Raw genomic sequence first — 144,179 nt, 5'->3', positions numbered from 1 at the left:
GCATAACCATGTCACCGATCTGAAACTCTAATGGTTTCCTTCGGACATCGGCGTAGCTCTTTTGGCGACTACGGGCTGTTTTCAATCTCTCCTTGATTTGCACTATCTTCTCAGTAGTTTCATGGATGATCTCGGGACCAGTTAATTATCGATCTCCTACTTCATTCCAACAGATAGGGGATCTACACTTCCTTCCATACAGTGCTTCGAATGGTGCAGCTTTAATGCTCGCATGATAACTATTATTATACGAGAATTCTGCTAATGGTAGATATTTATCCCATCCATTTCCAAAATCGATCACACATGCCCTGAGCATGTCTTCAAGAGTCTGAATTGTTCTTTCACTCTGCCCGTCAGTTTGCGGATGGTATGCGGTGCTCATATCCAAACGGGTTCCCAGGGCCTCCTGTAGTGATTGCCAAAACTTTGATGTAAATCTACTATCACGATCGGATATAATGGAAATAGGTATTCCATGCATTGAAACAATTTCCTTTATGTATAATCGTAATAGTTTCTCCATTCTATCCGTTTCCTTTATAGGCAAGAAATGTGCAGATTTGGTGAGACGATCAACTATTACCCAAATGGTGTCATAACCCCAGGCAGTCTTAGGTAACTTTGTGATGAAATCCATGGTAATACCATCCCATTTCCATTCTAGGATTTCTGGTTGTTGAAGTAACCCTGACGGCTTCTGATGTTCTGCTTTGACTTTGGAACAAGTTAAACATTCCCCAACATATGTTGCAACATCTGTCTTTAAATTAGGCCACCAATAATGCGTCTTAAGATCTTGATACATCTTTCCAACTCCAGGATGTATCGAGTATCTTGTCTTGTGTGCCTCATTCAATATCAACTTCCTTAATCCACCCAACTTCGGTACCCAAATACGGTTTGAAAAATATCGAATTCCGTCTTCCCGCATAACGAGTTGCTTCTCATACTTCTTCATTATTTCATTTCCTATGTTTTCTTTAGTAAGAGCTTCTCGTTGAGCCTCTTTGATTTGTGAGTTGAGATTCATGCGAATTTTTATGTTCATTGCTCGTACTCGAATTGGTTCCCGTTCCTTTCTGCTTAGAGCATCGGCTACTACATTCGCTTTCCAGGGATGATAGCGAATCTCACAATCATAGTCGTTTATCAGCTCGACCCACCTACGTTGCCTCATGTTCAGCTGTTTCTGATCGAAAATATGTTGAAGGCTTTTATGATCAGTAAACACAGTGCATTTAACTCCATATAAATAGTGTCTCCATATCTTCAATGCAAACACTACTGCCCCCAATTCTAGATCATGCGTCGTATAATTCCGCTCGTGAATCTTCAATTGTCGAGATGCGTATGCAATAACTTTCTTTCGTTGCATAAGGATGCAACCAAAACCTTGTCGCGAAGCGTCACAATATATCTCAGAATCATCGTTCCCTTCAGGTAACGATAAAATAGGTGCCGTGGTCAACTTCTTCTTGAGTAATCGAAATGCACTCTCCTGCTCAACGGTCCATTCGTACTTCTTCCCTTTTTGTGTTAACGCTGTCAATTGTTTAGCTATTCGAGAAAAATCTTGAATAAACCTTCTATAATAACCGGCTAAACCCAAAAATTGGCGTATCTGCGTTGGTGTCTTAGGAGTCTCCCATTTTTCAATGGCCTCAATTTTAGCTGGGTCAACCTGAATTCCTTTGCTACTAACAACATGGCCAAGAAATTGCACTTCTTTCAACCAAAAAGCACACTTAGAAAATTTAGCATATAGTTGTTATTTTCTTAACAGCTCTAATATCAACCTTAAATGCTATTCATGCTCTTGTTCACTCTTGGAATAGATAAGAATATCGTCAATGAAAACGATAACAAACTTATCTAAATACGGACTACAAACTCGATTCATGAGGTCCATGAGTACAGCTGGCGCATTTGTCAATCCAAACGGCATAACCAAAAATTTGTAATGACCATAACGTGTCCGAAAAGCTGTTTTCGGAATGTCTTCTTCTTTGACACGTAATTGATGATAGCCCGATCTGAGGTCGATTTTCGAGTACACACTTGATCCTTGCAATTGATCAAATAAGTTTTCAATTCTCGGTAATGGATACCGATTCTTGATAGTTAACTTATTTAATTCACGATAATCTATACACATCCTAAAAGATCCATCTTTCTTCTTAACAAATAAAATTGGAGCTCCCCACGGTGAAGTACTTGGTCGTATGAATCCACGGTCCAGTAATTCTTTTAACTGACTCTGAAGTTCTTTTAACTCGGACGGTGCAAGTCTATATGGAGCACGAGCCACTGGTGCAGCTCCTGGTACTAGATCTATTTGAAATTCTACAGATCTAAATGGAGGTAATCCCTGTAATTCTTCCGGAAAAACATCGGGAAAATCTCTTGCCACAGGCACGTCGTTGATGCTCCTCACTTTTTCCTTCATTTTGACTTTATTAACATGTGCTAAGATAGCATAGCACCCTTTCTTCAAGAACTTTTGAGCTTTCAAACAACTAATGAGTTTTAGCTTTGAGTTACCCTTCTCTCCATAAATCATTACTGGCGTTTTATCCTTACGAGGAATGCGAATTGCCTTCTTGGCGCACACAACTTCAGCTCCTATTTTGGACATCCAGTCCATGCCGACTATTACATCAAAACTTCCTAATTCTATGGGTATCAAATTAATCTTAAATGTTTCTCCGGCTAAATTTATTTTACAATCACGGCAAATTTTATCGGCTTTAATTAGTTTACCATTGGCTAACTCAATCATGTACTTAGCATCTAGAGGTAATGATGAACAATTCAATTTAGCGTAAAAGTCTCTACACACGTAACTTCTATCGGCACCAGTATCAAATATAATAGATGCGGATAAGTTATTAATGGTAAACGTACCCGTAACAAGCTCCGGGTCTTCGCACGCCTCTCTAGCATTAATAACAAATGCTCTTCCACGTGCAGATCCGTTATTCTTCTCTGGATTCGGACACTGGCTCTTATAATGACCCTGTTTCCCACACCCATAACAAGTAACAATGGCCAAGGCAGTTCTATTTGCATTGGTGGCAGGAGTCTTGGTACCGTTTGTATTTGTAGCGGAAACCCTACAATCTTCAGCAAGATGACCTTTTCGATTACAATTGTTGCACACCACATTACAATAACCAGAGTGATGTTTGTGGCATCTGTTACATAAAGGATTTCGTCCTTTGTAACCTGAGTTTGAACCGCTACCCGCACCTTGCGTGGTTTCTTGTTTCTTGTTGGATTGTTGATGATTACCTTCCCACTTTCTTTTGTTTCCCGATGTCTTGACATCGGTGTTTTTTATCCAGAATAATCTGGTCCATCAACTCGTTCGCCATGGTGATAGCTTCATGAATAGTCTTGGGTTTGGATGCTGTAACATTTGCCTTGACCTTTTTAGGCAAACCGTCTTTGTACAGTTCAATCTTCCGTTCTTCGGTTGGTACCAATTCGGGACATAGCAAAGCTAATTCCATGAATCGCTGATTGTAGGTGGTGAGTTCAGTACCAATAGCTTTCAGGCTCCGTAATTCAGCTTCCAACTTCCTAACCTCGTTCCTTGGACAATATTCGTTGATTAGCATTGTTTTGAATTCTTCCCAAGGAGTATCATAAGCTACATCTCCTCCTACGGCCTTCACATAGTTTTTCCACCACGTGAGTGCACTATCTTGTAGGGTACACGATGCATACTTGGTCATATCCTTCTCAATACAACCACTGATTTTAAACACAGACTCAATCTTTTTGATCCACCGGGTTAAACCGACCGGTCCTTCTGTTCCACTGAATGATGAGGGCTTGCAACCTTGAAAAGTTTTGTAAGTGCACCCCACACGAGGATTTGGGTTAACTGCAGCACCTCTTGCAGCCTCGACCCATAACATTCTGTCGTTCACTCGCTGATTGATGAGTTCCTGGATTTCTTGTTCCGTCATTCGGTTCAATCGCGCCATAATCTTCAATAAGAATGAAAAAGAAATAATTATTCACATGGAATATTATAGATGTAGTATGTATTTACAGTACATCGTAGCTTATTAATAATATGAACCAGTTATTATTATAAAAGCCTTTTCTTCTTATTAGCATTTTATAATTATATCTAGGGTAGTACCTACCCGTTAAAGTTCATACTTAATAGCTTAGTACGAAAATCAATTACTACCACCTAAATAATACTTAACCATGGAAAATTATTGCATTTCACACTTCACTATTTTACATATGCTTATCTTACATCAAACATTAAGCAAACCACACTAGTAATATTATACAAAACATTATATGATCCCATGGTTTAAAACAACAGCGCATCATTTAACCCAAAGCGTTTGTGTTCAAAGAAATCGCTTAAAGGTTATCCTGGTTGTCTCCCTGCATTTTGGCTGAGGAACCGAAGAACTGGATGTCGGGATAGAACTAATAGGAATAGCGGAAATAGGTGTGGAAGTATCTGGTGGAGTTGGTGCCACAACATCCTCTCTAGACTCGGGATTTGGATTTTCCATTTCAGTAGCCTTTCGTTTCTTTCCTCGTTCGAACTTGTCTTTCGTAATTTCCTGTATTTCTTCCTCCTCAGGATCACTTTCCGGTTCCTCTTCAATTGATTCATCCGGAACTTGTGAGTCTTCCCCAAAGGTGTCGTTTTCATCATCGGATAGGTTAATGACTGGAACACCATCTGAAGATTCTGGTTCGGAGTCGCTGAATGTGATAACAAGTTCTAAGCTAGACATCTATCACATAACAACTAGCATGTTAGTATCACATAATATTTACATATTAATTTTTTTAACCAACAGGGATAAGCAATAGTTTTCTAAATCAAACACGGTCAAAGTCCAGACTCACTAATGCATCCTAACAAACTCGATAAGACACACTAATGCAAATTTTCTGGTTCTCTAAGACCAACGCTCAGATACCACATGTCATAACCCGACCTTAACCATAAGGACGAATACAATAACATATGATTTCATCGCGAGGTATTGACCTCTATATGCGACATTTTTCAAAAACTGCATTCCTTTTTACAATACAAACCATAGCTTTTATTACAAATACAAGGTTTAAACAACTTAATAATGATTATCGTTTAGCGATAATCTTAGACTTACAAACTTTACATGTGATAATAACAATACGACCTCCAACATATTTTACATTACAAATCCTCCGATATGCAGTTTTATTTTTGACACAAATATGCATACTCAAGATCTTGCTTAAATTCAACATGTTGCAGCGGAAGCTTTTAGTTATCACCTGAGAATAAACATGCTTAAAACGTCAACATAAAGTTGGTGAGATATAGGTTTAATACCGGCAGCGTTATAAATATAGACCACAAGATTTCATATATAAACGTTTTAATAAAGATATTTTAAGTTGTTGAGCACTTGATAACCATACTTAACATTTAATCAACGTCGCATATTCCCTTTATTATGAAATCTTACTACACCGTACCAAGTGTAGTCACCGAAACGAAGTACTGTGCAACCGTTGAATACTGGTCGTCTAGTCCGGTTGGGGTTGTCAGGCCCGATAGATCTATCAACAGGATTCGCGTTTACAATACCTCATGTAAATAGTAGTTACCAAGTTACAGAGAAGTATGCCAGTGGTACAACTCAACGTAGAATATATATTTTTAATCACTTGTGTCCATAACGTAAATCATAAAATGCATGTATTCTCATCCCGAAATATTTAGAGTTTAAAAGTGGGACTATATACTCACCTTTTCCTTGAAGGTATTTAACTCGACTTGGTCTCCGATAGATATCACGAACCTAACCATATATATAATATATCAACATATTTTATTTTTAAGTAATCGTTATATATATATATATATATATATATATATATATATATATATATATATATATATATATATATATATATATATACTTTTAATATTTTCTTAGTCCGTAGTTAGCAGTCCGATGTTAGTGGTCCACAATTAGTTGCTTAAATAAAATAAATAAAGACCCCATCGTATTCGTATTGATCAGAATTAATCTCGACCCATGGTACCATGTTGTCAAGTGACGTGTTGCGTACATAAAGTACCGTGTTGTCAAATGACGTGTTGCGTACAATCATGAGGTCTTATGATTAATCTTCTCGTGTTGTTTACGGGTGGTCCTGAAATATATAAAATCAAATCATAAGTAAATATATATGAAATATCATATTAATTAGAAATATATGATTAATTTAATTTTTCTCCAAATATTTTCGTAGCTAAACTAGCTTCGGATACCCGATCTTGTTTTAGTCGTAGTTTCTTCATTACAACTCCGTTTTTGTTGGTTCAACTTGCCACTTCCTTGGATCGAGTCAAATTTTAAGAATATGAACTGAAAATACCTTAGGTTGTATTCGAAATCACAGGTTATAGGTCAAACTTTGGTGAAACTTATGAAAGTGATCATTTTCCATCATAAAAACAACATTTAATGATCATTTTTCTAAAAATACTTACACTTTAAGTTAAACCATGAAATTTTTATGCGTTAACATATTCATAAGAAATATCATTTTTCCAGAACATGAACTTCTAATTCAAAGCTTAAGATGGTTTTTAATTATCCAACCCAAAACAGCCCCCGGTTGCACTCCGACGACGTAGATTCAGTTTTTAAGATGTTCTTTGTAAAAATAAGTTATATCTTGTTAAGTTAGCATATCATTATGATATATTATAGGTCTTAAAGTGTTTTAAAAGTTAAGTTAGAAGGATCTATTTAGTTTGCAAACAAGTTTGAAATCATTCAAACTATGTTCTTGTTGTTAAAATTTTACAACATAAAATAAGATAGCTATATAAATATGAATCGAATAAGGTTATAAACAAGGTTACTACCTCAAGTTACTTGGACAAAGTTACTGTAAAAGATGAGAAAAATCCTAGAACCAAAAGAGTGGTGGAGTTGGATCAAAAGGTTGGAAGTAAACTTGTATTTTTGGAAGGATTATTGAAGTTTTCTTGTAAGGAATTTATTATGATGATTAAGGCTTGTTTTTGAAGCTAGATCTTCATGGTTATTTGCTGAGATTGTGAAGAACACTTAAGGTTCCTAAGAGTGTGTTTTTGGTTAGAGAAAATGTGTAGTAAAAATAAAATTGGAATGGAGTATAAATGGTGGTGAAAAGATGTATAAATTTGTAATATTGTGCAAAAGTCTTGTAATATGCCAAATTGATTAATCATGCATGCTAAGATCCAAAATTGGCTGACTCATGGCTGCTAATAAAGTGATTGTGATGTATATATACTAATAGTAAATACGTATAGGAGCTGGGTATGATACGAGTACATATACTCTAGGTATACATGTAGAAATTTTGAGGAAACGGAACGAGAATTCAAATATAGCTATCTTTTGTAAATATACTTATATTGTTTTATGTATATAAGCCCTTTAAAAGTGATTAAATACATATTTATATGATACTTGTATAAGTATTATAGGTTAAAGGTATATATGTCAAATAACGTTACGTATAGTTATCATTTTGAAAACTTAAGTTAGTAGTCTCAAAGTATACTTATAACTTATTGTTATTAGTACACAATAAGATGTTAAACCATTCTTAGATCATGTTAAATATATATAAATACATATATATACACAAACGTATAATTATCGTTTGTTATATAGTTCGTGATATCATCGGTCAAATTGGACGGTCAAACGTTGTGTAAAACTCTTTTTAAAAACATAAATCTCAACAATTTAGATTACTTATCATGTTGGTAAGGTTTAATTTATGTAAATATTAATCTCATAGGTATAAAATGATCGGAAAAATCCGGGTCGTTACAATTCTTTCTCTGATTACTGATACTATTTCACTCGGAAGTGTGTCATTATTACGTTTAGTGATCAAAGCGTGTAGCATTAGACCATGGTTTAGTTCACAGGCAGTCTTCATTTCCTAAAAAAAATAAAAATTCAGAATGGGGGGAGAAGACTAGTTCTTTAGGGTCTGCTAGGGAAAGACCATTCGGGTTCCATTTTCGAGAACTACACGAAAACAGACAATCTAACTCTAACAAAAATACATATTATCCTTTAAAGACTTGATTCTCCCCACACTTAGTTAGCTGTGGTGTCGAAATTATGATTAACTTCATTGTCGACTTCCATCGGACTATGTATGTAGTGTTTAACTCTGTGACCATTAACTTTAAATTCAATCCCATTTGAATTTATTAATTCTATCGTTCCGTATGGGAAAACTCTTTTGACTATGAATGGTCCAGACCATCTTGATTTCAAATTTCCAGGAAATAGCTTGAATCGTGAATTGAAAAGAAGAACTCTGTCTCCTTCTTTAAATTCTTTTGAACTTCTGATTCTTTTATCATGCCATTTCTTCGTTCTTTCTTTATAGATTAACGAATTTTTGTATGCTTCATGTCTTAATTCTTCTAATTCGTTTAGTTGACTTAATCGTAGACGTCCGGCTTCATGTAAATCAAGATTACATGTCTTCAAAGCCCAAAATGCTTTGTGTTCAATTTCTACTGGAAGATGACATGCTTTTCCATAAACAAGTCTAAAAGGTGTGGTTCCAATTGGAGTTTTGTAGGCTGTTCTAAAAGCCCAGAGTGCATCCTCCAATTTATTGGACCATTCCTTCGGATTTGATCCTACGGTTTTCTCTAGAATACGTTTTAAAGCTCGGTTGGTATTTTCAACTTGTCCACTTGTTTGTGGATGATATGCGGTGGAGATTTTATGAGATACTCCATATCTTTTAAGAACTTTCTCAAGTTGATTATTACAAAAATGAGTACCCCGATCACTTATTAAAGCTTTCGGTGTTCCAAACCTTGCAAAAAGACGTTTTAAAAAGTTGACTACAACTCGTGCATCGTTAGTTGGGAGAGCTTGTGCTTCCGCCCATTTAGATACATAATCAATGGCTACGAGTATATATAGATTATTATGAGATTTTGGAAATGGACCCATAAAGTCAATACCCCAAATGTTAAATACTTCACATACTTGGATGACATTTTGTGGCATTTCATCACGTTGACTTATTTTTCCGGCCCTTTGACAAGCATCACAGGATTTGCAAAGAAGGTGTGCGTCTTTGTAAATTGTAGGCCAATAGAATCCAGCATCATAAACTTTTCTCGCTGTTAGTTGAGACCCATAATGCCCTCCTGTTGGTCCTGTGTGACAATGGTTTAATATTTTACTAGCTTCATCTCCAAATACACATCGGCGTATTATTCCATCGGGACAACTTTTAAACAGATGTGGATCTTCCCAAAAATAGTGTTTTATATCACTGAAGAATTTCTTTCGTCTTTGGTACGATAATCCTTTTTCAAGGAATCCACAAACTAAGTAGTTTGCATAGTCTGCAAACCATGGAATTTCTTTATAATCTATCTTCAATAGATATTCATCAGGAAAGTTGTCTTGTATGGCCGATTCATTTAGAACTTCTAATTCGAGATTTTCAAGACGAGAAAGATGATCAGCGGCGAGATTTTCTGCTCTTCTTTTATCTCGGATTTCAATATCAAACTCTTGTAAGAGTAAGATCCAAAGGATTAATCTTGGTTTAGCATCTTATTTTGAAAATAGGTATCTAAGAGCAGAATGGTCGGTATAGACCACCGTTTTTGCTAGAACGAGATATGATCGAAATTTGTCAAAAGCAAAGACAATAGCAAGGAGTTCTTTTTCAGTAGTTGTATAGTTCGTTTGTGCTCCTTGTAACGTCTTACTAGCATAATATATAGGTTGAAATCGTTTTTCAATCCTTTGTCCTAAAACGGCTCCCATTGCAAAATCACTTGCATTGCACATTAGTTCAAATGGTAGATTCCAATTTGGTGTTATCATGATCGGCGCATTAGTGAGTTTCTCTTTAAGAATATTAAAAGATTTGATACATTCATCTGAAAAGATGAATGGAGCATCTTTTTCTAGGAGTTTATTCATAGGAGTGGCAATTTTAGAAAAATCTTTTATGAAATTTCGGTAAAAACCGGCATGTCCTAGAAAACTCCTAACTCCTCTAACATTGGTGGGATGTGGAAGTTTAGCAATTACATCTACTTTAGCTCTATCCACTTCAATTCCTTCTTTTGAAATTTTATGACCAAGAACGATGCCTTCTTTAACCATGAAATGGCATTTCTCCCAATTAAGAACTAGATTTGATTGTTCGCATCTAATAAGCATTCGTTCAAGATTAACTAGACATGATTCAAATGTATCACCGAAGACTGAAAAGTCATCCATGAAAACTTCCATGCATTCTTCTATCATGTCGTGAAAAATCGCCATCATACACCTTTGAAAGGTTGCAGGGGCGTTGCAAAGTCCAAATGGCATGCGTTTGTAAGCAAAAGTACTATAAGGGCACGTGAATGTGGTTTTCTCTTGGTCTTCGGGTGCTATTGGAATTTGAAAATATCCGAAAAATCCATCTAGGAAACAATAGTAACTATTTTCGGCTAATCTTTCCAACATTTGATCAATGAAAGGTAAGGGAAAGTGATCTTTTCTGGCGGCGTCATTTAATTTTCTATAATCAATACATACACGCCATCCTGTTACAGTCCTAGTAGGAATAAGCTCATTTTTCTCATTTGTAATGACAGTCATGCCACCCTTCTTAGGCACGCATTGAACTGGGCTTACCCATGGACTATCAGAAATTGGATAAATTAGACCTGCATCTAGCAGTTTAATAATCTCTTTCTTAACTACATCTTGCATATTAGGATTTAGTCTTCGTTGGCGTTGCACATACGTTTTATGACCTTCTTCCATAAGGATTTTATGTGTGCAATACGAAGGACTTATTCCTTTAATATCATGAATCTTCCATGCAATGGCTGGTTTATGAGCTTTCAACACAGAAATGAGTTGTGATTTCTCATTTTCAGTAAGAGAAGACGATATTATTACAGGTAATTCAGATTCACCATGTAAATAAGCGTATTCCAAATGGTTTGAAAGTGGCTTTAACTCTAATTTCGGAGGTTCTTCTATCGATGATTTATATCGATATCTGTCTTCTTCTTTTAGCATTTGAATTTCTTCTGTTGTTGGTTCATATCCATTAGCTATAAGTGTAGCTAACATTTCAGCTTCATCAATTGGTTCATTACTTTCTCCTAAAGAACATTCTCCTGTTCCTTGTAATTCTGGAAATTCTTCTAATAATTCTGCATGTGCATCTATAGTTTGAATATAATAACATGTATCATCTGCAGATTGCGGTTGTTGCATTGCTCTATCAACTGAAAAGGTAACACTCTCATCCTCTATACTTAGGGTCAGTTTCTTACCAAACACGTCTATTATTGCTTTAGCCGTGTTTAAGAATGGTCTTCCTAATATGAGAGGAACTTGAGAATCTTCTTCCATGTCCAGAACAACAAAATCTACTGGAAATACTAAAGTACCAACTTTAACTAGCATGTTCTCCATTATCCCTCTAGGATATTTTATCGATCTATCGGCTAGTTGTATGCTTATTCTGGTTGGTTTCAATTCTCCAAGGTCTAGTTTAGCGTATAGTGAATACGGCATTAGATTTATACTAGCACCTAAGTCTGCCAATGCTTCTATTGAACTAAGACTACCCAGAAAACATGGAATTGTGAAACTTCCTGGATCAGATAGTTTTTCTGGTATCTTATTCAACAGCACTGCTGAACAATTAGCATTCATAGTAACAGCCGAGAGTTCTTCCATTTTCTTTCTATTTGAGATTAGATCTTTCAAGAATTTAGCATATCTAGGCATTCCTGAAATCACATCAATGAAAGGAAGATTTACATTTATCTGTTTAAACATATCCAAGAATTTGGATTGCTCGGCTTCAAGTTTCTCTTTCTTCATTTTACTCGGGTAAGGAAGTGGTGGTTGGTATGGTTTAACATAAGGTTTAGCCTTAACTGTGTTATCTTCATTAACCTTTTCAACTACCGGTTCTTTTTCCTTATCTTGATCAGGTTGTGGTTCTTGTGGAGTAGGAATAGTTTCATCAGAAGTTACAGGTATTTCAGGTGGTTTAAGTGTTGTACCATTTCTTGTGGTAATGGCTTTAGCTGTTTCATTCCGGGGGTTAGCATTTGTATCACTAGGTAAACTTTCCGGTTTTCTTTCACCTATTAACCTTGCTAGGTTACTTACTTCTTGTTCCAGATTTTGAATAGAAGCTTGTTGATTTCTAAATGCTTGAGCATTTTGTTCATTAGTTTGTTTCTGAGATGTGAAAAACTGCATTTGAGTTTCAACTAGCTTTGTCATCATATCTTCTAAATTCGGCTTTTTATCATCGGTTTGTAGTGGTGGTTTGTTTTGAAAATTAGGTCTTTGCTGGTTGTAAGTATTATTGGATACTTGTTGATTGTTAGGACCTTGTTGGTTGTTGTATGGAATATTTCTGTTATAATTCTGGTTTTGATTGTAAATTGGTCTTGGCGGTTGATAATTATTCTGATAATTATTTCCAGGCCTTTGGTTTATGTATGAAATATTCTCTCTTTGTTCCATTGTTAATTCAATATTGAGACAATCTTTTGTCAAATGTGGTCCTCCACACTGCTCACAACTAATTCGTATTGAGTGAATATCCTTAGTCATCTTTTCCATTCGTCTCTCCACAGCATCTATCTTTGCGGAAATGGAATCTAAGTCATGGCTAGAATCGGCTCTAGCTGCTTTAGATGATCTAACGATATCTTTTTCTTGGTGCCACTCATGTGAGTGTGAAGCAGTGTTATCAATGATTTTGTAAGCATCAGTTTCGGTTTTCTTCATAATAGAACCACCAGCTGCTATATCTATGTCTTTCCTTGTAGTGATGTCGCATCCTTGGTAGAATATTTGTACTATTTGACAGGTGTCTAAACCATGTTGCGGACATCCTCTTAATAACTTTCCATATCTTGTCCACGCCTCATATAGAGTTTCATTTGGTTTCTGTGTAAACGTAATAATTTTTGCTTGAAGTCTTACGGCTTTAGATGCCGGAAAGAATTGTTTAAGAAATTTGTCAACTAAAACGTCCCATGTATCGATCGCCCCTTCAGGTAACGATTCCAACCAATCTTTGGCTTCTCCCTTTAAAGTCCAGGGAAATAACATGAGATATATCTGTTCATCCTCCACTTCTCGGATTTTAAATAGTGTGCAGATCCTATTAAAGGTACGTAGATGTTCATTTGGATCTTCCTTCGGTGCACCACTAAATTGGCATTGATTAGTCACCATGTGTATAATTTGTTCTTTGATTTCATAATCTGGCGCATTAATGTCTGGATGAGTAATTGCGTGACCTTGGCCAGTACGTTTAGCTCTCATTCGGTCTTCCATACTTAAAGGTTCCAGATTCTCCATAATTGAATTTGTTGAATCGGAATCACTAGAGGATTCTGATTTAATGGTTCGTTCCTCAACAATCTCTGTTTGAATGATTGGTGGTTCCGGAGGAAAGTTTAGTGGTTCAGGATCTACGAATCGTTCCTGAATATTCTCCGGATTCTCAATTGTGAGGTCGGGTTCAAAAAATGGATTATCGGAAATTTGAACTGAAGTACTTGGTCGACTGGATGATGATTCTAAAGAAAAATCAACGGCAGTAATATTTGCTAAATGTCTTGATCTAGTTACAGGTGGTGAACGTACAAAAGGTGGTGAACGTCTTGCTCGGTGCATTCACTGAATATCCTATTAGTTTTCAAAAGGAAAGAAAAATTATAATAAGTTATCCAATCAATAGACTTTTCTGATTTTGCCCACGTTTCGAATAGCCAAAAGATGCAACAGAGGGGCAGGATTCGTTTGGTCTCAATATAATTGAGGACTGTTTGGCTCCAATAACCCGGTCCACGTACAAATCCACCTATTACTACGAACCAGAAAATTTTGATGTCTATTAATTTAACCACTTAAAATAAATTTTTGTAATTTTAAGAAATTTAGATAAGAAGTAGAATAAAAATCTATGTCCTAAAACTAGAATAGCGAGAAATAAGAAAGAAAAAGAGCTCGTCGAAAAAGGTCGAAAAAGAAAAATGGTTGAAAAATAAAAGGTGACGGAAAAATAAAAGAAACTTATAAAACTTAAAAATACTTGACTAACCTAACCTTATTACTACAACTAACTTAAAATTATAATCGCAAATTGAGATTACTAATTGGAATGATAATTGATACATAGGTAAAAGTCGTCTAAAAATATTAAAGCTTACAGGAAAAACTAAATCCCAAATGGAAATAACTTAAAAAGAAGCTAAAACTTAAAAAGGCGTCGCAAAATTCTAAAGTACCTAAATCTTAGTCTAAAGAAAAAGCACTTAAGAAATTCTACGGCAAAGCCTAAAAATCTAGAAGTAAAAATAACTATGGCAAAAACTAAGTTTAAAACTAAATATGAGCTAAATATTACAAATATTACGCTAAAACGATTAAAAAGGGATAAAATATAAAAATATACAAAAAATTGTAAAAAGTACAATTTTTATAAAAATATTATTTTTATATTATTTATTTTATAAAACTATTAATTTTAAACTTTAATTAAACTAATTTAACTAAATAAAACAAATTAAATAAAATAAAATTTAAAATAAAACTTAATTATAATAATAATAGATAATTAGGGTTAAATAATAATAATAATAATTAATTACCCGTAATTAATGATGTTTAGGGTTTCTGTCGGTGTCAGAGTTTCTCCGCGAGTCGCGGTATTCCAAGCAACAAACCCCGCGAGTCGCGGGGTTCCAGTTTTCAACTCTGGAACAGTTTTAAATTTTACGCGTTTTTTTTATGTTTTCTAATTTTCTGTTTTTATATAAATAAAAGATATTTAAATAAAACTTATATTTTTATAAACTAAAATAAAAATAAAGAAACTTATAAAACTTTTAACAAACTCTTAAAAATATATAAATTTTTGTTTTTCTTTTTATATTTTCGAATATTTAAAACGTACTTTTATAAAAACGAATTTTAATAAAAGTAAACTAAAAATCTTTTTTTTTTATATTAGCGTTGTGCTTCCGGCTTTTAAGAGTTCCCCGGCAGCGGCGCCAAAAATACTTGATGTTTGCAGCGGGGTATACGAAATAGCTTATATTTTTACAGGAAATACTATTAAATACGATACAATTTTACACAAGATATTTATTTATTTAGAGAATGGATATACTTAAACCTTGCTACAACACTTATAGGCAGTGTACCTAATCGTACAGTAGTGTAGTTTTTAGTAAGTCCGGTTCGTTCCACAGGGAAATCTTTAAACAAAGCTTAACGCTATATTAGTTTACTTTTATAAAAATACAAATATATATAAGTAATATTATTATTATAAAGGGGGGTTTTTACCGTTTAATGACCGGTTTGTCGATTTTAAAACTTTAGTCGCAGTTAAAACCAAATGTAAAATAATAAATATAAATACAAGACTTAAATTAAAGCGTAAAGTAAATAACAATAATGAAATTGCGAATAATAAAAGTGCGATAAAATAAACTTGCGATAATTAAAAAGTACGATAATTAAAAGTGCAATTAAATACAATAACAATAAAAATGCGATAATTAGAAGTGCAATTAAATATAAAATAAAGGAAATTAAATATGAAATAAAAGAATTATGCTTATTTAAACTTCCGTAATCATGATGTTTGACGTGTTGATTTTAGTTTTATGCCCATGGGTTAATTGTCCTTTGTCCTGAATTATTTAATATGTCCATACGGATTTTGTCCATAATAGTCCATCAGTCATAAATATAAAGAGCGAAAGCCTTCGTCAAATTATTCTTATTCCCGAAGTCAAATATTCCAACTAATTGGGGATTCGAATTGTAACAAGGTTTTAATACTTTGTTTAATGAATACACCAGGTTATAGACTGCGTGTAAACCAAGGTTTTACTACTTTGTTAACAATTACACCAATTATCCTTGAATGTAATTCACCCCTGTTTCAACAAGTCTATTAACTATTAATCCAGTTCCGTATCCGGTAAAATGAATAATTATTGGTATTTATAGATATCCCGCCCACCGTACCCAGTCAAAAGTATGTGGTTATATATAAATACGTCGAATTATAAGTTTGTATATTAAATTAACAAGGTATTGTTTAGTTAATATAAAACCCATTAATAGCCCATAGTCTAATTTCCATAAGTGTCGTTCTTTTATCCAAACCCCAATTATGGTACAAAGCCCAATTACCCAATTTTAGTAATTAGCCCAACATCATGATTACTTCGGATTAAATAAGCATAATAATAACTTAGCTACGAGACATTAATGTAAAAAGGTTGAACATAACTTACAATGATTAAAAATAGCGTAGCGTTACAAGGACATAATTTCGACTTACACCCTTACAACATTCGCTAACATACCCTTATTATTAGGATTAAAATTAAAATTAAAATTAAAATATAAATATAAATATATACGATATAGATAGAGAGATGGATATATGATGGATTAAAAATGATCAGAATTCGGTTGGCTTTATAGGGAGTTTCAATTTTTGGGGCTCCGCGACTCGCGGCCTATTTTGCCTTCAAACTCCGCGAGTCGCGGAGTTTGTAAATACAGCTCACCAGCTTTTGGAGTCTTTCTTGCCGACGATTTATTTATAAATATAATATATATATAATTAATATAATTAATTATATATTATATTATATTTATATACATAGTTAACTTGTAATTTTTAGTCCGTTGCGTCGAGCGTTGAGAGTTGACTCATGTCCCGGTTCCGGATTTTCGAACGTCCTTGCGTACAATTTAATATCTTGTACTTTGCGTTTTGAATCTTGTACTCTTGTAATTTCGAGACGTTTCTTATCAATAATTGGAACCTCTTTGATTGTATTTTGTACTTTTGAGCTTTTTGGTCGTTTGCGTCTTCAATTCGTCGAATCTGTCTTTTGTCTTCACCTTTTATTATTTAAACGAATATCACTTGTAAATAGAACAATTGCAACTAAAAGCTTGTCTTTCTTGAGGAATAATGCTATGAAATATATGTTCGTTTTTAGCATTATCATTTATACTAGCACCTAAGTCTGCTAATGCTTCTATTGAACTAAGACTACCCAGAAAACATGGAATTGTGAAACTTCCTGGATCAGATAATTTTTCTGGTATCTTATTTAACAGCACTGCTGAACAATTAGCGTTCATAGTAACAGCTGAGAGTTCTTCCATTTTCTTTCTATTTGAGATTAGATCTTTCAAGAATTTAGCATATCTAGGCATTCCTGAAATTACATCAATGAAAGGAAGATTTACATTTATCTGTTTAAACATATCCAAGAATTTGGATTGCTCGGCTTCAAGTTCTCTTTCTTCATTTTACTCGGGTAAGGAAGTGGTGGTTGGTATGGTTTAACATAAGGTTTAGCCTTAACTGTGTTATCTTCATTAACCTTTTCAACTATCGGTTCTTTTTCCTTATCTTGATCAGGTTGTGGTTCTTGTGGAGTAGGAATAGCTTTATCAGAAGTTACAGGTATTTCAGGTGGTTTAAGTGTTGTACCACTTCTTGTGGTAATGGCTTTAGCTGTTTCATTCCGGGGGTTAGCATTTGTATCACTAGGTAAACTTCCCGGTTTTCTTTCACCTATTAACCTTGCTAGGTTACTTACTTCTTGTTCCAAGTTTTGAATAGAAGCTTGTTGATTTCTAAATGCTTGAGCATTTTGTTCATTAGTTTGTTTTTGAGATGTGAAAAACTGCGTTTGAGTTTCAACTAGCTTCGTCATCATATCTTCTAAATTCGGCTTTTTATCATCGGTTTGTTGTGGTGGTTTGTTTTGAAAATTAGGTCTTTGCTGATTGTAAGTATTGTTGGATACTTGTTGATTGCTAGGACCTTGTTGGTTGTTGTATGGAATATTTCGGTTATAGTTCTGGTTTTGATTGTAAATCGGTCTTGGCGGTTGATAATTATTCTGATAATTATTTCCAGGCCTTTGGTTTATGTATGAAATATTCTCTCTTTGTTCCATTGTTAATTCAATACTGAGACAATCTTTTGTCAAATGTGGTCCTCCACACTGCTCACAACTAATTCGTATTGAGTGAATATCCTTAGTCATCTTTTCCATTCGTCTCTCGACAACATCTATCTTTGCGGAAATGGAATCTAAGTCATGGCTAGAATCGGCTCTAGCTGCTTTAGATGATCTAACGATATCTTTTTATTGGTGCCACTCATGTGAGTGGGAAGCAGTGTTATCAATAATTTTGTAAGCATCAGTTTCTGTTTTCTTCATAATAGAACCACCAGCTGCTATATCGATGTCTTTCCTTGTAGCGATGTCGCATCCTTGGTAGAATATTTGTACTATTTGACAGGTATCTAAACCATGTTGCGGACATCCTCTTAATAACTTTCCAAATCTTGTCCACGCCTCATATAGAGTTTCATTTGGCTTCTGTGTGAACGTAACAATTTCTCCTTGAAGTCTTACGGCTTTAGATGCCGGAAAGAATTGTTTAAGAAAATTTTCAACTAAAACATCCCATGTATCAATCGCCCCTTCAGGTAACGATTCCAACCAATCTTTGGCTTCTCCCTTTAAAGTCCAGGGAAATAACATGAGATATATCTGTTAATCCTCAACTTCTCTTATTTTAAATAGAGTGCAGATCCTATTAAAGGTAGGAAGATGTTCATTTGGATCTTCCTTCGGCGCACCACTAAATTGGCATTGATTAGTCACCATGTGTAGAATTTGTCCTTTGATTTCATAATCTGGCGCATTAATGTCAGGATGAGTAATTGCGTGACCTTGGCCAGTGCGTGTAGCGACCCGACCAAAACATGTTTGACGGCGCCGTCTACTTAGGTCCCGTTACGTGGTCATAAGTCTTTAAAACAACGTTTGACCAAAAGATGTCGCATTCATTTCAAAAGTAAAGATTGTTCCCCAGTTTACAAGAATTGTTCATCCAAAAGTTACGTCACAAAGTTAAGTACAAACGAAATCCTATGCGACACAGTTTTAAATAAAGTCAAAAGACGCTCCATGTATGCACATATACTCGACATCCAATGCAAGTATCAAACAATGAGCGGAAGCATGTATCATGTATCGTTCAAGGACCTGAGAAAAACATAGAAATCTGTCAACGAAAACGTTGGTGAAATCATAGGTTTAAGTAAGTAAGTACAAGTGAACCACAAGATTTGCATCAATGAAATAATAGTAATACATTCCAAAAGTTTGTTTCACGAGCACCCAATTATCAATGCTTAACATTTCCTTCCATTGAACCCCATCACTTAGTGCTAGAACATACACTGTTTCTCGAAAATATATTTCATTCGTAAACGGTAGCGAACCGTTTGAATGAGGGTTTGTCAAACCCATATGGATCCATACAACATAAGTTCTCGCTTACACCCGGCAAGTGTAACTAATGATAATCGAATTGAGGATTTTGTTCTAAACTCGTATGTAGAATGTTTGTTTTTCCTGTACTTGTGTTCACTTAGTAAAGAAATGTTTATGTTTTCTCATCCCAAATGTAAGTTCAAAAAGAGTAAAAGTGGGACTATGATCTCACCTTGAGTGCAAGAGTTAATAAAGTACTTCAACAAGTAGACGCGTGCAAGGACAAAGCTAGTCTTGACCTAATCATATAGGTTGTATCAATAACGGTAAACACAAACGGTCAAAGATGTTCAATTAGTCCTATGGCTCGTTACGACTCGATTAATATAGCATGTGAATCAATTAGTCAAGTTTCATGCACGATACAAGTAACTAAGCATGTTAGAACGATCGTATAATTGTTTGGTTAAGTTTGACTAAAAGTCAAACTTGGTCAAAGTCAAGGTCAACGGGGTCGGGTCGGGTATCCGACAATTTTCCCATGATGAGAAATCATTTATGAGCAGAATGGCCAAGTTTCATGTTAATCGGAGTTACGGTTAAGCGGGAAACATTTCGTGAAAGGAAAAATAAAAACAAAAATGAGCTGGGCATATGCGCGGCGCGCACCCAAGTGTAATTCCTGGTCAGAACTTAACCAAAGGGGGTAAATATCTGGGATTTCTGTTTTGCGCGGCGCGCGGGTATATGCGCGGCGCGCAATACCTGGGAAACATGCAGTTTGCAGAAAAATGGTCCAAGTCACGAACCAAAATGCAAACAATCACATTTTATGATCCGCAAACAATTAGAACATGTATCTTATATCATCGGAAAGGTATTTTTACAAGGAATACAACTAAACACAATTCATCAATCACAAACATCATTTACAATAGCCGAAATCTCATCAAGTGATCAATAAAAGTCCATTTTCAAAGTTTCGAGTTCGTAAAACGTATTTTATGATTCGGGAATCCAATTTACACATACGATATGCCGTTCCGAAGGTAATTAAGCATACAATGTGTCTAAACACTTACTAACAACATTAACAAGCATTCAACGCAACAAAAGTTCATTTCAAAGTCTATCAAACCCTAACCAAAATTCACAAAAATCAATAATCATGTGTTTGAAGTTTTCTTAATCAACCTACGCATCAAAACGAAGCTAGTGATACTAGTAACACAATTAAAACATCAACTTTTAACATCTAACAACATATGATCATCCAAAATTCAAGAACAACACACCAAAATTCAAGTTCATGCTAGTTACACTAAAACAACGAGATCGAGCATATAAATCATATATTCATGTTAGACTTGAGCCATAGACACTAATTAACACTTTTATAAGTTAAAAACATCAAGAACACAAAATCTAGTGATTTTAGAAAGTTACCCAAATGAGATGAAGTTGGTACCAAAACGAAGAGGATGAAGAGAGGATCACGAATATGTAATTTATTTTGTTGTAAGCCTCCTAGATCGAATTTAGATGATGATTGAATGAATATGGTTTTGGGTGTGTGTGTTCTTGCTAGAGAGAAAGAGAGAGAGAGATGAGGATGAAATGAATGGGTGAAAGGGGTTTGACCCTTTGACCTAGTCAAGGGTTTGATCCCTTGTCAAGTTTAGTCCCTCAACTTTCGTTCGGGTGCGGGAATTACCTAAACGAGATAATTTAAAACGCGTATCAACGGGAGATGTTATAAACATATAACGGACTTTATATTAGTATAACGGAAAAAGAAAACGGAAAAAGGTGGGATGTTACATTACCTACTCCTTAAAAGAAATTTCGTCCCGAAATTTAAGTAGGCGTAGTAGTCGTTGTTTCTTCCTCGAGATCTTGCGTTTCTGAATTCACAAAAAGATGAGGATACTTCCTTTGGATTTGATCTTGTCTTTCCCAAGTAAACTCGGGTCCTCTTTTGGCATTCCAACGGACTTTAACAATCGGGATTCGGCTTTGTTTCAATGTCTTGACGGAGGTGTCCACAATTTCAACCGGTTCCTCCACAAAATGAAGTTTGTCATCAATAGTAAGTTCCTCGAGAGGGATGATGATATCGGGTTCGGCAAGACACTTTTTCAAGTTGGATACATGGAAAGTAGGATGAACGGAGTTCAATTGAGGCGGAAGATCTAAACGATAAGCAACGGTTCCAATACGCTCCAAGATTTCGAAAGGACCAATATACCGCGGATTTAGCTTCCCGCGTTTCCCAAAACGGATTACACCCTTCCAAGGTGCGACTTTTAACATTACTCGGTCACCGACTTGAAATTCAAGATCGTTGCGTCGTTTGTCGGTATAGCTCTTTTGACGACTTCGGGCCGTCCTAAGCCTATCTCGGATTTGAATGATTTTCTCGGTGGTTTCGTGAATGAGTTCGGGTCCGGTGATTTGCACGTCGCCTACCTCGGCCCAACAAAGAGGTGAACGACATTTGCGGCCATATAGCGCTTCAAAAGGTGCGGCTTTAATACTCGCGTGATAACTATTGTTGTAAGAGAACTCGGCGAGAGGTAAGTGCTTGTCCCAAGCTTTTCCGAAGTCAACCACGCAAGCTCGTAACATGTCTTCTAAGGTTTGAATTGTACGTTCGCTTTGTCCATCGGTTTGAGGATGATATGCGGTGCTCATGTCTAAACGCGTTCCCAACCCTTCTTGCAGTGTACGCCAAAATCTAGAAACGAAACGGCCATCTCGGTCGGAGATAATCGATAAAGGTACACCGTGTCGGGCTACGATCTCCTTAATGTAAAGTTGTGCAAGTTTCTCCATTTTGTCCGTTTCTTTCATGGCCAGGAAGTGTGCGGATTTGGTGAGACGGTCAACAATAACCCAAATGGTATCATAACCGCCCGTCGTTTTTGGTAGTTTGGTGATAAAATCCATCGTTATCCTTTCCCACTTCCATTGCGGGATCTCGGGTTGTCGAAGTAGTCCGGACGGTCTTTGGTGTTCGGCTTTGACTTTGGAACATGTCAAACACTTGGAAACATAAGTAGCTACGTCCCTTTTGATGTTCGGCCACCAATATAGCTGTTTAAGGTCGTGGTACATCTTATTGGCACCGGGGTGAATCGAGTATCGTGACTTATGGGCTTCATCTAAAATAAGGCTTCGTAGGTCCCCATAACTAGGCACCCAAATCCTTCCGGCGAAATATCGGAGTCCGGTTTCTTTAACTTCGAATCGAGAGGTGAGGACGTTCAAGTGTTCGAGAGAGATGTTTTCATCCTTGAGAGCCTCATCTTGGGCTACCCGAATTTGGCTATTAAGGTTTGTGTGGATGGTGATGTTTAAGGCTCGGACACGAAGAGGCACCACTCTTTCTTTTCGACTTAAGGCATCGGCTACTACATTTGCCTTCCCGGGATGGTAACGAAGCTCGCAATCGTAATCGTTTAAGGTTTCAATCCACCTTCGTTGTCTCATGTTTAGTTGCTTTTGATCGAAAATGTGTTGGAGACTTTTGTGGTCGGTAAAGATAGTACTCTTGGTTCCATAAAGATAGTGTCTCCACATTTTAAGTGCAAAGACAACGGCTCCAAGTTCGAGATCATGAGTCGTGTAATTCCGTTCATGAATTTTTAGTTGTCGAGAGGCATAAGCAATGACTTTCTTCCGTTGCATCAATACACATCCAAAACCATGTTTCGAGGCATCGCAATATACAACAAAATCATCATTGCCTTCGGGAAGTGACAAGATAGGAGCGGTGGTTAGCTTTGTCTTCAAGATTTGAAATGCGGATTCATGTTCGGTCGCCCAAATGAATTTCTTTCCCTTGTGAGTCAATGCGGTTAGAGGACGTGCAACCAAAGAGAAATTTTCGATGAATCTACGATAGTACCCGGCGAGACCCAAAAATTGACGAATGTGAGTAGGAGTAGTAGGAGTCTCCCATTTGCTAATGGCTTCGATTTTCGTTAGATCGACTTTAATACCTTGGTCACTTACAACATGACCAAGAAATTGAACTTCCTTTAACCAAAATTCACACTTGGAGAATTTGGCATAGAGTTGTTCTTGTCTTAAAAGTTCAAGCACAAGTCGGAGATGCTGTTCGTGCTCTTCTTCATTTTTAGAATAGATCAATATGTCATCGATGAACACAATAACGAATTTGTCAAGATACGGTTTGCACACGCGGTTCATAAGATCCATGAACACCGCCGGTGCGTTAGTGAGACCAAATGGCATTACAAGAAATTCATAACTACCATAACGAGTTCGGAAAGCGGTTTTGGAGACATCTTCCCCCTTAACCCTTAATTGATGATAACCCGAGCGGAGATCGATTTTCGAATATACACAAGACCCTTGTAGTTGATCAAAGAGGTCATCGATGCGAGGAAGAGGATATCGGTTCTTAACCGTCAATTTATTTAGTTCACGATAATCAATGCACATTCGTAGGGATCCGTCTTTCTTTTTAACAAACAAAATCGGAGCGCCCCAAGGTGAATGGCTAGGTTGGATAAAACCTCGATCAAGTAGTTCTTGGATTTGACTTTGCAATTCTTGCATTTCAGATGGAGCGAGTCTATATGGTGCACGTGCTACGGGTGCGGCTCCCGGGATAAGATCGATTTGGAATTCAACCGGTCGATGAGGTGGAAGACCCGGCAATTCGTCGGGAAATACATCGGAAAAGTCACTAACAATTGGCACATCATCGATATGCTTCTCATCGGACTCGACTTTCTTAACGTGGGTAAGGATCGCAAAACAACCCTTACGGAGTAGTTTTCTAACTTTAATACACGAAACGAGGTTGAGTCCGGTGCAACTCTTATCGCCATAGACGATCAAAGGTTCACCATTCTCGATAGGAATTCGGATTGCGTTAAGATCACAAAGAATGTGAGATTTCGTTTTGACTAACCAATTCATACCGATTATTACATCAAAGCTTCCTAGTTCCATGGGTATCAAGTCAATTTCAAATTCATTACCCAAAATGTTTATCGTACACCCCCGGTAATATGTGTCGGCACTTAATAGTTTCCCGTTAGCCACTTCAATGGTATAAGTGGTATCTAATGGAAGAGGTGGAGTGTTAAAAGAAGGAGTCAAAGTCTTGGATACAAAGCATTTATCGGCACCTGAATCAAATAAGCAAGAGACATAAGAATTGTTGAGAAGAAACGTACCCGTGACTAGTTCAGTGTCATCCCGGGCTTCCTCGGTGTTTATGTTGAAAGCTCGGCCGCGCGTATTGGGGTTATCTTTCTTCTTTGGGCATGCATTTCTATAATGACCCGTTTGGCCACATTCGTAACAAGTGCCCGTCTTTGGTGCTTTGGGCCACTTTCGAGCGACGGGAGTGGCACTTTTACAATCGTTGGCCTTATGACCAACTCCTTGGCACCGGTGGCAAATTAACTTACTACATTCGCCAAAGTGATGTTTGTTGCATTTGTTGCAAAAAGGTAGATTCCCGGCATAACCCTTCTTGCCGTCGAAAGTGAAAGATTTCTTGGCAAAGTTGTTGTTGCTTGATTGGGAGGGTTCCCACTTTCTTTTGTTGCCGCCCGATTTATCTTCGGTCTTAGGTGCCGGAACTACGATTTCGTCAACCGTTTCAATTAGTTGGCGAGCCATGTTCATAGCGGCTTGATGAGTAGTGGGTTTGGATGATATCACCCCTTGTTTGATGCTTTTTGGAAGACCGAGCATGTAGAGCTCAATCCTTTGAGATTCGGGGTTAACAAGATTAGGACACATCAAGGATAGTTCGGCGAAGCGTTGATTATAAGCTTTAAGATTGTTTCCGACCGCTTTCAAAGCTCTTAGTTCTTCCTCAAGCTTTCGGGTTTCTTCGCCGAAAAATACTCAACAATCATCTTTTCCTTTAGATCGGCCCAAGAGAGGGCATGAGCTTCATCGGTACCCACCGATTGAACATAGGTGTTCCACCATGTTAGAGCAATTCTGGAGAAAGTGTGAGTGGAGTATTTGACCTTGTCTTGGTCTCGACAACCGCTTATGCTAAAGACGGCTTCCGTTTGCTCAAACCATCGGGTGAGCACGACCGGTCCCCCGGTTCCATCAAAAGTGTGAGGTTTGCACCCCATGAAAGCTTTATAGGAGCATCCCTCGTTTGAGTTTCCGGCTCCATTGTTGTTGTTGTTGTTGTTGTTGTTGTTGTGGTTGTTATTATTATTGTTGTTGGATGAGTGACCGGCCATGGCCGCATCTACGGCGGTAGCTATCATCCGTTCGAGAGCTTGTTCGGGAGTTTCATTGCGGCGTACACGACGAGGAGCCATTGTTCCTTCAAGACACAAGAATATCATTGATTAGTATTCTCAATAATACTAACCGTGATATAGAATAAAGATAAAGAGAAGTTTTTCCTCGACTCGCCTTAAATTCTTTATGTCATAATGTCGGAACGTTCATATGAGTCACCGTAATATAATCCCGGAAATTATATTACCCTGATTCATATGTGCATTCGACATCATTTCATATAGTCAAGGTGGCGTGTCAATCAAATTAAACAACGTGAGATTAAGATGAACTAAGAGTAGATATGAGTAGAAGCGTTCGAGTATAAATGCACAAGTAGTCAAGTAATTCCTACTTCAAGTCTATATGCCGGTTGTAGTCTAGACTCACCAATGTACCCTATGACTCGGGGTCGACACCAATGAACTCTAAATCCCTACAACCAACGCTCTGATACCATCTGTAGCGACCCGACCAAAACATGTTTGACGGCGCCGTCTACTTAGGTCCCGTTACGTGGTCATAAGTCTTTAAAACAACGTTTGACCAAAAGATGTCGCATTCATTTCAAAAGTAAAGATTGTTCCCCAGTTTACAAGAATTGTTCATCCAAAAGTTACGTCACAAAGTTAAGTACAAACGAAATCCTATGCGACACAGTTTTAAATAAAGTCAAAAGACGCTCCATGTATGCACATATACTCGACATCCAATGCAAGTATCAAACAATGAGCGGAAGCATGTATCATGTATCGTTCAAGGACCTGAGAAAAACATAGAAATCTGTCAACGAAAACGTTGGTGAAATCATAGGTTTAAGTAAGTAAGTACAAGTGAACCACAAGATTTGCATCAATGAAATAATAGTAATACATTCCAAAAGTTTGTTTCACGAGCACCCAATTATCAATGCTTAACATTTCCTTCCATTGAACCCCATCACTTAGTGCTAGAACATACACTGTTTCTCGAAAATATATTTCATTCGTAAACGGTAGCGAACCGTTTGAATGAGGGTTTGTCAAACCCATATGGATCCATACAACATAAGTTCTCGCTTACACCCGGCAAGTGTAACTAATGATAATCGAATTGAGGATTTTGTTCTAAACTCGTATGTAGAATGTTTGTTTTTCCTGTACTTGTGTTCACTTAGTAAAGAAATGTTTATGTTTTCTCATCCCAAATGTAAGTTCAAAAAGAGTAAAAGTGGGACTATGATCTCACCTTGAGTGCAAGAGTTAATAAAGTACTTCAACAAGTAGACGCGTGCAAGGACAAAGCTAGTCTTGACCTAATCATATAGGTTGTATCAATAACGGTAAACACAAACGGTCAAAGATGTTCAATTAGTCCTATGGCTCGTTACGACTCGATTAATATAGCATGTGAATCAATTAGTCAAGTTTCATGCACGATACAAGTAACTAAGCATGTTAGAACGATCGTATAATTGTTTGGTTAAGTTTGACTAAAAGTCAAACTTGGTCAAAGTCAAGGTCAACGGGGTCGGGTCGGGTATCCGACAATTTTCCCATGATGAGAAATCATTTATGAGCAGAATGGCCAAGTTTCATGTTAATCGGAGTTACGGTTAAGCGGGAAACATTTCGTGAAAGGAAAAATAAAAACAAAAATGAGCTGGGCATATGCGCGGCGCGCAATGGGTTGCGCGGCGCGCACCCAAGTGTAATTCCTGGTCAGAACTTAACCAAAGGGGGTAAATATCTGGGATTTCTGTTTTGCGCGGCGCGCGGGTATATGCGCGGCGCGCAATACCTGGGAAACATGCAGTTTGCAGAAAAATGGTCCAAGTCACGAACCAAAATGCAAACAATCACATTTTATGATCCGCAAACAATTAGAACATGTATCTTATATCATCGGAAAGGTATTTTTACAAGGAATACAACTAAACACAATTCATCAATCACAAACATCATTTACAATAGCCGAAATCTCATCAAGTGATCAATAAAAGTCCATTTTCAAAGTTTCGAGTTCGTAAAACGTATTTTATGATTCGGGAATCCAATTTACACATACGATATGCCGTTCCGAAGGTAATTAAGCATACAATGTGTCTAAACACTTACTAACAACATTAACAAGCATTCAACGCAACAAAAGTTCATTTCAAAGTCTATCAAACCCTAACCAAAATTCACAAAAATCAATAATCATGTGTTTGAAGTTTTCTTAATCAACCTACGCATCAAAACGAAGCTAGTGATACTAGTAACACAATTAAAACATCAACTTTTAACATCTAACAACATATGATCATCCAAAATTCAAGAACAACACACCAAAATTCAAGTTCATGCTAGTTACACTAAAACAACGAGATCGAGCATATAAATCATATATTCATGTTAGACTTGAGCCATAGACACTAATTAACACTTTTATAAGTTAAAAACATCAAGAACACAAAATCTAGTGATTTTAGAAAGTTACCCAAATGAGATGAAGTTGGTACCAAAACGAAGAGGATGAAGAGAGGATCACGAATATGTAATTTATTTTGTTGTAAGCCTCCTAGATCGAATTTAGATGATGATTGAATGAATATGGTTTTGGGTGTGTGTGTTCTTGCTAGAGAGAAAGAGAGAGAGAGATGAGGATGAAATGAATGGGTGAAAGGGGTTTGACCCTTTGACCTAGTCAAGGGTTTGATCCCTTGTCAAGTTTAGTCCCTCAACTTTCGTTCGGGTGCGGGAATTACCTAAACGAGATAATTTAAAACGCGTATCAACGGGAGATGTTATAAACATATAACGGACTTTATATTAGTATAACGGAAAAAGAAAACGGAAAAAGGTGGGATGTTACAGTGCGTTTAGCTCTCATTCGGTCTTCCATACTTAAAGGTTCCAGATTCTCCATAATTGAATTTGTTGAATCGGAATCACTAGAGGATTCTGATTTAATGGTTCGTTCCTCAACAATCTCTGTTTGAATGATTGGTGGTTCCGGAGGAAAATTTAATGGTTCAGGATCTATGAATCGTCCCTGAATATTCTCCGGATTCTCAATTGTGAGGTCGGGTTCAAAAAATGGATTATCGGAAATTTGAACTGGAGTACTTGGTCGACTGGATGACGATTCTAAAGAAAAATCAACGGCTGTAATATTTGCTAAATGTCTTGATCTAGTTACAGGTGGTGAACGTACAAAAGGTGGTGAACGTCTTGCTCGGTGCATTCACTGAATATCCTATTAGTTTTTTTTAAAAAGGAAAGAAAAATTATATAAGTTATCCAATTAATAGACTTTTCTGATTTTGCCCACGTTTCGAATAGCCAAAAAATGCAGCAGAGGGGCAGGATTCGTTTGGTCTCAATATAATTGAGGACTGTTTGGCTCCAATAACCCGGTCCACGTACAAATCCAACTATTACTACGAACCAGAAAATTTTGATGTCTATCAATTTAACCACTTAAAATAAATTTTCGTAATTTTAAGAAATTTAGATAAGAAGTAGAATAAAAATCTATGTCCTAAAACTAGAATAGCGAGAAATAAGAAAGAAAAAGAGTGTGTCGAAAAAGGTCGAAAAATAAAAATAAGAAAGAAAAAGAGTAACTTATAGAACTTAAAAACACTCGACTAACCCAACCTTATTACTATCACTAACTTAAAATTATAATCGCAAATTGAGATTACTAATTGGAATGATAATTGATACATAGGTAAAAGGTGTCTAAAAATATTAAAGCTTACAAGTAAAACTATATCCCAAATGGCAATAACTTAAAAAGAAACTAAAACTTAAAAAGGCGTCGCAAAATTCTAAAGCACCTAAATCTTAGTCTAAAGAAAAAGCACTTAAGGAATTTTACGGCAGAGCCTAAAAATCTAGAAGTAAAAAAAACTATGGCAAAAACTATATCTTAAAACTAAATACGAGCGAAAAATACAAATATTACGCTAAAATAATTAAAAAGGGACAAAATATAAAAATATACAAAAAGTTGTAAAAAGTACAATTTTTATAAAAATATTATTTTTATATTATTTATTTTATTAAACTATTAATTTTATATTTTAATTAAACTAATTTAACTAAAATACAATTTAATTTAAAAACTTAAAACTAATTATAATAATAAATAAGTAATTAGGGTTAATAATAAAAACTAAATAATAATTACCCCGTATTTAATGCTGATTAGGGTTTCTGTCACGTGTGTCAGGGAGGCTCCGCGAGTTGCGGTATTCGAAGCTGCAAACTCCGCGAGTCGCGGGGTTCCAAAATTCAACTCAGGTACAGGATTTAATTCGACGTTTTTTTTTAATAAAAATAAAATATTTAAATAAAACTTATATTTTTATAAAATAAAAATAAATAAACTTTACAAAACTTAAATATTTAACAAATTCTTAAAAATATTTATATTTTTGTTTTCTTTTTATGTTTTTGAATAATTAAAAACGTATTTTTACAAAAGTGAATTTTAATAAAAGTAAACTAAAAATAAAAATCTTTTTTTTATTAGCGTTGCGCTTCTGGCTTTTAAGCTAGATTGTTCCCCGGCAGCGGCGCCAAAAATAGCTTGATGTTATGCGAGGTGTATATAAAATAGCTATTAAATTTTACAAGAAAATACTATAAAATACGATACAATTTTACACAAGATATTTATTTATTTAGAGAATGGATATACTTAAACCTTGCTACAACACTTATAGGCAGTGTACCTAATCGTACAGTAGTGTAGTTTTTAGTAAGTCCGGTTCGTTCCACAGGGAAAATCTTTAAACAAAGCTTAACGCTATATTAGTTTACTTTTATAAAAATACAAATATATATATATATAAGTAATATTATTATTATAAAGGGGGTTTTTACCGTTTAATGACCGGTTTGTCGATTTTAAAACTTTAGTCGCAGTTAAAACAAAATGTAAAATATTAAATAAATAAAAGACTTAATTTAAAGCATAAAGTAAATAACGATAATGAAATTGCGAATAATAAAAGTGCGATAAAATAAACTTGCGATAATTAAAAAGTACGATAATTAAAAGTGCAATTAAATATAATAACGATAAAATAAAATGCGATAATTAGAAGTGCAATTAAATATAAAATAAAGGAAATTAAATATGAAATAAAAGAATTATGCTTATTTAAACTTCCGTAATCATGATGTTTGACGTGTTGATTTTAGTTTTATGCTCTTGGGTTAATTGTCCTTTGTCCTGAATTATTTAATATGTCCGTCTGTTTTTTGTCCATAACAGTCCATCAGTCATAAATATAAAGTGCGAGTGTCCTCGTCAAATTATCCTTATACCCGAAGTTAAATATTCCAACTAATTGGGGACTTAAACTGTAACAAGATTTTAATACTTTGTTTAATAATTACACCAGGTTATCGACTGCGTGTAACCCAAGGTTTTAATACTCTGTTATCAATTATGCCAAGTGTCCTTGTACATAATTTCACCCATGTTTTAATAATTCAAGTGACTATTAATCCATTCCCGTGTCCGGTTAAATGAACGATTATTCGTACATATAAATATCCCGCCCATCGTGTCCGATCGAGTGTATATGACGTCCAATTGTAAATCTTTATATTAAATATAACAAACTATCATTTAGTTAAACAAATATAAAGCCCATTAATAGCCCATAGTCTAATTTCCACAAGTGTCGTTCTTTTGTCCAAACCCCAATTATGGTACAAAGGCCAATTACCCAATTTTAGTAATTAGCCCAACATCATGATTACTTCGTTTTAAATAAGCATAATAATAACTTAGCTACGAGACATTAATGTAAAAAGGTTGAACATAACTTACAATGATTAAAAATAGCGTAGCGTTACACGGACATAATTTCGACTTACACCCTTACAACATTCGCTAACATACCCTTATTATTAGGATTAAAATTAAAATTAAAATTAAAATATAAAATATAAAATATAAATATAAATATTACGTATAGATAGATGGATGGATATATATTGATTTTTTTGCGATCAAACTGCGTTTGCTTTTATAGGCGGTTTCAGAATTTGGGGCTCCGCGACTCGCGGCAATTTTTGCCTTCAAACTCCGCGAGTCGCGGAGTTTGATTTTCCAGCTCACCAACTTTGGAGTCTTTCTTTGCCGACGAATTTTTAATATATTATAATATTTAAATAATTATAAGAATTATTTAAATATTATATTATATTTATGTGCATAGTTGACTCGTAATTTTTAGTCCGTTGCGTCGAGCGTTGAGAGTTGACTCTGGTCCCGGTTCCGGATTTTCGAACGTCCTTGCGTACAATTTAATATCTTGTACTTTGCGTTTTGAATCTTGTACTTTTGTAATTTCGAGACGTTTCTTATCAATAATTGGAACCTCTTTGATTGTATTTTGTACTTTTGAGCTTTTTGGTCGTTTGCGTCTTCAATTCGTCGAATCTGTCTTTTGTCTTCACCTTTTATTATTTAAACGAATATCACTTGTAAATAGAACAATTGCAACTAAAAGCTTGTCTTTCTTGAGGAATAATGCTATGAAATATATGTTCGTTTTTAGCATTATCAATGCGGTTAGAGGACGAGCAACCAAAGAAAAATCTTTGATGAATCTACGATAGTATCCGGCAAGACCCAAAAATTGACGAATGTGAGTAGGAGTAGTAGGAGTCTCCCATTTACTAATGGCTTCGATTTTTGATGGATCGACTTTAATACCTTGATCACTTACAACATGATCAAGAAATTGAACTTCCTTCAACCAAAATTCACACTTGGAGAATTTGGCATAGAGTCGTTCTTGTCTTAGAAGTTCAAGCACAAGTCGGAGATGTTCCTCGTGTTCTTCTTCGCTTTTAGAATAGACCAAAATATCATCGATGAACACGATAACGAATTTGTCGAGGTATGGTTTGCACACGCGGTTCATTAGGTCCATGAACACCGCCGGTGTATTAGTGAGACCAAAAGGCATTACAAGAAATTCGTAACTACCATAACGAGTCCGGAATGCAGTTTTGGAGATATCTTCCCCTTTAATCCTTAGTTGATGATAACCCGAACGGAGATCGATTTTTTAATATACACAAGACCCTTGTAATTGATCAAAGAGGTCATCGATGCGAGGAAGAGGATATCGGTTTTTAACCATCAATTTATTTAGTTCACGATAATCAATGCACATTCGTAGAGATCCATCTTTCTTCTTAACGAATAAAATCGGAGCGCCCCAAGGTGAATGGCTAGGTTGGATAAAACCACGATCAAGTAGTTCTTGGATTTGACTTTGCAATTCTTGCATTTCGGATGGAGCGAGTCTATATGGTGCATGTGCTATGGGTGCGGCTCCCGGAATAAGATCGATTTGGAATTCAACCGGTCGATGAGGTGGAAGACCCGGCAATTCGTCGGGAAATACATCGAAAAAGTCACTAACAATTGGCACATCATCGATGTGCTTCTCATTGGACTCGACTTTCTTAACGTGAGCAAGGATCGCAAAACAACCCTTACGGAGAAGTTTTCTAACTTTAATGCACGAAACGAGGTTGAGTCCGGTGCAACTCTTATCGCCATAAACGATCAAGGGTTCGCCATTCTCGATAGGAATTCGGATTGCGTTAAGATCACAAAGGATGTGAGATTTTGTTTTGGCTAGCCAATTCATACCGATTATTACATCGAAGCTTCCTAGTTCCACGGGTATCAAGTCAATTTCAAACTCATTACCCAAAATGTTTAACGTACACCCCCGGTAATATGTGTCGGCACTCAATAGTTTCCCGTTGGCCACTTCAATGGTATAAGTGGTATCTAGTGGAAGTGGTGGAGTGCTAAAAGAATGAGTCAAAGTCTTAGATACAAAACTCTTATCGGCACCTGAATCGAATAAACAAGTAACATAAGTGTTGTTGAGGAGAAACGTACCCATGACTAATTCATTATCATCTAGGGCTTCCTCGGTGTTGATGTTGAAAGCTCGGCCGCGTGTGTTGGGGTTGGCTTTCTTCTTCGGACATGCGTTTCTAAAATGACCCGTTTGGCCACATTCATAACAAGTACCCGGTTTTGGTGCATTGGGCACCTTTTGAGCGACGGGGGCGGCACTTCTACAATCGTTGGCCACATGCCCACCCCTTTGGCACCGGTGGCAAAATAGATTGCTACATTCACCATAGTGGTGTTTGTGGCATTTGTTGCAAAAGGGTTTATTTCCGCCATAACTTTTCTTGGCGTCGGAGGTGAAAGGCTTTTTGATGAAGTTGTTGTTGTAGTTGTTGCTTGATTGGTGGGCTTCCCATTTTCTTTTGTTGCCGCCCGATTTATCCTCGGCCTTAGGTGCCGAAACTACGATTTCGTCAACTGTTTCGATTAATTGGCTGGCCATGTTTAAGGCTTGTTGTAGGTTAGCGGGTTTGGATGATATCACTCCTTGTTTGATGCTCTTTGGAAGACCATCCATATAGAGTTCAACCCTTTGAGATTCGGGGTTCACGAGGTTGGGACACATCAAGGATAGTTCGGAGAATCGTTGATTGTAGGCCTTGAGATCGTTTCACGAGGGAAAAATTCGACGATCATCCTTTCCCTTAAATCGGCCCAAGAGAGGGCGTGAGCTTCATCGGTATCCACCGATTGTACATATGTGTTCCACCACGTGAGGGCGATATCGGCAAAGGTGTGGGTGGAATACTTGACCTTGTCTTGGTCCCGACAACCGCTTATGCTAAAAACGGCCTCCGTTTGTTCGAACCATCAAGTGAGAGTAACCGGTCCCCCTGTCCCATCAAAAGTATGAGGTTTGCACCCCATGAAAGCTTTATAGGAGCACCCTTCACTTGAGTTACCGGCCCCTTGATTGTTGTTGTTGTGGTTGTTGTTATTGTTGTTGTTGGAGGAGTGACCAGCCATGGCCGCATCCACGGCGGTGGCTATCATTCGTTGTAGAGCTTGTTCGGGAGTCTCTTGGCGTCGTACACAACGAGGAGGCATTGTTCCTTCAAAACACAAGAATAACGTTGATTAGTATTTTCAATAATACTAATCATGATATGGAATAAGGATAGAGAAAAATTTTCCTTGACTCGCCTAAAATTCTTTATGCCATAATGCCGGAACGTTCATATGAGTCACCGTAATATAATCACGGAAATTATATTACCCTAATTCATATGTGCATTCGACATTATTTCACTAAGTCAAGGTGGCGTGTCAATTAAATTAAACAACGTGAGATTAAAATGAAATAAGAGTAGATATGAGTAGAAACGTTCGAGTATAAATGCACAAGTAGTCAAGTAATTCATACTTCAAGTCTATATGTCGGTTGTAGTATAGACTCACTAATGTACCATTTGACTCGGGGTTGACACCAATAAACTCTAAATCCCTACAACCAACGCTCTGATACCATCTGTAGCGACCCGACCAAATCATGTTTGACGGCGCCGACTACTTGGGTCCCGTTACGTGGTCATAAGTCTTTAACATGACGTTTGACCAAAATATGTCGCATTCATTTCATAAGTAAAAGGATGTTTCAAGTTTACAAAAGTATTTCAATGACTAGTTACATTTCAATGTTTAACGTACAAATGAAACCTATACGACAAAATTTATAAAAGTAGTCAAAAGACGCTCCAACTATGCACGTATACTCGACATCCAAGCAAGTATCAAAAAGTAAGCGGAAGCATGTATCCTTAAGCATTAAAGGACCTGAGAAAACATATAGAAAACTATCAACGAAAATGTTGGTGAAATCATAGGTGTTTTAGTAAACGTTGTATTTGAACCACAAGATTTAATATAAGATGATTATCAAAATCATTTGCATTCCAAAGTTGTTATTTGTTTCGCGGGCACCCAATTATCAAACTTAACTGTTTTGTACCCTGTTACGTAGTGTTAGAATATGCACTATACTCGAAAATATATTTCATCCGCTAACGGTAGCGAACCGTCCGAATGAGGCTCGTCAAGCCCATGTGATCACATAATATAAGTTCTCGTTTACACACTGCAAGTGTAACTAATGATAATTGAATTGAGGATTTTTGTTCAAACCCGTACGTGGAATGTTCATTTTCGTACTTGTGTTCAAAGCGTAAAAGTATGATACATATATGTTTCTCATCCCATAGTTTAAAGTATAAAAGTTGTTTGAAAGATGGGACTATGATCTTGTAACGACCCGGAAAATTTCGACTAATTTTAAACCCAACTCTCGATATGATTTAATATTTTTGACACAATAAGCAAAGTCTGTAATGTTGAGTCCTAAAATCTTTGAACTGTATTATTTATCCATTTGACCTTCTGACTAGTCCCGACGATTCACGAACAACTGTTGTAAATAAGAATGAATATATATAAGATATGTATATAAAAATAAGTATAAGTATATATAATATCTTGAATTAATAAACTACAATATAATCCTTTGAATTGAAAATGTAAAGTAAAACACAAAATGATTAAGCTATTATTAAAATGAATCTAGATATATACATATATGACTTCTATACCTAATTAATATTGTATATAAATATTAAATATTCAAATATGATATTAAAAAAAATAAGTATTACAGAACTAATAAGGTTAGTACATTAAATTTTATTACAAGCTAGATTATAGTTGTTGTATTAATATTACTTCCAGTAGTAATATTAAAAATAAATATTAATACCAGTATTAATAATATTATAATATAAATATGAAAATGATATTTATAAATTGTTATACAATTATTATTAATATCATTTAATAGTATTAATAATATTATCAAACATTAGTATTATTGTAGGTATTATTATTAATATTATCATTAGTAAAAAAAAAATTGTTATTATTATTGTTATTTCTTTTATTATTATTATTATTAGTATTTGTATTATTAATACTATTATCTATATTATTTCCATTTATAATAGAATTACCAAAATATGTTAATTATATAAAAACTTATACAGCTAATAAAACCAAGATAGTTCCTATCTTTTTCAACTTGTGAATATTTCTTCTGTTCTCTCGTGATATATTGTCTATAAAACTAGATACATATCAATTATCGTTATCTGAACATATCGATATCTTTGTTTCTGTTACCTCGTGAAGTTTTACTTATTTCATTATTTACATTAAACATCGATTATAACTGCTGCAAAGAAAATTGAATTTCTTAAAAAAAAAAAGCTCAAGAACACCCAGATGGGTACTGGGTTCGTATGAACTATTTTTTTTTATTTTTTTATTTTCGATTTTTAATGAAACTGAAAAATCTTGAATTGCAGTTTTATTAAGAACTATCTAAACGTACTCACTATAAAGTTTCAACTTCCAATTTCAATTATCAAACATGAATTTAGAGGTCAAAGTTTTTAAAATAAAAAGTCAACAACTGAGTTCATAGCGAAATTTGAATTAAATTTGATGTTTCAGGAACAATTGAGGATTCATAAAGTTTACAGGAATGATTTAAAATCTTTTTTGTGTTATGATTATAATCTAAAAACGTCTCGAAGTCAAAAATCACGAATTGAGTTTAAAAAAAAAAAAATATTTCACGACAGTTTATAGCATCTTCTATTGTTTTTTTTTTTTTTTTTTGGTGTCTGATTATTATACATACAAATCATTTCCATTTATGATACAAAGATAAATTAAACATTTATTTGAGATTGAGATTTGGTGCTCCGGTCGATGGGTGTAGAGAAGAAGAAGAGTTTGAAGAAAATAAAACATAAATAAATCTGAGTTAAACACATAGGGATTCGGTTTTAAAACAGAAACTGGGCATCAGCCCAACGGTTAGACTGTGTGCGTATAAGCGGGAGGTCATAGGTTCGAGTCCCGTCCGCAGCAATTCTTTTTACTCAAGGATTTTAAGGGGTATACTTTATTATTTTATTTCTATTATTATTATTATTATTATTATTATTATTATTATTATTATTATTATTATTATTATTATTATTAACATTTACTAGTATTAAGTATTTAAGTATTATTATTATTACAAGTAACATTTTAATTAAGATTATCAAAATTTTCATTTTAAACTATCCCTTTTACCAAAAATTAACATTTTTTTTATTTAAAGTTATTATATTTATTAAAACTTAATTTAGGTTATTATTATTATTATTATTGTTATTATTATTATTATTATTATTATTATTATTATTATTAACATTAGTAGTATCATTATTATCATTATCACATTTTTTGTGTGTTATTAGTATTATCATTATTAAATAAAATATTATTATTATTGGTAAATCATTATTTTCAAGATCATCGTTTTAACAAATAAATATTTTGTACATTAAATATACTTATTCCATATACTAGGATTTTATTAAGATTTCATATAACTATATATCAAAAATATTAACATTTACTATATAAATACTTACATATAACAAACTAATGATATTTCTTAAAAATATTACTAATAATATATATACATATATATAGATATATTAACATAACTAAATGTATAGATACTGATCATTTTAAATATATATACAAAGTAAATATATGACATGTAATTTAAGATATACTATAAATATATGTTTTAAATGGAATTTAATATAAATTATATATAACTACAACTATATAAATAATATATAAATAAATGAAATTATGTAAACTCTATCATGTTTTAATAGATATATAATTGATATAGGTTCATGAATCTGAGGCCAACCTTATACCTGTTCAATGTCGTCCTATGTATTTTTATTACAAAATACATAATGTGAGTTTCATTTGCTCCCTTTTTAATTGCTTTTGCAATATATATTTTTGGGCTGAGAATACATGCGCTGCTTTTATAAATGTTTACAAAATAGACACAAGTACTTAAAAATATATTCTACGTTGAGTTGTACCACTGGCATATTTCCCTGTAGCTTGGTAACTACTATTTACATGGGTATTGTAAACGCGAATCCTGTTGATAGATCTATCGGGCCTGACAACCCCAACCGGACTGGACGACCAGTATTCAACGGTTGCACAGTACTTCGTTTCGGTGACTACACTTGGTACGGTGTAGTGAGATTTCATAATAAAGGGAATATGCGACGTGATTAAATGTTAAGTATGGTTACCAAGTGCTCAACCACTTAGAATGCTTTACATACACTTGCGAGTGTATTATGTTTATGATTATGAAATCTTGTGGTCTATTAAAATATTGAAATGATTGTTATGATAAACCTATGAACTCACCAACCTTTTGGTTGACACTTTTAAGCATGTTTATTCTCAGGTATGAAAAAAGTCTTCCGCTGTGCATTTGCTCATTTTAAGGACATTACTTGGAGTTGATCATTGCAATGGGACCAAATGTTGATGACTTCGTCCAGGTGGATAAGGACGGGTTGTTACAGTTGGTATCAGAGCGGTGGTCGTAGCGAACCAGGTCTTGCATTAGTGTGTCTAACTGATAGTTGTTAGGATGCATTAGCGAGTCTGGACTTCGACCTTAGCTGCATATTATAAGTATTGTTTATCATTCCTAGTGGAAAATTACCTGCTTATCATTCCTAAGTCTAGACACGACTTCCTGCACTTATTTGATAGATAGTTTATAGATAAATACATATCTTAGCGTATCTGTTACTGTAGACTTTATCTGACACGTTTCCTTAAATCCCTTCGTAATCTACGGGATCTTCTGTACTATATTTAGGTATTCTATACAATTAGAATATCATCCAATATCCGAAAATCTTTTCATATCGAAAAATCCTTTATTCAATCGTACGCAATGGAACTCACCATTAGTTCAAGCCTCTCGAATTCCGATATGGAGTCCCACCTAAGCTCCGAAAGCAGCGTCACCAGAATGAATCAATCAATCAGCCATCCCCAATTTATCTGATGGGTTCGTAGTCGACTTAACTAATGGAGACGAGAAGAAGGCGATCCTTTTCACCCACCAACCTACACCCTCGGCGAAGAACCCGAAACACTTACAGGCGAACCTATTCGAAACACCATTTTCACCTTCAGTTCCCGAATATCTCGTCACATTTATAATCTATCTAAAATTCTAAACCTTATTCATCCGCTCGTTTCGATCGACAATCATCCCGGAATAATAGAAGAAGTCAACGAACTTTGCGCTCGAGTAATCAATCTGGAGAATATGGTGTAAAATTTACCAGCTTCAGCAACATCACTGGCACCAACAGTACCATCAATAACAGCACCACTATCATCAAGAATCCATGCCTCAATATCTCATTCTGTACCTCGAGCATAATCATCGTTCTACGTATTGTTCTATCTACTTTATCTTCGTTCTACATATCGTTCTACATCGATTATCTACGCTTTACGTATCGTTCTACCTCATTTATCTTCATTCGACATGATGATTATGTAATCTCTAATGTTTTAGAGATTATGTAATCTAGTACTAACGATAAATCAAATGAGTTTAATATCTTATTGACTCATTAAATCCATGATTACATCTGAAGAAAATATATATGCAAGTATATTTTCATAAAGATTGTAATTAAAAATTCTCTCGTACAAACTGTTAATGGTGAAAATATTTTAACGGGTAGGTAATACCCGAGAAATATTTAGATTTCACATTAATAAGTTACACTGTACGCTCTTCAGTTCTGATTCGGCAGTCATTAACAATACTGCTCAAATCCGCATATATACGTATCCGTTCGCCAAAGAACAACTATTTTCATATTGGATTTTGACTTCTCAGAATCCAACAAGTGGCATAATGAAGAAAACATTGGACAAAATAAAAAGTGTTAGAAACAAACAAATTAACTAAGATGAATTTGTTAAGAATCCACGCTAATTATTCCTAGCGAACTGGTTACATTTTATTTATCGCAATTTACATTCTCGCAATTTACATTCTCGCAATTTACATTCTCGCAATTTTATTTATCGTCATTTAATTTCTGTTATTTATTTTTACGCACTTTAAATATCGGGACACGTATACAAGGTTTTGACATATCATATCGACGCATCTATTTATATTATTTGGAATAACCATAGACACTCTATATGCAGTAATGCGGGAGTTAGCTATACAGGGTTGAGGTTGATTCTACAATAATATATATAGTTTGAGTTGTGATCGAGTCTGAGACATATACGGGTCATGATACATATTAATTAATTTGAATATTATATATTAAACTATATATGAATTGTTGAACTGTAACTGTGGACTATCGACTGTGGACTAATAATATTGGACAATTAAAATGAATTAAAATATTGATTATAACATATGAAACTAAACAATTCTTCAAGTTTGCCACTTGATTTCTTCTTAAACCTCATTTGAATCTTGACGATTCCAATCCATGTTCAAATCATTCATGATTCTTAAAAACACCTCGATCGAGAGGATGAACCAGCCGCACTTCATCTACGAAAGAAAAGATTGATGCATATAGTTATGCACCTGAAAAACCCTCGAAAATTGAGTAAACGTTTAACGCGTAGCTGTGCTAATTCCTTTAGTGTTATTATTACCCAAAATAATTTGGTAAACCCTTTCAAAGTAGCAAATTTTGTCACAGCTCCAACAAGTCAACTCCGACTTTTCATTCGAGACAACCTATTATAACTGTGATATATATATACGCACTCTTTTATTGTTACCGCGAAACCTTTTATATTCCACCATATTACCATCAGCGTATAATCATTTAAAAACACAATTCTCCTGAAAATGCTAACGAAGCAGCATGTTGTAAATGGTCTAAATGGCCAAGAGTTGGTGATAAAGAATGGAGTGTTGGGAACACTCAATAGAAAATTTAGTGCCGAAAAGAGGATTATGCGAAACTATGAAGGAAGCCGTGGACAAATCACAAAGAATAAGTTTGATTTCAAAGAATCCAGGTAATTCTTTATTCGATGAAATCTTTAGAGAATATCTTGCTCCAAAGTCATGATAAAATCTTCTTTATCAACCTTCGAACTTAGAAATTCCAAAATATCATCATAAAATATCTTCAATATTTCTAAGGAAAGTTTCATAAATATTCTTGTCCGAAATTATCTACCTCTTCGTGTTTTCTGTATTCCATTATATTGGAAACTTCTGTGAGAGCTAAGTATAAATTATGAATGAATTGTGGAGAAATGTTGAGAATTGAAGCATGAGTTAGTATAATATAATGGCGCTTGGCCAATGTGGTTATATTACAGTAAGTCATGCTGAGTTCCTAATGGGACGTGATGATTCACAGAACATAACGTCATCATGTGCCATGTTACATAACTCTTTCATTATACTTAATTTCTGAACATATCAAGAAAGTATATTCTTGATAGTTCTATTTTCAGTGATTCTGGTATTCTGACAAATCATATCATGCTATTACGTTCTCTCTTGTTTAGAACATTAAGTTCATTTGAAACTTAATACATACAAATTCTGGACCATTACTCGCTTTATTAGAGGTCGGGAAGAAAATAAAAAGACAAAGAGCTCCAAAATATAAGAGAAAATATAAAGCCCAATAACAAGGTGGAGGTCACAAACCGTGGATATTAATACGAATAGCAATATAAAGACTCGGGAGAACTAAAAACACTATAAACCCAAGATCATAGTAGAAGTAGACAGATTCCTCTGGTGGTAGATGAAAAAGGAGAATGACAGATATGAAAGTCATGAATATATCCAGAATTAAAACTGGATGAAGCATATTGACTGATGATTTTGAAATATGAATTAAAGTATAGAAAGTGGGAGAAGTGAAAAACATTGGAACGGGAGAAGCTTAATTTATAATGGAAATATTATACAGAGTAATCGAGGTAGATCACCGTATTTAATTATAAAGATCTTAATTACCTTATTCACCGAAGAATCAAATCTTTTAGATTTCGAAGATTATCTTTAAATCCCTGGAATTTCGGAAAAATCAATCGTGATTATTTCACCGGTTACGACAAACCTATAATTACTCATTTCATCTTTTTGTGATAGCTTCATTTGTACTCTTCGCATAATCGAATCGTTTTATCTATATAAATCAATAATGATAAAACTCTATTTATCAACTCATATTCGTCATAAAAACATTTTTATTGTTAGCCATGACCACCTCACTCAAATTTCGGGACGAAATTTCTTTAACGTGTAGGTACTGTAACGACCCAGAAAATTTCGACTAATTTTAAACCAAACTCTCGATATGATTTAATATTTTTGACACAATAAGCAAAGTCTGTAATGTTGAGTCCTAAAATCTTTGAACTGTATTATTTATCCATTTGACCTTCTGACTAGTCCCGACGATTCACGAACAACTGTTGTAAATAAGAATAAATATATATAAGATATGTATATAAAAATAAATATAAGTATATATAATATCTTGAATTAATAAACTACAATATAATCCTTTGAATTGAAAATGTAAAGTAAAACACAAAATGATTAAGCTATTATTAAAATGAATCTAGATATATACATATATGACTTATATACCTAATTAATATTGTATATAAATATTAAATATTCAAATATGATATTAAAAAAAAATAAGTATTACAGAACTAATAAGGTTAGTACATTAAATTTTATTACAAGCTAGATTATAGTTGTTGTATTAATATTACTTCCAGTAGTAATATTAAAAATAAATATTAATACCAGTATTAATAATATTATAATATAAATATGAAAATGATATGTATAAATTGTTATACAATTATTATTAATATCATTTAATAGTATTAATAATATTATCAAACATTAGTATTATTGTAGGTATTATTATTAATATTATCATTAGTAAAAAAAAATTGTTATTATTATTGTTATTTCTTTTATTATTATTATTATTAGTATTTGTATTATTAATACTATTATCTATATTATTGCTATTTATAATAGAATTACCAAAATATGTTAATTATATAAAAACTTATACAGCTAATAAAACCAAGATAGTTCCTATCTTTTTCAACTTGTGAATATTTCTTCTGTTCTCTCGTGATATATTGTCTATAAAACTAGATACATGTCAATTATCGTTATATGAACATATCGATATCTTTGTTTCTGTTGCCTCATGAAGTTTTACTTATTTCATTATTTACATTAAACATCGATTATAACTGCTGCAAAGAAAATTGAATTTCTTAAAAAAAAAAGCTCAAGAACACCCAGATGGGTACTGGGTTCGTATGAACTATTTTTTTTTTATTTTTTATTTTTGATTTTTAATGAAACTGAAAAATCTTGAATTGCAGTTTTATTAAGAACTATCTAAACGTACTCACTATAAAGTTTCAACTTCCAATTTCAATTATCAAACATGAATTTAGAGGTCAAAGTTTTTAAAATAAAATGTCAACAACTGAGTTCATAGCGAAATTTGAATTAAATTTGATGTTTCAGGAACAACTGAGGATTCATAAAGTTTACAGGAATGATTTAAAATCTTTTTCGTGTTATGATTATAATCTAAAAACGTCTCGAAGTCAAAAATCACGAATTGAGTTTAAAAAAAAATATTATTTCACGACAGTTTATAGCATCTGCTATTGTTTTATTTTTTTTATTTTTTTGGTGTCTGATTATTATACATACAAATCATTTCCATTTAAGATACAAAGATAAATTAAACATTTATTTGAGATTGAGATTTGGTGCTCCGGTCGATGGGTGTAGAGAAGAAGAAGAGTTTGAAGAAAATAAAACATAAATAAATCTGAGTTAAACACATAGGGATTCGGTTTTAAAACAGAAACTGGGCATCAGCCCAACGGTTAGACTGTGTGCGTATAAGCGGGAGGTCATGGGTTCGAGTCCCGTCCGCAGCAATTCTTTTTACTCAAGGATTTTAAGGGGTATACTTTATTATTTTATTTCTATTATTATTATTATTATTATTATTATTATTATTATTATTATTATTATTATTATTATTATTATTATTATTATTATTATTATTATGATTATTATTAACATTTACTAGTATTAAGTATTTAAGTATTATTATTATTACAAGTAACATTTTAATTAAGATTATCAAAATTTTCATTTTAAACTATCCCTTTTACCAAAAATTAACATTTTTTTTATTTAAAGTTATTATATTTATTAAAACTTAATTTAGGTTATTATTATTATTATTGTTATTATTATTATTATTATTATTATTATTATTATTATTATTATTATTATTATTATTATTATTATTATTATTATTATTATTATTATTATTATTATTATTAACATTAGTAGTATCATTATTATCATTATCACATTTTTTGTGTGTTATTAGTATTATCATTATTAAATAAAATATTATTATTATTGGTAAATCATTATTTTCAAGATCATCGTTTTAACAAATAAATATTTTGTACATTAAATATACTTATTCCATATACTAGGATTTTATTAAGATTTCATATAACTATATATCAAAAATATTAACATTTACTATATAAATACTTACATATAACAAACTAATGATATTTCTTAAAAATATTACTAATAATATATATACATATATATAGATATATTAACATAACTAAATGTATAGATACTGATCATTTTAAATATATATACAAAGTAAATATATGACATGTAATTTAAGATATACTATAAATATATGTTTTAAATGGAATTTAATATAAATTATATATAACTACAACTATATAAATAATATATAAATAAATGAAATTATGTAAACTCTATCATGTTTTAATAGATATATAATAATTGATATAGGTTCATGAATCTGAGGCCAACCTTATACCTGTTCAATGTCGTCCTATGTATTTTTATTACAAAATACATAATGTGAGTTTCATTTGCTCCCTTTTTAATTGCTTTTGCAATATATATTTTTGGGCTGAGAATACATGCGCTGCTTTTATAAATGTTTACAAAATAGACACAAGTACTTAAAAATATATTCTACGTTGAGTTGTACCACTGGCATATTTCCCTGTAGCTTGGTAACTACTATTTACATGGGTATTGTAAACGCGAATCCTGTTGATAGATCTATCGGGCCTGACAACCCCAACCGGACTGGACGACCAGTATTCAACGGTTGCACAGTACTTCGTTTCGGTGACTACACTTGGTACGGTGTAGTGAGATTTCATAATAAAGGGAATATGCGACGTGATTAAATGTTAAGTATGGTTACCAAGTGCTCAACCACTTAGAATGCTTTACATACACTTGCGAGTGTATTATGTTTATGATTATGAAATCTTGTGGTCTATTAAAATATTGAAATGATTGTTATGATAAACCTATGAACTCACCAACCTTTTGGTTGACACTTTTAAGCATGTTTATTCTCAGGTATGAAAAAAGTCTTCCGCTGTGCATTTGATCATTTTAAGGACATTACTTGGAGTCGATCATTGCAATGGGACCAAATGTTGATGACTTCGTCCAGGTGGATAAGGACGGGTTGTTACAGATCTCACCTTGTGTGCACGAGTAATAAGTACTTCAACAAGTAACGTGTGCAAAGAACAATGCTAGTCTTGACCTAAACAAATAGGCCGTATCAATAACGGTAACACGATAGGTCAAAGATGTTCAATTAGTCATATGGCTCGTTACGACTCGATTATGTAGCATGTGAATCAATTTGTCAAGTTTCATGCAAGATACAAGTATAGAAACAAGTTAGAAAGATTGCATAATCATTTGGTTAAGTTTGACAAAAAGTCAAACTTTGGTCAGTCAAAGTCAACGAAAAAGTCAACACGTTCGGGTCGGGTCCCGAACTATTTTTCTGTGCTAGTTATTCATATATAAGCATATTAGAACAAGTTTCATGCGAATCGGAGGTCCCTAGCATAGCAAACATTTTTCCTCTAAATGATAAGTTGGTCAGCCCACTTTGGCGCGCCGCGCGGGGTTATGGCGCGCCGCGCCAGTACCTGTACACAGAAATTCTGGCAGTTTTCAAGTTTAATGCACGAACCTAACTTCAAACAATCACCATTTATGACCCGCAAATAACCAAAACATGTATCTTATATCATCGGAAATGTATTTTAACAAGGAAAACAACTAAACACATTTCATCAATCACATTTACCTTTTCAACAACCAAAATTACATTCAAAGCTCCTCATTTAATGCATCCAAGTTCATAAATGCAATTCGATGATTCAGCAACCAATTTACATGAACGATATGCCGTTTCGAAGGTAATCAAGCATACAATACAACCTAACACTTACAAATAACATTTCATGTCATTCAAAGCATCAAAAGTCCATTTCAAGCTCATCAAACCCTAACCCAATTTCACCAAAATCACTAATCAAGTTCATGAAGTTTTCTAAAGCAACCTACACATCAAATTGAAGCTAGTGATACTAGGAACACATTTAATACATGCACTTTATCATAACAACAACATTTAAGCAAACAAATCATCAATCAAACACACCAAACTTTCAAGTTCATGCTAGTTACTAAAAATAACAAGATCGAACATATAAATCATATATTCATGTTAGACCTGAGCCATAGACACTAATTAACAACTTTATAAGTTAAAAACATCAAGAACACAAAATCTAGTGATTTTAGAAAGTTACCCAAATGAGATGTAATCGGTATGGAATCGAAGAGGAAGTTGCAAGAATTCCAAAAATGCAATTTGTTTGGATTGAAGCTTGCTAGATTTGAAATGGATGATGATTCTTTGAGATGAAGATTGAGAGAAATTGTGAAAGTAGTAAAAGAAAAGAGAAAAGAAAATGGAATAATGAATGGATGAGGTTGAAGGTTTGACTAGTTGACCTGTCAAATCTTTGGCCTCTTGGCAAGTTTAGTCCCTCCACTTTGAATCGGGTGCGTGAATTACCTAAACGAGATAATTTAAAACGCGTATTAACGAAGGATGTTATAAACATATAACGGACTTTAAATAATTAAACGAAAAAGTAAACGGAAAAAGGCGGGATGTTACATTACCTACTCCTTAAAAGAAATTTCGTCCCGAAATTTAAGTAGGCGTAGTAATCGTTGTTTCTTCCTCGGAATCTTGCGTTTCCGGAACTGGGAACAAGTGAGGGTATTTCCTTCGCATTTGGTCTTGTCTTTCCCAAGTAAACTCGGGTCCTCTTTTGGCATTTCAACGAACCTTGACAATCGGGATTCGGCTTTGTTTCAACGTCTTGACGGAGGTGTCCACAATTTCAACCGGTTCCTCCACAAAATGAAGTTTGTCATCAATAGCAAGCTCCTCGAGAGGGATGACGATATCGGGTTCGGCAAGACACTTTTTCAAGTTAGATACATGGAAAGTAGGATGAACGGAGCTCAATTTAGGCGGAAGATTTAAACGATAAGCAACGGTTCCAATACGCTCCAAGATTTCGAAAGGACCAATATACCGCGGATTTAGCTTCCCGCATTTCCCGAAACGGATTACACCTTTCCAAGGTGCGACTTTTAACATTACTCGGTCACCGACTTGAAATTCGAGGTCGTTGCGTCTTTTGTCGGTATAGCACTTTTGACGACTCCGGGCCGTCCGAAGCCTATCTCGGATTTGAACGATCTTCTCGGTGGTTTCGTGAATGAGTTCGGGTCCGGTGATTTGTACGTCGCCTACCTCGGCCCAACAAAGAGGAGAACGACATTTGCGGCCATATAACGCTTCGAAAGGTGCGGCTTTTATACTCGCGTGATAACTATTGTTGTAAGAGAATTCGGCGAGAGGTAAGTGCTTGTCCCAAGCTTTTCCAAAATCGACAATGCACGCCCGTAACATATCTTCCAAGGTTTGTATTGTGCGTTCGCTTTGCCCGTCAGTTTGAGGATGATATGCGGTGCTCATGTCCAATCGCGTTCCAAGGTTTGTATTGGCTTTTTTGTTTTGTTCATTGGTTTTTTTTTTTTTTTTTTTTTTTAAGTTGTTCATTGGTTTTGGAATTAAATAGATGGGCGAAAATAAATCTTCTATAATAAAGACTACTCAATTTCTAATAAATGTTAGCTTTAAGCAGGTTAAATGGGCAAACTCTGTCCATTTTGAATTGAAATTGTTGCGACTTGCAATCTTCTAATTTGTTAAAAGATCATATAATCATATAAAAAAGCTAAAATGTTCTACAAATACTCAAATAGTTCTCGATGCCTTGATGGGTTAGTCCGTCATATTTTGATCTATTCTGCAACTCTTTGCTTGCCGCAACAACGTGAGGCATCACTTATCTAGTTATTATTATATATATATATATATATATATATATATATATATATATATATATATATATATATATACATACATACATATATATACGACCCATTATTGGTGGCAACACCTAGCGTCGTTTTATTGGCGGCTTGACCGTCGCTTAGTGACTATATTGAACTCGAGACTTGATTTTAAAACCCATGGAAACTCGCTCCTACCATTTTCATGACGTATCGATTTTATTATTTTTTATTTATTTATTTATCTCTATTTATTTAAGTTATTTACTCTTTTTTTTTTAAAAATTAATTTAAATTTTTTAAATTATCTCTATTTATTTTCCTACTACTTTTTGGGCTGGAGGTCCTTTTGGAAGCAATCTCTTTATCCGTCGAACAGAGAGATGGAGGACTTTCTCTACTCTTATGAGTGTTTCACTCGGGGTGGAGAAATGATTTCTTTTTTTCTAGGATAGAGGAAGAGTTGTCTACGCCTCACCTCCCCCATATCTCACACATGTGGGATTGAGCATGTTGTTGTTGTTGTTGTAAGTAAATGAGGACCCGACGATTTCAAGTCCCAGTTTTGTATGAGTATTTTTACTCGGATTCGGGTATGGAATTACCTAAACCCGACCCGATGACATCCCTACTTATATTACTTATATTACGATTTGGCCCATTTGCCCCAAAAAATTTATAATACTAGGTCCTCCAGCGATAGCTGTTCCTGCTTCTCATTTACGTTTCCCCTTTTTGTACATATTTCCATTTACCAAAATTCAAATTAGTACTGTAATTTTGTTTACATTGTAAAAAGCAAGCACCATGGATATGGCGTTTTGTTCAAAACCCCATTGGTTTCATTCCCAGTTACAAGGGTATCAACAACAATCACTTTTTTCTTCCTTTCAGTTTTCCAAAACCCCTAATTTTTCACGCTCAACATCTTTGTTTGCCGCCAAAAAGACTAGGGTTATTTCACATCTTGATTCTAGAGTTAATGGCGCTCTTTCATCAGACCCTGATTCCACTTTTATTGACAGGGTATCATTTTCTTATATTCTATTTTAATTTAGTTCTTGCTAGTTATCTTATGTATGTTTTGATGTTGCTATGCTTATCTGGTTACTTAAGTTGTGAAATTTTGCATCTTTTAAAGTCTTTCGTGCAATTCAAGAACTGAAACATAACATGTTACCTAGTATTATTTGATTCTAGTTAGGGACTACTAAAATTCTCTATAGTGCTTTATGTTGCTATGCTTATTTGGTTACTCAAGTTGTGAAATTTTGGATCTTTTAAAGTCAAGAATGCAATACAAGAACAGGAACCATATAATCTTTTGATTAAATTTAGGGATAATACTTAATTTTTCTCATCCCGTTATCAAGTATGGTGTTGAAAGATAGAGAAAATGAATTCATTTATGATATCTAATTTTATGCTTATGGTCAAGCAATACATATATACTTCTATATCCTTTTGACATTGGTTTGTCTGTACGCACATATATAATGAAGAAAAACATCCGATTAGCACTATTTACGTTAACCTAGGGGTGACAACTTGGCTCTTTCATTTATATGCTTCGATTGGGTTGTATACTTGTATTTTGATCTCTATTTGGTCAAGTATGTGAAACAAAATGTAGCTTAAAGGAAATAGGTCATATGGGTTGAAAGTCGCCCAAAGTGTCTTTTTTATTCATAATTCCTTTAAAATGAATGTTGCAAAAAAGTTATCGAAAATAATAAAACATTGGTTATAAGTATTACTAGTTTAACTAGTTTTTTGGGTGAGAAGTGTTTCGGGTCAACCCAATCTTGCCCATTGCGATCTGTACTAATAGTTAGCCTTTTGTACATCTTACCGAACCTACTGACCCACCTGCCTTTATATAAAACCTCTGTTTATTTAATTTTCATTTTCATATGGACTCTTTATCAGAAAATTTCCAAGATTTGTAGACATTGTATTGTAGACTTTTATGTTGAACCTTGTATTACAATCTACAACTGAATGACTCGCACCATACGGTTATTGCAGCAAAAAGCACTGGAAGCTGCAATGAATGATATTAACAACTCGTTCGGGAAAGGGAGTGTGACGAGACTCGGAAGTCTTGGTGGTGCTCTCGTGTATGTTTCATTTGCATATAAACGTATATGGTTTTTGAGTGGGGTCATGATGTGTACACAATATTTAATTTAGTCATGCTAGTGCAAATGGGTCGGGCTTAACCACAAACATATTGTATCACCATTACAATAGTCAATGCTTCATGCTTGCAAAAAGAGTGTCACTGCAGTTATTATTTAAGAGGCGTGCAAGTATTAAAAGTAAAACACAAACTGGGTGACTTTCAACCCGTTCAACCCATTTGATGTGTTAGCGATAATTAATATACCAAGTTACCTAATGGGTCTCTATCGAAAGTTAAATAAAAATAAGAAAACTTTGCTTTCTTAACCTTATATGACGTATAAGTGTAAAACCCTAGTAATTGTGGATTACTCGTGTCTTTACGCAACACGTTTTACCTGTTGCAGTGAAACATTTCCAAGTGGCTGTCTCCCGTTAGACCTTGCGTTAGGTGGTGGCTTACCTAAAGGGAGAATTGTAGAGGTACTTTTTTTTTTATTTTTTATTTTTTTTTAATTTTTTATTTTTTTTGGCGAAAAGAACGAACTTAAATTTTTAAAACAATTGTATAGGTATATGACTTTCATTATTGCAATATATTAACTTCCTAACAACTTATCGCGTTCTTTAGCTTATGTGTGATTTGTTGGCTTTAGATTTATGGACCCGAAAGTAGTGGAAAGACCACTTTGGCACTACATGCCATTGCAGAAGTTCAGGTTGACTTTGACTTCTGCTAATGCTCTTCAAAGTTACTTATGTAAATCTCTTTTTGTCGAAAATTTGATCTTTTTATCTTGTATTGAGTCATGCAGAAACTAGGAGGCAATGCAATGCTTGTTGATGCAGAACATGCGTTTGATCCATCATATTCTAAAGCCTTAGGAGTCGATGTGGAAAATTTGATTGTTTGTCAACCTGATAATGGAGAAATGGCACTTGAAAGTACTAATAGTTTTTTCTTCTTCTGTAATTTGATGCATATGATAAGTTATGAATTGCATCATGACAGAATTGTTTTCGTAAGTTATTAAGGTTTCCAAAATAACATAGAAGAAAATATTCTATTTCCACTTTTCCAGTTGCAGACCGAATGTGTAGATCGGGTGCGGTTGATCTCATTTGCATTGACTCTGTATCTGCTCTTACTCCACGAGCTGAGATTGAAGTAAGTGATATGTTTATCTGTAGGGGTGGCAATATGGGCGAGTTGGGCGTGTTGCTAACAGGTCAAAATGGGTTCACGTTAAAACGGGTTGGATCCTAATGACCTGTATGCATCTATTTTGTTCATGATTTTGAATGTCTAGCATAACTAATGTCTTGAACATGAAGAGTTAGTAAAACATCAGCTTCCACAACATCAATTTTGACCCGTTCCAGATACCTTAATATTGAATTTGTTTGATAGGGGGAGATTGGAATGCAACAAATGGGTTTGCAAGCACGTCTTATGAGTCAAGCATTGCGTAAGATGTCAGGAAATGCATCTAAAGCTGGATGTACTCTCATTTTTCTCAACCAAATAAGATACAAGGTATATGAATGTTACCATTTTTGTTCTTCCTTTAAAACAAATAATTATAAAGGTTAAAGCTTTAAAGAAGATTAATTATTAATTATTATTATTAAATTGCAAGTTTATTTTATCATATAGTTTTCTTTTGGTGTTGAAACTAGATAGGAGTTTTTTATGGAAATCCAGAAGTTACAAGTGGAGGTATAGCTTTAAAGTTTTTTGCATCTGTTCGACTTGAAATACGACCTATTGGCAAGATAAAGTCTGTAAGTTCATAAAAGTCCGATGTCTCTTTCTGCCATTTGGTCATAATAAAGCTATGATTATATTATATTATTGAAGTGTGTATTTGTTGGTTGTGTAACAGGTGAAAGGTGATGAGGACATTGGGCTTAAGGTTCGAGTAAGAGTTCAAAAGAGTAAGGTGAATAACACATATCGGTCTATATTTCCATCCCATCTATAATAAATTACCTGAACGAACTATTTTGTTTTGGGTAAAACCTCTCATTAGCTGGTGCTTTTTCATATGATCTAAAACTTCTCGTAATGTATTGTAGGTTTCTAGACCATACAAGCAAGCAGAATTTGAAATTATATTCGGGGAGGGAGCCAGCAAAATGGTTTGTTTTACTCGCATTTCTTTCTTGTCTCTCTCTATATATCTGTGTGTTTGCGCGCGTGCGTGTGTGCGAGCGCGTGCTGTGTGTGTGTCTTCTCGCACTTTTTTGAAATTGTGGGAGATCAGTAGCTTGGTAACGGGCCAACAAATAATTTTGTATGAGTCAGAACATTTTTCGTCCACTGTTTTAATATTTAATATGTAGATAGTTGTTGCGTCTAATATGATTACAAAAGCTATATTTATTTTTTCAGTTATAATCCATTTCGGTTATAAAAATGGTTTAGGAGGTTTAATGCATAGAATTAGACGCCGGGTGACTTTTTACCCCTTTGACTTGCTTCCTTTTTAGATACTTTATGTTACCCAGTTTGATGTGCTAAAAAAAACATTTAATGTGTTGAAATTGCGATTTCCTCTTATTTGCGTAGCCTGATGCTCGAATGTTAATATGTATGGCAGGGATGTATATTGGACTGTGCTGAAATGATGGACATTGTGTTGAAGAAGGGCTCTTGGTATAGCTATCGAGATCAAAGGTTTGACTTCTACTCTTGGTTTATGCAAGGATACAATTATGTGGAATATGACACGAAAACAATCTACAAAAAACAATTTACAGGTTCTTTGTCTTACTGTGTTTTTGGCACCCACTGTGTTATTATAAATGGTTTATAAGGATCGAATTATGATAACTTTAGTTAGGGTTGGGTCGACCTGGAACACTTTTTGTCGTAGAAGTTCTATAATTTTATGGATGGTTAGTGTGTTAAATGTTGTTACAAAAAAATATTTATCGAAATTTATAGTATTAAAGCTTTTCACATTAAAAGAAATATACTAATAAAATAATCAAGTATCAAATATATTATAGCTTTATGCAATATAAATACACTTGAGGCGACTTTTGACCTGTTTGAATCATATTAACCAATATTATTGTAGTTTTATAGTTTTGACACGTTAAAAAATATAACAGAATTTTAATCGTTTAGAGGTTGTTAAGTAAGTTAGTATGCCACGTGCACCATATATTCAATGGTCTCTTCCTCATGTTTCAATACTTGTTTGACTGTCATGAAGGTTGGGGCAGGGAAGAGACCGCGCGTTGCAGTTCTTGAGAGAAAACCTTCCCCTTTGTGATGAAATTGAAAAGGTATGTCATATATGATATATTCTATACTTTATATAGCAACTTGCTTATCATAGATTTGATATTATTAATTTGAGGTATGGAAACGGCATAGTATTACTTGACATTCTTCACATAAAAGTGTCTTAAAAAGTTTTTTTTTTTTTTTTTTTTTTTTTTTTTTTTTTTTTTTTTTTTAATAACATGGTCAAAATTCAGACTTAAAAACATTTTTTTCGTATGCAGATGGTCAGGGCGGCAATGATGGATGAAACTGGGCAAGCAGTTACTTCATACGCTCGACACTCGACACCACTTAATGAAGAGGATCAATTACTAGAAGAAATTTAATGAAATGCCAATGGAATGTTTGCGTATAGGTTTAGCAATCCACAAAGTGAGATTTTGCTTCGGGTATTCGAATTTGTCAGAAATCTGGTAGAGGAAATGTGTAAAGAAGTGTAGAAACTTGTAAACCATTTTGTAACCCTTTAATATTATTATCATTTTGCATTTTATTTATTTTATGTGAGAAAGCAGGGTTGGTACTAATTCTTAGTTGACATTTACAAGCCACTTGTTAGTTTATGTACTTTGAATCTATCAGTAATGACATCCGAAACTTGAATTTAGATGTGAAACAAACATATAATAGTGTTTTGACAAAATGCAGTATCCTATATATAGGTTATCTAATCTTACCCGAACAGTCTGTTTCATTATTATATTTATTCTCCAACAGCTGCCTTTTTTTTTTAATCCTTTGTTACCATGTTATATTTTCTAAGTCAACCAAACTTGGTTGCTTTATTTTCAGACCCATGTATAAAAATCTTGAGATTCAAGTTATTTTAAACAATTTTTTCCATCTATACAAAAGCCTATTTGGGTTATTTATGTTTCTTTTAATAGTCTTAGAGTTGTTTAGAGTGCAATAAATAAGAATAGGAAGAAGGTAAAACAAGAGCATAACACATAATTTTCTTTTAGAAGCATATGACAAACAAGAACAAACAAAGTTCCGTGTGTATATTTTGCTTAAGGATCCTATTTAATGGACCATATTAAAGTAACTGGTAGACCACATGAACAATAATAAAAAGAATCATGGATGATTTTACTGTGACAAAGCACTTGTGCTGTAAACTAGTAGAGCACCTCCTCCTAAAATTCCAGCCAAGGTAACAGCCCATATCAATAACCCTGTTACACCTGCATAACTGCATTCATATTCAATATATCCTCTCAGAACAAGAATGATTTTCAATCGAGTATTTAGCAATTCAAACCATCTCAAGAATAATCAGGCGCGACTCTACACTATAGGGAGTGGGGTCCTATGACCCATTAGTGAGAAATTTTTTTATATAATGTATACTTCAAATTGTACAGGACACTATTAAATTTAACTATAGGACCCCATATATTTTTAAAATTTATACTTTTTTGGAGGTAAACAACCACTAAAGTACCTTTCAAATATAATTAGCTTTGAAATTTTTTTTGGGACCCCGTTGAATGTTCATCCTAGATTCGCCACCGCTCAAGATAGCCTTTTGTTAATTAGTCCTCATATTTTTACACGAGGTTTTAGGTTCAAAACCTCACTAGAATTCTAGAAGCATATCTTTAGGTGATATGATTTGAACAATAATCATCTTTCATAGTATTTGACAACAAGTAACATATGTTAAGTCACAATAATTAGTTTAATTGTTCGCACACACATGATATATATTTATGCGATATAACGACAAATATGAGATTCTTACCTCCGGCATAGACATCACCACTTGGAGACCATTCTTCTTCGTTGTAGATGGGACTGTATATACAGATTACATTGTAAATTTTATGGATTCAGCTATGTTTTTAAAGTAATTTGGAACATGAAAATGAAGTGTAATTTGAAATTAAACATGATACCTCATACCTGTATCCATCAACATTAGCACCATACTTGTCAACAAATTGGTAAACACCTTTCCCCTGAATAATGGTTACATGCAACAGTTTGAGCACAATATTATCAATCACTTTGGGTTATTGCATATCGTACTAAGGGCCTATTTTATTTAATGATATGTTTCTGTACGGCTTTTAATTCGGCAAGTAAAATTGTTGTTTCTTTGTCATTTAATCTGAAATCGGTTTGTTTCTAGAAGACATAGAATCGGACACTGTTTTCCAAACGAAGGCAAATGAAAACAAACGCAAATTAAGAAGAAAAAAAATTAAACATCCCCTAAGAGCATTCCCAATGCTCTTGTCTTCCAACTGCCAATCCTAATGCCAATAATTGGCTCCAATGGGAGTCAAGTGCCAATCCTTAGCTAATATCTAATCATGATCCTTTTCGTGAATATTTGACATTTTGCATCACATGAGATATGAAGAATTTGCAGTCAAAAAGTAACATTGAGTGGCTAAAATTAATAATAATACAATTAAGTTTAATAATAAAATTAATAAAGTGGATCCATGTGATAGTATATCATGGTTGTGAGTGAATTGTGATGAGTTAGTGATGAGAAGGAAATGGGGAGGAAATGATGATGTGGCGCTGATGTGGTAGTGTGTTAATATGAAGAAGTGTATCATGAATGAGAATGCTCTAAGTAATTAAATTTTTATTTTGTTTCATTAACACTGTTTGATTGTACCCATAAAAAGATTCAAACTTTTGGAGCCCTTTTCTAGATGTTCAATAATTTGGACATTCTTTAAGGGTGAAAATAAAAACTCACCCATATATAAAAGTCAAAACAAAGTTTGTTAACTACTTATTGAAAATATCTCTGCTACCAGAAGCACTTAAGTTGTAAGAAACGTACTGTTGGCTTTCGTCCAGATGCATCTACACCATCTCTAAGGTTCATGCCACCTCCAATTCCTACATGATTAGATCAACCATTAAGAACTTGCATCAATATTCAATTTACATATGTATAGTAAATATCCAAAGCGCCATTGACTAGCGGCCGGTATTTAAATGCGTTATAACCGTTAGGTAATTTTAAGTATATAGTAATTAAAAGGTTAAAATGAGAACCAGAAAAGGCGAAATAAATAACTTCAAAAACAAACAACTATAAGATTTTTCGAAGTAGATTCAATCATATGTGAATTAAGGTTAAACGCAAAATAGCTCAAAGTTACCTTTAAACTTCAATTTACATATTTTCATTCACATATGTATTTATGAACATGCCAACATTCATTTACATGCGGAGCGCATTTTGTAATTTTTAACTTTTGTTGTCGATAAATATTAACATTGAGTAACATTTATAAGTAAACATGTAAATGTAATTTGTTACGTTTATGTTTACATGTATAGGGTGAGGATATAGAGAGAACCAAGGATGCAAGAGAACTCAGAGAACTTACTGAACTCAATCTGTGTACAGATTAACTCTGTAGTGACCCGAACTTTTCCATGTTTATATATATTAATTGAGATTAATATTTACATGATTAAATGTTTCCAACATGTTAAGCAATCAAACTTGTTAAGACTTGATTAATTGAAATATGTTTCATATAGACAATTGACCACCCAAGTTGACCGGTGATTCACGAACGTTAAAACTTGTAAAAACTATATGATGACATATATATGGATATATATATATAGTTAACATGATACTATGATAAGTAAACATATCATTAAGTATATTAACAATGAACTACATATGTAAAAACAAGACTACTAACTTAATGATTTTTAAACGAGACATATATGTAACGATTATCGTTGTAAAGACATTTAATGTATATATATCATATTAAGAGATATTCATACATGATAATATCATGATAATATAATAATTTAAAATCTCATTTGATATTATAAACATTGGGTTAACAACATTTAACAAGATCGTTAACCTAAAGGTTTCAAAACAACACTTACATGTAACGACTAACGATGACTTAACGACTCAGTTAAAATGTATATACATGTAGTGTTTTAATATGTATCTATACACTTTTGAAAGACTTCAATACACTTATCAAAATACTTCTACTTAACAAAAATGCTTACAATTACATCCTCGTTCAGTTTCATCAACAATTCTACTCGTATGCACCCGTATTCGTACTCGTACAATACACAGCTTTTAGATGTATGTACTATTGGTATATACACTCCAATGATCAGCTCTTAGCAGCCCATGTGAGTCACCTAACACATGTGGGAACCATCATTTGGCAACTAGCATGAAATATCTCATAAAATTACAAAAATATGAGTAATCATTCATGACTTATTTACATGAAAACAAAATTACATATCCTTTATATCTAATCCATACACCAACGACCAAAAACACCTACAAACACTTTCATTCTTCAATTTTCTTCATCTAATTGATCTCTCTCAAGTTCTATCTTCAAGTTCTAAGTGTTCTTCATATATTCTACAAGTTCTAGTTACATAAAATCAAGAATACTTTCAAGTTTGCTAGCTCACTTTCAATCTTGTAAGGTGATCATCCAACCTCAATAAATCTTTGTTTCTTACAGTAGGTTATCATTCTAATACAAGGTAATAATCATATTCAAACTTTGGTTCAATTTCTATAACTATAACAATCTTATTTCAAGTGATGATCTTACTTGAACTTGTTTTCGTGTCATGATTCTGCTTCAAGAACTTCGAGCCATCCAAGGATCCGTTGAAGCTAGATCCATTTTTCTCTTTTCCAGTAGGTTTATCCAAGGAACTTAAGGTAGTAATGATGTTCATAACATCATTCGATTCATACATATAAAGCTATCTTATTCGAAAGTTTAAACTTGTAATCACTAGAACATAGTTTAGTTAATTCTAAACTTGTTCGCAAACAAAAGTTAATCCTTCTAACTTGACTTTTAAAATCAACTAAACACATGTTCTATATCTATATGATATGCTAACTTAATTATTTAAAACCTGGAAACACGAAAAACACCGTAAAACCGGATTTACGCCGTTGTAGTAACACCGCGGGCTGTTTTGGGTTAGTTAATTAAAAACTATGATAAACTTTGATTTAAAAGTTGTTATTCTGAGAAAATGATTTTTATTATGAACATGAAACTATATCCAAAAATTATGGTTAAACTCAAAGTGGAAGTATGTTTTCTAAAATGGTCATCTAGACGTCGTTCTTTCGACTGAAATGACTACCTTTACAAAAACGACTTGTAACTTATTTTCCGACTATAAACCTATACTTTTTCTGTTTAGATTCATAAAATAGAGTTCAATATGAAACCATAGCAATTTTATTCACTCAAAACGGATTTAAAATGAAGAAGTTATGGGTAAAACAAGATTGGATAATTTTTCTCATTTTAGCTACGTGAAAATTGGTAACAAATCTATTCCAACCATAACTTTATCAACTTGTATTGTATATTATGTAATCTTGAGATACCATAGACACGTATACAATGTTTTGACCTATCATGTCGACACATCTATATATATTTCGGAACAACCATAGACACTCTATATGTGAATGTTGGAGTTAGCTATACAGGGTTGAGGTTGATTCCAAAATATATATAGTTTGAGTTGTGATCAATACTGAGATACGTATACACTGGGTCGTGGATTGATTCAAGATAATATTTATCGATTTATTTCTGTACATCTAACTGTGGACAACTAGTTGTAGGTTACTAACGAGGACAACTGACTTAATAAACTTAAAACATCAAAATATATTAAAAGTGTTGTAAATATATTTTAAACATACTTTGATATATATGTATATATTGTTATAGGTTCGTGAATCAACCAGTGGCCAAGCCTTACTTCCCGACGAAGTAAAAATATGTGAAAGTGAGTTATAGTCCCACTTTTAAAATCTAATATTTTTGGGATGAGAATACATGCAGGTTTTATAAATGATTTACAAAATAGACACAAGTACGTGAAACTACATTCTATGGTTGAATTATCGAAATCGAATATGCCCCTTTTTATTAAGTCTGGTAATCTAAGAATTAGGGAACAGACACCCTAATTGACACGAATCCTAAAGATAGATCTATTGGGCCTAACAAACCCCATCCAAAGTACCGGATGCTTTAGTACATCGAAATTTATATCATATCCGAAGGGTGTCCCGGAATGATGGGGATATTCTTATATATGCATCTTGTTAATGTCGGTTACCAGGTGTTCACCATATGAATGATTTTTATCTCTATGTATGGGATGTGTATTGAAATATGAAATCTTGTGGTCTATTGTTATGATTTGATATATATAGGTTAAACCTATAACTCACCAACATTTTTGTTGACGTTTAAAGCATGTTTATTCTCAGGTGAATATTAAGAGCTTCCGCTGTTGCATACTAAAATAAGGACAAGATTTGGAGTCCATGTTTGTATGATATTGTGTAAAAACTGCATTCAAGAAACTGATTTCGATGTAACATATTTGTATTGTAAACCATTATGTAATGGTCGTGTGTAAACAGGATATTTTAGATTATCATTATTTGATAATCTACGTAAAGCTTTTTAAACCTTTATTTATGAAATAAAGGTTATGGTTTGTTTTAAAAATGAATGCAGTCTTTGAAAAATGTCTCATATAGAGGTCAAAACCTCGCAACGAAATCAATTAATATGGAACGTTTTTAATCAATATGAACGGGACATTTCAGTTGGTATCCGAGCGTTGGTCTTAGAGAACCAGAAATTTGCATTAGTGTTTCTTATCGAGTTTGTTAGGATGCATTAGTGAGTCTGGACTTTGACCGTGTTTACTTGAAAAATGATTGCTTAACAAATTTTTTTGGAAACTATATATTTTTAACATGTGAATATTATGTGATATATTAATCTCTTAACGCGTTTGATATTATGTGATAGATGTCTACCTCTAGAACAAGTCCTATTGACTCACCTAATAATAATGAAGAGTCAAATGTAAATTGGAATGATTCGTGGACTGATTCACAAGTTCCCGAAGAGGAACCGGAAGAAGAGTCGGAACCGGAAGAAGAATCGGAACCGGAAGAAGAATCGGAACCGGATGAAGAAATAGAACCGGTGGGGGAAATAATAAAACGGTTAAGTAAAAGAAAATCCTCAACCAACCGACCAAGGTTAATTATGGTCAATGGTGTTTCCGCCAAGGAAGCAAAATATTGGGAGGATTATCAATTCTCCTATGAATCGGATTCCGACGAGAATTCCGTTGATGTTATAGAAATTACCCCAACTGAATTTAAAAAGGCAAAAGAAAATAATAAGGGAAAGGGCATAAAAATAGAGAAATCTAATTCCAACCCCGATGAACTTTATATGTATCGTCAACCCCCGAAGTCCTTAAGTTGTAACAATGACCCGGGTACTTCTAAACCACCAGGTTTTTCTAAACCAATGTGGAAAACGACGGCTCATATTAGGGGAACATCATATATCCCTAGAAACTTGGCAAAACGAACCAAAACCGAATAAGAAGAAACAAGCGAGTCGGAATAAGATAGTTGCATTCGTGTGGTGTAATATATGTAATATAGTGTGCTTATGCTTTATGATATATGTAAAAATTGCTTGTATTAATAAGTATTTTTTTTTTTATGAATCTAACTCTTGTCTATTTTACAGTATAAAAACACAAAATGGATAGACAACCCAATATTTTAAGAGACCTACCCGGAGACATGATTGATGAAATCTTGTCTAGAGTCGGTCATAATTCTTCAGCACAACTATTTAAGGCGAGATCAGTTTGTAAGACATTCGAAGAACGTTCCAAGAATGCCTTGGTTTATAAAAGGCTTTCGTTCGAAAGATGGGGGATATCACATTGGGAAATCCATAAGTTACGATGTGTTTACTTTGACGCATATATTGCGGGGAACCCAAATGCTATTTTACACAATGGGTTAAGAAATTATTTTGACTCAATATATCCGAATATTGGACTTCGTGATTTAGAAAAAGCGGCTAACATGCAACATAAAGAAGCATGTTATGCTTACGGATTAGTAATGTTCGCTTCTCACCAAAGTGAGAACAAGAACATTGGGCTACAACTATTAAACAAAACTTTCCCACAAGTGACGGAGTCGGTAATTGGGGTAAGAAATGAGGTTTTTAGATTGTTACGGGACTGTTGGACATTACGTAACCCTCGTCCCTTTGACGACGTTACAACACGCTGTCTTATCAACGGCCATAAGGGTTATGTTCCACAAGACCAAGGATGGGAAGTAATCCTAGTAAAACCAGAATGCATGACTTGTTTCTGGACGTATGAATTACGTGTCTTTATTGCCTTTGCTGAACGACTTGTGTACTAGCTAGAATTATCTTCACAACCATCTTGTATCAAATTTATTGTGTGCTATATTTCATGCTATATGTAAAATAAGCGGTATTGTAAGTTTGTAAAATATTGTGTAAAAGTTTGAACGCGAAATATTATTATAATCAGTTTTTCATATAGAATTGTAGTAGTTGAATTGTATATTAGCTACTAAGTATGAACTTAACGGGTAGGTACTACCCGAATTTAAACTTATAAAACGCTAATATGAAGAAAAAGCTTTTATAAATGAGTTCATATTATGCTACGAAATACTATTAACTACTCTTAATATTCTGTATGATTAACTTGTTCCATTTGACTATTTTGAAGGAAATGGCACCAACTACTCGACACACCGTGAATATGAATGAAGAGGAATTCCATACTTTTCTAGCTTCAAACATAGCCGCAGTACAGGCTGCGCTACATACCAACAATAACCTTGGATCTAACAGTACAGGAAATCGTGTAGGATGCACCTACAAAGAATTCACTGCCTGCAAACCTTTGGAATTTGATGGAACCGAAGGACCGATCGGATTAAAACGGTGGACCGAGAAGGTCGAATCGGTGTTTGCCATAAGTAAGTGTACTGAAGAGGACAAAGTGAAGTACGCTACGCATACCTTCACAGGTTCTGCGTTAACATGGTGGAATACCTATCTAGAGCAAGTGGGATAAGACGATGCGTACGCACTACCGTGGTCAGCATTCAAGCACTTGATGAACGAGAAGTACCGTCCCAGAACCGAGGTCAATAAGCTCAAGACAGAACTTAGAGGGTTACGAACCCAAGGATTTGATATTACCACGTACGAAAGACGATTCACAGAATTGTGCCTATTGTGTCCGGGAGCATTCGAAGATGAGGAAGAGAAGATCGACGCGTTTGTGAAAGGATTACCGGAAAGAATCCAAGAAGATATAAGTTCACACGAGCCCGCCTCCATACAACAGGCATGTAGAATGGCTCACAAACTAGTGAACCAGATTGAAGAAAGAATTAAAGAACAGACTGCTGAAGAGGCCAATGTGAAGCAAGTCAAAAGAAAGTGGGAGGAAAACGGTGATAAGAATCACCAATACAACAACAACAGCAATTACAGCAATAATCGCAACAATTATCCCAACAATCGCAACATCAATCGCAACTACACCAAATGGCCCAACAACAACAACAACAGCAACAACAACAACAACAGCAACTACAACAATCATCCCAACAACAATAATAACCGCAACAACAACAATTAGAAGCAGCTATGCCAAAGGTGTGAAAAGTAACACTCGGGGTTCTGCACCAAATTTTGCAACAAGTGTAAAAGAAATGGTCATAGCGCGGCGAAGTGTGAGGTCTACGGACCAGGGGTTAATAGAACGAAAGGAACAAATGGTGTCGGAACGAGTAATGGTGGAGCAAGTAGTGTCGGAGCAAGTTATGCCAATGTAGTTTGTTATAAATGTGGAAAACCGGGCCACATTATTAGAAATTGCCCGAACCAGGAGAACACGAATGGACAAGGTCGCAGAAGAGTTTTCAATATTAATGCGGTAGAGGCACAGGAAGACCCGGAGCTTGTTACGGGTACGTTTCTTATTGACAATAAATCTGCTTACGTTTTATTTGATTCGGGTGCGGATAGAAGCTATATGAGTAGAGATTTTTGTGCTAAATTAAGTTGTCCATTGACGCCTTTGGATAGTAAATTTTTACTCGAATTAGCAAATGGTAAATTAATTTCAGCAGATAATATATGTCGGAATCGAGAAATTAAACTGGTTAGCGAAACATTTAAGATTGATTTGATACCAGTAGAGTTAGGGAGTTTTGATGTGATAATCGGTATGGACTGGTTGAAAGAAGTGAAAGCAGAGATCGTTTGTTACAAAAATGCAATTCGCATTATACGAGAAAAAGGAAAACCCTTAATGGTGTACGGAGAAAAGGGCAACACGAAGCTACATCTTATTAGTAATTTGAAGGCACAAAAACTAATAAGAAAAGGTTGCTATGCTGTTCTAGCACACGTCGAGAAAGTACAAACTGAAGAAAAGAGCATCAATGATGTTCCCGTCGCAAAAGAATTTCCCGATGTATTTCTGAAAGAATTACCGGGATTACCCCCACATCGATCCGTTGAATTTCAAATAGATCTTGTACCAGGAGCTGCACCAATAGCTCGTGCTCCTTACAGACTCGCACCCAGCGAGATGAAAGAACTGTAAAGCCAATTACAAGAACTTTTAGAGCGTGGTTTCATTCGACCAAGCACATCACCGTGGGGAGCTCCTGTTTTGTTTGTCAAGAAGAAAGATGGTATATTCAGGTTGTGTATCAACTACCGAGAGTTGAACAAACTTACCATCAAGAACCGCTACCCACTACCAAGAATCGACGACTTATTTGATCAACTACAAGGCTCGTCTGTTTATTCAAAGATTGACTTACGTTCCGGGTATCATCAAATGCGGGTGAAAGAAGATGATATTCCAAAGACTGCTTTCAGAACACGTTACGGTCATTACGAGTTTATGGTCATGCCGTTTGGTTTAACTAATGCACCAGCTGTGTTCATGAACCTTATGAACCGAGTGTGTGGACCATACCTTGACAAGTTTGTCATTGTTTTCATTGATGACATACTTATTTACTCAAAGAATGACCAAGAACACGGTGAACATTTGAGAAAGGTGTTAGAAGTATTGAGGCAGGAAGAATTGTACGCTAAATTTTCAAAGTGTGCATTTTGGTTGGAAGAAGTTCAATTCCTCGGTCACATAGTGAACAAAGAAGGTATTAAGGTAGATCCGGCAAAGATAGAAACTGTTGAAAAGTGGGAAACCCCGAAAACTCCGAAACACATACGCCAGTTTTTAGGACTAGCTGGTTACTACAGAAGGTTCATCCAAGACTTTTCCAGAATAGCAAAACCCTTGACTGCATTAACGCATAAAGGGAAGAAATTTGAATGGAATGATGAACAAGAGAAAGCATTTCAGTTATTGAAGAAAAAGCTAACTACGGCACCTATATTGTCATTGCCTGAAGGGAATGATGATTTTGTGATTTATTGTGACGCATCAAAACAAGGTCTCGGTTGTGTATTAATGCAACGAACGAAGGTGATTGCTTATGCGTCTAGACAATTGAAGATTCACGAACAAAATTATACGACGCATGATTTGGAATTAGGCGCAGTTGTTTTTGCATTAAAGACTTGGAGGCACTACTTATATGGGGTCAAAAGTATTATATATACCGACCACAAAAGTCTTCAACACATATTTAATCAGAAACAACTGAATATGAGGCAACGTAGGTGGATTGAATTATTGAATGATTACGACTTTGAGATTCGTTACCACCCGGGGAAGGCAAATGTGGTAGCCGATGCCTTGAGCAGGAAGGACAGAGAACCCATTCGAGTAAAATCTATGAATATAATGATTCATAATAACCTTACTAATCAAATAAAGGAGGCGCAACAAGGAGTTTTAAAAGAGGGAAATTTAAAGGATGAAATACCCAAAGGATCGGAGAAGCATCTTAATATTCGGGAAGACGGAACCCGGTATAGGGCTGAAAGGATTTGGGTACCAAAATTTGGAGATATGAGAGAAATGGTACTTAGAGAAGCTCATAAAACCAGATACTCAATACATCCTGGAACGGGGAAGATGTACAAGGATCTCAAGAAACATTTTTGGTGGCCGGGTATGAAAGCCGATGTTGCTAAATACGTAGGAGAATGTTTGACGTGTTCTAAGGTCAAAGCTGAGCATCAGAAACCATCAGGTCTACTTCAACAACCCGAAATCCCGGAATGGAAATGGGAAAACATTACCATGGATTTCATCACTAAATTGCCAAGGACTGCAAGTGGTTTTGATACTATTTGGGTAATAGTTGATCGTCTCACCAAATCAGCACACTTCCTGCCAATAAGAGAAGATGACAAGATGGAGAAGTTAGCACGACTGTATTTGAAGGAAGTCGTCTCCAGACATGGAATATCAATCTCTATTATCTCTGATAGGGATGGCAGATTTATTTCAAGATTTTGGCAGATATTACAGCAAGCATTAGGAACTCGTCTAGACATGAGTACTGCCTATCATCCAAAAACTGATGGGCAGAGCGAAAGGACGATACAAACGCTTGAAGACATGCTACGAGCATGTGTTATTGATTTCGGAAACAGTTGGGATCGACATCTACCATTAGCAGAATTTTCCTACAACAACAGCTACCATTCAAGCATTGAGATGGCGCCGTTTGAAGCACTTTATGGTAGAAAGTGCAGGTCTCCAATTTGTTGGAGTGAAGTGGGAGATAGACAGATTACGGGTCCAGAGATTATACAAGAAACTACCGAGAAGATCATCCAAATTCAACAACGGTTGAAAACCGCCCAAAGTCGACAAAAGAGCTACGCTGACATTAAAAGAAAAGATATAGAATTTGAAATTGGAGAGATGGTCATGCTTAAAGTTGCACCTTGGAAAGGCGTTGTTCGATTTGGTAAACGAGGGAAATTAAATCCAAGGTATATTGGACCATTCAAGATTATTGATCGTGTCGGACCAGTAGCTTACCGACTTGAGTTACCTCAACAACTCACGGCTGTACATAACACTTTTCACGTCTCAAATTTGAAGAAATGTTTTGCTAAAAAAGATCTCACAATTCCGTTAGATGAAATCCAAATCAACGAAAAACTTCAATTCATCGAAGAACCCGTCGAAATAATGGATCGTGAGGTTAAAAGACTTAAGCAAAACAAGATACCAATTGTTAAGGTTCGATGGAATGCTCGTAGACGACCCGAGTTCACCTGGGAGCGTGAAGATCAGATGAAGAAGAAATACCCGCATTTATTTCCAGAAGATACGTCAACACCTCCAACTGCTTAAAATTTCGAGACGAAATTTATTTAACGGGTAGGTACTGTAGTGACTCAAACTTTTCAATGTTTATATATATTAATTGAGATTGATATTTACATGATTAAATGTTTCCAACATGTTAAGCAATCAAACTTGTTAAGACTTGATTAATTGAAATATGTTTCATATAGACAATTGACCACCCAAGTTGACCGGTGATTCACGAACGTTAAAACTTGTAAAAACTATATGATGATATATATATGGATATATATATAGTTAACATGATACTATGATAAGTAAATATATCATTAAGTATATTAACAATGAACTACATATGTAAAAACAAGACTACTAACTTAATGATTTTTAAACGAGACATATATGTAACGATTATCGTTGTAAAGACATTTAATGTATATATATATATCATATTAAGAGATATTCATACATGATAATATCATGATAATATAATAATTTAAAATCTCATTTGATATTATAAACATTGGGTTAACAACATTTAACAAGATCGTTAACCTAAAGGTTTCAAAACAACACTTACATGTAACGACTAACGATGACTTAACGACTCAGTTAAAATGTATATACATGTAGTGTTTTAATATGTATTTATACACTTTTGAAAGACTTCAATACACTTATCAAAATACTTCTACTTAACAAAAATGCTTACAATTACATCCTCGTTCAGTTTCATCAACAATTCTACTCGTATGCACCCGTATTCGTACTCGTACAATACACAGCTTTTAGATGTATGTACTATTGGTATATACACTCCAATGATTAGCTCTTAGCAGCCCATGTGAGTCACCTAACACATGTGGGAACCATCATTTGGCAACTAGCATGAAATATCTCATAAAATTACAAAAATATGAGTAATCATTCATGACTTATTTACATGAAAACAAAATTACATATCCTTTATATCTAATCCATACACCAACGACCAAAAACACCTACAAACACTTTCATTCTTCAATTTTCTTCATCTAATTGATCTCTCTCAAGTTCTATCTTCAAGTTCTAAGTGTTCTTCATATATTCTACAAGTTCTAGTTACATAAAATCAAGAATACTTTCAAGTTTGCTAGCTCACTTCCAATCTTGTAAGGTGATCATCCAACCTCAAGAAATCTTTGTTTCTTACAGTAGGTTATCATTCTAATACAAGGTAATAATCATATTCAAACTTTGGTTCAATTTCTATAACTATAACAATCTTATTTCAAGTGATGATCTTACTTGAACTTGTTTTCATGTCATGATTCTGCTTCAAGAACTTCGAGCCATCCAAGGATCCGTTGAAGCTAGATCCATTTTTCTCTTTTCCAGTAGGTTTATCCAAGGAACTTAAGGTAGTAATGATGTTCATAACATCATTCGATTCATACATATAAAGCTATCTTATTCGAAGGTTTAAACTTGTAATCACTAGAACATAGTTTAGTTAATTCTAAACTTGTTCGCAAACAAAAGTTAATCCTTCTAACTTGACTTTTAAAATCAACTAAACACATTTTATATATCTATATGATATGCTAACTTAATTATTTAAAACCTGGAAACACGAAAAACACCGTAAAACCGGATTTACGCCGTTGTAGTAACACCGCGGGCTGTTTTGGGTTAGTTAATTAAAAACTATGATAAACTTTGATTTAAAAGTTGTTATTCTGAGAAAATGATTTTTATTATGAACATGAAACTATATCCAAAAATTATGGTTAAACTCAAAGTGGAAGTATGTTTTCTAAAATGGTCATCTAGACGTCGTTCTTTCGACTGAAATGACTACCTTTACAAAAACGACTTGTAACTTATTTTCCGACTATAAACCTATACTTTTTCTGTTTAGATTCATAAAATAGAGTTCAATATGAAACCATAGCAATTTGATTCACTCAAAACGGATTTAAAATGAAGAAGTTATGGGTAAAACAAGATTGGATAATTTTTCTCATTTTAGCTACGTGAAAATTGGTAACAAATCTATTCCAACCATAACTTTATCAACTTGTATTGTATATTATGTAATCTTGAGATACCATAGACACGTATACAATGTTTCGACCTATCATGTCGACACATCTATATATATTTCGGAACAACCATAGACACTCTATATGTGAATGTTGGAGTTAGCTATACAGGGTTGAGGTTGATTCCAAAATATATATAGTTTGAGTTGTGATCAATACTGAGATACGTATACACTGGGTCGTGGATTGATTCAAGATAATATTTATCGATTTATTTCTGTACATCTAACTGTGGACAACTAGTTGTAGGTTACTAACGAGGACAGCTGACTTAATAAACTTAAAACATCAAAATATATTAAAAGTGTTGTAAATATATTTTAAACATACTTTGATATATATGTATATATTGTTATAGGTTCGTGAATCAACCAGTGGCCAAGCCTTACTTCCCGACGAAGTAAAAATCTGTGAAAGTGAGTTATAGTCCCACTTTTAAAATCTAATATTTTTGGGATGAGAATACATGCAGGTTTTATAAATGATTTACAAAATAGACACAAGTACGTGAAACTACATTCTATGGTTGAATTATCGAAATCGAATATGCCCCTTTTTATTAAGTCTGGTAATCTAAGAATTAGGGAACAGACACCCTAATTGACACGAATCCTAAAGATAGATCTATTGGGCCTAACAAACCCCATCCAAAGTACCGGATGCTTTAGTACTTCGAAATTTATATCATATCCGAAGGGTGTCCCGGAATGATGGGGATATTCTTATATATGCATCTTGTTAATGTCGGTTACCAGGTGTTCACCATATGAATGATTTTTATCTCTATGTATGGGATGTGTATTGAAATATGAAATCTTGTGGTCTATTGTTACGATTTGATATATATAGGTTAAACCTATAACTCACCAACATTTTTGTTGACGTTTAAAGCATGTTTATTCTCAGGTGAATATTAAGAGCTTCCGCTGTTGCATACTAAAATAAGGACAAGATTTGGAGTCCATGTTTGTATGATATTGTGTAAAAACTGCATTCAAGAAACTGATTTCGATGTAACATATTTGTATTGTAAACCATTATGTAATGGTCGTGTGTAAACAGGATATTTTAGATTATCATTATTTGATAATCTACGTAAAGCTTTTTAAACCTTTATTTATAAAATAAAGGTTATGGTTTGTTTTAAAAATGAATGCAGTCTTTGAAAAACGTCTCATATAGAGGTCAAAACCTCGCAACGAAATCAATTAATATGGAACGTTTTTAATCAATAAGAACGGGACATTTCAAACTCAATCTGTGTACGTGTAGATTGAGCCCAATCAGATTGAGCTCAATATGTGTGTTTTATGGATTTCTCTCCCACACTTAGTTCTCTCCCGATCCCTTCACTACATGTATATATTTAAATTTGGTTCTCATTTGAACTTAACATGCATATATATATATATATATATATATATATATATATATATATATATATATATATATATATATATATATATATATATATATATATATATATGTGTGTGTGTGTGTATGTGTGTGTGTGTATGTGTGTGTGTGTGTGTTCGTATCCATAATGATAATAATATATATATGTTCGTATCCATAATGATAAAGTTATATATATTTAGAGAGAGAGCTAGAGAGATTAAGTAACCAAGGGGCTTGTCAACTTTGATCTTCTTGACACCACTGGTGTGATGCCCCATACAAAACCATCGTGTACGAATCATCAACAACAGGATCATTACAAGGTTAAGTACTATATGCGATTTCAAAAAGAGTTTGCATTCATAAATAAAGTGATGTCTAAACCAACATCGAATGTTTTACAATCCAAAAGCATGCTTCACTAAGTAGAGGCAAATAATAAGTGTATGTGACCACAATGGTCGTTACAAGTCATAGTTCAAAAGTACTAAAGTTTGAATGCAAAATAAAGTAGTTCATGCGATAACAACTCTAAGCAGCGGGTGTCTACAGCACGACTAGTACACAACGGAAGCTAACCTCAAGTACCTGAGAAAAACATGCTTAAAAACGTCAACACAAAGGTTGGTGAGCTATAGTTTAAGTATAACAGTAAGTAAGGTAGGCCACGAGATTTCAGTGCTACAAAGAGCGTTTCAAAATAGTATGATAAAGTATATGTTAACCGTGGGCACTTGGTAACTAACTTAACGTTTATACCCCCCGAAAGTACACTTGGCAAGTGCGTATGTCTACGAAGTATTAAACACTCGTTAAATGCTAGCGCTACTATCCCGAGTGGGGATGTCAAACCCTATGGATCCATATCTAAGATTCGCGTTCACCGGTTCAAAAACCAATGACTAAACGTTACCGAGCTAAAGGGAATATTTCTGCCGTTATATAACCCACACATATATTAGTTTAAGTACTCGTGCCTAGTATGTAAAACATAAAATCCGCATGTATTCTCAGTTCCCAAAATAAGTTAAAGTAAAAAGGGAATGCTATAACTCACAATGATAAGGTAGCGGTAAAGTCGAGTCGAGAAAAGTGTGCAAGTAATCGGTCCGAAAGTCCTCAACCTAAGTCAAATAGTACTAAGTCAGTAAATCGTCTGAATAGGTTTAAAAGTACGTAAATAAGGTCTTAAAGGTCATCATCAATCATCATCAAACATAAGGCGTAAAGTAAGTTTCGTTTATGAAAGTAGTTTAAAACAAAGGCTGAATTCAGTCAGTCACCACGGCCTCTACCCTTACTGAAACAAGGTGATACCAGTGGCCATGGCTCCGTATATGAGTCCTTTAAGTGTGGTAAAATTTATAGAATCAAACTCGTCTTCGTTTGACCGTGGAGACGGTCTAAGTGCGAGTAGGTCAGAAATTTCTGCACAACGTTAAAGGACATAGTGACGATCGGAGGGCCATAAATCCTAAACCGTAACTCGGATTAAGACGAGTCCTATATGAAAAGTTATCTACTTGAACAGACCTATTTGAAAATCATGATCACAACAGCCCAGGTCTACTGTTCTGTTACAGAAACCAGAAAACAGTAGGTAGAAGACAGAAAGCAGAAAAATAATGGGTTCCGGTGAGTTTGGTGCTTGATGTTCATCATGGTTCTCATCCTTGATGCCTATAGCTTCAAGTGTACAACTCATTGATGTGTTTACATCATCCTTACCATGGTTTGACCATCATAACCCAAGTGTAAGTCTAAGACATGAAGCACAACTCACTTAAGAGTTGTATGAAGTTTGATGAACCAAAGTTACATCAAAGTTTTAGATCTAACACATACATGAATTTTAAAACTAATAATAAGTTACAAACTTGAAAGTGATCTTATGAAATCAAGATCTTAAGTTGTAGAACATAGTTCTTAGTTTGATCTTGAAGATCCAAAACTCAAAAGTCTAGATCTAACATAAGTGTACAAAGTTATAATTAAAAAGTTTCATTTACATGTTCTTGAACTTTTAAAGTTTCTTTTAGTTCAAGATTAATGAGATCAAAGTTAACTAGTAACATTTGACCAATCACAACCAACAAACAAGAAATTAAAGTGCATAAAATGAAGACATAAACTAAATAAACAAGTAATTTGTTCATGGTTGTTCATACTTTAAAGATTCAACCAAAGTTTGATCTTTAAGTAAAGTAAACATTAAGTTCACTTCATGTACTTCAAGTATGAGTTACAACACAAGAACTCTCTTTCTTAAAACAAGTATTGGAGATCATAAACTAGGAAGTTTATATCTTGTATGTTCTTATTATGAACAAGATAATATGAAGAATGAAACTAAGTAGTTTGATTCTTGAAACTAAATAAGTAAGTAACAAACAATTACTAGTAATCAACACAAGTAACAAAAGATTGAATAAACAAAGAATGATGATGATTAATGGGTGATATGCAACGGTTTTACCAACAAAAGGAAAGAAGAAAAGTTGTTCAAACACTTACAAGAAAGAGAGAAAAGTGAGAGAGAATGGTTGAGAGAAAATGAGAGATAAGTGTGTGTTTTGAAAATGAGAGAAAATCAAGTGATGAAGTAATGAAAAAATGAAAGGCAAAAGCCCTCCTTGGGCACCAATAGGCCACGGTTCAGCAGCCACAAGGGGGAGGGAGAAGGTTCAAAGGTTACTAGCATGTAAAGATGTTAAAAGGTGGTTAAAAGAGGTGGTTACATGGGGATTAAGAGCAAACTAGATTCCAATTGTACAAACTAACTAGTTCCTTTCACTAAATGATACTTACAAGTTCTTAGTGGGCTAACTAAGTCCATTAATAATGTAGGGCCAGCTTCTAAAGTCCAATAACACTAGTAAAGGCCCAAGTTCAAATAAAAGCCCAAGTATGAATGTAATTAACAAGTTAATCCAATTAAAAGTCCAAGTAACTAACTAACAACTTTAGTTAATTAAAATGATTAATAAACTTAATCATGAATGCAAATAATATCTAAAAATATAATTCGCGAAAGTTCCGGGTGTCACAAAGACGTTTCGGGCAATTAAAGTCAAGTTCGGGCAATCATGGCAACATGTAAATGTAATAACATACATTCGTTTTATCACACGTATTAATAATAACAATTATTAATAAATAAACGTTGGAAAATCTAGGGTCGTTACATTACCCACCTGTAAAAGAAAATTTCGTCCCAAAATTTAAGCTGAGGTAGATGGAGGAGTCGGGAAAAGGTGAGGATACTTCCGCATTATTTGATCCTCTCACTCCCAAGTAAACTCAGGTCCTCGTTTGGCATTCCATCGCACTCGGACGATCAAAATCTTGTTGCGTTTCAAAGTTTTGATCTCACGATCCATAATCTCAACTGGTTCTTCCACAAAGTGGAGTTTGTCATCAATTGTAAGTTCCTCAAGTGGTATGATAAGTTCAGGTGCAGCAAGGCACTTTTTCAGGTTTGACACGTGGAAGGTAGGATGAACTGAGCTCAATTGTGCTGGTAGATCCAAATGGTATGCAACGGGTCTAACACGTTCCAAGATTTCAAAAGGACCAATGTATCGTGGGTTTAACTTTCCACGTTTTCCAAAACGGATCACACCTTTCCAAGGTGCAACCTTCAACATTACACGATCACTAACGTTGAATTCAAAGTCTTTACGTTTAAGATCGGCATAACTCTTTTGACGGTCACGAGCAGTCTTAAGTCTAGCTTGAATCTGAGCAATCTTCTCCGTGGTTTCATGGACTACCTCGGGTCCGGTGATTTGCTTTTCACCTACTTCGGCCCAACAAATAGGAGATCGGCACTTACGGCCATACAATGCTTCAAAAGGTGCAACATTAATGCTTGAGTGATAACTGTTGTTGTAAGAAAATTTGGCGAGTGGCAAATGCCTTTCCCAGGCCTTTCCGAAATCAATGACACATGCACGCAACATGTCTTCCAAGGTCTGAATCGTTCGTTCACTTTGCTCGTCGGTCTGAGGGTGATAAGCAGTACTCATGTCAAGACGGGTTCCCATGGCTTCTTGCAAAGAACGCCAGAATCTAGAAGCAAAACGGGGATCGCGATCTGAGATGATCGATAAAGGTACACCATGACGAGATACAACCTCCTTGATGTATAGATGAGCAAGTCTTTCCATTGTATCAGTTTCCTTCATCGCTAGGAAGTGTGCGGATTTGGTAAGGCGGTCAACAATAACTCAAATAGTATCGTATCCGCCCACCGTCTTTGGTAGCTTGGTGATGAAATCCATTGTTATCCGTTCCCACTTCCATTGTGGGATTTCTGGTTGTTGAAGCAAACCAGAAGGTCTCTGATGCTCGGCTTTAACCTTCGAGCAAGTCAAACACTTACTAACATAAGTCGCAACGTCCTTTTTAAGATTCGGCCACCAATACTGTTCTTTAAGGTCGTGGTACATTTTGCCCGCTACAGGATGAATCGAATATCTCAATTTGTGTGCCTCATCAAGTATAAGGTTCCGTAGATCTCCGTAATAAGGTACCCAAATTCTTTCGGCATAACATCGGAGTCCAGATTCCCTAACCTCGAATCGAGAGACAAGTATGTTCAAATGCTCATGAGTTATATTCTCCTCCTTGAGAGCCTCATCTTGGGCTACTCTGATCTGACTGTTGAGGTTCGAATGGATGGTGATGTTTAGAGCCCTAACACGAAGAGGTGCCGTCCTCTCCTTTCGACTTAAAGCGTCAGCTACAACATTGGCCTTGCCAGGATGATAACGAAGTTCACAATCGTAGTCGTTAAGCGTCTCGATCCATCGACGCTGTCTCATATTCAGTTGCTTCTGATCAAAGATATGCTGGAGACTCTTGTGGTCGGTGAAGATAGTGCTCTTAGTTCCATACAAATAGTGTCTCCACAATTTGAGCGCAAAGACAACGGCTCCAAGTTCAAGATCGTGAGTAGTGTAGTTCCGCTCGTGAATCTTCAATTGGCGGGAGGCATAAGCGATAACCTTTGATCGTTGCATCAGTACACAACCAAAACCACTTTTCGATGCATCACAATAAACAACAAAGTCGTCACTGCCCTCAGGAAGTGATAGGATAGGTGCGGTGGTTAACTTCTTCTTCAAAGTTTGAAATGCTGATTCGTGTGAGGGTTCCCAAATGAACTTCTTACCCTTGTGAGTCAGTGCGGTCAAAGGACGCGCAATCAGAGAAAATCCTTCAATGATCCTTCGATAGTAACCGGTGAGACCTAGGAATTGGCGAATGTGAGTTGGAGTTGTGGGGGTCTCCCACTTGCTGATAGCTTCAATCTTGGCGGGGTCAACTTTGATACCCTGGTCGCTCACAACATGACCCAGAAACTGTACTTCCTTCAACCAAAATTCACACTTGAAGAATTTGGCGTAAAGTTGCTCTTGTCTCAAGAGTTCAAGTACTAGTCGGAGGTGTTGCTCATGCTCTTCTTCGCTCTTAGAGTAGATGAGGATATCATCTATGAAGACGATAACAAACTTATCCAAGTACGGCTTGCAGACACGATTCATGAGATCCATGAACACAGCAGGTGCATTGGTTAATCCGAATGGCATCACGAGAAACTCATAATGACCATAACGAGTTCTAAATGCAGTTTTCATCACGTCACTTTCCTTCATCCTCAACTGGTGATAACCGGATCGCAAATCGATCTTATAGTAAACGCTCGATCCTTGTAGTTGGTCAAAAAGATCATCAATTCGTGGAAGAGGATACCGATTCTTGATAGTCAATTTGTTGAGTTCACGGTAGTCGATACACATACGGAAGGATCCATCCTTCTTCTTCACAAACAACACAGGTGCACCCCAAGGCGAGAAACTTGGTTGGATAAATCCACGGTCTAACAGTTCTGGTAGTTGACTCTGTAGTTCTTGCATCTTGGAAGGTGCGAGTCTATAAGGTGAGCGAGCTACAGGTGCAGCTCCTGGCACTAAATCAATCTGAAACTCTACTGCTCTCTGCGGCGGCAATCCAGGCAATTCCTTTGGGAAGACATCGGAAAATTCATTCGCAATTTGAACGTCGTTCACGCTCTTCACCTCAGTTTCTACCGCTTTCACATGTGCTAGGACAGCAAAACGTCCCTTCTTCATAATCTTTTGCGCTTTCACGCAACTAATGAGGTTCAACTTCGTGGTACATCTCTCTCCATAGATAACCAGTGGCTCGCCATCTCCTTGCGGTATACGAAGAGCTTTATCTCCGCAGATAATATCATCCTTTATCTTGCTCAACCAATCCATACCGACTATCACGTCAAAACTTCCCAGTTTGATGGGTATCAAATCGATTTCGAAATCTTCACCAGCTATGTTGATAATAGCTCCACGACTAATATGGTCAACCTTTTCAAGTTTTCCATTGGCGACCTCGACAAGCATACTCTCTTTTAACGGGACTAATGACCAATTAATCTTATCGCAAAAATGTCTACATACATAACTTCTATCCGCACCAGTATCAAACAAGACAGAAGCTAAAAGATTGTTGATTTTGAATATACCTGTCACCAAGTCGGGGTTTTCTCGTGCGTCCCTTGCATTAACATTGAAAGCTCTAGCGTGCGGTGGTCCACCATCTTTTCGCTTGTTTGGGCACGCATTTCTGAAATGGCCCGTCTGTCCGCATTCGTAACACTTCCTTGGCCCTGTGGGGTTTTCAAAGTGGTGACCTTGCAGTCTTTTCCAACATGCCCAGACCGTTGGCACTTCTCGCAGACAACATTGCAATACCCAGTGTGGTGTTTGTAACACCTCAAGCATTATGGTAAGGTTCCCTTGTAGTTCGGGTTGGAGTTGGTGTTGTTGTTGGGGTTGGGGTTTCCACCGTTGTTGTTTCCTCTGAAACCTTCATGTCGTTTCACCGGGTTCTGTTCATAGTTTCTTCCCCTGTTGTTGTTGTTGTTGTTGTTGTTGTTGTTGTGGTTATCCCATTTGCGCTTCTCACTAGTACCCACTTCAGACTTAGTTTTCTCCGGTTCATCGATGGTTATTTGATTCATTAAAGTATGCGCCATGCGCATCGCTTCGGGAACATTCGGTGGCTTGGATGAGGTGACGTTTCCCTTAATGCTCTTAGGAAGTCCCCAGAAGTATCTTTCCATTCGCTTGAATTCCGGGGTGACCATTGTCGGACACATCAGGGCTAGTTCCAAAAATCTCCTGTTGTAACCATCAAGGTCGTTCCCAATGGCCTTTAACTGCATAAATTCGATTTCCATCTTTTGGATTTCGGTTCTCGGACAATACTCCTCAATCATGGCACATTTAAATTCTTCCCATAGCGTAGCATACGCCTCATCAATGCCTTGTGCCTGTGCCATTGTGTTCCACCACGTGAGCGCGCCGTCAGATAGTGTGCAAGAAGCAAATTTGGTCTTATTGTCCTCCGAACAGTTGCTAACTCGGAATACTGATTCAAGTTTCTTGAACCATCTGGTGAGACCACCCGGTCCCTCAGTGCCGCTGAAGTTATGTGGTTTACAGCTCTGGAATTCCTTGTAAGTACACCCATTTTGAACGGGTTGAATAACCGATGGTGGTGGCGGTGGCGATGGAGCTTGGGGTTGCATTTTCGCAATGGCTGCGGCTACACGTTCTTGGATCATCTCTTCAATTTGAGCAGCAGTAGGTGTGGATCGACCGTTAGCCATGGTGTTCTATACAAACATTTTGACTCAAGTCAAAATCCAGCATTCAATATATAATAATATAGTATATAACAACCAACATGTAAACAGCACAACACATGTTAATTAAGTAACGCAAGTTGATACAAGTACCGCAAAACACCATACAGTAACGTAAATAGAATACTTGTGTAAAAATAACATCACAAAGTTTCCATTCATTAATAATAAGTTTCATACATCATGATAGATTCGTACAATACATAAGTGAAATATGAAACTACAACTAGATTACATCATGAAATCTAATACAAAAGGTCCTACGGTGAAGGTGGGTGTAGGATGTCCATAACCTGAGACATCTGCTCCTCAAGCTCAGCTACCCGAGCTCGAAGGATCTCCACCTCCCTTGTCAATTCCTCGACTGTGGGAGATGGTGGGGCAGGTGGTGCCGGCGGTGCAGGTGGTGCCGGTGATGCAGGTGGTGCCGGTGATGTAGGTGGTGCAGATCGCACGAAATGGGGTGCAGACGTTCCGGATCCAGAAATAGTCAGTACGTAACGGGGTGTCTTACGCACTTGTGGGTCGGCAGGGTACGACACAAGCCGCTTACGAGCAGTAACCCTACGACGTCGACCAAACGTGTCAGTGAAGGCTCGTCCTCCGTTGATCCCCGGAATGATGGTACCGTCGAAGCGATACCGCTTCTTTGGCGGGGTGGAGGGTGGCTGAATAGGTATATCAGCAGGGTCCTCATCATCACTGGAGTCGTCTGAGGAAGAGTCATCTGATGAAGAATCAGTGGATGACGGGTCGTCTGAATCATGTGGTGGCTGTACGGGTGGCTGAACTGGCCGTCCGTGGGCGGCCATCATCTGTCTGTATCTGAATGGCGGAATCGGCACTAAACGTCCATTAGGAGCGCGTCGACACGGCATGCGCATATGGTTACGGAATGGCCCTTCCCCGAACTCCGCGGGAATCACAACACCACCGATGCGGGGCTGTGGCTCCGAGGATCCGGGAGCAGACGGAGCTGGAATCTCCGTAGGGTCCACGTGTCCATCAATAGTAGCCACTGGTGTAGGCGCCTGCCTGCTAGTCCCGAAAGATGAAGCGCCGGGGTCACTGGTGCGTATCGGGATCGGTGTGTCGGCAGCAGCAGCGGGTGGGGTGGCTGACGAGTCTAAACTGCCCAAAACGATAGCAGGTGGTACATCCGACATCTGAACAAGGAAAAATAAATTTTCCATGTCAGTAAGTCATAAAGCAAGCACGTATTATGCCAACAGTTTAAATCATGTATAACAATAAGTAGCATGACAATAATAACGAATCGTACAGAAGTAGCATGCAATCGAAAGCAAGTGATATCATATAGTAGTGAAATCATGTAATATCATACGGCATATAGCAGTAAAAGTAAGCAGCAGCATGCAGTAAGTTCAGCGGAAACAAGTAAACTAGCAAGTTGTAGATTAGTCCTATTAGTGAATCCTACTCGGGTCGGTCTTAGACTCACTAATGCAACCTAATTCCCTTCAACCAATGCTCTGATACCAAATGTGATGCGCCGTACAAAATCATCGTGTACGAATCATCAATAACAGGATCATTACAAGGTTAAGTACTATATGCGATTTCAAAAAGAGTTTGCATTCATAAATAAAGTGATGTCTAAACCAACATCGAATGTTTTACAACCCAAAAGCATGCTTCACTAAGTAGAGGCAAATAATAAGTGTATGTGACCACAATGGTCGTTACAAGTCATAGTTCAAAAGTACTAAAGTTTGAATGCAAAATAAAGTAGTTCATGCGATAACAACTCTAAGCAGTGGGTGTCTACAGCACGACTAGTACACAGCGGAAGCTAACCTCAATCACCTGAGAAAAACATGCTTAAAAACGTCAACACAAAGGTTGGTGAACTATAGTTTAAGTATAACAGTAAGTAAGGTAGGCCACGGGATTTCAGTGCTACAAAGAGCGTTTCAAAATAGTATGATAAAGTATATGTTAACCGTGGGCACTTGGTAACTAACTTAATGTTTATACCACCTGAAAGTACACTTGGCAAGTGCGTATGTCTACGAAGTATTAAACACTCGTTAAATGCTAGCGCTACTAGCCCGAGTGGGTATGTCAAACCCTATGGATCCATATCTAAGATTCGCGTTCACCGGTTCAAAAACCAATGACTAAACGTTACCGAGCTAAAGGGAATGTTTCTGCCGTTATATAACCCACACATATATAAGTTTAAGTACTCGTGCCTAGTATGTAAAACATAAAATCCGCATGTATTCTCAGTTCCCAAAATAAGTTAAAGTAAAAAGGGAATGCTATAACTCACAATGATAAGGTAGCGGTAAAGTCGAGTCGGGAAAAGTGTGCAAGTAATCGGTCCGAAAGTCCTCAACCTAAGTCAAATAGTACTAAGTCAGTAAATCGTATGAATAGGTTTAAAAGTACGTAAATAAGGTCTTAAAGGTCATCATCAATCATCATCAAACATAAGGCGTAAAGTAAGTTTAATTTATGAAAGTAGTTTAAAACAAAGGCTGATTTCAGTCAGTCACCACGGCCTCTAACCTTACTGAAACAAGGTGAGACCAGTGGCCATGGCTCCGTATATGAGTCCTTTAAGTGTGGTAAAATTTACAGAAGCAAACTCGTCTTCGTTTGACCGTGGCGATGGTCTAAGTGCGAGTAGGTCAGAAATTTCTGCACAACGTTAAAGGACATAGTGACGATCGGAGGGCCATAAATCCTAAACCGTAACTCGGATTAAGACGAGTCCTATATGAAAAGTTATCTAATTGAACATACCTATTTGAAAATCATGATCACAACAGCCCAGGTCTACTGGTCTGTTACAGAAACCCGAAAACAGTAGGTAGAAGACAGAAAGTAGAAAAATAATGGGTTCCGGTGAGTTTGGTGCTTGATGTTCATCATGGTTCTCATTCTTGATGCCTATAGCTTCAAGTGTACAACTCATTGATGTGTTTACATCATCCTTACCATGGTTTGACCATCATAACCCAAGTGTAAGTCTAAGACATGAAGCACAACTCACTTAAGAGTTGTATGAAGTTTGATGAACCAAAGTTACATCAAAGTCTTAGATCTAACACATACATGAACTTTAAAACTAATAATAAGTTACAAACTTGAAAGTGATCTTATGAAATCAAGATCTTAAGTTGTAGAACATAGTTCTTAGTTTGATCTTGAAGATCCAAAACTCAAAAGTCTAGATCTAACATAAGTGTACAAAGTTATAATTAAAAAGTTTCATTTACATGTTCTTGAACTTTTAAAGTTTCTTTTAGTTCAAGATTAATGAGATCAAAGTTAACTAGTAACATTTGACCAATCACAACCAACAAACAAGAAATTAAAGTGCATAAAATGAAGACATAAACTAAATAAACAAGTAATTTGTTCATGGTTGTTCATACTTTAAAGATTCAACCAAAGTTTGATCTTTAAGTAAAGTAAACATTAAGTTCACTTCATGTACCTCAAGTATGAGTTACAACACAAGAACTCTCTTTCTTAAAACAAGTATTGGAGATCATAAACTAGGAAGTTTATGTCTTGTATGTTCTTATTATGAACAAGATAATATGAAGAATGAAACTAAGTAGTTTGATTCTTGAAACTAAATAAGTAAGTAACAAACAATTACTAGTAATCAACACAAGTAACAAAAGATTGAATAAACAAAGAATGATGATGATTAATGGGTGATATGCTACGGTTTTACCAACAAAAGAAAAGAAGAAAAGTTGTTCAAACACTTACAAGAAAGAGAGAAAAGTGAGAGAGAATGGTTGAGAGAAAATGAGAGATAAGTGTGTGTTTTGAAAATGAGAGAAAATCAAGTGATGAAGTAATGAAAAAATGAAAGGCAAAAACCCTCCTTGGGCACCAATAGGCCACGGTTCAGCAGCCACAAGGGGGAGGGAGAAGGTTCAAAGGTTACTAGCATGTAAAGATGTTAAAAGGTGGTTAAAAGAGGTGGTTACATGGGGATTAAGAGCAAACTAGATTCCAATTGTACAAACTAACTAGTTCCTTTCACTAAATGATACTTACAAGTTCTTAGTGGGCTAACTAAGTCCATTAATAATGTAGGGTGGGCTTCTAAAGTCCAATAACACTAGTAAAGGCTCAAGTTCAAATAAAAGCCCAAGTATGAATGTAATTAACAAGTTAATCCAATTAAAAGTCCAAGTAACTAACTAACAACTTTAGTTAATTAAAATGATTAATAAACTTAATCATGAATGCAAATAATATCTAAAAATATTACTCGCAAAAGTTCCGGGTGTCACAAAGACGTTTCGGGCAATTAAAGTCAAGTTCGGTCAATCATGGTAACATGTAAATGTAATAATATACATTCGTTTTATCACATGTATTAATAATAACAATTATTAATAAATAAACGTTGGAAAATCCAGGGTCGTTACAACTGGCTTGATGTTGGATATAGTTTTGGTTAGAAGAATTAGATATGGTTGCATAGTATTTGTGAAGGATGTTATCACACATAGGTGGGAGAAAAAAGTTGGAGGGGACTTGCTTGGTTATAAAAGAGGGGTTAAGTCTTCATTCCAAATTGCACCAATCAATACACTTTAAGTATTTGATTATTTCTTTCTTTCTTACCCTTGTTTGAGAGTTGTATTAGTTAAATATTTTGGAGAGTGTAGTTAGCTTAAGAGAGTCGTCTATATCATTGTAACAATTTGTGATATAGTATATTTCTCTCTTTGGGGGCCGGTGGTTTTTCTCCTATTTTGGAGTTTTTCTCCTGTTGGGGTGACCTTTACCCCTTTCCCACATCGGTTGGAGAGGCAAAAACAAAGGCCCATATATGTGGCTTGATACCTCTTCCTCACAGGACGCGTTTTAAACCCGTGAAGGCAGTTGAGTCGCTGGTGGCTCGCTGTTCCCAAAGCGGACAATATTCTGTGGTGGTCCTGGCTTCTGTCTACGTTGCCATCAACTGGTATCAGAGCCGAGGTTACCACACCGATGTTGGGGGGGGGGATTGTTGGGGTGACCTTCACCCCTTTCCCACATCGGTTGGAGAGGCAAAAACAAAGGCCCATATATGTGGCTTGATACCTCTTCCTCACAGGACGCGTTTTAAACCCGTGAGGGCAGTTGAGTCGCTGGTGGCTCACTGTTCTCAAAGCGGACAATATTCTGTGGTGGTCCTGGCTTCTGTCTCCGTTGCCATCAACTCCCAGCCCAATGATAACAGTAAAGAAATAAGAGCAATCCACAACACAAGGATTTAACGTGGAAACTCCAAAACAGGAGAAAAACCACGGGCTTCCAAAGAGAGAAATACACTATATCACAAATTGTTACAATGACATAGACAACTCTCTTAAGCCAACTACACTCTCCAAAGTATTTAACTAAAACAACTCCCAAACAAGGGTAAGAAAGAAAGAAATAATCAAATACTTAAAGTGTATTGATTGGTGCAATTTGGAATGAAGACTTAACCCCTCTTTTATAATCAAGCAAGTCCCCTCCAACTTTTTCCTCCCACCTATGTGGGATAACATCCTTCACAAATACTATGCAACCATATCCAATTCTTCTAACCAAAACTATATCCATCAAATCTCCACCTTTTGGATAGAAGGAAATAACCATGCTTCCATATTGCAAGGATAAACTACCTAGACGCTTCCTCGACGACAACTTCAAGATCCTCATCTTCATGCCGTTGGCATTATCTCCCAAGAGACAAAACTTGCATCTTCATCGAACATTGTAAAGACCCGACAATCATTGTCATAATAGACAATCATAACTCTAAACAGAATTATCATACCCCACCATAAAGAGTATCACACTTAGAATATCACATTCCAAGCATTTCACCTCGGCACATGTTGTATAACCAGCTGAATAGTTATGGTGCAACTTCCTGTTTGGCTTTCCCTGGAAGTTTCATCAGCTACAACATCAGTTTCCACCACACAACCTGCACCAATGCCAAACCAGTGCCCATGTGCAATTGTGGAACCGCTAACGAACATCCCTTTCCATGGTGGCGCAGACACACCATGAGGATGACGTGACTTCAGAGGAATTCGTCACTCTCCGTAACAACGGAGACATCATTAGCGCCTTTGGAGCCATTTACCGAATTAGCTCCACCTGGACAATTAACCCTTACATGCCCAGTCTTTCCGCACCTCCAGCATACTAGATTCTTCCCGGAGTTTCTCTTTCGCCTATACGAACACAACAGTACCGTACTTTCTGATGACGAGACCCCGTTACCTTCTAGTCTTTTCTCCTCGGATAGGAGCTTGCTAGTAACGTCTTCAAACTTCAGAGTTTTCTTCCCATACATCAAAATAGGTTTCATGTGTTCATAAGACGATGATAAAGATAATATCAACCTCAAAGCTTTATCTTCATCATCCATTTTAACTCCAATAGCCTCCAGTTCTGAAACAATACCGTTAAGAATACTTAGATGATCTGAAATCTTTGAACCCCCATCCATACGCAGAGTATGAAATTGTTCTTTAAGACACAACCGATTTGAGATGCCATTGCCCTGGTACAACTGCTCTAGTTTAACTTAAAGCTCATTTGCCGTTGATAACCCGTGCACATTTGCAAGCACGTTCTTTGCAAGACACAAACGAATCGCACTTGCTGCCCTCAAATCTGTAGAGACCCGTCCTAATCCATCTGGACAAAGTCCATATTGATTACAAATGATTCACAATAGTTGATTTTATCGCGAGGTACTTGACCTCTATATGATACATTTTACAAACATTACATTCGTTTTTAAAAGACAAACTTTCATTACATCGAAAGTTGACGGCATGCATACCATTTCATAATATATCCAACTATAATTGACTTAATAATAAACTTGATGAACTCAATGACTCGAATGCAACGTCTTTCGAAATATGTCATGAATGACTCCAAATAATATCTCTAAAATGAGCAAATGTACAGCGGAAGAATTCTTTCATACCTGAGAATAAACATGCTTTAAAGTGTCAACCAAAAGGTTGGTGAGTTCATTAGTTTAACATAAATAATCATTTCCATCATTTTAATAGACCACAAGATTTTCATTTCTCATAAATATACGTCCCATGCATAGAGACAAAAATATCATTCATATGGATTGAACACCTGTAACCGACATAAACAAGATGCATATAAGAATATCCCCTATCATTTCGGGAAATCCTTCGGACATGATAAAACAACATCGAAGTACTAAAGCATCCAGTACTTTGGATGGGGTTCGTTAGGCCCAATGGATCTATCTTTAGGATTCGCGTCAATTAGTAGATCAGTTTACTAATTCTTAGGTTACCAAGCAAAAGGGGCATATTCGGCTTCGATCATTCAACCATATAATGTAGTTTCAATTACTTGTGTCTATTTCGTAAAACAGTTATAAAAATAGCGCATGTATTCTCAGTCCCAAAAATATATATATTGCAAAAGCATTTAAAAAGGGAGTAATGAAACTCACAATATTGTATTTTGTAGTAAAAATACATATGACGACATTGAACAATGCAGGGTCTGCCTCGGATTCACGAACCTATATCAATTGTATATTTATTAATAAATATAATGTAAATCACAAAATTTTCATTTATTAATATATCTTATTTATATATTTATAGTTATATAGAATTTATACTAAATTCCATTTTAAAACGTATACTTATATTATATGTTAAATTATATTTTATATTTATCGATTTTATGTACATATATTTATAATGATTAATACTTATACAGTGAGTGATATTAATAAATCTATATACATATATTTGTGATTAGTATTGTATTTATGAAATATTATTAGTTTGTTATGTGAATTAATACAATCTTAATATATGCAATAAGTATATATAGTGTACAAAAGATTTATTTGTTAAAATGAGAATTTAGAAAATATTAATTTACTACTAATAACAATAATAACTTTTTTAATAGTGATAATACTAATAATAGTAATGATATGGTTAATAATGATAATAATACTAATAATTATAAAAATGATACTAATTAAAGAAAATAATAATAAATTTTATTGTTTTCATATTAATGATAATAATAATAATCCTAAACATGTTAATAATAATAATACATATATTAATAATGATATTAATAATAATAATAATAGTTATAATACTTGTAATAACAACAAATAGTAATAATAATGACAACACAACAACAACAACAATAATAATAATAATAATAATAATAATAATAATAATAATAATAATAATAATAATAATAATAATAATAATAATAAAAATGTATACCCCTTTGGAAATATTTTGTTAAAAAGAATTGCCATAGACGAGGCTCGAACCCTCGACTCCTCGCTCAACGACAACACCTCTAACCATTGAACCACTCGTCATTTCATGTAATAAATAGCATATATAACTACTTTAACCCGAATTTTCCTATAGCCTTTTTAAATCCAAATAGCAATCTTCACAAATAAACTTTGGTTCATCACCATCATTATTTATTATCATCATCATTATCAGATCATACACCATCGCCATCCTCATCATCCATCATCTACCATCATAACCATCATTATAATCACTATCGATATGTTCATCATCATCACTCGTTACCTCTTCATCATGTACATCTCATCATCATCATACGATTACCGTACATCGTCTAACATCTTCTACTAAATATCACATGATCACCATCATCATTATAATCTATCATCAAGATCCCTAATTACATTATACTATCGTTATTCAAAGCTTATGATCAATATCATCTTATAATGCATCGTCTAAAAAAATAATATCAAAATCATCTCGTGCAGCAGCGTTTTCACAGAAACATGATGTAGACTGCAGCAGGTTTAAAAAACTTAGCCCATATACCCTTCGGCCCATATACCCTTCAGTCCAACAGTCCAAAATTTTAATATAGCTCGCTTCTTTGCTCAGGATATAATATGGAGTAATACTTCTCTTGGTTAAAAGAAAATAAGGAAAAATAAAAAGGGACCTGCTTACTTCTGTAATGGTCGACACTTTGAATCCCACCTGACCCACAATTGGATAATTAAGAAATTCTTCCTTGTTTACTTTTTGTAAATCGACCAAAGCTCCAACAATCAAGTGGTATAACTTCTTTCTTCTGTTGTTTCTATACGTCAATCAACAAAAAAAAAAAAGGAAAGGCAATGATTGCAGTTTACCATGGTGACAATTGAGGGTGTTGATTCTTGTTGATTTAAAAGGCGACGGTTGGTGATGGGTTTAGGTGTTTGTACAAGGTGATCAAGGGTGTTAAGTGGTGGTCATGGTTCTCGGACAATCAGAAAAATAAGACGAAGGATAATGATTGAAGGGTGGTTAACGGTGTTGACTTGGTGTCGGAGATGATGGTGACCGAATGGTTTTGGTGATGGATAGAATGATCGAGGGACTGGTATAGTAGTGGTGATATGTATTTGTAGTATCATATGTATATATATAGAATATAGATATATGTAAATATAATAAATAATAATAATAATATACATTTAGTGAATGCTTCTTTGTATATTCATAATTGAGATGGAGATGGAAAACAGAATATGTAGTAGGTGGTGATTTGAGGTTGTGGTCTAGTCAACAAAAGAAGACGAAAACAACACAAGTTGGTGATTCAAGTTTTCATTGCGTATCGGTATATATATAATATAATATATGTGTGTTAGTGGAGGTAAAAGGAAATGAAAACAGTTACTAATCATATATCACGGATATATGATTAGTAAGTGACAAAGATGAAGTTATGTTGTTATATGTATTTTTCATGATACAGGAAAATTGACGGGTGTTGGCCATATGAGTTTGACAGAAAAACAAGAAAAGGAAATGAGGAAAAGTGGTATCTAGATTGTGATTAAAATAGAAAGAATAGAGCAAATGGGTTTCTCCTATATCTCTCTTAGTACATACATATACAGGGACATATAACTTATAGAAATATAATATTAATAATAATTAATAATAATCATAATAATAATAATAATAATTATAAATATGAATCATAAAAGCGGTATGATATGAAATGTAACAGAAAGATAGAATAAAGCATGATCAAATAGTACTATACATCAAGATATTTAATAAATTTATAATTTAAAGAACTCATTTTCGGATCACCGTTTATTTTAAAATCATAAAAGTTTGAATTAAATTTCTCTAAATAATAATCGAAACGTCCAATGAGTATTACAATTATTAAATAATTATATTTGATATACTATATATATATATATATATATATATATATATATATATATATATATATATATATATTTTAATAATAATTTAATTATATCGTATATTATTTTATATTTTCAGTTCTAACGATTAAATCGTATATTATTATTTTTAGTTATTATATACATATATTTATATTTATATTTGTACGTATACACATTTATTTACAATTAATGGTTCGTGAATCGTCGGAAATAGTCAAAGGGTAATTTGAATATATGAACATAGTTCCAAAATCCTTGAGACTTATTATTATAGACTTTGATTAACGTGTCGAAATCGTATAAAGATTGAGTTTAAATTTAGTCGTAAATTTCCGGGTCGTCACAGTACCTACCCGTTAAAGAAATTTCATCCAAAAATTTGAGTGTGGTTATCATGGCTAACAATAAAAATGTTTTCATGACGCATATTAATTGATAAATAGAGTTTTATCATTATTGAGTAATACAGATAAAACAATTCGATTATTCGAAGAGTATGAATGAAGCTATCACAAAAGAGTGAAATGAATAAATAAAGTTTCGTCTTAACTTTTGACGTAGTCACTGTTGAATTTAGAAAATAAGATGCATCTTAACTTTTGACGTTGTCTTGGTTGAATTCCGGAATTCAAGGGATTTCAAAGAAAATCTTCGAAATCTAAAAGATTTGATTCTTCGGCGAGTGAGGAAATTAAGATCTCGATAATTAAATACTGTGATCTGCCTCGATTACTCTGTCTGATATTTCCATTATAATATAAACTTTTTCCGTTCCATTATTTTCACCATTCCTATACTTTCTTTCTTTGTTCTTACATCCAAAAGATTGTGAAAATGCTTAATCCAGTTCTAATCCTTGATATTTTTCTAATTATCATTTCTGCCATCCTTCTTTTCAATCTTACACCCGAAAAATCTGTTTAATTCTAATATTACCTTGGGGTGATACTATTCTTAATTATACCGTGTCTTTATATTGCTATTCGTATTAATATCCACGGTTTGTAATCTCCGTGTTGTTATCGGGCTTTATATCTCCCCTTATATTTCAATGTTCCTACTTCCGTTTATAATCTTTGTCATTCATAGTTAATGTTCTCTCTTAATTGCTACGATTTATACCCCCTTTCTATTTCAGAGTTTCATGTTTTTTTTTTGTTTTCTTTTCGCAAGTAATGGTCCAGAATTCGTAGGTATGGAGTTTTCGAATTATCATAATATACAAGGTAGAAAGGAAAGGTAGTAGCACGATTTGATTTGTCAATTTACTAGAATCACTGAGAATAGAACTATCAAGAAATATATGTTCTTGATATGTTTGGAGATTAGGTAGAATGTAAGAGTCGTGTAACATGGCACATGATGACGTTAGGGTCTGTGAATCATCACGTTCCATTATAAACTCAGCATGACTTACTGTAATATAATCACGTTGATCAAGTGTCATTATATTATACTAACTCATGATTCAGTTCCCAACACTACTTCAGAATTCACTCATAGTTTACACTTAGATTTTACAGAAATTTCCAATATAATGTATTACAGATAGCACGAAGAAGTATATAATTTCGGACGAGAATATTTATGAAAATATCCTCAGAAATATCGAAGATATTTATGATGATATTTTGGAATTTCTAAGTTCGATGGTTGATGAAGAAAAATTTTTCGCAAGATTTTAACATGACCTCGGAGCAATATATTCTCTAAAGATTTCATCGGATCAAGAATCACCTGGATTCTTTGAATATAGGGTTTGGTCCTTGTATTTGTCCTTGGTCTCCTTCATGGTTAGCTCAATCTGTTTTTCAGTACCAAATTTTCTATCGAGCGTTCCTAACACTCCTTTCTTTATCATCAAACTTTTGGCCGTTTAGGCCATCTTGTTATTTTTTTTTTCTGTTTCCTCTGCATTTAATGCTACGATATCTGAATCATCGGTTATCAATCCGAGGTGGTTTCAGGAGAATTGTGTTTTTAGATGATTAAACGCTGATGATAATATGGTGGAATATGAAAGGTTCCACGGTAACAATAAAAGAGCACGCATGTATGTCAAGGTTATAATAAGGTTGTTTTGAACGAAAAGTCGAAGTTGACTTGCTGGAGCTGTGACAAAATTTGCTACTTTGAAAGGAATTACCATGTTATTTTGGGTATTAATAACACTAAAAGAATTAGCACAGATACGTGTTAAACGTTTACTCAGGTTCCGAGAGTTTTCAATTGCATAACTATATACATCAATCTCTTCTTACGTAGATGAAGTGCGGTTGGTTCATCCTCTCGATTGAGGTGTTTTCAAGAATCATGAAAGGTTTGAACGCATATTGAAATCATCAAGATACAAACAAGATTTAGAATGAACTCAAGTGGCAAACTTGAAGAATTGTTTAGTTTCATATGTTATAATCAATATTTTAATTCATTTTAATTGTCCAATGTTATTAGTCCACAATCGATAGTCCACAGTTAACAGTCCAATAATTCATATACAGTTTAATATATAATATTCGAATTAATTAATACGTATCGTGACCCGTGTACATGTCTCAGACTCGATCACAACTCAAACTATATATATTATTGTAGAATCAACCTCAACCCTGTATAGCGAACTCGATCATTACAGCATATAGAGTGTCTATGATTATTCCAAATAATATATATAGATGCGTCGATATGATATGTCAAAACCTTGTATACGTGTCCCGATATTTAAAGTGCGTAAAAATAAATAACAGAAATTAAATGACGATAAATAAAGTGCGTAAAGTAAATAATAGAAATTAAATGACGATAAATAAAATTGCGAGAATGTAAATTGTGATAATTAAATAAAATGAGATAAATAAATTACGATAAATAAATTGCGATAAATAAAATGTAATCAGTTAGCTAGGAACAGTTAGCTAGGAATAGTTAGCGTGGATTCTTAACAAAATTTCTCATAGTTAATTTATTTGTTTCTAACAAATTTTATTTTGTCAAATGTTTTCTTCATTATGCCACTTGTTGGATTCTGATAAATCAAAATCCAAATATGAAATTGGATGAATATGGTTATTCTGTGGTGAACGGATTTGTATATCGGTGGATGTAAGTAGGATAGTAAACGACTGTTGAATCAGCTTCAAAGAATGTACAGTGTAACTTATTAATGTGAAATCTGAATATTCCTCGAGTATTACCTACCCGTTAAAATATTTTCACAATTAACACTTTGTACGAAAGAATTTTTAATTACAATCTTTATGAAAACATATATACATATATATTTTCTTCAGATGTAATCATGGATTTAATGAATCAATATGGTATTAAACTCATTTGATTTACCACTAGAACAAGAATATATAATCTCTAAAATATTAGAGATTGCATAATCATCATGAAGAACGAAGATAACCGATGTAGAACAAAATGTAGAACGAAGATTATGCTCGAGGTATAGATTGTGACGTTGAGGCATGTAGTGTTGAAACTTGGGTTGTTGGTGGTACTGGTGCTGTTATTAATGGTACTGTTGGTGCCGGTGATGTTGTTGAAGCTGGTAAATTTTGCACCATATTCTCCAAATTGATTACTAGAGCGCGAAATTTGTTGACTTCTTCGATTACTCCGGGATGATTGTCGGTCGGAACGAGCGGATGAATAAGGTTTTGAATTTGAGATAGTATCGTGGCGAGATACTCTGGAAATGAGTGTGAAAATGGTGTTTCGGTTAGGTTCGCCGATAAGTGCATCAGGTTCTTCACCAAGAGGTGAAGTTGGTTGGTGGAAAGGGTCGTCTTCTTCTCATCTCCATCGGTTAAGTCGACTACGAACCCATCAGATGAATTGGTTGATTCATTCTGGTGACACTGCTTTCGGAGTTTAGGTGAAACTCCATATCGAAATATCTGTCGGAATTCGAGGAATTCGAACTGGTTGAGGGATTCATCTCGTACGATCAGATGAAGGATTTTCGATAAGAAATAGATTATAGGATGTATATTAGTACCCTGCAATACATAATTTACATATGCATATATAATACTAAAATCCCATAAGTTACGGAGGAACCTACGGAAGCTGTCAGGCAAAGTTAACAATAATAGATGCGCCAAGATATGAATTTATCTATACACTGTCTATGCAATAGAGGCAGTAAGACGTGTCTAGACTTTATGGATGATAAGCAAATAATTTTCGACACTAAATGATAAGCAAAACTTTTGACATGCAGACACGGCCGAAGTCCAGACTCACTAATGCATCCTAACGACTATCAGTTAGACACACTAATGCAAGACCTGGTTCGCTAAGACCACCGCTCTGATACCAATTGTAGAGACCCATCCTAATCCATCTGGACGAAGTCCATATCGATTACAAATGATTCACAAAAGTTGATTTCATCGCGAGGTACTTGACCTCTATATGATACATTTTACAAACATTACATTCGTTTTTAAAAGACAAACTTTCATTACATCGAAAGTTGACGGCATGCATACCATTTCATAATATATCCAACTATAATTGACTTAATAATAAACTTGATGAACTCAACGACTCGAATGCAACGTCTTTCGAAATATGTCATGAATGACTCCAAGTAATATCTCTAAAATGAGCAAATGTACAGCAGAAGATTTCTTTCATACCTGAGAATAAACATGCTTTAAAGTGTCAACCAAAAGGTTGGTGAGTTCATTAGTTTAACATAAATAATCATTTCCATCATTTTAATAGACCATAAGATTTTCATTTATCATAAATATACGTCCCATGCATAGAGACAAAAATATCATTCATATGGATTGAACACCTGGTAACCGACATTAACAAGATGGATATAAGAATATCCCCTATCATTCCGGGAAATCCTTCGGACATGATAAAACAACATCGAAGTACTAAAGCATCCGGTACTTTGGATGGGGTTCGTTACGCCCAATAGATCTATCCTTAGGATTCGCGTCAATTAGTCGATCGGTTTACTAATTCTTAGGTTACCAAGCAAAAGGGGCATATTCGGCTTCGATCATTCAACCATATAATGTAGTTTCAATTACTTATGTCTATTTCGTAAAACAGTTATAAAAATAGCGCATGTATTCTCAGTCCCAAAAATATATATATATTGCAAAAGCATTTAAAAAGGGAGTAATGAAACTCACAATATTGTATTTTGTAGTAAAAATACATATGATGACATTGAACAATGCAGGGTTGGCCTCGGATTCACGAACCTATATCAATTGTATATTTATTAATAAATATAATGTAAATCACAAAATTTTCATTTATTAATATATCTTATTTATATATTTATAGTTATATATAATTTATACTAAATTCCATTTTAAAACATATACTTATATTATATCTTAAATTATATTTTATATTTATCGATTTTATGTACATATATTTATAATGATTAATACTTATACAGTGAGTGATATTAATAAATCTATATACATATATTTGCGATTAGTATTGTATTTATGAAATATTATTAGTTTGTTATGTGAATTAATACAATCCTAATATATGCAATAAGTATATATAGTGTACAAAAGATTTATTTGTTAAAATGAGAATTTAGAAAATATTGATTTACTACTAATAACAATAATAACTTTATTAATAGTGATAATACTAATAATATTAATGATATGGTTAATAATGATAATAATACTCATAATTATAAAAATGATACTAATTAAAGAAAATAATAATAAATTTTATTGTTTTCATATTAATGATAATAATAATAATCCTAAACATGTTAATAATAATAATACATATATTAATAATGATATTAATAATAATAATAATAGTTATAATACTTGTAATAACAACAAATAATAGTAATAATAACAACACAACAACAACAACAACAACAACAACAACAACAACAATAATAATAATAATAATAATAATAATAATAATAATAATAATAATAATATTAATAATAATAATAATAATAATAATAATAATAATAAAAATGTATACCCCTTTGGAAATCTTTTGTTAAAAAGAATTGCCATAGACGAGGCTCGAACCCTCGACTCCTCGCTCAACGACAACACCCCTAACCATTGAACCACTCATCATTTCGTGTAATAAATAGCACATATAACTACTTTAACCCGAATTTTCCTATAGCCTTTTTAAATCCAAATAGCAATCTTCACAAATAAACTTTGGTTCATCACCATCATTATTTATTATCATAATCATTATCAGATCATACACCATCGCCATCCTCATCATCCATCATCTACCATCATAACCATCATTATAATCACTATCGATACGTTCATCATCATCACTCGTTACCTCTTCATCATGTACATCTCATCATCATCATACGATTACCGTACATCGTCTAACATCTTCTACTAAATATCACACGATCACCATCATCATTATAATCTATCATCAAGATCCCTAATTACATTATACTATCATTATTCAAAGCTTATGATCAATATCATCTTATAATGCATCGTCTAAAAAAATAATATCAAAATCATCTCGTGCAGCAGCGTTTTCATAGAAACATGATGTAGACTGCAGCAAGTTTAAAAAACTTAGCCCATATACCCTTCTACCCATATACCCTTCAGTCCAACAGTCCAAAATTTAAATATAGCTCGCTTCTTTGCTCAGGATATAATATGGAGTAATACTTCTCTTGGTTAAAAGAAAATAAGGAAAAATAAAAAGGGACCTCCTTACTTCTGTAATGGTCGACACTTTGAATCCCACCTGACCCACAATTGGATAATTAAGAAATTCTTCCTTGTTTACTTTTTGTAAATCGACCAAAGCTCCAACAATCAAGTGGTATAACTTCTTTCTTCTGTTGTTTCTATACGTCAATCAACAGAAAAAAAGGAAAGGCAATGATTGCAGTTTACCATGGTGACAATTGAGGGTGTTGATTCTTGTTGATTTAAAAGGCGACGGTTGGTGATGGGTTTAGGTGTTTGTACAAGGTGATCAAGGGTGTTAAGTGGTGGTCATGGTTCTCGAACAATCAGAAAAATAAGACGAAGGATGATGATTGAAGGGTGGTTAACGGTGTTGACTTGGTGTCAGAGGTGATGGTGACCGAATGGTTTTGGTGATGGATAGAATGATCGAGGGATTGGTATAGTAGTGGTGATATGTATTTGTAGTATCATATGTATATATATAGAATATAGATATATGTAAATATAATAAATAATAATAATAATATACATTTAGTGAATGCTTCTTTGTATATTCATAATTGAGATGGAGATGGAAAACAGAATATGTAGTAGGTGGTGTTTTGAGGTTGTGGTCTAGTCAACAAAAGAAGACGAAAACAACACAAGTTGGTGATTCAAGTTTTCATTGCGTATCGGTATATATATAATACAATATATGTGTGTGTAGTGGAGGTAAAAGGAAATGAAAATAGTTACTAATCATATATCACGGATATATGATTAGTAAGTGACAAAGATGAAGTTATGTTGTTATATGTATTTTTCATGATACAGGAAAATTGACGGGTGTTGGCCATATGAGTTTGACAGAAAAACAAGAAAAGGAAATGAGGAAAAGTGGTATCTTGATTGTGATTAAAATAGAAAGAATAGAGCAAATGGGTTTCTCCTATATCTCTCTTGGTACATACATATACAGGGACATATAACTTATAGAAATATAATATTAATAATAATTAATAATAATCATAATAATAATAATAATTATAAATATGAATCATAAAAGCGGTATGATATGAAATGTAACAGAAAGATAGAATAAAGCATGATCAAATAGTACTATACATCAAGATATTTAATAAATTAAAATTTAAAGAACTCATTTTCGGATCACCGTTTATTTTAAAATCATAAAAGTTTGAATTAAACTTCTCTAAATAATAATCGAAACGTCCAATGAGTATTACAATTATTAAAATATTATATTTGATATACTATATATATATATATATATATTTTAATAATAATTTAATTATATCGTATATTATTTTATATTTTCAGTTCTAATGATTAAATCGTATATTATTATTTTTAGTTATTATATACATATATTTATATTTATATTTGTACGTATACACATTTATTTACAATTAATGGTTCGTGAATCGTCGGAAATAGTTAAAGGGTAATTTGAATATATGAACATAGTTCCAAAATCCTTGAGACTTAATATTACAGAATTTGATTATCGTGTCGAAATCGTATAAAGATTGAGTTTAAATTTGGTCGTAAATTTTCGGGTCGTCACAGTACCTACCCGTTAAAGAAATTTCGTCCCGAAATTTAAGTGTGGTTGTTATGGCTAACAATAAAAATGTTTTCATGACGCATATTAATTGATAAATAGAGTTTTATCATTATTAAGTAATACAGATAAAACAATTCGATTATTCGAAGAGCACGAATGAAGCTATCACAAAAGAGTGAAATGAATAAATAAAGTTTCGTCTTAACTTTTGACGTAGTCACTGTTGAATTTAGAAAATAAGATTTGTCTTAACTTTTGACGTTGTCTTGGTTGAATTCCGGAATTCAAGGGATTTCAAAGAAAATCTTCGAAATCAAAAGGATTTGATTCTTCGACGAGTGAGGAAATTAAGATCTCGATAATTAAATACGGTGATCTGCCTCGATTACTCTGTCTGATATTTCCATTATAAATTAAACTTTTTCCATTCCATTATTTTCACCATTCCTATACTTTCTTTCTTAGTTCTTACATCCAAAAGATTGTGAAAATGCTTAATCCCGTTCTAATCCTTGATATTTTTCTAATTATCATTTCTGTCATCCTTTTTTCAATCTTACACCCGAAAAATCTATTTAATTCTAATATTACCTTGGGGTGATACTATTCTTAATTATACCGTGTCTTTATATTGCTATTCGTATTAATATCCACGGTTTGTAATCTCCGTGTTGTTATCGGGCTTTATATCTCCCCTTATATTTCAATGTTCCTACTTCCGTTTTCTATAATCTTTGTCATTCATAGTTAATGTTCTCTCTTAATTGCTATGATTTATACCCCCTTTCTATTTCAGAGCTTCATGTTTTTTTTGTTTTCTTTTCGCAAGTAATGGTCCAGAATTCGTAGGTATGGAGTTTTCGAATTATCATAATTTACGTGTAACGACTAACGATGACTTAACGACTCAGTTAAAATGTATATACATGTAGTGTTTTAATATGTATTCATACACTTTTGAAAGACTTCAAGACACTTATCAAAATACTTCTACTTAACTTACATCCTCGTTCAGTTTCATCAACAATTCTACTCGTATGCACCCGTATTCGTACTCGCACAATACACAGCTTTTAGATGTATGTACTATTGGTATATACACTCCAATGATCAGCTCTTAGCAACTCATGTGAGTCACCTAACACATATGGGAACCATCATTTGACAACTAGCATGAAATATCTCATAAAATTACAAAAATATTAGTAATCATTCATGATTTATTTATAAGTAAACAAAATTACACATCCTTTATATCTAATCCATATACCAACGACCAAAAACACCTACAAAAAATTTCATTCTTCAATTTTCTTCATCTAATTGATCTCTCTCAAGTTCTATCTTCAAGTTCTAAGTGTTCTTCATAAATTCTATAAGTTCTAGTTTCATAAAATCAAGAATACTTCCAAGTTTTCTAGCTTACTTCCAATCTTGTAAAGTGATCATCCAACCTCAAGAAATCTTTCTTATTTACAGTAAGATATCTTTCTAATACAAGGTAATACTCATATTCAAACTTTGATTCAATTTCTATAACTATAACAATCTTATTTCGAGTGGAAATCTTACTTGAACTTGTTTTCGTGTCATGATTCTGCTTCAAGAACTTTCAAGCCATCCAAGGATCCTTTGAAGCTAGATCTATTCTTCTCATTTCCAGTACGTTTATCCACAAAATCTGAGGTAGTAATAATGTTCATAACATCATTCGATTCATATATATAAAACTACCTTATTCGAAGGTTTAAACTTGAAATCACTAGAACATAGTTTAGTTAATTCTAAACTTGTTCGCAAACAAAAGCTAATCCTTCTAACTTGACTTTTAAAATCAACTAAACACATGTTCTATATCTATATGATATGCTAAGTTAATGATTTAAAACCGGAAAACACAAAAAACACCGTAAAACCGGATATACGCCGTTGTAGTAACACCGCGGGCTGTTTTGGGTTAGTTAATTAAAAACTATGATAAAATTTGATTTAAAAGTTGTTCTTTTGGGAAAATTATTTTTCTTATGAACATGAAACTATATCCAAAAATCATGGTTAAACTCAAAGTGAAAGTATGTTTTCCAAAATGGTCATCTAGACGTCGTTCTTTCGACTGAAATGACTACCTTTACAAAAATGACTTGTAACCTGTATTTTAGACTATAAACTTATACTTTTTCTATTTATATTCATAAAATTAAGTTCAATATGAAACCATAGCAACTTGAAACACTCAAAACGGATTTAAAACGAAGAAGTTATGGGTAAAATAAGATTGGATATTTTTGCTTGTTGTAGCTACGTGAAAATTTGTAACAAATTTATATTAATCATATCCTAGCTAACTTATATTGTATTATACATGTATTCTAATATATTATGTAATTTTGGGATACCATAGACACGTATGCAAATGTTTTGACATATCATATCGACCCATGTATATATATTATTTGGAACCACCATAGACACTCTATATGCAGTAATGTTGGAGTTAGCTATACAGGGTTGAGGTTGATTCCAAAAATATATATACTTTGAGTTGTGATCTAGCCTGAGACGTATATACACTGGATCATGGATTGATTCAAGATAATATATATCGATTTATTTCTGTACATCTAATTGTGGACAACTAGTTGTAGGTTACTAACGAGGACAGCTGACTTAATAAACTTAAAATATTAAAACGTATTAAAAATATTGTAAATATATTTTGAACATACTTTGATATATATGTACATATTTGTTATAGGTTCGTGAATCGACTAGTGGCCAAGTCTTACTTCCCGATGAAGTAAAAATCTGTGAAATTGAGTTATAGTCCCACTTTTAAAATTTAATATTTTGTGATGAGAATACATGCAGTTTTATAAATGTTTTACGAAATAGACACAAGTAAATGAAACTACATTATATGGGTGAATGATCGAAGCCGAATATGCCCCTTTTGCTTGGTAGCCTAAGAATTAGTAAACCGATCTACTAATTGACGCGAATCCTAAAGATAGATCTATTGGGCCTAACGAAACCCATCCAAAGTACCGGATGCTTTAGTACTTCGATGTTATTTTTATCATGTCCGAAGGATTTCCCGGAATGATAAGGGATATTCTTATATGCATCTTGTTAATGTCGGTTACCATGTGTTCACCATATGAATGATTTTTATCTCTATGTATGGGATGTATATTGAAATATGAAATCTTGTGATCTATTATTATGATTTGATAATATATAGATTAAACCTATAACTCACCAACATTTTTGTTGATGTTTTAAGCATGTTTATTCTCAGGTGATTATTAAGAGCTTCCGCTATTGCATACTAAAATAAGGACAAGATTTGGAGTCCATGCTTGTATGATATTATGTAAAAAATGCATTCAAGAAACTTATTTTTGATGTAATATATATTCTTATTGTAAACCATTATGTAATGGTCGTGTGTAAACGGTATATTTTAGATTATCATTATTTGATAATCTACGTAATTCTTTTTAAACCTTTATAGATAAAAATAAAGGTTATGGTTGTTTTACATATGAATGCAGTCTTTGAAAAACGTCTCATATAGAGGTTTAGACCTCGCGACGAAATCAATTAATATGGAACGTTTATAATCAATATGAACGGGACATTTCAGTTGGTATCCGAGCGTTGGTCTTAGAGAACCAGAAAATTGCATTAGTGTGTCTTACGGAGTTTGTTAGGATGCATTAGTGAGTCTGGACTTCGACCGTGTTTTTCTTCAAAAACGATTGCTTAACATTTTTTTGTTGGAAACTATATATTATTAACATGTAAATATTATGTGATATATTAATCTCTTAACATGTTTAATATTGTGTGATAGATGTCTACCTCTAGTACAAATCCCATTGATTCACCTAATGATAATGAAGAGTCGAATATATTTTGGGAAGATTCACAAATTCCCGAAGAGGATCCGGAAGAGGAGGAACCGGAAGAGGAGGAACCGGAAGAAGAGGAACCAGAAGAGGAGGAATCGGAAGAGGAGGAACCAGAAGAAGAAGAGGTTCCGGAGCAAGAAATATTGATACCTATAGTAAATCGATTAAATAAAAGAAAATCATAAACCAACGGACCAAAGTTAATAATGGTCAATGGTGTTTCCGCCGAGGAAGCAAAATATTGGGAAGATTACCAATTTTCTGATGAATCGAATCCCGATGAGGATTCCGATGATGTTATAGAAATTACCTCGACCCAATTTAATAAAGCGAAAGAAAATAATAAGGGAAAAGGTATAAAAATAGAGAAACCCGATTCCAACCCCGATGAACTTTATATGTATCGACAACATCCGTATTTCCTAAAATGTAACAATGACCCGGGAACCTCTAAACCACCAGGTTTTTCTAAACCATTATGGAAAATGACGGCTCGTATTAGAGGAACACCATATATTCCTTGAAAATTAGGAAAACGAACCAAGTCCGAAGAAGAAGAAACCAGTGATTCAGATTAGAGGGTTGTAATCATGTTGTGTATTATATGTATTGTAGTGTGCTTGTACTTTTATGTTCTATGTAAAAATTGCTTGTATTATTTGTTAATTATCTTTTACGAATCTAATCCTTGTCTATTTTACAGTATAAAAATAAAATGGACGTTAAGGGTAGACAACCGAATATTTTAGAAGACCTACCAGAGGATATAATTGAGGAAATCTTGTCTAGAGTCGGTCAGAATTCATCAGCACATTTAGTTATGGCGAAATTAACTTGTCAAACATTTGAAAGACTTTCCAGAAATGCCTTAGTTTATAAAAGGCTTTCCTTTGATAGGTGGGGTATATCACATTGGGGAGACCGTAAGTTACGCCGTGTTTTCTTTAAAGCATTAAATGCGGGGAACCCAAATGCAATTTTACGCTACGGGTTAAGAACCTATTTTGACTCAACATATCCCAACATAGGATTTCGTGAATTAGAAAGAGCTTCTAACATGCAACATCAAGAAGCATTTTATGCTTACGGGTTAGTAATGTTCGCTTCTTACCAAAGTGAGAAAAAGAACATCGGATTGCAACTTTTAAATAAAACCTTCCCACAAGTGACGGATACAGTAGTTGGGGTGAGAAACAAGGTTATTAGATTATTACGGGGCTGTTGGACATTACGAAACCCTAGTCCTTTTGACGACATTACAACATGCTGCCTAGCCAATGGTTATAACGGTTATTTTCCACAAGACCAAGGATGGGAAGTCGTCTTAGTAAAACCAGAATGCATGACTTGTTTCTGGACTTATGAATTACGTGTCTTTATTTCCTTTGCTGAACAACTTGCGTATTAACTAGATTTATCTTCAAAACTGTCCTGTATCATAGTGTACTATATTTCATGTTATATGTAATATAGCGAAGTTGTAAGTTTAAAGGATATTTGTATGTGATATATTATTATAATCAGTTTTTCATATGGAATTGTAGTAGTTGAATTGTATATTAGCTACTAAGTATGAACTTAACGGGTAGGTAGTACCGGAATTTAAACTTATAAAACGCTAATATGAAGAAAAAGCTTTTATAAATGAGTTCATATTATTCTACGAAATACTATTGACTACTCTTAATATTCTTTATGATTAACTCGATTCAGTTGGCTATTTTGAAGAAAATGGCACCGACTACTCGACACACCATGAATATGAGCGAAGAGGAATTTCGTACCTTTCCTGCTGCAAACATAGCCGCAGTACAGGCTGCGCTACATACCAACAATAACTCTGAATCCAGCAATGTAGCTAATGGCGCAAGAAATCGTGTAGGATGCTCCTATAAAGAATTCACTGCCTGCAAACCTTTGGAATTTGATGGAACCGAAGGACCAATTGGATTGAAACGGTGGACCGAGAAAGTCGAATCGGTGTTTGCCATAAGTAAGTGTACTGAAGAGGACAAAGTTAAGTACGCTACGCATACCTTCACAGGTACTGCGTTAACGTGGTGGAACACCTATCTTGAACAGGTAGGACAAAATGCTGCTTACGCACTACCGTGGTCGGCATTCAAGCAATTGATGAACGAGCAGTACCATCCTAGAAATGAAGTCAATAAACTCAAGGCAGAACTTAGAGAGTTACGAACACATGGGTTCGACGTTACCACATGTGAACGACGATTCACAAAGTTGTGCCTATTATGTCCGGGAGCATTCGAAGATGAAGAAGAGAAGATCGACGCGTTTGTAAAAGGGTTACCAGTAAGGATTCTAGAAGATGTGAGTTCACACGAGCCCACTTCTATACAGAAGGCAAGTCGAATGGCTCATAAACTCATAAATCAGATTGAGGGAAGAATTAAAGAGCAGGCGGCCGAAGAAGCCAACACAAAACAACTCAAGAGGATCTCGTAGGAAAACGGTGACAAGAGTCATCAGTACAACAACAACAACAACAACAATTACAACCACAATTGCAACAACTATCCCAACAACCGCAACAACAATCGCAACAATAACCGCAATCCTAACAATAACTACAACAAGCATCCCAACAACAACAACAACTACAACAACCATTTCAACAACAATAACAATCCCAACAACAACCTCAATAACAACAACGGCAACAAAAACCAAAAACAGCCACGTCATAGGTGTGAAGAAAATCATCAGGGGTTTTGCACGACATTTTGCAATAGGTGTAAAAGAAATGGCCATAGCGCGACAAAGTGTGAGGTCTACGGACCAAAGTTTAACAGAACTAAAGGAACAAATAATGTCGAAACAAGTAATGCCGAAACGAATAGTGTCGGAGCAAGTAATACCAACGCTGTTTGTTATAAATGTGGAAAACCAGGCCACATTATTAGAAATTGGCCAAATCAGGGGAATACTAATGGGCAGGGCCGTGGAAGAGTTTTCAATATTAATGCGGCAGAAGCACAGGAAGAACCGGAGCTTGTTACGGGTACGTTTCTTATTGACGATAAATCTGCTTATGTTTTATTTGATTCGGGTGCGGAAAGAAGCTATATGAGTAGAGAATTTTGTGCTAAATTAAGTTGCCCATTGACGCCTTTGGATAGTAAATTTTTACTCGAATTAGCAAACGGTAAATTAATTTCAGCAGATAATATATGTCGGGAGAGAGAAATTAAACTGGGGGATGAAATGTTTAAAATTGATTTAATACCAGTCGAGTTAGGGAGTTTTGATGTAATAATTGGCATGGACTGGTTGAAAAAGGTGAGTGCAGAGGTCATTTGTTACAAAAATGCGATTCGCATTATGCGTGAAAAAGGAAAACCTTTAATGGTGTACGGAGAAAAGAACAACGCAAAATTAAATCTTATTAGTAGTTTGAAGGCGCAAAAACTAATAAGAAAAGGTTGTTACGTCATTCTAGCACATATCGAGGAAGTTAAACCTGAAGAAAAGAACATCAGTGATGTTCCCGCCGCAAAAGAATTTCCCGATGTATTTCCGAAAGAATTACCGGGATTACCCCCACATCGATCCGTTGAATTTCAAATAGACCTTGTACCAGGAGCTGCACCAATAGCTCGTGCTCCATACAGACTCGCACCCAGCGAAATGAAAGAATTACAAAGTCAGTTACATGAACTTTTAGAGCGTGGTTTCATTCGACCAAGCACATCACCATGGGGAGCTCCTGTTTTGTTTGTCAAGAAGAAAGATGGTACATTCAGATTGTGTATCGACTACCGAGAGTTGAACAAACTTACCATCAAGAACCGCTACCCACTACCGAGAATCGATGACTTATTTGATCAACTACAAGGCTCTTCTGTTTATTCGAAGATCGATTTACTTTCTGGACATCATCAAATGCGGGTGAAGGAGGATGTGTGACGATCGCTCCAAATCCATATGGACGAACACGTCATTCATCGATTTCATTGCGAGGTATTTGACCTCTATATGATACGTTTTGTAAACATTGCATTCTTTTGAAAAGGCACACCATAAATGAATATTTAAATCAAAAGTTCTCGACATCTGATGATTTCTAAATATAGATAATCACCATAAATAATAGTTTACAACAGTACTTCCGTTGACAATGCAGTCAAAATAAGATACATGGTGATGATTTGGTGAATGCAACGTTTCATTGAAAAATATGCCATGTAAGACTCCATGCACATAGCTTGTCTAACATATAAGCAAACAGCGGAAGACTTCTAGGGAACCTGAGAATAAACATGCTAACAAGTGTCAACACAAAGAATGCTGAGTTAATAGTTTTAATATTTTGCATAATCTGTACATAAAGGTGAATCACAAGATTTCAGTTGTTTCATCCAGAAACGTTTATCAAAATATTCTACGAAATTGAGCACCCTGGTAACTAAACTTAACGTATATATAATTTATACCCTTTGTATAATCATCTTAATAATACACGCAAACCAACGTGTACGCTTCTCAAATAGCATACTTCCGTTAAAAGGCTAGTGCTCTAGCTCGGACGGGGATATCAAGCCCTATGGATCCATATACTACTACTCGCGTCCACCAGTTCTTATAACAGGCAGTTACTAGTTACCAAAGCTAAGGGATTTTCGGTTCAAACTCGGTGTAGAATTTAGTATGTACTTGTATCCATTGCGTTTAAAATAAAGTGCATGTATTCTCAGCCCAAAAATATATATTGCAAAAGCAATTAAAAAGGGAGCAAATGAAACTCACCTTAGCAGCATATAAAGTCGTTCACCAAAATGTGACTGAAACTCGGATTACCAAATAACCGTAGATCTCAACGTATCAATATTGTGATTTAATATTGCAGGAAAGTACGTAGACGCAACGAAGATGATAAACACTAGGTTTGACTTGAGAACAATACCCTTGAACATTACCCATAATTTCCTTAGCTCTATCCCGCTCGAAAACCATTTTTGAAATCATTTGGACATTACCTCGTCGTAGTATTTTATGTGTAATACTAATAATACAAATACTACTAATAATAATAAGATTAATAATAATATTAATCTTATTAATAATAATAATAATAATATAATAATAATAATAATAATAATAATAATAATACGGAGTAAAAATGAAATGAGAAAGAAACTGGAACCAGTCGAGCTTTTATATGATGTGGCCTGCAACAGTACCCCATGCGATCGCATGGGGTTTGCATGGGATAGCCATGCGATCGCATGGCTCAAGTGGCCAGCTCACATTCGTTTTGTCCTAACGTTTGTCGACATATTTTTATATTATATATATAATATATTTAATTTATATAATTAATTATATATTATATTAAATTCATGTGCATAGTTGACTTGTAATTTTTGTTCCGATAAGTCGTACGTCATCACGCGACTTATGTCCCGGTTCCGATTTTTCGAGTGTCCCTTCGTACGCTGAGAAAACTTGCATTTTACGTTTCGTGACACGTACATTTGTCAAAATATAGCCTTAAATTATCCATAAACTATATCACTCAAAGTGTATCTTAAACTTTTGAGTATTTTGGTCATTTACTTCTATAAATCATCGTCTCGTAGTATATACATATACATATATACATTTTCATTTTGAAATTTTTTTTACTGTAGCAAATAGTGATTTTCGAAAACACTGTAACTTTTCGGGTACTGTAGTAATTCGAAAATACTGTAGCAAATTAGTGTTTTACTGGTTCATCTTAAACATTTTAGTTAACTTATCTAAATATCAATCGAATCAATAATCGAATGTTACTATCGTTTACTAAATAACTTGAAATCATATATATTCAAATAGATATATAAACCAATAAGTTTAATGTACGGTATCATGCAATTAAAACTTTGTTACGTTTTCAAGTTATAGTATATATATGTATCTATTTACATATAATGGTTCGCGAATCGTTGAGAACAACCGAAGGGTACTTGAATAGTTCAAAAATTTTGAGATTCGGTTTTACAGACTTTGCTTATCGTGTCGGAAACGTTAAATCATTTAAAGATAAAGTTTAAATTTGGTCAAAAATTTCCGGGTTGTCACAGGATGATATTCCAAAGACTGCTTTTAGGACGCGGTACGGTCATTACGAGTTTATGGTTATGCCGTTTGGATTGACTAACGCACCAGCTGTGTTCATGGACCTCATGAACCGGGTGTGTGGGCCATATCTGGACAAGTTTGTCATTGTTTTCATCGATGACATACTTATTTACTCGAAGAATGATCAAGAGCACGAAGAACATTTTAGAAAAGTGCTAGAGTTGCTGAGAAAAGAAAAACTGTATGCTAAGTTTTCAAAGTGTGCATTTTGGTTGGAAGAAGTTCAATTCCTCGGTCATGTAGTGAACAAAGAAGGTATTCAGGTGGATCCAGCATAGATTGAAACCGTTGAAAAGTGAGAAACCTCGAAAACTCTGAAGTATATACGCCAATTTTTAGGACTGGCTGGTTACTACAAAAGGTTCATCCAAGACTTTTCCAGAATAGCAAAACCCTTGACTGCATTAACGCATAAAGGGAAGAAATTTGAATGGAAAGATGAACAAGAAAAAGCGTTTCAATTATTGAAGAAAAAGTTAACTACGACACCTATATTGTCATTACCTGAAGGGAATGATGATTTTGTGATATATTGTGACGCCTCAAAGCAAGGTCTCGGTTGTGTATTAATACAACAAACGAAGGTAATTGCTTATGCGTCTACACAATTGAAGATTCACGAGCAGAATTATACGACGCATGATTTGGAATTAGGCGCAGTTGTTTTTGCATTAAAGACTTGGAGGCACTACTTATATGGGGTCAAAAGTATTATATATACCGACCACAAAAGTCTTCAACACATATTTAATCAGAAACAACTGAACATGAGGCAGCGCAGATGGATTGAATTGTTGAATGATTACGACTTTGAGATTCGTTACCACCCAGGAAAGGCAAATGTGGTAGCCGGCGCCTTGAGCAAAAAGGACAGAAAACCCATTCGTGTAAAATCTATGAATATAATGATTCACACTAACATTACTACTCAAATAAAGGAGGCGCAACAAGGAGTTTTAAAAGAGGGAAATTTAAAGGATGAAATACCCAAAGGATCGGAGAAGCATCTTAATATTCAGGAAGACGGAACCCGGTATAGGACTGAAAGAATTTGGGTACCAAAATTTGGAGATATGAGAGAAATGGTACTTAGAGAAGCTCATAAAACCAGATACTCAATACATCCTGGAACGGGGAAGATGTACAAGGATCTCATGAAACATTTTTGGTGGCCGGGTATGAAAGCCGATGTTGCTAAATACGTAGGGGAATGTTTGATGTGTTCTAAGGTCAAAGCTGAGCATCAGAAACCATCAGGTCTACTTCAACAACCCGAAATCCCGGAATGGAAATGGGAAAACATTACCATAGATTTCATCACTAAATTGCCAAGGACTGCAAGTGGTTTTGATACTATTTGGGTAATAGTTGATCGTCTCACCAAATCAGCACACTTCCTACCAATAAGAGAAGATGACAAGATGGAAAAGTTAGCACGACTGTATTTGAAGGAAGTCGTCTCCAGACATGGAATACCAATCTCTATTATCTCTGATAGGGATGGAAGATTTATTTCAAGATTCTGGCAGACATTACAGCAAGCATTAGGAACTCGTCTAGACATGAGTACTGCCTATCATCCACAAACTGATGGGCAGAGCGAAAGGACGATACAAACGCATGAAGACATGCTACGAGCATGTGTTATTGATTTCGAAAACAGTTGGGATCGACATCTACCGTTAGCAGAATTTTCCTACAGCAACAGCTACCATTCAAGCATTGAGATGGCACCGTTTGAAGTACTTTATGGTAGAAAGTGAAGGTCTCCGATTTTTTGGAGTTAAGTGGGGGATAGACAGATTACGGGTCCGGAGATAATACAAGAAACTACCGAAAAGATCATCCAAATTCAACAACGGTTGAAAATCGCCTAAAGTCGACAAAAGAGCTACGCTGACATTAAAAGAAAAGATATAGAATCTGAAATTGGAGAGATGGTCATGCTTAAAGTTGCACCTTGGAAAGGCGTTGTTCGATTTGGTAAAAGAGGGAAATTAAATCCAAGGTATATTGGACCATTCAAGATTATTGATCGTGTCGGACCAGTAACTTACCGACTTGAGTTACCTCAACAACTCGCGGCTGTACATAACACTTTCCACGTCTCGAATTTGAAGAAATGTTTTGCTAAAAAAGATGTCACTATTCCGTTAGACGAAATCCAAATCAACGAAAAACTTCAATTCATCGAAGAACCCGTCGAAATAATGGACCGTGAGGTTAAAAGACTTAAGCAAAACAAGATACCAATTGTTAAGGTTCGATGGAATGCTCGTAGAGGACCCGAGTTCACCTGGGAACGAGAATATCAGATGAATAAAAAATACCCGAACTTATTTCCAGAAGATACGTCAACACCTCCAACTGCTTAAAATTTCGAGACGAAATTTATTTAACGGGTAGGTACTGTAGTGACCCGAACTTTTCCATGTTTATATATATTAAATGAAATTGTCATTTACATGATTAAGTGTTTCCAACATGTTAAGCAATCAAACTTGTTAAGACTTGATTAATTGAAATAGGTTTCATATAGACATTTGACCACCCAAGTTGACCGGTGATTCACGAACGTTAAAACTTGTAAAAACTATATGATGTCATATATATGGTTATATATATAATTAACATGGTATTGTGATAAGTAAACATATCATTAAGTATATTAACAATGAACTACATTTCTAAAAACAAGACTACTAACTTAAGGATTCCGAAACGAGACATATATGTAACGATTATCGTTGTAACGACATTTAAATGTATATATATCATATTAAGATATATTAATATATCATAATAACATGATAATATAATAATTTAACATCTCATTAGATATAATAAACATTGGGTTAACAACATTTAACAAGATCGTTAACTTAAAGGTTTCAAATCAACATTTACATGTAACGACTAACGATGACTTAACGACTTAGTTAAAATGTATATACATGTAGTGTTTTAATATGTATTCATAAACTTTTGAAAGACTTCAAGAAACTTATCAAAATACTTCTACTTAACAAAAATGCTTACAATTACATCCTTGTTCAGTTTCATCAACAATTCTACTCGTATGCACCCGTATTCGTACTCGTATAATACACAACTTTTAGATGTATGTACTATTGGTATATACACTCCAATGATCAGCTATTAGCAGCCCATGTAAGTCACCTAACACATGTGGGAACCATCATTTGACAACTAGCATAAAATATCTCATAAAATTACAAAAATATTAGTAATCATTCATGACTTATTTACAAGTAAACAAAATTACACATCCTTTATATCTAATCCATATACCAACGACCAAAAACACCTACAAACAATTTCATTCTTCAATTTTATTTATCTAATTAATCTCTCTCAAGTTCTATCTTCAATTTCTAAGCGTTCTTCATAAATTCTATAAGTTCTAGTTTCATAAAATCAAGAATACTTCCAAGTTTGCTAGCTTACTTCCAATCTTGTAAAGTGATCATACAACCTCAAGAAATCTTTCTTATTTACAGTAAGATATATTTCTAATACAAGGTAATACTCATATTCAAACTTTGATTCAATTTCTATAACTATAACAATCTTATTACGAGTGGAAATCTTACTTGAACTTATTTTCGTGTCATGATTCTGCTTCAAGAACTTTCAAGCCATTCAAGGATCCTTTGAAGCTAGATCTATTCTTTTCATTTCCAGTAGGTTTATCCACAAAACCTGAGGTAGTAATGATGTTCATAACATCATTCGATTCATATATATAAAACTACCTTATTCGAAGGTTTAAACTTGAAATCACTAGAACATAGTTTAGTTAATTCTAAACTTGTTCGCAAACAATAGTTAATCCTTCTAACTTGACTTTTAAAATCAACTAAACACATGTTCTATATCTATATTATATGCTAACTTAATGATTTAAAACTGGAAAACACGAAAAACACCGTCGTAGTAACACCGCTGGCTGTTTTGGGTTAGTTAATTAAAACTATGATAAACTTTGATTTAAAAGTTGTTCTTCTGGGAAAATGATTTTTCTTATGAACATGAAACTATATCCAAAAATCATGGTTAAACTCAAAGTGGAAGTATGTTTTCCAAAATGGTCATCTAGACGTCGTTCTTTCGACTGAAATGACTACCTTTACAAAAATGACTTGTAACCTGTATTTATGACTATAAACTTATATTTTTTCTTTTTAGATTCATAAACTTAAGTTCAATATGAAACCATAGCAACTTGAAACACTCAAAACGGATTTAAAACGAAGAAGTTATGGGTAAAACAAGATTGGATATTTTTGCTTGTTGTAGCTACGTGAAAATTTGTAACAAATTTATATTAATCATATCCTAGCTAACTTATATTGTATTATACATGTATTCTAATATATTATGTAATCTTGGGATACCATAGACACGTATGCAAATGTTTTGACATATCATATCGACCCATGTATATATATTATTTGGAACAATCATAGACACTCTATATGCAATAATGTTGGAGTTAGCTATACAGGGTTGAGGTTGATTCCAAAAATATATATACTCTGATTTGTGATCTAGCCTGAGATGTGTATACACTGGATCATGGATTGATTCAAGATAATATATATCGATTTATTTCTGTACATCTAATTGTGGACAACTAGTTGTAGGTTACTAACGAGGATAGCTGACTTAATAAACTTAAAACATTAAAACGTATTAAAAATGTTGTAAATATATTTTGAACATACTTTGATATATATGTACATATTTGTTATAGGTTCGTGAATCGACCATTGGCCAAGTCTTACTTCCCGACGAAGTAAAAATCTGTGAAAGTGAGTTATAGTCTCACTTTTAAAATCTAATATTTTGGGATGAGAATACATGCAGTTTTATAAATGTTTTACGAAATAGACATAAGTAAATGAAACTACATTATATGGGTGAATGATCGAAGCCGAATATGCCCCTTTTGCTTGGTAGCCTAAGAATTAGTAAACCGATCTACTAATTGACGCGAATCCTAAAGATAGATATATTGGGCCTAACAAACCCCATCCAAAGTACCGGATGCTTTAGTACTTCGATGTTGTTTTTATCATGTCCGAAGGATTTCCCGGAATGATAGGGGATATTCTTATATGCATCTTGTTAATGTCGGTTACCAGGTGTTCACCATATGAATGATTTTTATCTCTATGTATGGGATGTATATTGAAATATGAAATCTTTTGATCTATTATTATGATTTGATAATGTATAGGTTAAACCTATAACTCACCAACATTTTTGTTGACGTTTTAAGCATGTTTATTCTCAGATGATTATTAAGAGCTTTCGCTGTTGCATACTAAAATAAGGACAAGATTTGGAGTCCATGCTTGTATGATATTATGTAAAAACTGCATTCAAGAAACTTATTTTTGATGTAATATATTCTTATTGTAAACCATTATGTAATGGTCGTGTGTAAACGGTATATTTTAGATTATCATTACTTGATAATCTACGTAATGCTTTTTAAACCTTTATAGATAAAATAAAGGTTATGGTTGTTTTAAAAATGAATGCAGTCTTTGAAAAACGTCTCATATAGAGGTCAAGACCTCGCGACGAAATCAATTAATATGGAACGTTTATAATCAATATGAACGGGACATTTCAGTGTCGAAATCGTATAAAGATTGAGTTTAAATTTGGTCGTAAATTTCCGGGTCGTCACAAAATCCATATCATCCCATTCTTCTTCATCGAACTTACTGCTAGAATCACTGCTGGGAACAAAGGTGGGTTTACCTTTCAATGCCTTGTGTAACCCGGACTGAATCAACACATCCTTGACTTGAACCTGCCATAAGCCAAAATTGATCCTCCCATCAAATTTCTCTACATCAAACCTCATTGGACTGAACTTCGACATCGTATCCGTATCCTATAAACAACACTTTCTCTGATTTTGCTCACGTTTCGACTGGCCGACAGATGTAGTGGAGTGGCGCACAGGATCAGTTAAATTGGAAAATTCAACACCCGGTCCACTACAAATTCTAGACACCACTTACTCCGAATCAGAAAAATATTGTTTAACCAGATACGCTATACGATTAATAGAACTCGTTTCTGATGTGGACGATCCACTCCCGTGGCAACCACAGAGCATACTCCGACTCCTATAACCGAGACCCCCGTCAAACCTGACGCTCTGATACCAGTTGTTGGGAAATTACAGCCTCACTAATTCCCAACACTTGAATCTTGAAAGAGGTTTTAGTAAGAGAAGGAAGGCCTTTAGCAGATGTATTCTGAAGCTTCAATGCACATGGCTTCAGGGATAATGAGGATGATGTCATTGTGGTTGCAGTGTCATAACCCGTCCTTAACCATAAGAACGAGTTAGATAACGTATGATTTCATTGCGAGGTATTGACCTCTATATGCGACATTTTTAAAAGAACAACTGCATTTATTTTACATTACAAACCATAACTCTTATGTTAATACAAGCTTTAGACAATATAAAGATGATTATCGTTTAGCGATAATCTTAGACTTACAAACTTTACATGTGATGATAACAATACGATTTCTAGTATATTTTACATTACAATTCCTCGGATATGCAGTTTTATTTTTGACACAAATATGCATACTCAAGATCTTGCTTAAATTCAACATGTTGCAGCGGAAACTTTTAGTTATCACCTGAGAATAGACATGTTTAAAACGTCAACATAAAGTTGGTGAGATATAGGTTTAATGCCGGCAGCGATATAAATATAGACCACAAGATTTCATATGTAAACATTTTAATAAAAATATTCTAAGTGGTTGAGCACTTGGTAACCATACTTAACATTTAATCACGTCGCATATTCCCTTTATTATGAAATCTTACTACACCGTACCAAGTGTAGTCACGAAACGAAGTACTGTGCAACCGTTGAATACTGGTCAGCCAGTCCGGTTGGGGTTGTCAGGCCCGATAGATCTATCAACAGGATTCGCGTTTACAATACCGCTGTAAATAGTAGTTACCAAGCTACAGGGAAGTATGCCAGTGGTACAACTCAACGTAGAATATATTTTTCAGTTACTTGTGTCCATAACGTAAAACATAAAATACATGTATTCTCATCCCGAAATACTTAGAGTTTAAAAGTGGGACTATATACTCACTTTTGCCTTGAAGATATATATATTTTGACTTGGTCTCCGGTTGATATCACGAACCTATCCATATATAGTTTATCAATATATTTCCATTTTAAACAATCGTCACATATATACTTTATTATACTTTTAATAGTTTTAATAATTTCTTAGTCCGTAGTTAGCAGTCCGATGTTAGTAATTCAATTTTAATGGTTCATATTTAGGTGTTTAATAAATAAAACCCCCATCGAAATAAATAAAACCCCATCGTATTTGTATTGGTCGGGATTAATCTTGACCCACGGTACTGGTGTTGTCAAATGACGTGTTGCGTACATAAAGTACCGGTGTTGTCAAATGACGTGTTGCGTACAATCATGGGATCTTATGATTAATCTTCTCGTATTGTTTACGGGTGGTCCTGAAATATATAAAATTAAATTATGAGTACATATATATAAAATATCATGTTATTTTAGAAAGATGTGATTCATTTAATTTTCTCCAATTATTTTCGTGGCTAAACTAGTTTTGGATATCCGATCTTGTTTTGGTCATAGTTTCTTCGTTACAACTCCGTTTTCGTTGGTTCAACTTGCCACTTCCTTGGATCGAGTTCTTCTTTAAGACTATGAACTGTAAATACCTTAGTTTGTATTCGAAATCACAGGTCATAGGTCAAACTTTGGTGAAACTTATGAAGTTAATCATTTTCCCTTATGTAAACAACATTAAATGATTATTTTTCTAAAAATACTTATACTTTGAGTTAAATCATGAAATTTTTATGTGTTATCATATTCATAGTAAATATCATTTTTCCAGAAAATAAACCTCCAATTCAAGGTTCAAAATAGTTTTTAATTATCCAACCCAAAACCGCCCCCGGTTGCACTCCGACGTCGTAAAAACAGTTTTTAAGGTGTTCTTTGAAAAACCAAGTTATACCTTGTTAAATTAGCATATATTTATGATATATTACATGTCTTGAAGTATTTTAAAAGTTAAGTTAGAAGGATCTATTTAGTTTGCAAACAAGTTTGAAAACATTCAAACTATGTTCTTGTTGTTAAAATTTTATACCATAAAATAAGATAGCTATATATATATGAATCGAATAAGGTTATGAACAAAGTTACTACCTCAAGTTACTTGGACAAGATTGCTGTAAAAGAGAAGTAAAAACCTAGAACCAAAAGAGTGATGGAGTTGAATGAAAGATTGGAAGTAAACTTGTGTTCTTGGAAGGATTCTTGAAGTGTTTTTGTAAGAGTTTTCTTATGATGATTAAGGCTTGTTTCTATGGCTAGATCTTCATGGTTTCTTGCTGAATTGATGAGGGTTTCTTATGGCTTTCAAGTAGGTGTGTTAGAGAGTAATTTGGAAGTGATAATGGTGAACTAGAATTGATATGGGGAAGGCCATATAAAACGTGAATGGGGGGGGGACATGGACAAGTTTTCCTTTTGTTATTTTGTATGACTTTCAATGCTAGCATCCAATTTCTAATTACCTTACACATAAGGCATGAACAAGGGCTGGTTGGTGGTGATTTGATGTGTATATACCAATAGTAAATACATATAGAAGCTAGGTATGATACGAGTACATATACTCTAGATATACGTATAGAAATCTTGTGAAAACGGAACGAGGATTCAAATATAGATATCTTTTGTGAATACACTTATATTGTTTTATGTATTTAAGTCCTTAAAAGTGATTAAATACATTACTTATACGATATATGTATAAACATTATAGGTCATAAGTATTTATGTCAAATAACGTTACGTATGGTTATCGTTTTGAAAACTTAAGTTAGTAGTTTCAAAATATACTTATAACTTATTGTTATTAATACAAAATGAGGTATTACAGCATTCTTAGATCATGTTAAATATGTATATATACATATATATACACAAACGTATAATTATCATATGTTATACAGTTCGTGATATCATCGGTCAACTAGACGGTCAAACGTTGTGTAAAACTCTTTTCAAAACATAATTCTCAAAAATTTGGATTGCTTATCATGTTGGTAAGTTTAATTTATGTAAATATTAATCTTATAAGTATAGATTGATCGAAAAAGTCCGGGTCATTACATGCAGCCATTTTCTTTTTTGTTTTTTGTTGATGCTAATTAAACAAGTTTCCTTGATGGAAGATGAAGATGTTGTGGCTGTTACTGTATTAAATCAACCGAAGATAATGAAACGTGAATGGGTGATTCCCATATTGACACGTGTCGGTTTGTATGTGGTTTATTTATTGATTTGACCCTATATGGAGGTTTTACCGGATTTGTTCACGGACCCCTACCCGGAACCACTGCCTGAATGAATGTGTTCCCAGATAACGTCAATCGGGTTCGGGTTTACCCCCGAACGTGTGTGTTACGTGCAAATGATGAGAATCATTGAAAGAAATGATCTACTGATGCCAAAAAGTCGCCGTTACAAAAATAAAATAAAAAAAATATCACCTTAATTTCATTTGATGTTTCTTTACCTGGAAAAATATAACCACAGTTGTGTTGTGGTGCTTAAAAGAGTGATACCAGTGGTATAGTATAGTTTGTGGACGCGTGGAACAATACCATTGGTTCTGGTCTTATGGTTATCACACATATTTGATTTGTAGTGTAATTGTACTTAGCTGTTTAATTGGTCCGGCCCGGCCCGCGCGATGCAGCGGGGGCTTTCGGCCGGCGTATTCATATTTAACGCAGTTTTATTTACAGAAGGGAAAACGGCCAATGTGTTATGCTTCGTTGTTGGTGTTGTCATCTTTGGTGTTTTTTAAAATCTGTCAGGTTCGAACGTAGGTAGTTTCATTTTGTTGATAAAATTATTTCGAGCCTGACGGTTTTGGTGAAAAAATTTAACTCGCGGCTAGCAGGAAGATACGGGCTGTCGTTGTGTTTAGCATTTTTTAAAAAGTGTCCGTTTCGAATGTAGTTAGTATCGTTTTGTTCATAAAATTATTTCGAGTCTGACGGTGCTGTCGGAAAAATTTAACTCGAGGCGAGCGGGAAGATACGGGCTGTCGTTGTGTTTAGCGTTTTTTAAAAAGTGTCCGTTTCGAACGTAGTTAGTTTCGTTTTGTTCAAAAAATATTTTGAGTTTAACGGAGTGTTTGGTGAAATTTAACTCGGAGCGAGGAGAAGGATACTGGCTGTCGAAAGGTTTGGGTGGAGTTTTTATTATAATTTAGGGAATTTACAATTTATTCCCCTGGGGTTTGGTGGGTTTTCTGTAAGTTGGGTAAAGGTGAGGGTGGAAAAGTGAAAAAGCAAAGTGTGAAAGGGGGGTATTCACTGTTGTCGTTTTTGTGTAGACCAAACGACCAAAAGCCTAACGGATTTTAGTATGTATAGGATAGATTATCCTGACAAATAATACAATAACATCACTAGTTGATTAGCTCCGATAATAATAACTACGGAAATTTCATTGTTCATTCTTTTACTTTTCAGTTTTGCCCTTACCTTTCTTTCCCTTTAATCATATCCATATACATTAAGGGCATAATAAAACTTAACCTTCTTGATCTTTTCAATTTATGGTAGTAGACAGTTAATTTGAGACATCCCAAAATAAAATACTGGACAATAAATTAAGGACGTAAGGAGTATTATTTTATTTTGAAAAGCCAAACTATTTTACTAAGACGTCAAAAAAATACAATCTCGAGAGTTAAATACAAAGATGCCGTTAATCTATGCACTAAACAAGCAGAACACCTCACACATATACACTATACAATCCTACATGCAAAGTCACCTATGATATGGATGAAGAGCTTGTACCCAAGGCATATAGACTTTGAAGAGGAGACGGTAATCTGATCCCGCTCTCACCTTAGAGATGCACGTAGGTCCGAAATCCAAATCAACCCGTCTATCTTTCGATTCCTCAATCTTCTCGTAATCCATTCATAACATTTAATTTGAATTTCATTGAGTGCCACTGGACCCCCCCGACTCCATGTATGAATAAAGTGGTAAAGGGGTAGTAATATAAAAAATCATATAGAATCAATGGATTCATGGTAAAATTCTTGTATGATGTAGTTTAGTACAATTTTTTGCTGATATAGGGATCAAATGCGAAGGCACCGGACTTTTGACGGGCCATCCCTTTTTTATGCGCCGTTTTCCCAAAGAAGCTCGTTCCACAACTTGTTTTTGAAAATTTTGGAATTACGATTCTTCCAAATAAGATACCAATATGACCACTCAACGTCTTGCCAAACGGAGTTGAAATTTGGGAAAGGTTCCCATGGAAGACATCGTTAATGCTAAGATTTGTAACCTATTGAAGCCCCACCATTTGTATGCCTTCTCTCAAATCAATACCACGTTTTTCGTATTCACATCTTACCAGCAATCTTCTAAGCTTTGATATCCATGTTAAGACTTCTAATTTTTTTGGCACCAAGTTGTTCCTTAAAGTTTGGTGATAAAAAATGTTGGTTTTCAAATACCTTTTCTTCAGTTAACTTTAATTTAGTTATTATGCAAAACATGCCATTTCCTGCAAAACATACTAGTATTTGGCAACAATTTACGCTTTGAATTCGGATTCGAGAAAATGTATTTGGCAAGCTACAAAATGGGAATGCTACTACAATCCATGAAAAAATCGTAACAACGACATATTTCGTAAATTAATTGGGTTGCCTCCACAATACTTAATAATATCAGAATTCAAAGCTTCCAATAGATCTCGAAAAGATTCAAGAAATCTTTTTTTTTTTTTTTTTGCTAAATCACAATGACTAATAAATCCGTGTTTTTATGTGCTTCCATCTAATACCAAAGTTGGAATCGGTTGATGATTCAATTATTTTTTATGTTGTAGTCTGCACCATAGCTTCTGTTAGTTTAGAATTTGTATACGTCGTCTTTGTCTTCGTTTGGTAGCGCTTCAATAGCTAAAATTGATGCTGTTAGCAATTATGTAACCTTGTACATGTGTGTGGGCTGATTCATAAATAAATGATGTTTTGCTTTTCAAAGGAGAAAAAAAATTATGCAACTACTCAAAATAGTTAAAAAGAAAATGCCACTAGTGAATGGGCAAAATCCATTTATATTTCATTCACGATGTTGATAAATTTGCTAAATTATTTTTTGCTAAATCAATTCACATTTCATTCATGATGTTGATAAATCTACCAAATAATTTTTTCAAAATCCACCTAAAAGAAAATAAATTACTAAATTTATCTAAAACGATAAAGAAGTCGAAATTTTCAATTTAGATTAGTAATATTAATAAAAACACCCACACAAACACACACATATATACATAAATGTATATGATATGATTCCAATCTAGAGAGAAGCAAGAAAAAAGAGAAAGATGAGGAAACAATGTGACTGAATGTTAATTAACATAAATCATATGCGTGATGAATATTAACTAATATATTATATCTCATTTACTGTTCATGGTTGGTGAAATCAGAGTACCCAATGCCTCTTAGATTATTTCTAACCCTAACTGTGACGTTAGAGACAAATTGTGCATTTTTGATGAAAAAAGTAGATTTTTGACGTTGATTAACTAAAAAAGTCAATTTTTATGTCATATATTTTTAGGGTGATTTGGTAAAATCTGGTGGAAAATTTGGTGGAAAAAATAAATTAAATAAATAGGTATAAAATATCTTGAATTATGATTTGGGGTTATTTGGTACACTGTAGTGCTTTTGAAAAGTAATTTAACAACCCTCGTAGTTTTCAAAATATTTCACAATACAAAGTAAGTGCCAATTTTTATATATATAAACCAATTTACTGCATTAGAAATTTACCACTTTATCATTTTTTTCGGCAATTCTACCATCTAAGATTTACGGAGTACATATTCTCCACATTATATATAAAAAATAAACATATACAGTACTAACTAAAAATCTTCAAGTTAATTATCAAATAAAAATTTTTATAAAGTAATTAGCTCATCAATCAATTTTGCGTAAATCAAATATATAAATTGCATTAAAAAAGATGGTTATAATATCATCGTGATTTATTTACCATAAGTATGCCTGATTAGTTTGTATATCAAATATGTTAATAAACATTATTGTAGATTCACATTGACCTAGATATGTTGAGTAACATAAAAAACGACATTACGAATGACACTTGCAAAAGAAATAAACGATTCTCTTGCATCAGAGACTTCTCTAACATGGTTTTTTTCTTCACCGGTCGGCTCCCGTCTACCTCGGGTTAATGTTTAATTAAATATATGTACGCGGGTTAAGAGGTATACCCACGATTTTCTCGAGAGTATCACAGATTCACAAGTCGATTTTACCAGCAACAACTTGATATATTCACGACCCGAACACGGCCCATCAACAACTAAAATTTTTACCCTCCCTGCACTCACGAGTGATTTTTTTTTAATTTACCAACTCATCACGAGCACGAATATCTACGAATCACTAATTTTTCTCTCCTTATTGTCTTCCCTAAACGACATGAACAGTTTGAACAACGTCTTGTGACTTTTCACGTACCAAGAAAATTAATTGACTAAACTAATGTATAAAAATAAAAGCTTTGAAATTATAGATTGTCATTTGCCTAACAGTTTCACTTTTTTTATTAAAAAAGTAAAGAACAATGTTGAAAAAAGCTACTGTAACACATAGTAGAACTTATGTAAATTAAAAAAATTTGTAGTTTGAGTGTGAGTTATACTTTATTGACGATGGCTACTAGGAGGATTGGAAAATAGATGATCGTTTGCTGCGTGTGGATTAATGGACCAAGTCTTTAGCTATTAATTTTATCTACTTTAATTAAAAAAGTAAAAACGAAAATAATAGTAAATGATAAATATTTTTTAAAACATCCCATTTTCTTAAATATGTTTTTAAATTACAAGCATCCGTTAAAAAACTCCAAATTTCACACTCAAAATCTATTTCGTCAATATGCCGACTAACTCTCATTTGTTTCAAAATCAAATGTCAGGTTAACCGGCGTCAGATTCCGTCACTTAAATTCAGCTCAACTGACGGAACCATCTAACACTCGGCTAGAATTGGTCTTAACTAGTTGTGGAGCCCTCGCTTCGTGCCGGAGGCTCCGTTTTGAATGCAAGTTAAAAAAAAGTCTTGATTTATTTTGTAATTTTTTTTTTTTTCGACATCTAACATTGAAGGGTTGTTCCTTTTGTGAAAGTTGCTTCTTTTAGCGTTAAAGTTAGTTGATCTATTTTGTAAAAAAGAATGTTTTTCGACATCTTTTGGTAGCATTGAAGGGTTGTTTCTTTTATCGTTGGAGACAAAAAAAATGTAGCGCAGTAGTGGCCTATGTGGGTCCTACTGTTTGAGCGCAGTGTACAAATCGATAAAGCGTGGTGGGTGTTATTATTCAATATTTTGGGTGTTAGTGATGGGATAAATAATAAGTTAGAATATAGGTATACAGTGGGGGTTCGATTTGTATTTTAATGAAAGTTAGGGGATTAGGTTTGTGAAAAACGAAAAATTAAATAGTACTATTCATAACAAATAAGACAAATTTTGTCTATTAGTTATATTGGTAATGGTAATACACTTTATTAGAATTTTCACAACACTACCTTGTCTGTAGCTAGATGTAAAAACATTATTTATAGGTCGCGCCTACAATTATTACTTTATTTTGGTTTTGGTTTCATGAAAGTTTTATTATCGGTTTAAGTGATTAATTGTTTTGGTGTTATTATATAACTTTTACAGTCAACTTTCATATCTTACTAAAATGACATGTGAAACTACGAGTTTGTTTAAATAAAACAGTTTAGTGATATATTTTAGGTATTAAGTGCATTTAAACGCTAAAGTCGTTTAGTTTAATGACCCGACGGATTCTGACTAAGGAACTTCTCGTTGTTTTTACAAACACATTGATGTATTTAACTTGGTCGGAATAAATGAACTACATTTATTCTCTCACCATTATCTTTCAATTTTCGTTACAATTACTATTTTCATTGTCACAAAAGTCTACATAGAACCTTTTATTGAGATGTGTATTTCGCATACATATATAACGTAATTAATCCCGTAAAAAGAAATCATAATTGAATTTGAATAATAATATAATAATAATTAATGAGAGTGAATTTTTTCTCGAAAAAACATGAAATAAATAAATAAGTAGATTTAATTTAATTACTCATTAATTTGATTAATGACATCACCTTAAGGACTTAAATTTTTTCTTTTTGATATTTTCTCAACAAAAAAAATAGTCTAGTAATGACATCATTATTATATAATTTTAATAGAAATTATAGGTAGATGCGTTTCTATATACTTTTGTGTCTAACGAGTTTGTACTCCGTTTAATATGTAAATATAATGGTAAAGAATGTTATGATTAAATCAAAAGATAAATAAAATATAAAATAAAATAATATAAAAAACATACTCGGTAACAATTAACACATTATTTTTTATAAAAATATTTATATTTATTAGTTAGGTAATCATTAAAGATAATGATTAAGTAACTACTCCGTATCATTTAACGGAGTGCTTTTTTACTACTACTAGGGGTAAAGCCCGTGCGTTGCACGGATTTGTCTTTTCATTTTAATATTTACGTATTCATTAGGTTGTTTGGGTACTACTAAGAGTGTTCAAATTATATATTCACATATAATCGTTCTGAAAAACATATAAATTTTGCTTATCATATAGTCATATTCTATCATTTATCATATACATTAATACCCAATGATTTGTGTCTTTTTGTTCAACCGTGAAATGTTGTTTGCATTAGTGTTAACTCAAATTTTTTATTTTATTAATAGTATAGTAAATAGTAATGTCTCTATATAAACTTGGAATAAAATTTTAGCAATAGGTGACGCAACCGATAAAAATAATATTTAAAAGAAATAAACAAAATAAAAATAAATTGTGTAGTTTAAGAGTTTTGTAGCACCTCTATTTTTTACATACAATGTTGCAAGTCTCCGTGCAAATGACATTTCTTGTGGATTTCTTCAACTCTTTATCCTTGTCTTCCTTCTGTCATGATTGTCATTCATTATTATTTCTAATCATCCACATAAACAATCATCCATAATCATCCATAGGTATATATAATGTATAATTGTATAATATATGATACATAATTAAAAATATATAAAGATAGACATACATATACATACATCATGTACAAATTGAAAATGAAACTCATTAATAGGATTTTTTTTGAAATATCAATTTAGAAAAAGGGTGAATCGTTTAATCGAATATAGACATCTTTTTGAGATATCAATGCAGTGAAAATGTATGGTTTTGATTGAATGTGAAGAAAGAATGATGAAGTTAACTATCACCTTATTGGAAAATTCTAAAAGTTACAATTGACAATCAAGCTATTTGAAAATGAAGGTTAAACTCAACTGTCAACCTATATTCATATATACACGTATAGTTATATCCGACTGAAATTCAAAACAATAAATAATTAATTATGGGAAGATATCATATTAGAGTGTTTACATAAGACTTTTTCATAATAGTAAGATAGAGATATGAACCTTTTGTCATTATGTTTAAGAAATTGAAGCGCATTTTTTTGTTTCGTGTGTGTGAGAGACAAACTGATGAGATAGTGTGACAATTGGAAGGTTTTGTTCACCATATGGGCACATGTCGTGCATAAAAGAAAATGTGCACATGGACAACCAAACCTAACACATTTCTTATTATGTAGTCTCTCACCGTAGTGTGAAACCTTATAAACACGATTATTATTTAACGTTATTAAATAAAATATATAAACCGAATCAACTACTTAGTTACTACAACGTAATAATCTAGCATGTATCATTGCATCAATTCATTTGCCGTTATTTAATGTTGGGAGTTAAAAAATGATGATCTTCATTTCATGGGTTTAAAGGTGTCATTGTTTATTGTTGTGAGTTATAAACTCATTAAAAATATATATATATATATATATATATATATATATATATATATATATATATATATATATATATATATATATATATATATATATATATATATATATATATATATTATTTTGTTACCTATTTTTTTTTATGGCCCTATTAATCGAGGCAACAACAGACGTCGATTTATTGGCGACTTGACTGCCGCTTCGTGGCTAAATTGAATTTCAGGCTTGATTTAAAACCCATGGAAATTTGATTCTTCCATTTTCATGGCGTCTTCTTTTTATTTATTTTTATCATGTATGTATTTATTTTATTCGCTGTATTTATTTATTTATTTCATTTTATTTAAAGTATTTTCTTTATTTATTTCTATTCTTATTTGTTTTTGTATTATTTTATTTTCTTCTACCTTTTGGGAGGAGGTCCTCCTGGAAGCAATCTCTTTACCCGTCGAATAGAAGGAGAGATGACTTTCCCTACTCTTGTGAGTGTTTCACTCGGGGTGGAGAAATGATTTCTCTTTATTCTAGGATAGATGAAGGATTGTCTACGTCTCACCTCCCCCGTACCCCATACATGTGGGATTGGGTATGTTGTTGTTGTTGTTGTATACTTTTTTTTTTTACCATTTTTTTTAATTTAGACTCTATGTTTATTTTTTCTTTTGTTATCATTCGTTAAATGTTGGAGTTTAAACCTTTATATTACCAACAGTTAATTTTGGAGTTTAAGACTTATATTTTACTTCAGAACTCAAAACAAAAATTTAGTAGTATTGTAAATTGATAACCAATACCTCTTATAAAGGTAAAAACTCATTATGTTAGCCGCTTGGGAATTAAAAGTCCTTTTTTACTACTCTTATATGGTCACATGACCTACTTGTAATTTGTAATATGTTTAGAAATAATCCTTTAATTTTATTGGATATCAAAAAAGAATAACTCCTATCATGGCTCAAACTTATAGCATTTAGTTTAGGGGATTTAAAGCGGATTTAAAGCTCTTGTTAATTAACTATACTCTTATAGTTAAACTTAGATTTATTAAATTGTTAATTGCTAATTAGATTCATTAAATGTTAATAATTCAGTTCTATAATACTTTTACTACATGTATTAATTAGATGTTAGAGGGGTTAATTCAAGTTTTTTACCATTACTTAATAGTGTGGTTAAAAGTCATAATTACTTCCTAGGACTCAATCTTAGGATGTAGGTAGATATTTAAGATATCACTTTTTTTTTTTTTTTTTTTTTTTAAATTCTGGATAATATTAGTAAATTATTATTGTATATGTATATACTATATTTTGATTTTTATTGACTCCCCCTTTCATAAATTGTGTTTACAATGCAATGATTCTCCCAATAATTCAGTGGAATATGAGGGACTTGTTCGCGAGAGCTTGGAACAAACTCTCAATCATTCTCATAGACGTGAAATTGTGGACACGGAATCGTTTGAGGTATGCTGTATGTGGGTACATATAGATCCAAGCATAGTAGGTATGCTGTATGTGGGTACATATAGATCCAAGCATAGGCTCTGATCGTAGTAGCAAGTTGGACAATGATTCAAGATAAAAATAATAATGCCATTAGATGGGCTTACAATTATTTACAACTTAGTTGACGCAGTGATATTATAATTTATCTCCACCAATTAAGTGTAATTAGCTGTTTACATCATTGTACCATTTTAATCAAAAAGTAAGCCGCCAGGATTTTGTGATATTAGAGATATGTTAATCCGAGGTTGGTCCACCTTTGTTTTATATTACTCCGTAGTAAATATCACATGATGATGAAATTGTTTTCAATGACACAATAGCAACCATCCATAATGATTGAACAATAAGTGTGTCTATAGTTATTAAACAAATCCAACGTAGTTAGTACTAACTAGATGAGAGTCGGGATGCGGGTTACTGCAGATAAAGTATCATGTATAGGGATTCCAATGGATCGGATATGGATCGGGTGAAGCCGTATCCATATCCATATCCATATCCATTTATTTTTTTTAGTTTTCATCCATCCATATCCATATCCGTCGGGTGAAGCGGGTTAATGGATAATTATCCATATCCGTATTTTTTTTTTTTTTTGAAAGGCAGCAAGTATATCGCCGGGACATTTTGTCCATTACACACATTCTACATACACAGATTGGTCCAAGATGCGAAGGTGGCAACTCAAGCCCAACCAATTTTACTCTCAGATACAAGCATCCGTTTAAATTTATCTTATTTTTAACAATTATAAGCGGTGGTTCATTATATACGATTAAAAGTAAAAAATTTTAATAGTTTATGCGACCGAAAGTCACTGTTTTACTAATATATATAACATAACAAATACTCAATAAATAGCCTATTAAATGTGTAAAGATATCGACATGTAAGTTGCTTATTTTTAGTTACATGGAATCACATTTAAACCGCCAAAGTACGATAAATACATTTAAATTAAACAAAACAAAATATAAGAATAAAGTTATATTTTTAGAAAAAAATATAACGAAAGATGAATATGAATATAATTAATGAAATATCACTACATAAATGATACTAATTTGAGTGATAAATTTATATATTTAGTTATTTCGGGTGGAAGCGGGTTTATCCATGGATGAAATTTTTAATCCATATCCATATCCATATCCATTTAGATCGTCCATATCCACGAATAATCAGGTGGATCGGATGAATATCCACTGGATCAGGTATCCATTGCCATCCCTAATCATGTACATTGACCTATCAATACGCTTACAAAATGGCTATAACATTAATACGGAGTAGTATATTGGTTTATAGCAAATTGGAAGCGCATTTTGAAATTTGAAGCCCATTGAAATGTTAGAGTTTGTGCTATTTATTCAACGGAAGAGTGTTCGTTGTTGTGAGTACTTTTTTGGCGTAAAAAATTTAAACAAGAACAAAAAAGGATTATTCAAATAATTATATATTTGATTATATAGTTAAAACTTAACAATACATCTGCACATGTAAACGAGAGATTATATATTTGATTAAATAGTTAAATTATAGGTGTTTTCAAACTATCTTTTGTTCAATCTTATTCTCCGTAAACATTTATATGTGATTCAACATACTCAAATGTAAAAATCCTTGTAAGTTAATGGTTCTCGCAGTTCTCGTCATTTTTGTTTTATTTTCGTTTGAACTTTTGAATATAGTATATATATATATACAATAACATTTTTTTTTATTTTCCTTTTCCATTTACTTCCAATAATTCGACCTATCCAGAAAAATTGTCGGCCTACGAATGTGGTTTCGATCCTTTCGGTGATACCAGAAGTCGTTTTGATATACGATTTTATCTTGTTTCTATTTTCTTTATTATCCCAGATCCGGAAGTCACATTTTCCTTTCCTTGGGCAGTACCTCTCATCAAGATTGATCCCTTCGATATAATCAAATCCTTTGATCTTTTTAAAATTTTAGACTATGAGTGGTTCTGTAACACTGACCATTTTTTTTAAACACAACGGAAGACTTATATTAAAATCACAACATTAAATACATCACAGCAGAAATTCACATAAATAAGTTTAAGTTTACACGACGGTGTTACTTATTACAAAATACATGTTACAAAAGTCCACATCAGAGTTCACACGTCAAACATGTCTTCAACACTAGCACCCGTCCAAACTAGCAGTACCTAAACCTACAAGGGTGGAAATGTGGGGGATTAGCATAACGCTAAGTGAATGGAATCTATCTAACAGATATCGCATAAGCACCACACATGCGAACAACATCACTAACATGCTAACAACCAACTAGCATACAACATAAAGACAATATGAGGATCGGCGGCTTGTACGGACACACGACACTTAGCTGATCGGGCTAGTGTCTACCGATAGTCCTTCCCTGTTGAATCAATACACAGACAACAGGAATGAACCCAACCTCCTCAGGCCTGGTTACGAGTCCTCATCCTCCTCCGGCCCGACTGGTGTCAAACACAGATGATGGCATCGGGCCGGGTTTGGGCCGGGTCTAGGTAATCCCAGTCCCAAACCCGATTCGAAAACCTCGTCCCAAACCTGGCGGGTCCCATTTACTTACTAACTATCGGGTTTCCGATTTTCTCCACGGGTATTCGGATCTCCGTTTACTTACTAACTATCGAATAAATCGATTTTTTCACGAGTATTTTTTTTTTTTTTTTTTTTTTTTTGAAAAGCCCTTTCACGAGTATCTGAATCAATCCCCCAGGAGAAAATGGAAGGTACTCTATAGCAGAAAGAAATATTTTATATAGTGCCAACATAAACACACAAAAGGACGTTTCGTAAATAACAATATCATCTATGATTGAAAATAGTTAATAATTGCATAACAGATGTACAGTTTATTTATTTGTTCATCATAGAACCATTGATTTTATGATGACTTATTATTACTCCATTTCGAACCATTCTCATATAATTACTGGTGCCTCAACAACGCACTGCTAAAAACTATTCCAGAACTCTAAACATAAATGATTAAACTGAAAATCAACCATAATGAAGTTCTTTATTTAGTTGCAGTTCATTTTTATTGAATAATAAATATAGATATATTTAAACTATTGGATCCATTTGTATTATATTAAATACCTTGTCCACAATTACTAACTTGTATTTGAACAAATAAAGTTTTATATATATATATATATATATATATATATATATATAAAATTTAAACGGGTCAGATATACGGGTACGGGTCTTTTTGCACATAATATCACATAATCACAGTAAGCATGCAATCATCTAACTATCATGGCAACCCTTATTTAAACATGGCAATATCACTAATTTAACGCATGGTAAAAGAATAAATCACAGTAGCATGACATGCTACTTAAACGCTATCCGAAGATAGACCCACTCACCGATTACCAGCTACAGCTCAGTTATCTTACTTCTGAGCTTCTTCCTTGTTCTTATCACCTGAGAACAACACAAACGAAGTCAATATACATATCTCAATCAATAGTATAATAAAATCATACTATAAACTAGGTCATAACATCATTTCATAAGTTCACAACATAACTCCATTCAATATCGTCAAACAAGTACGTGGAAAACGGGGCATACACGCCAAAACCTATTTTCATGCCCCAAAAACAGTTTGACCCATCTTCTTAAAAGTTTACCGTTGGAAAGTACTTTCCAATACGATTCTAACGATATTTGACTCATCAAAAACGGAGTTACGGTTTGAAAGTTATGACCAAAACAAATTTCTCAAATATAACACCCCGTTTTCCTCGTATATGTTCTAAGGTGCGTACGTAACCTTTCTAATGTTTAGCTTTAACCGCGATCGAATTTAATGGCCTAAACTGTGAAATTTGGGTGTGACCTAACTGATCATCGCGTTCCAGGCAACTATGTCGCGTCCCATGCCATCGCGAATCGCGATGGGTTTGAACAAAATGCGACGCCTAGAAACTAGTTGACCTGTTCGATTTGTCGCATTTCCTGTGGGTTTATCACGTTTGAGTCATCACGGAATGCTACAGGATGTAGCGAAACGTGACAGAGTCGCTGAATTGACTTTTTAACACGTTTTTGAGGGTATCTTTTGGGGTGTTTTGGTCTTTTCACTTGTGGACGGTTTGGAAAACCTAAAAGCCGATACAAGCTTATCCTAACCTCATTTAACACTCTTTCATCTACCCACATTCAATTTAGAGAGAGAGAATAGATTTTTAGTGAGAGAGAGCTCACTTTGGGGAAGAAGAAGGCCAAATCTCGCCCGAGTCCAAGTTTTAAAGTTTCCCTACATCTCTAGCTACGTCTTTATAGTGTTGGTAAGTTTTAACTCCGAGTTTTGAGTTCAATTTAATTTGTAGCTAGGGTTTGTTCATTTAAAGCTTGTAAGACCCATTTTGGGGTTAAATGGGCGATTTTGGGTGAACTTGATGTATGGAAACCCTAAGGTTTGTAATCTAGGGTTTAGCCTTGTGATTTGGAGTTTGTAAGGCTATTTGTGTTGTTAAATCACTAAGACACTTATGTATTAGTGAAAGTGTTGTTAGTGGGTTCAAGTTTGACTAAATGGCGGGTCATGACTTGAAAATGGGTCAAATGGATAATGGTTGACCTAGTTGGGCAAGATGGGTATGAAACACTCATATTTTGTGTTAGTTAGTGTTATTGGACTTTAATCACTAGCTTTTAGTGATTTATGATTGGTCTTGACTTTAAATGGGCAGTTTTGGAGAAAATGGGTCATTTAATGCAACTAAGTCGTTAAATGCACAAGAGTTAAGTGTTGGTGGTTAGCCCAACTAGTTTGTGTGTTGATTGTGTACTTAATGTATTAGGTACTTTGTTTTGAAGCTTGCGGAAGTGTTTAATCATCACCGAAGCGATAAGGTGAGTGGAATAATTATACATGTGTGTATGTAATGTATTTATTTGTGCAAAATGCGATGTGGGTTTTAAGTTCGGGTATGCGATACCACATCGTGTTGGCATGGGATGAGGGTTTAAAGTTCGGGCGTTCGATACCTCATCATCATGTGTGGCATGTGATATGGGTTTAAAGTTCAGGCGTTCGATACCATATCATATGTGTGCATGGGTGTGAAGTGTGGGTTTAAAGTTCGGGCGTTCGATACCACATTTCACGTGACGGGTGATGCATACTAGTGGCGTCTGCGTGGCTAACGGTTCATTCGGGAGAATCGTTCCCTTTGTATTTTGGTTAACCATGGTTATGTGTTGTAGTGTAGCATATTATATTTCGTGTTATATGCTATTGTTGTGCTAGCTCGTGTCATCGGGGATTTAGCTTTATACTTTGCGATGGTATGCTATTTAACATGCTAGCGTGTATGTGATAATTGTGTAAGTGATTGCAAGTAAGATTATATATGTATGTGTATAATTATTGCATTCACTAAGCGTTTTGCTTACCCCTCTCGTTGTTTACTTTTTAGGTACAAGTATGGAGAAGGGAAAAGGGGTTGCCGGGAATTAGATATTCCCTTGATGATTGTGTAGGCATAGCTTTTGAAGGACGACATATCGTTTTGGGTAGTTAAGCCCCAAACTATGCTCGAGTGTCGTTTGGTTTAAAACTATCATTTCGAGGTCGAACTTGTAACGTCTTTGTTTAAAGGCCTTCGTGCATATCATGTAACTTTAAACTTGTTGAATGTTTAAACGATTCGTATAAATCGGTCGATATAACAACCCGAAAATTTTCGACAAAATTTAAACCTAAGTTTTATGTAATTCCAACGATTTACGAACAATTATTTGAAAATAATTATGTATTAGTATCATTATTAATATTGTTTTAAACAAAATTATCATTAATTATTTTATATCATTTACAATCATTATTATTATCAGTATTATTAATATCATTAATATAATTACTAATATATTATTAACATCATCATTATTAATATAACTTATTATTAATAATATTATTATTATTAATACTATTATTGATATTATTATTGATACTTATCATTATCCTTATTACTATTTATTATTATCATTTGCAATTATCATTATCAGTATTGTCATTTAATATTATTATTATTATCATTTATTATATGATTTAAATTATTATTATTAGTATTATCATTACTAGTATTATTATTACTAGTATTATTATTATTATTGTTATACTTATTATTATTATTATTATTATTATTATTATTATTATTAATTATCATTATTAATAATATTAAAAGTATTATTATTGTAACGACCCGACAAAATCGTCATTGACGGCGCCGTTAACTTAGGTCCCGTTACGTGGTCATAGTCCCTAAATGAGACGCGTTTGACCAAAATTATGTCGCATTCATTTGAAACGTACAAGATTTACAAAGTTTAGTTTACCAAACGATTCAACAACAAGTTTAAGTTTACAAAAGTAGTAAAGTATAAATGAAATAACTTGCGACATAATATGAGTTGAAAACCACGGTTGCTATAAATAGCGTAAGTATGTATGCTTTAAGTTTGAATGTGACAACCCGGAAATTTTTGACCAAATTTAAACTTTATCTTTAAATGATTTAATGTTTTCGACACGATAAACAAAGTCTGTAATGTTGAGTCACGAAAGTTTTGGAACTATATTCATATAATCAATTATTCTTGACTGTTCTTGAAGATTCACGAATAATATATATATAACTTAATGTGCATATATATATATATATATATATATATATATATATATATATATATATATATATATATATATATATATATATATATATATATATATATATATATATATATATATATATATATGATTTCAAGTTATTTAGTAAAAGATAGTAACATTCGATTATTGATTCGATTGATATTTAGATAAGTTAACTAAAACGTTTAAGATGAACCAGTAAAACACTAATTTGCTATAGTATTTTTGAATTGCTACAGTACCCGAAAAGCTACAGTGTTTTCGAAAATCACTATTTGCGACAGTTAAAAAACTTTGCTACAGTAACTTTGCTACAGTAAACACTATTTCAAAATGAAAATGTATATATGTATATGTATATACTACGAGATGATGAGGATTTATAGAAGCAAATAACCAAAACACTTAATTTATTAAAGCTATACTTCGAGTGACATAGTTTATCAATGATTAAGTTTAATTTTTGATAAAGGCACACGTCGCGTAACGAAAAGTACTAGTATTCTAATCGTACGAAAATGCGTTCGAAAAACCGGAACCGGGACATAAGTCGAGTGACGACGTACGACTTATCGGAACAAAAGTTACAAGTCCACTACGCACGAGAATATAATATAATATATAATTAATTTATATAAATTATATATATTATATATAAATATAATAATATGTCGACGAACTACAAAACAATCGAGTGTGAGCTGGATCCATGAGCCATGCGATCGTATGGCTAGAGCCCATGAATCCCATGCGATCGCATGGGTAAAGTTGGTGGCTCAAGTACTATAAAATCGATCGAATTTGCGTTTTGTTCACTTCACTCTATTATATATTACTCCGTAAGTTATTTATTTATTTAAATTATTATTATTATTATTATTATTATTATTATTATTATTATTATTATTATTATTATTATTATTATTATTATTATTATTATTATTATTAAGATTAATATTATTATTAATCTTATTATTATTAGTATTATTAATTAGTAGTATACATAAAATACTACGACGAGGTTATGAGCGTGTCACTTTCAAAAATGGGTTTTCGAGCGTGATAGAGCTAAGGAAACTATGGGTTATAGCTATGGAGGTTATGGGTAATGTTTGTGGGTATTGTTCGCAAGTCAAACCTAGTGTTTATCATCTCTGTTGCGTCTACGTACTTTCCTACAATATTGAATCACAATATTGATACGTGAGCATTCATATCTTATCTTTTATATATTAATTGTGTATCCATGTCTAGTGCTCGAGTATATATATTTATGCATGCTTGTATGCTAAATTTTCTCGTTAAACAGTTTATGATGAATCACGAATTAAATACATATATTACTGATAAAAGGTATATGATATGCATGTTTTTGGAAAGCTGGCGAAAAATCAATAACTTTTCATTTAGAAATCGCGTAATTTCGATGAACGAATTAAAAGATATGGTCAACTGAATTATGATTGACGTTAATTGGAATTGCTTTTGAATCCGCAATTGATACTTAAACAACTTGTTTATAAGATTGATAAATTGGATTTTTTGAATACTACTAGCCGAGTAAATGAATCCTTATATAAGGCACGTCTCGTCTTGTTGAGCAATTGTCAAAACTGATTGTTTTATCATATTTTAAAGCCTTATAAAAACTATAGTTTAATTTTACAAGAATTGGGAAACTATGTGAAATGTTAAAATGTTTCGATTGACATGATCATTCAACTATAGTATTGAGTCAAATTGACTTTTTGAAACGACTTTTGATAACTTTTGTATGTCGGTCTCGAGCATTAGGATTGTGATACGCTATGACCTGACCTAGCTTGATAGACATTTATTGACCAACATATGTTCTCTAGGTTGAGATCTACGGTTATTTGGTATTTCGAGTTTCGGTCACATTTCGGTGAACAACTTTATGTGCTGCTAAGGTGAGTTTCATTTGCTCCCTTTTTAATTGCTTTTGCAATCTATATTTTTGGACTGAGAATACGTGCACTTTATTTTTAACGCAATGGATACAAGTACATACTAAATTCTACACCGAGTTTGAACCGAAAATCCCTTAGCTTTGGTAACTAGTAACTACCAGTTATAAGAACTGGTAGGCGTGAATAGTTATATATGGATCCATAGGGCTTGATATCCCCGTCCGAGCTAGAGCACTAGCCTTTTAACAGATGTATGCTATTTGAGAAGCGTACACGTTGGTTTGCGTGTATTATTAAGATGATTATACAAAGGGTACAAATTATATATACGTTAAGTTTAGTTACTAGGGTGCTCAATCTTGTAGAATATTTTGATAAACGTTTCTGGTTGAAACAACTGAAAACTTGTGATCCACCTTTATATACAGATTATGCGCAACATTAAAACTATGAACTCACCAACCTTTGTGTTGACACTTGTTAGCATGTTTATTCTCAGGTTCCCTAGAAGTCTTCCGCTGTTTGCTTATATGTTAGACAAGCTATGTGCATGGAGTCTTACATGGCATATTTTTTCAAGGAAACGTTGCATTCAGCAAATCATCACCATGTATCTTATTTTGACTGCATTGTCAACGGAAGTACTATTGTAAACTATTATTTACTGTGATTGTCTATATGTAGAAATCATCAGATGTCGAAAACCTTTGATTTAAATATTCATTTATGGTGTGCCTTTTCAAAAGAATGCAATGTTTACAAAAAGTATCATATAGAGGTCAAATACCTTTCAATGAAATCGATGAATGACGTATTCGTCCATATGGATTTGGAGCGATCGTCACATTGAATCCAAAGGTGCTATCACTAGCGTATGCATGTATACTTGACTCCAAGCAAGTAATCAAAGTGTGCGAAAGCATGTATCAAGTAGCCAAGTATGAACCTGAGAAAACATATAGAAAACTGTCAACGAAAAACGTTGGTGAAATCATAGGTGTATTTGTAAACGTTGTTTTAGAACCACAAGATTTTGTATTTCCATAACGTTGATTATCTAAATCGTTTGCATTTCAAAAGTATGTTCGCGAGCACCCAATTATCAAGACTTAACTTTCCTTCCATAGAACCCCATCACAATAGTGTTAGAACATACACTGTTTCTCGAAAATATATTCATCCGCACAACGGTAGCGAACTTTCCGAATGAGGGTTTGTCAAACCCGTATGGCCACGCAATATAAGTTCTCGCTTACACCCTGCAAGTGTAACTAATGATAATCGAATTGAGGATTTTTGTTCTAACTAGCTGTGGAATGTTTGTTTCCGTATTTGTGTTCAAAGTATAAAAGTATGTAGTATAAAACTGTATATGTTTCTCATCCCATGATTTAAAAGTATAAAAGTTGTTGAAAGATGGGACTATGATCTCACCACGGGTGCACGAGTATAAAAGTACTTCACAAAGTAAATGTGTGCATGAAAGTTGCTTAGCCTCGACCTAAACAATTAAGTCATATCAATTACCGGTCACAACACAAGGTTGGTCGTAATGTGTTCAATTAGTCCTATGGCTCGTTACGACTCGATTATTTAGCATGTGAATCAAGTTGTCAAGTTTCATGCAAGAATCAAGTATAAAAGAGGATTAGAATGATTGCATAAGTTTTTGGTTAAGTTTGACTAAAAGTCAAACTTGGTCAAAATCAAGTCAACGGGGTCGGGTCGGGTATCCGACACTTTTTCTAAGTTATAAAATCATATGTGAGCATGTTGGCCAAGTTTCATGTTAATCGGAGTTGCGAGTAAGCGGAAAGGAATTTGTGAAAACAAAACACAAAGTAACTTTGGCCTCGGAAGTGCGCGGTGCGCGCAGGTATGCGCGGCGTGCATTATAGCGTAGAACCAGGTCAGGTACCATTCCAAGGGTTAAGCATCTGCACCTTTACATATGTGCGGCGCACTCAAGGTTGCGCGGCGCGCTTTACTACATAAAAGATGCTGTTTGCTGAATTTGTTAAGTCTCGAACCAAAAATCACCAACTCACAAATAACGAACCGCAAACACTCAAAACACGTATCTTATATCGTTGGAAAGGTATTTTGACAAGGAATACAACTAAACACATATCATAAATCAAGTTAATCATTTACAACAACAACAAAACCTCGTCGAATGACCGTTATAAGTTCATCATTCAAGTTTCAAGTTCGCAAAACGCATTTCATGATTCGGGAACTTACTACACACATATAATATGCCGTTTCGTAGGTAATTACGCATACAATACAACTAAACACTTAAAAACAACATTGCAAAGCATTTAATGCATCGAATGTTTGTTTTAAGATCTATCAAACCCTAACCAAGAATCACAAAATCAATAATCATGTTAATGTAAGGTTTTCATGTCATCCAACATACCAAAACGAAACTAATGATGCTAGTAACACTTTTAACACATAAGGTTTATCCTCTAACAACATTTAATCAACCAAAATCAAGGATTAAACTAACCCATTTCAAGTGTTCATGCTAGTTACACCAAATAACAAGATCGAGCATACAAATCACATATTCATGTTAGACTCGAGCCATAGACACTAACTAACACCATTTCAAGTCTATAAAATGAATTTGAGAAATCTAGAGTTTTTAGAAACCTTACCTCAAGTAGTGAAATTTGTACCAAAACGTAGAGAATGAAGAGAGGATTCCAAAAGTATGATTCGTTTTATTGTAAGCTTCCTTGAAATGATTTAGATGATAATTTAGTGAAGAAGATGAAAAGGATGAAAGTTTGGAAGTAATATTTGAGAGAAAATGGAAAAGAAAAAGAGAAGAGAAATGAGTGGTGGGGAGGGAGGTGGTGACTAGTTCAACTAGTTGCCACTTTGGTCAAATGACAAGATTAGTCCCTCAAGTTTGTAGTCGGGTGCGGGAATTAACCGAATGAATTATTTTAAATACGCGAGAGTAAACGGAAGATGTTATAATCCGATAACGGAAATGTTAAGAACGTTAGTTAATGAAAGGTACGAATATGGATGACGAAAGGTATTAAAAAAAAAAAAATGACGGCGTTAAAATAATTTAACGGAAAAAGGCTGGATGTTACATTACCTACACCTTAAAAGAAATTTCGTCCCGAAATTTAGTTGAAAGTAGTAGTCGTTGTTTCTTCCTAGAGATCTTGCGTTGCCAATTCTACGAATAAGTGAAGGTACTTCCTTGGGCATTTCAACGAACTTTGACGGTCGGGATTTTACGTTGTTTTAAAGTTTGGTTTCACGATTCATAGTTCCCCTAGGAAGTGATGGTTGTCGTCGATAGTAAGCTCATCGAAAAGGATAACAATTCTTCAAGTTAAGCTCATCGATGAAGGTACTTCCTTGGGCATTTCAACTAACTATGGACTAATGACATTGGACAATTAAAATGAATTAAAATATTGATTATAACATATGAAACTAAACAATTCTTCAAGTTTGCCACTTGATTTCATCTTAAAACCCATTTGTATCTTGACGATTACAATCTGCGTTCAAACCTTTCATGATTCTTGAAAACACCTCAATCGAGAGAATGAACTAACCACACTTCATCTACGGAAGAAAAGATTGATGCATATAGTTATGCACCTGAAAACACTCGGAACCTGAGTAAACATTCACAACGTATCTGTGCTAGCTTCTTTGGCGTTGTTATTATCGAAAATAACTTTGCAATCCCATTCCAAAGTAGCCAATTTTGTCACAGCTCCAGCAAGTCAACTTAAAACTTTTCAGTCAGACTAGCCTTATTATAACCTTGATATATACGTTGTCTTTTCTCCTTCGTTACCGGGGAACCGTTTATATTCCATCACATTAGCAGTAAACTTACCAGCAACTTCGTTGATCTTGGACTTTCCGAAAAATCATTGGTACCCTATCATGTGCCCCTTTACATCTTGTAACAATAATTACCCTACCAACTATCAGAAATCATCAATCAGTATTTTGAAATCTCGCAGCATGTCTACATCAACAGTTATATGTATACATATAACATTTATCTCTTAGAATTATGATCTTCTATTCTAAAATTCTGAAAAGCACCCAGTCTACGAATCAGTACCCTGAATTTTAAAAAAGTTGAATGAAGCAGCAGAAACTGTAGACAACCGTAACAGTCAAAAGTATGATGATAAAGAATGGAGTGTTAGAAACGCTCAATAGAAAATTTAGTACTGAAAAGCGGATTATGCGAAACTATGAAGGAGGCCGTGGACAAATCACAAACGCCAAGTCTGCCTTCAAAGAATCCAAATGATTCAGTATCTGCTGAAGTCTTTAGCAAATATCTTGCTCCTTACTCTAAACCTGTGCGGACAATATTCTCATCCTATGATCTTAGAAATTCTAAGATATCATCGTATCTTTCATTATAAATATCCTCGATATTTCTGAAGATATTTTCATAACTATTCTTATTTGAAATCATTTATCTCTTCACGCTATCTATACTACATCATAAAGGAAACTGTTTAGTTTCTATATTCTGTAAACCTTCAAGTTTAAATTATGAATGTTTTTGAAGTAGTGTTGGGAACTGAAGCATGAGTTAGTATAATATAATGACACTTGATCAACGTGATTATATTACAGTAAGTCATGCTGAGTTTCTAATGGAACGTGAAGATTCACAGATCATAACATCATCAGGTGCCATGTTACACGACTCTTGCATTCTACCTAATCTCCAAATATATCGAGAACATATTTTCCTGATAGTTCTATCTTTTCTCGTGACTTCTGGTAATTTGACAAGTCAGATCGAGCTATCATAATTTCTTTCTCAGAATATTAGTTATGTTCATTCGAAATTTCATACTTACGAATTCTGGACCATTACTTGCTGTGCTTAATGGATAGAATAGAAAACAGAGCATGAAGCTCCGAAATAGAAATGGGGGTATAAATCACAGCAAATAGGAGAGAGCATTAATGATGGATGAAAATGATTATAAGAGATAGAAGCAGGGGCATCGAAATATAAGGGAAGATATAAAACCCAACAACAACCCAGAAATTACAAACCGTGGATATTAATACAAATAGCAATATAAGGACACGGTAGAATTAAGAATAATATCACCCCAAAGTAATAGTAAAAGTAAACAGATTTTTTTAATGGAAGGTTGAAAAGAAGGATGACAGAAATGATAATTAGGAAAATATCAAGGATTAGAATGGGATTAAGCATTTTCATAATCTTTTGGATGTATGAACTAAGAAAGAAAATATAGGAATGGTGAGAATAATGGAACGAAAGAGCTTAATTTATAATGGAAATATCAGACAGAGTAATCGAGGCAGATCACCATATTTAATTATAGAGACCTTAATTTCCTTATTTGCTGAAGAATCAAATCTTTTAGATTTCGAAGATTTTCTTTAAATCCCTTCAATTCCGGAATTCAACCAAGACAACGTCAAAATTTAAGACGCACCTTATTTTCTAAATTCAAATGTGACTCCGTCAAAAGCTAAGACGAATCTCTATTTCTTCATTTCACTCTTTTGTGATAGCTTCACTCGTACTCTTCACAAAAATCAAATTGTTTTATCCATATTACTCAATGATGATAAAACTCTCTTCATCAACTCATATTCGTCATGAAAACATTTCTATTGTTAGCCATGACCACCACACTCAAATTTCGGGACAAAATTTCTTTAACGGGTAGGTACTGTGACGACCCGAAAATTTTCGACAAAATTTAAACTTAATCTTTATATGATATTGGCACGATAAGCAAAGTCTGATAAACCGAGTCTCAAAAGTTTTGGAACAGTTTACATGAATTCATTTAACCCTCGACCACTTCCGACGATTTACGAACAATTATTTGTAAATAAATATGTAAATACATATATAGATATAAATATAAATATAAGTGTATATATAAAAATTTTGAATTAATAAAGTACATTTAATCAATTAGAATTAAAAAAATGTAAAATAATAAATAGAATAAGTAAATTATTAATAAAATGTATATATAAATATATATATATAAATATATATATATATACATATGATATTATATATATATATATATATATATACATATATATATATATATGATTTTTATTAAAAATTATTATATTGTAATAGTTATTAAATGTAATTACAAGTAAAAATATAGTTGTTATAATAACATTATATTGAAACTTTCATCAAGACTAGTGTTATTTAAATATATAATTTATAGATACGCATTGGATATATATAAATTGGTATTGATAGTGCTCCAAATGAACATATATTTAGGCGCAATATCCTTCCAATATGTAAAGTTTTTAGTTGCAATTTTTCTATTTTTATGTAATAATCGTTTAAATAAACATGTGCGAAGACAAAAGAAGAAAACGAAGATTTGAAACGTCCAAAATGCTCAAATGTACAAGTTAAACTTCAAATGGTTCAATTTATTGATGATCAACATCTAAATATTGACAAGATTACAAGTTGCGGAACGTAAAGTACAAGATATTAAAGCATACGAAAAGACGTTCGAGAAACCGGAACCGAGACATAAACCGGGCGTAAATGTACGAGACAACGGAGCGAAAATTACAAGTCAACTATACACAAGAATATAATATAATATATATATAATTAATATAAATTATATATATATATATATATATATATATATATATATATATATATATATATATATATATATATATATATATATATATATTATATATAATAATAATATGTCGACAAGCAAGAAAAGAAAAAAATATGTGAGCTGGATCTGACGGCCATGCGATCGCATGAGAAATAGGCATAAAACTCATGCGAGTGCATGAGCCCATGCGAGTGCATGAGATTTGCACTAAAACCCCGTGTACTCGCATGGGCATCAGAATCAGGAAATACACCATCACATATCTCTTACTCTCTATATAATATATAATATATATTTATTAGTTTAGTTTTATATTAGATTAGTTTAGTTAATGTAACGGTTATTTACGGGTTTTAAAGTCGGAACTCTGTCCGTGTAAAGCTACGCGATAAATAATCATTGTAAGTTAAACTCTCCCTTTTCAATTATGTATCGTAACTAAGTTATTATTATGCTTATTTGAGGTGAAGTAATCGTGATGTTGGACTAAATATTAAGACGGGGTTATTGAACTTTGGACCATAATTGGGGTTTGGACAAAAGACCGAAACTTGTGGAAATTAGACTATAGGCTTTTAATGGGCTTTATATTTGATTAACTAAATGATATCTTGTTAATTTAATATAGAGATTTATAATTTGACGTATCTATATATAACCACATACGCTTGACTGGGTACGGTGAGCGGGATATTTATAAATATTAATAATTATTCATTTGACCGGACACGGGGATGGATTAATAGTCAATGGACTCATTAAAACAGGGGTGGATTACATTCAAGGAAAATTGGTGTAATTGTTAATAAAGTATTAAAACCTTAGGTTACACGCAGTCGATAACCTAGTGTAATCATTAACAATGTATTAAAACCTTATTACAGTTTGAGTCCCCAATTAGTTAGAATATTTGACTTCGTGTATAAGGTTAATTTGGCGAAGACCCTCGCACTTTATAATTATGACCGATGGACTATTATGGACAAAACCAGATGGACTTATCAAATAATCCAGGACAAAGGACAATTAACCCTGGGTAATAAATTAAAATCAAAATGTCAAACATCATGAGTACGGAAGTTTAAATAAGCATAATATATTTTATTTTATATTTCCTCGTACTTTTATTTATTGTCATTTTAATTATCGTTATTTATTTTATCGTTAGTTAAATATCGTCACTTACTTTACGCTTCGCTTAAAATATACAATCGACAAACCAGTCATTAAACGGTAAAACCCTCCTTTTATAATAATAATAATTGTAATATATATATTTATATTTTGTACAAATATAGTTATATAAAAATATAGTGTAAAATAAGCCGTCTCCCTGTGAAACGAACCGGACTTACTAAAAACTATACTACTCTACGATTAGGTACACTGCCTATAGAGTTGTAGCAAGGTTTAGGTATATCCCATCTGTAAATAAATTAAATAAAACTTGTGTAATATTTCATCATATTTCGTAATAAAAATAATAGTATTTCGTACACCTCCACTGCATCATCAAGTTTTTGGCGCTGTTGCCGGGGACTCGGCGAAACGCTATATTTTTAATTTATATTTGTAAAAATTTAATTAATAAAAAAATATAGAACATTAAAAAGAAAAAAATATAAAACATTAAAAAGAAAAAAAATATATATTTTTAAGATTTTGTTTTTATTTTTAGTTTTAAAATATAAGTTTATTTTAATAAATATTTTCTTTATATATTTTTGTGATAATTAAAATCAGAGAATAAAAAAATTAAAATAAAAAGTAATCGGGCCTAGTACTGTAACAGCCCAATACAAATTCTGAATTAACAGGCCATGCGATCGCATGGCTATATAACCTCAAAATCATGCGGTCGCATGAGGTGAAAAGACAAGTCTGTTTCCTAGTCTGTACGGATTAGGTTTTAGTTATTAATAATTATAATTATAATTAATTAATTAAATTAGGGTTTAGTTATTTAATATTTATTTTAAGTTTTTTTTTTAAGTTTTAACTAAGTTTTTATAATTATAATTTAATACTTTTATAAAATAATATTTTTATAAAAATAAGTAATTTTATCATTTTTTATATCTTTTTATAAATTGAATATTTTAATCGTTTATTTCGTAGTTTGTATATTTATCGTTCGTAATTAGTTTTAAAATTAGTTTTTGCCGTAGTTATTTAATATTTCTAGATTTTTAGGCTTTGCCGTAAAATCCCTTAAGTGCTTTTTCTTTAGATTAAGATTTAGGCGCTTTAGAATTTTGCGACGCAGTTTATAAATTTTAGTACTTTTTAAGTTGTTGCCGTTTTGGATATAGAATTCCATTAAGCTTTAATACCTTTAGACGCAAGTTTTAATTTTTAGTTTTTAGACTTTTAAAGTTTCGACACTTTGCTTTCTTATTATTATTTTTCGACTTTTTGTTTTTCGACGTTTGTTTTTCTACGCTCTTTTTCTTTTTCGTTTCTACACGCTAGTTTATAGGGCATAGAATTTTTAAATCTTTAAATTTCGACGAAAAATTATTGTAAATGATTAAATTGATAGACATCCAAATTTTCTGGTTCGTAGTAATAGTTGGATTTGTTAGTGGCGAGTTGTGGGCTTCCGATTTAAAGGGTCCTGGCTACCTGCTGCATCTTTTGGCTATTCGAAACGTGGGCAAAAGCAGAAAAGTCTATTAATTTGATAACTTATATAATTTTTTGTTTTGAAACTAATAAGAATAATTAGTAAATGCACCACATTGTAGCTAAAATTTGGTAATAAGCGCATTATGGAAAATTTCGAAAATATTTTGGAAAAATTCTCTGACATACGAAATCAATTTCATCAATACTCTCAAACGGGTGTTGATGACAATTCGTTCGG

General features: G+C 33.9%; 2 protein-coding genes across 3 annotated transcripts; one reads left to right on the top strand and one right to left on the bottom strand.

The window, feature by feature from the left end:
* The first annotated feature begins 49,668 nt into the window (after positions 1-49,668).
* Positions 49,669-54,854, top strand: LOC139852644 (DNA repair protein recA homolog 1, chloroplastic-like). Of its 2 annotated transcripts, none has more exons than XM_071841956.1 (13): positions 49,669-49,970; positions 50,973-51,064; positions 51,476-51,551; positions 51,725-51,787; positions 51,884-52,013; positions 52,151-52,236; positions 52,480-52,605; positions 52,749-52,853; positions 52,955-53,011; positions 53,148-53,210; positions 53,672-53,748; positions 54,293-54,365; positions 54,588-54,854. In XM_071841956.1, the coding sequence occupies exons 1-13, from the start codon at positions 49,752-49,754 to the stop codon at positions 54,690-54,692; spliced, it is 1,272 nt and encodes a 423-aa protein (XP_071698057.1). In that variant the 5' UTR covers positions 49,669-49,751; the 3' UTR covers positions 54,693-54,854. The 2 variants fall into 2 exon arrangements, with proteins under 2 accessions (XP_071698057.1, XP_071698058.1); XM_071841957.1 differs by having other exon boundaries at positions 53,672-53,831.
* Positions 54,855-55,458: 604 nt separating this feature from the next.
* Positions 55,459-113,717, bottom strand: LOC139853529 (photosystem II 10 kDa polypeptide, chloroplastic-like). The gene is made up of 7 exons (XM_071842920.1): positions 113,616-113,717; positions 110,289-110,293; positions 71,245-71,279; positions 57,176-57,234; positions 56,275-56,330; positions 56,114-56,166; positions 55,459-55,553 (listed from the first exon to the last, which is right to left on the bottom strand). Exons 1-7 carry the CDS (start codon positions 113,715-113,717, stop codon positions 55,459-55,461), a joined length of 405 nt encoding a protein of 134 aa, XP_071699021.1.
* Positions 113,718-144,179: the final 30,462 nt, after the last annotated feature.

The sequence above is a fragment of the Rutidosis leptorrhynchoides genome, chromosome 6, assembly GCF_046630445.1.
Source record: "Rutidosis leptorrhynchoides isolate AG116_Rl617_1_P2 chromosome 6, CSIRO_AGI_Rlap_v1, whole genome shotgun sequence".
In the NCBI taxonomy this organism is placed as follows: Eukaryota; Viridiplantae; Streptophyta; class Magnoliopsida; order Asterales; family Asteraceae; genus Rutidosis; species Rutidosis leptorrhynchoides.
Note: the sequence above shows the minus strand (reverse complement) of the source record. Positions and strands in the feature narration are given on the sequence as shown.

What these genes read in the sequence shown, in the direction of transcription:
- LOC139852644 (XM_071841956.1), top strand. Translation starts at nt 49,752, where the DNA reads ATGGATATGGCGTTTTGTTCAAAACCCCATTGGTTTCATTCCCAGTTA. An exon ending in GGGAGGGAGCCAGCAAAATG is followed by an intron (nt 53,211 to 53,671) that starts GTTTGTTTTACT and finishes TATGTATGGCAG; the next exon opens with GGATGTATATTGGACTGTGC. An exon ending in TATAGCTATCGAGATCAAAG is followed by an intron (nt 53,749 to 54,292) that starts GTTTGACTTCTA and finishes ACTGTCATGAAG; the next exon opens with GTTGGGGCAGGGAAGAGACC.
- LOC139853529 (XM_071842920.1), bottom strand. Translation starts at nt 113,717, where the DNA reads ATGACATCATCCTCATTATCCCTGAAGCCATGTGCATTGAAGCTTCAG. An exon ending in CATCTGGACGAAAGCCAACA is followed by an intron (nt 56,331 to 57,175) that starts GTACGTTTCTTA and finishes ACCATTATTCAG; the next exon opens with GGGAAAGGTGTTTACCAATT. An exon ending in GCTAATGTTGATGGATACAG is followed by an intron (nt 56,167 to 56,274) that starts GTATGAGGTATC and finishes CTGTATATACAG; the next exon opens with TCCCATCTACAACGAAGAAG.